At 42.9% G+C, this 116,982-nt stretch overlaps 2 protein-coding genes across 5 annotated transcripts in view; both read right to left on the reverse strand.

The window, feature by feature from the left end:
* Positions 1-494: 494 nt before the first annotated feature.
* L3MBTL1 (L3MBTL histone methyl-lysine binding protein 1) lies at positions 495-61,132 on the reverse strand. 4 transcript variants are annotated; one of them, XM_073606498.1, is made up of 22 exons: positions 61,024-61,132; positions 60,418-60,550; positions 53,572-53,678; positions 44,720-44,816; positions 40,533-40,656; positions 40,330-40,450; positions 37,221-37,314; positions 36,789-36,880; positions 29,462-29,566; positions 17,473-17,608; positions 16,327-16,418; positions 15,940-16,091; positions 14,938-15,014; positions 11,618-11,703; positions 9,839-9,949; positions 9,556-9,670; positions 8,997-9,096; positions 8,685-8,849; positions 8,064-8,113; positions 7,804-7,949; positions 4,863-4,925; positions 495-770 (listed from the first exon to the last, which is right to left on the reverse strand). In XM_073606498.1, exons 2-22 carry the CDS (start codon positions 60,521-60,523, stop codon positions 636-638), a joined length of 2,274 nt encoding a protein of 757 aa, XP_073462599.1. In that variant the 5' UTR covers positions 60,524-60,550; positions 61,024-61,132; the 3' UTR covers positions 495-635. The 4 variants fall into 4 exon arrangements, with proteins under 4 accessions (XP_073462599.1, XP_073462600.1, XP_073462601.1 ...); XM_073606499.1 differs by lacking the exon at positions 61,024-61,132 and adding an exon at positions 60,801-61,015; XM_073606500.1 differs by lacking the exon at positions 61,024-61,132 and adding an exon at positions 60,772-61,015 and having other exon boundaries at positions 40,330-40,447.
* Positions 61,133-100,139: 39,007 nt separating this feature from the next.
* Positions 100,140-116,982, reverse strand: part of SRSF6 (serine and arginine rich splicing factor 6) — a 21,517-nt gene continuing 4,674 nt past the window's right edge. Inside the window, 7 exon segments of the mRNA XM_073606501.1 lie at positions 100,140-101,429; positions 103,816-104,079; positions 107,427-107,629; positions 110,189-110,301; positions 111,514-111,584; positions 113,564-113,651; positions 113,654-113,706. Coding sequence (XP_073462602.1) covers positions 100,718-101,429; positions 103,816-104,079; positions 107,427-107,629; positions 110,189-110,301; positions 111,514-111,584; positions 113,564-113,651; positions 113,654-113,706 — 1,504 coding nt within the window. The 3' untranslated portion in view covers positions 100,140-100,717.

The raw sequence follows: 116,982 nt of genomic DNA on the forward strand, positions 1-116,982 counted from the left end.
ATTTATCCATCAGCCCCTTAAAATCTACAGGGCTGAACTGCGCAGGAGGGGACATTGGATCAAGAGTCCAGATGTAAACAATGCCACACGATCTAGGTAGGTACACTGATCTTTTTAAAAGTATTTCCAAAAAAACCCAATTTTTTTTCTATTAGTTATGGATGGGTTAGGGAAGGGTTAGAATATCTATCAACTTTTTAGGTTTGTATTACTGACGGTGTCCCCACTAGGGAGATTCATCCTCTCTATTTCTCCAGGTAACCATTGTCAATTAGACAAAAAGTGATGTGAAATTTATTTGTCACCATAATATGAATAAAGGGAAAAAGCTCCCAATGGTGACCTCTGTTCTGGTGACAACTGCTGTGTCTTTTGGACCGGTAATACAAAGAAATCTGGCAAAAAGTGGTGTGTTTAACCCTTCTCTACTCTATCCAAAGCTAAAAACAGCAAGTCAGAGGTTTTCATAATCACACTGGCACAAATATTTCCAACAAACATAATGGTATTTATTTGTACTTCTCACTAAACTGTATATTCTTTTATAATGGAGACATTCATTATAGCCGGGTAATGGGATCAAGGGGATTTGACAGCATTGTAAAACCATAATCTTTTGGATCCAGTGGTGGGGCTCAGTCTGTGGACTCCTCGGTGTTCTTAAACATGAGAATGGAATTGTAAATTTTCACAGCCGGCCCTAGTTTAATACACAAAATCTTTACAATGTCCGTCTGTGTGAGCAACAAGAGGGCTTGTCCGTCTATCATCTGTAGGGTAAAAACAAAGATCGGGTATTAGCAGATTATTAGGACCAGTACTTGTGCAAGAAAGATAGATCTGCAAGAATAATTCTGATCAATATCTGTTTTTGTGTCTGCCAAGTTTTTCTATTGAATTAATAAAATCAGAGCTAAGTGATCACACTACAGTATATGGGTATATCACTCAAAAGAAAAGTTTCACTGCTTAACCCATTCCATGTGTGGTTTGTAACCTACTGGTGATCTGTAGGGTTTATTTTTATCATAGTGGATATATAAGCTTTTAATGGGTATGCAAACCCTAACAATGAACTTCTCCCTTTTGCCCCCTTTGGTCTGATAAATATGCCATTGAAAGTGTTTAGTTATAGCTATTTGATAAGTTCAAAAATGACTCGTTTTGCCTTCCAGAATTCTTGTTAGCTGATAACTTCCCATGCTCTTTGCCTGTGCTGACTGCTATATACAGAAGACTACAGAACCATGATCATTTGTGGAGGATAAGAGAGGGGAGGGGTTTTGTAGTCCCATCTTGTTTCTGTTGTCCTGATACAGAAGGGTGAGTGAGTTTTCTCACCCTAGGACACTGGCAAGATGAACAGCCTGAACAAAAAAAAAAAAAGGAATGGAGCCACCACATGGACTAGTAAACTGCTATATAGTCAGGTCCATAAATATTGGGACATCAACACCACTCTAATCTTTTTGGCTCTATACACCACCACAATGGATTTGAAATGAAACAAACAAGATGTGCTTTAACTGCAGATTTTCATCTTTAATTTGAGGGTATTTACATCCAAATCAGGTGAACGGTGTAGGAATTACAACAGTTTGTATATGTGCCTCCCAGTTTTTAAGGGACCAAAAGTAATGGGACAATTGGCTGCTCAGCTGTTCCATGGCCAGGTGTGTGTTATTCCCTCATTATCCCATTTACAAGGAGCAGATAAAAGGTCCAGAGTTCATTTCAAGTGTGCTATTTGCATTTGGAATCTGTTGCTCTCTCAATATAAGATCCAAAGAGCTGTCAATATCAGAGAAGCAAGCCATCATTAGGCTGAAAAAACAAAACAAACCCATCAGAGAGATAGCAAAAACATTAGGTGTGGCCAAATCAACTGTTTGGAACATCCTCAAAAAAAAAGAAAGCATCGGTGAGGTCAGCAACACCAAAAACCCAGAAGACCACAGAAAACAACTGTGGTGGATGACCAAAGAATTCTTTCCCTGGTGGAGAAAACACCCTTCACAACAGTTGGCTAGATCAAGAACACTCTCCAGGAGGTAGAAAAAATTACTCAAACATGAGTGTATATCCTCTAGTGAGAGGACCCCGGACGGTATCGACCCAGTGGTACCTCTCCCCACTGCTTCTTTTCTCTTCAGGTTCCTCCATGTCCCTGTTCCTTTTCTTGTCCCAGCTACCTGCCTTTGTCCCTTTTCTGGTCTCTCTGGGTCTGCAGCTGACTGATCCCCCTTGGATGCCTTGGATGTTTGTATTAGCACACACGGTTAGTATCTATACTATTTTCCAATATATGCTTGGCTATATATATGATCATCTAGGACCAATATTGGAAGTGCAGCAAACTGTTTAATGCATTGTATATGCTTCTAAATCTTGTCCTTTTTCTCATTTGACCGTATATATAAATTATTGTCGTGACCAAAACTTATTACCCCTGAAGAAGAGGTTGATCCCTTTATTACCTCGAAACGTTGGGTTTTTTCTATCTGTTATTATACAATAGAATTGGTCAATGTTATTTCTTCTGATCTCCATGTATATGCATCCATTTTAATGCTCATTATGTTATGTCATAGTTACTATGTTTTTATCTTTTTTCTATAATAAATATCTTCTTTTTTAATTTCTACTTCTCTACTCAATTTATTAATACTTACCTACCTGTCAGTGACCCAAATCAAAGTCCCACTAGAGGATATATACTCATGTTTGAGTAATTTTTTTTTCATTCTATTAGGGATGTGGGTTCACTGACACTACAGCTCTCCTCAGAGGTGACACTATCTCCCAATATCTCTCCAGGAGGTAGGTGTATGTGTGTCAAAGTCAACAATCAAGAGAAGACTTCACCAGAGTGAATACAGAGGGTTCACCACAAGATGTAAACCATTGGTGAGCCTCAAAAACAGGAAGGCCAGATTACAGTTTGCCAAACAACATCTAAAAAAGCCTTCACAGTTCTGGAACAACATCCTATGGACAGATGAGACCAAGATCAACTTGTACCAGAGTGATGGGAAGAGAAGAGTATGGAGAAGGAAAGGAACTGCTCATGATCCAAAGCATACCACCTCATCAGTGAAGCATGGTGGTGGTAGTGTCATGGCGTGGGCATGTATGGCTGCCAATGGAACTGGTTCTCCTGTATTTATTGATGATGTGACTGCTGACAAAAGCAGCAGGATGAATTCTGAAGTGTTTCGGGCAAAATTTTATGCTCATATTTAGCAAAATACTTCAGAACTCATTGGACAGGGCTTCACAGTGCAGATGGACAATGACCCGAAGCATACTGCGAAAGCAACGAAGGAGTTTTTTAAGGGAAAGAAGTGGAATGTTATGCAATGGCCAAGTCCATCACCTGACCCGAATCTGATTGAGCATGCATTTCACTTGCTGAAGACAAAACTGAAGGGAAAATTCCCCAAGAACAAGCAGGAACTGAAGACAGTTGCAGTAGAGGCCTGGCAGAGCATCATCAGGGATGAAACCCAGCGTCTGGTGATGTCTATATGTTCCAGACTTCAGGCTGTAATGGACTGCAAAGGATTTGCAACCAAGTATTAAAAAGTGAAAGTTTGACGGATGATTGTTAATCTGTCCCATTACTTTTGGTCCCTTAAAAAATTACAAACTGTTGTAATTTCACACACCGTTCACCTGATTTGGATGTAAATACCCTCAAATTAAAGTTGAAAGTCTGCAGTTAAAGCACATCTTGTTCATTTCATTTCAAATCCATTGTGGTGGTGTATAGAGCCAAAAATATTAAAATTGTGATGATGTCCCAATATTTATGGACCTGACTGTATAAGCTGTATACACACCTAAAAAAAGCAGACATTTTACGAATGCACAACCTGCCTCTCGTTTCATTCGGTGTCTCCAGATATCTGAGGGCCCTAATGATGTACCTATAAGAAGGGTGGTCATCCAGAATACCTACTATTTCCTTTCAAATAGACTTTAAAGTGAAATTCTAGTCACCTAGCTGAATAACACTTATGAAATACATACATATTAACTGTTTTACTGGCAAAAATATTGAACTCTGGTCATCATTCTTGTGATCAACCTTGCTACTATACTGCCAGTGGCGGCCGCTCATACGGGGCTCCACACTCCTAATCCATGCGCCCGGTTCCTAATCTAGATGCAGGACACTGGACATATTGATTTCAATGGGTTTTTTTCTTTTAGTAGTACATGATTAGAGACTGAGGCTCTAATTGGCTTCAAAAAGGGTGGGCTTGGGGCGCAGACAGTTGTGTGACATTAGCGAATTAATATGTGCTAATGTCTTCCTGTTTCTCCTCCTGGCAATCAGGAAGCGGGTCCTGAGACCCGATTGGCCGGGAGTCCTAAGACCCGATTGGCCGTGAGTCCTAAGTCCTGATTGGCCGGGAGGAGAAGCGACCGCCAGAGACGAAGGGGGGGAAGCAGCAAACTGGATGGGGTAAGTGCGGGGCTGGTGGGGGCGGGTGACGGGTGAGTGAAGTGGCAATCGAGTGACGAGAGGGGGGGGTTAAACGGCAATCAATCAATCGAGTGCCAGGAGTGGGGGTGGTTGGCTGAAAAATTGAGCACCAGCCACCACTGAATACTACCTACCCAAACAGGTATTATGGCTCCCCTGGATAGACCTCCTGAACCCAGAAGCATTCCCATAGCTGGGACATGCTGCAGCTTTTTTTATATAAGCCCTAGACATGGTTCTGCATCTAGCAATGGTGTAAACATAGCCAAATGTAGTGATGATGTGCTGAAAAGTAAACTATGATTGGTTACTATGGGTTTTTGCACTTCGTACCCCATGAATCATAGCCATTTAGAATTGTGCCACTTACCTCATCTTTGAACAGCCTGGCTTGGTCTTCACATCCTGTAAGTGTCTGCACAAAGTTAAACACCTAAATAAGAAAAGGACACTGTTTTTGCCACATTTTCTCTTTTATTGAAAAGTATCAAGCTAGATTTACAATTTTGCGTTTTTTGCTTGATTCGTTTTTATCTTGAAATCAATGAAAACTCTTCAAAATGCATGGCAACACATGTGTTATGATGCACACTGATGCATTATGATGTATGTGAATGGACCATTGATATTTAATACTAAGTGCATTGCAACGCTCCTTTAAAACGCGCGACAAGGTATGTTCGCATGATATGCATTTTAATGTGTTTCCTTTGAATTCAATAGAAAATGCATTAGTTGGAAAAACCACATAGGTGTAGATCCAGTCTCATATATAAAATGTCCTTGTATGGTAGGCTTATCACAGGTATAAAAAAAGTATTTTCTATATAGTAATTATTAATAATGTAAATTGTGATAAATTTACTCATTTTAAGAAATAGTTTGATATTTTGATACCTCTCTTCTTTCACACATTTTTGTTACTGAACGGATATATTTAGCAACAGAAGTGCATGATCAAACCTGTAATATCACATATGGTGCGTATAAGAACATATTAAGGTGGACAAAGACATTAAAGGGTGGCCTGATTTGCAAGAAGGATCAAACTGCCTGAAGACTTTTTTCATAGATTACCGAATGAACATCCTTGGGTGGATCATATGAGTCTTCGTATTTATGCCTGTGGAAGTGACACCTCCACAAAATAGATTTTTCAACATGGCAGTTTTGCCTGGATCTGACAGTTTTAGGTGTCTTGTGACCAGGGCTGGTACAAGTATTTTTGACACCCTAGGGGAAACCTCATTTTGCCGCCCCCTTGGCTTCACTCCAGACTCCACCCCCTTTGCCCTGCCCTTGTAATACATGTGACCTACCTGACCATTACACTGACCTACCTGACCGTTACACTGACCTACCTGACACATACAGTGACCCACCTACTTGACCACTACACTGACCTATCTGACCACTACACTGACCTACCTGACACATATAGTGACCCACCTACCTGACCACTACACTGACCTACCTGACACATACAGTGACCCACCTACCTGACCACTACACTGACCTACCTGACACATACACTGACCCACCTACCCAACACACACAGTGACCCACCTACCTGACTACTACACTGACCTACCTGACCCACCTACCTGACACATACACTGACCTACCTGACCCATACACTGACCTAGCTACCTAACCCCTACACTGACCTACCTGACCCATACACTGACCTGCCTGACCCACCTACCTGACACATACACTGACTCCTACTTCCTTCACTACTCACCCCACCAACCCCCTCACACACAGCTCGATGTAGATCGGGGAGGATCCATCCTCCCCCTTACCTCTGCTCCTCATGGCTTGATTGACTATCACATCCGGGCTCTCCTCAGCAGCTGGCGGCAGTAGTGCTTAGGAGTACCTGCCAGCTGCTTCATGGTGTCCCTGCCAGCGCCGCCATCCAGCTGCCCCATGATGTCCCCACCGGTCGGGAGGTTAGCTAACCTCTATCAATGCCCCCATCTTCAGCGAGCCCCGCCGCTCCACTGCACTCACACAGACACACAGCGCCGCTCCAGAGGGACAGGCTGTAGTAAAGGAGTCCCGGAGCAGCGCTGTGACATATTACTGTGTGAGGAGATGTGACAGCGGGACACATCAGAGGATTGTCGTTATGCAGCGAATGTGTTCCCGGGGACAGCCGGCCCGGTACCGAGCTCACACGTGCCTGATGCTTCACTGGGACAGAGGCCATGGCGGCGCCCTAGGTGGCAGTGCACCCTAGGCGGCTGCCTACTTCGCCTAGTGGTAGCACCGGCCCTGCTTGTGACCCTATCATTGGCTGTAGACCTTGACTAAAATAATCATGAAAAAAACAAAATCCTAGTTATGGCCACCTTTAGCATAGGTGGCCATAACTATGCTATTGTGCCTAGAAATACAGTAAATTGGTAAAATCTTAAGCCCTAAAGCCCAGCAGGTCAAAGACAATATAGAGCAATCAGGCATAAATCTGACCAGCCTAAAGCCAGCCATAGATGGAGTGATTTTCTTTCCTGCGACCACAGGGATGGTTGCAGGAACCACACTCAATTCCCCCATCAACACAGTCAGTGTTGATAAGCAAATCCCTCCCGCATAGCCATTGTGTACTTCCGATCGATCAATTTGGGTTCATTCAGCCTGCCCATCATGGTTCGAATCTTAGCGGTCCCTGCTAAACTGGCCGAGATTAAAACCATCTATGGCCATCTTAAGGCATCTCTGCTGGCCACCTCATGTGACCATTTGTGTTTAGGCTTGTGGGGCAGGATGGGCTAGGCACACTTTAAATATTACCAGATCAGGAAACCGTTATCAAATTCGTTATCAAATACAAATTAATGACAGACCCATTAAGGATTAAGCATACATGTAGAAAAAGGGCCTGGTACATTAAAGTAGATAGTAGATCTAAAGTATATCTAGCAGAATTGGATAGAGAAGGAAAGGGTTAAAACCCACCAGGTTTATTTAATTTCTGTCTATGTCCCATTAAGGAGATTTTCCTTCACTTCCTGACCTGTAGACACAACAGGAAATGTCTCCAAAGAAATCTCTCCAAAGTGAAGGAAATGCCTTCTTAGGCAATTGCCACCACAACAAGTGTACCCACTAGAAGATTATCATCTCTTCTTTTCCTGATGCCAGCTCTAAATGTAGAATTTTCCCTCGTTTTCATTCCTTATTTCAATATTCTTTTAAAAAAGCTTTATTTTAAAACTTTAATTGCAATTTGCAATGACTCGAAGGTTACTTTATTATGGTACTAGCCTCACATATGATGCTGAGTCTCAATGGACAAGCGTTACCTCCTCTGTGCTCCACTTAGACACAGTGCTGGCACTGATACCAGCAACACCTGGCAGTAGGCGGCAGTGCTGCTCCCAGCAGTGAGCGAGGGCTCGATCAGGGTGTACAGACAGAGCCGACATGAAAAGTGATTGGTGTACTGTATCTGGGGAAATAAAATTGAAAGTGGGAGCACAGTGAATTCAGTCTGCTGGTTATGTTATAAACCATAACAGTGGTGCACATACCCTTCTCATAGGTGCTAGAAGTTGCCACCTACCTTGAAAGCTGTCCTGTTGCACTCGACGATATTTTGGAGGACGACCGATCCTGAAATACAGCACAATTTATCAGTTGTGTGTTTACCTAATTGCTCATTCCTATGGGTTCTTATATGAAGTGATACTCTATCCAAAATTTGTTTTGGTTGTGTGTGGAATAAGATAGGGTCTGAGTTTGCCAGACCTTTATTGCCTCCACAGCAAGCAAGGCTAAAGCAACCAGGGCTCTGCTGTGAGCTGGACTTTCTTTTTCCACTCTTTGGAATGCAGTTTCTATCGAGAAGCCACTAGGGTAGCCACATTGCTGAAAGGATAGAGGGTCATCCACCAGGGAGCCCGAAGCCAATGGAGAAGACCAGAGACTGTGCTTCCTGTGTGGTGGCACAGTGTAGGCTTCACTTGCAGTGACACCAGTAGATACCAATAAGCTTTTCAATGGGTCAGCCATGTTTGATGTGGGCACAAAAGAAAAGGTTTAATGCAAGAAACTTTTTGAGCTATATGAACTTTACTTGAGGTTATAATACTTTCTCAATTTTTTCTTGAGTTTCACTTTAAATAAAAGCCAAGGTCTTTTCATCATTAAAGTTTGATAAAAGTAACAACTGGCAAACCAGTACCTTCCATGGTGTCTGGACTTCCTTCGAGGTGGAAGTGGAATAGGGTTTCTGTTCCGTGGCGGTTGCTGGTTTCGATCAGCCAGAGGACAACCAGAGAGACAGTGATGAGCAGTGAACCTTCCAGTCACATGACCAGAACCATCACAGCCCGGAGTGGGGCACTTTCTTTGGGCCAGAAGGAAAGAGGAGTCAGTGTACAGTATGGAAATGAACTACTGTAACTACATAAATTCAGATATGCAATCAATAACTTATTTTTAGGAAAGTGATTATGACCATAGCCAGTTAGCCTGCTCCAGCAAAATGTCTGACCTGTGGTGGAAACTGTATTTGCTGCTTCTGGAGTGTGTAATCCCCTTACAGCTGAGTGACACACAAGAGCCTGGTGATATGTTGGCTGCATCTCTGTGCCCTGTAAAAACATTGTTCAATAATGAACAGGAGCAGATTGAGTATTTAATATTAATAATTATTGTCCTTTTACCTTTTTTTTCTGCTAGAGAGTTTGTGCTTTGTTCTGTGTTCCTGAAGCCTCTCAAAAATGTCGCTAGGATGGGGTAGCTTTATTAACAGTGACAGTGGGTTTCAAACACCTCAGCCTCCTCCACTGCATTTGCCTACTCTCATGCCAGAGAGAAGACCACTCCCGCCACCACTTCAGTCAAAACATATCCAGTTTCAAACAGCACTTTCTAGTGGCATTCGGGAACTGCTTTCCTACTAGCAAAACCAGCTATTATCTTCTGTAGAGGTATCCCATCCTATTGACTTTTTCCGAGACTGAACATAAGATAACTAAGGAATATATATACAAAACCCTGTACATTCCTTTTAAAAAACATAACATTTATCTATTTTTCATAGTACTTACTTAGAGGGGTCTGCAAAGGATGTCCAGTTCTGTGGCACCAACCCACAGGGTGCAAATCTGGGTGGTCGGCGTCCAGCCAAAAGTCATACATATGGCCCCAGCCGTCAAAGTGAACCTTGAGGGTTGGATGGTTTGTAAAACAACCCAATTTAATAATATCCTTTTCCAACTCCCTCCACCCATGATAGATGCACACCAACACCCACTGTGAGGATGGTTCATAACAATACACAGCGAGGCATGTGATGGGTGTGGGGGGGAAAACATATTAGGACCTTTTTACCTTTATCCTACACTCTTCCACATCCACCACTGATGCCACGCGGATAAGAGAGGGACTTCTTCTGTCCACAGCTTCCAGTTTCATGTTCACTTTGAATCCATGTGGAGGTCGCTTAAAGAGTTAAAGACAACTTGTCACTAATAAAACAGGGCTGAATATGCCGTGTTTTACCATTACACAATGTAACATAGTCTGCCAGAGTCTGGAATAACAAAACTGAAACATGAAAACACAAAGTGCAATGAAATATGCAAACAATCACTTTAATGTAAGAAATATTCTAAGATGAATTTCACTTACACAATTGGAGCACAAAAGCTGGTCAGAAGACTTAAATATGGTCCTTAAAAACCTTCTAGCTTGAAAGCAACTGAAGGAAAATTGAAATGACCAATGGCATGAACTCCAAGGCATCTGCAGAAGTCACCAAACCGCAAACCCACATGCAATTGAGTCACTAATCAGGCTAATGGCTGCAGCACAAGTGGGTTGTCTGTCATTGGTTACTTCAAGTCACCTCCAGTTTTGAACGGCTTCTCTCCATGCCAGCACTAAAATCGTAGCTTGAGTTGGAGGGCTTGAGAAGAAAATATGGCAAAGTCTTCATAAGCTTTCTACACACAGCATGTTTGTAAGCACAGCTCATTTTCATCATTGTACACATGTGTGGATGGGCAATTATGACAAATGCAGACTTTTCTAATCAAATGAAGTGCTACTCAAATACTTGCGTTGGAAGGCAAAATGCAGCTTTGGCAGCAAAAGGCTGCATTTGACCTACTTTGCCTCCAATTCAAACAAACCTCAATAGGACTTGCAGTGTCCAAAGAACTGCAATACATGGCAAATCAAACATATCATAATCTAAATCGTCATTTACTGTACGATACTTGATGAAGTGTATGGGAATCTGCTGATCTAGGTTTGAAGTGCATTTCATTTGCATGGCAAATGACACTTGGGTGTTGTCAGGATCAACTTATGGTTTAGAGATCCTCTGATCTTCCCCCCAGTGAGCTTCCTCTGTTATTGGCGTGCTTTTCAAGTATATAGGGTCCTCCATTATTGATGGAAAAAAAAGAACTTGAATGGGGGAGGTATATATTAGTAGGTGGGGGTAGGTGCTTGAACCTAAACCTGTTACTTTGCCCATTCATGAATGTTCTTGGGTTTGAGACTGGAATTGTGTGGAAAATGGGGGCACAGGAACTAAAACTGAAACTTTTGAACTCTCGATTCAGCAATGGATGGCTCAAGAGACTATTCATAGCCAGCCTGCTATCTAACAACAACACCATTTATACACCCAGTTTTCTTTTAAACAGGTCAAGTTTATATCCCAAACTGCAAAGCTAGCACATGGTTAGTGGCTAGTCATTGACCAGTTGAGCATCACAGGTCAAAAAGCCCTATTTAGGATAGGTGGAGGTTTTTAAATTATTTTAAATATCTTTGTAAAAGTTCACATGATATAAATATTGTACATGAGGGCAACCAAATTTGCTCATTACCCATGCAGGTTTATACACTAAACATATGATTGATATCTTATCTCAATTAATATGAAACAATGGGTTGAATGAGTCAAATAAAGCTCTTCCATTTGTTAATATATTAATCTCTATATTTGACGTGTATTTAAACCCAAGGTTAAAAATTTAACATATTGCAGCTTACCAACCCTTTCCATGCGGTGGCTAGATTTGATTCAAATATGTCTTAAGACAAACTTTGGCTTGCATTATTAAACAATAATGTTGTGTCAGGTGATGGACGTACTGTATGGAAGGCTCGGGCAGGCACTGCTGTTGTTCCGGTCTCAGCCAGGTACTCTTCCCATGTGAAGGTATCTGGATCTGGATAATCTGCAACAAAACAGTTGCTTGGTGTAGAACAATGCTTCAATAATTCTGATTCACAGATATTAACTTGTAAGGTGATTGATCATCATCTTTCTAGATAGGATACTTTTGAATAATGTGATTTCCTTTAGTCCTCAGTCTAGTTATGACAGGCTTGAAGGAGTTTCTAAAGGCAGAAGGTTTTTATCTTAATGCATTCTATGCATTGAGTTAAAAAAACCTTCTGTGTGTAGCAGTCTTCTCAGCACCTCCCAATACTTACCTGAGCCCCATCTCTCTCAGCGATGTCCACGAGTGTCTTAGCCACCCGGAACTCTCCTCCTGATTGGCTGAGACACAGGAGCGGCTCCATTGGCTCCCACGACTGTCAATCAAAGTCAGTTAGCCAATCAGGGGAGAGAGGGGGTGGGGCTGGGTCAGGGCTCCGTGTCTGAATGGACACACAGAGCTGTGACTGGGCTCTGGTGCCCCCATAGCAAGCTGCTTGCTGTGCGGGCACTCGACAGGAGGGAGGGGCCAAGAGCAGCAAAGAGGGACCTGAGAAGAGGAGGATCTTGACTGCTCTGTGCAAAACCAAACTGCACAGAGGAGGTAAGTATAACATGTTTGTTATTAAAAAACAAAACAAAAAAAAATAGACTTTACAATCACTTTAAAGTGTTACTAAACCCACAACAGTAAAATCAGTCTGTATATGCAGTAAAGCATGCTTGTTATGCTCACTGTGGAACCTAAGGGGTTAGTCCTCTGCATTGTGTAAAAAGGCTGCTCAATCCTGTCTTCTCTGATCATCTTTTTCTTCCACTGACTCCAAAAAAGAACCTGATATTTACAGAGTCTATGGAGTCAGGCTGCACATGCTCAGTTTGGTGTGTATTGCTAGAGAGGTTTTTTTTTTTGGGAGTGTGCATGTGATCAGCACAGGGCCAATCAGCACTGTCCAGACATAGGGTCACAGGGTCCTGCATTCTCATAGGACAATCGTGGGAGAATGAAAACTCCTCCTACAAGCTTTAACCAGACACTCATAGAAGTCACAAGACTGCTATATACTTGTCAGGTCACCTGAGACCAGGTGACAGATGCACTCCGTAGAAGTCGGAAATGCACCGCTAAGATAGTGGACCCTAGGACTGACTGCTGCAGATAGTACCCAGGGAGGTTCAGGAAGCAGAGCTACTGGATCACTAACACAGATCCCAGTGGGAGCTAGAGCATAGATTCCCCAGGTCGCAGAGTCTAAGAGCCAGCAGGTATTCACCAGAGCCTCTAGTGGTGAGGATGGACTGCGCTGCAGTCTGGCTCCAGGTCGCGGCCCCTAAGGTCTCACAGCTCACGCTCACGGTAGACTACAGGAGAAGGAAGCAGCAGGCTGGAACAACAAGGATAGTAAAGGGATAAGGCAGAGGTCAAGGCGATTAGCAGTCAGGAACAACAGAGTACACGCCAAAGGTTCAGGGTCACAGGCAAACAGGGATAGTCGGGGACACGCCAAAAGATCAGGGTCATGAGCAGACAGGAATAGTGGAGAACACGCCAAGGTTGGTAACAGAGACAAAACGCAGAGCACACGGCAAGCAGGAAACAGGAAGCCAAACACACAATGAATACACAATGGTTGATTAGCACCGCTGGCTTGCAGTGCACAGGTTAATATAGGGTTCCCTGATAGGGTCTGGGGTGGAGCCATGCTTAGAGGAGAGGTTATAAAAACAGCCAGGTGAGAGTGGCTGGCCTCTTAGTCTGAACACATGAGGAGAGGTAAGCAGACAGAGAAAGATTACTGCATAACCATGACAATACTGCTGATGAGAAAAGGTATTTAGCGATTTATATTTACTAAAATAATTGCATTTCCATGTGTTTCTGTGTACTGTGGGAGACCAGATATAGTGAATGCAGGGTCCTGGGTTTAGTAACACTTTAACTTGGCTTTTCACTCAACCTAGTGTAGTCATCTGTTCAATGAATGTTTCATAAACAGTATTCTCACAGCACAGGAATGACAACCTTTGTTGATGCTACAGCCATCATGGAATGTTACTTATTTAATACTAATCATGTTTGACGATGCTGCTATTGCACGACCTGGTATAGTTTATATATCGTGTGTACACAGTGCTAGTAATGGGCATGTTGCCCCTTGTATGTGACCAGATGTGTATATATATATATATATATATATATATATATGAATTCACAGCAATTACTCAATTACAATTTTATACTTGCATTGTGTATGTACTTTGTCTGTATTGTCTTATCAATAAACTTTTTACAGACACACTTTGCCCAGTTGTGTCCGCTTTGCATGCTTCATTTAAGTTCCCAAAAATCTCCTTGTTCTTTCAGCACAGGTATGATGTGCATTGTCCACATGGCTATTTGAGGTTGTTGACAAAGGTAGTTCTTTTTATTAGAAAAACACATTGAATACAAATGAAAAACCATCAAAGTTTTATGGTTAAGCATTACAGATCCAGAGTTTCACAGTGATACAAATGTGAAATCACATAGAAATTTATGTGAGCAATATGAGTTCCCACACTTGGGATTCATTATTATAATGTAAACTAAAGGAAAATGCAGTTATCTAGAAGGAAAAATAATAACACTACCCTATACTGAGAGCATACTTCCACATAGCACATGTATTGCTAAAGAGATCCTCCTCCTGGAAGTCTGGAGGGTCAACAGCCCTGTAGATGGTGTCAGGTAAGGTGTATGGTGAGGCAGGATAAAGAAACCTGGACAACTAACTTAGGAAACATCTAAGGAGATAGGGAAAGCAAAGAAAGAAAATGAGTGAAAAGGGGGGAATGCCAGGGGGCAAGCTCTCAGGGAAGCCAGCAGACCTTGGAGGAGTTTCACATGAGACCCTATTACACAGGTTGCAGGGACCTGTCCAGGTCTTTTGGTAGTTTACTTTTAAAGCCAAGCTTAGCCAGTGAAAGTCGGAGTGTGGGTTAGATCTCTCTATCTGGATTTAAGATAACAGTGAAGACCTGGCGATGGATCAAATTCATCCCAAGCCACCTAAAATATGAGAGGGAAGTGCACAATCTCCTCAGCATGGACAGCACTGCTGAAAGACTAATGGGAAGTCAACATTTTTTTTTTTTTTTTATTGGAGTTATTCTTGGAGTACAAAAAAAGAGTTCAACGTTTTAGCACATAGTGTATCAGCAAAAGAAATTCAAGACAATATTGCAGCTTTCCTATAACAGTCTATCTTACCCTGAGGAGGAGTAAGAGGCTTGTCATGCTCCTGGCACCAGCCAATGTGGTGCACATAGGGACTGCTGGGGTCACACCTAGGAGGAAAGGTTTGTGTCTGCTTAATGTGTTTATACTTTACCACCATTACAGGACGTGCAAAAGAATGATGCATGCATAACATGGCTATGGTGGTGCTCCACAACACAATAAATAAAAATATTACCAGTAGAAAATGTTTTTGTATTTCTAGATGTAAACTATAGTTACGATGATGTGTGTTTCAGCTGTACAAAACTATAAAGCATAAACAAGTTAATTTAATAAAAAAAACATTTGCATTGTGTGAAGTCTTGTGTAGAGTTCAGTACCCCACAAAAATGAATCACATTTCATATCTTGTTTTAGAAAGAAAAATGATTGGCTGATATGCGATGCTGTACTCTGTTTATTGTGCCCCTCATCTTAAAGTAACCAGTCACTTTAAGCATTATGGGTTCCTTAAAAAAGACCCCCGCCCCTCCCTCCCTAACTTTGACACTTATCTTTGCTGAACCCCACCCCTCCCCCTGTAATATTGTACACTTTTTGGAGCCCTTGGAAGTTCAGGCACTTCCAGTTATGAGAGCACACGTCTGCTTCCTCCTACAAATCAGTGTCCAGTGCCTTGGCAGCCAATCACCAAGCCAGATTGTTCTCATGTTGGGGCAGAGATAAGGTCAGCAGCCCGGTGTAAGCTCCAACAGACTGATTTAGAGCTTACACTAGGCTTTCTGCTTCCGGCTGCAGCAAGCAAATGGGGGTGAGGGAGAAGATAAGGTTATTATCAGAGGGAGGGGGTTGCCTGTCTAGAAAACCTGTAGCTTTGTCGTCAATTAGAAAAATATTTTTTTTTTAATTAGTCTTTTTGCACATAATATTAAAGCAAGTAAACTGGATATTACTATTATTAAGTGTTGACCATTGTGTCCTAATGTCAAATTTGTTATAGCCACTCCCATTACAGGTACATGCCCTTCCTACCAGTAGTCATAGGTGTCACCCCAGTTGTCAAAGTGCACAAGGAATCTTTCTTCTACCACATCAGTGACACTGGCCACACAGATAAGAGAGGGGTTCATCTTGTCCACGGCTTCCAGCTTCATTCCCACCCGAAACATCGATGGGGGAGCCCCCTGTTAATTAGGAAAATTACTAATGAGAACTGTTAATAGCCCAAGACTGCTGGCGCAAGGTTAGGTACAGGGGAACAAGAAGGAGGAATGTCAGATGCCATCAGCCTTGGTATAGGGATCTGAGAACGCAAAGGGCTGTGAGTGCACTTAGAGGGGAGATTCCTTTACAGTATATCAATTATATAAGCCGTAAAAAGAATCATACCAAAAAAAGTGTTAGAATCAGTAAACTCACAATTTTGGGGGTTACAAATAAATGTTTTGGGGCCACATGAGCTTTTGTCATTCTCAGATAATGCGTCCAACTAAAGTCTTCGTCTTTGTACCCTAATCGTAAAAATGAGAAAGTAAGTGTCCCAGCGATGCATTTATATGTTGCGAACAGAAGACAAAACAGAAGAATCTAGGAATGTGAAAAATATTCGATTTATCCAAATGTCAAGTAATTTTCTAAGTATACTACACAAATAATATTGAATTCTAATTCCAATTTGTTTACCAACAATATAGGGTAACCTTTCTGTTAAAAAACAATATAGGGTAACTCCACTTTTGTTACAGAAAATCCAACCAGTCTCCTTTGTATGAAAGTGTCCTGTAAACTCTTGGTATACAGAAATTCCCCATTAAAGTAATTCACTACTCATGTGATTGATTTTCTGCCATTGCAACAATCACAAAGCTAGAGCTGGTCATGTGACTTTAGCAAGAAGCCCCTCCCACAGTTACTACTATATGAAACCACCCTGGCAGCATGCTAGAGACCCGGACTGCTACTCTCACACAGGGTGCAGGGGTCCAGCTCTCCAGCGGTTCGACAGGTACCCAGCACAGCACTCCAATTTCACAACCCTCATGCTTCCTGAGCAGCGTTGATTTAGGCACTGTGCAAAGGGTATGTCGGACCACTGAACACCAGACTCTGTATAAGGACTGTGGGCCAAGTTGCTATTTATGCAATTGAGTGAATACCTCCATTAAAATATAAAAGGTCGTTTAGACTTTAAGTCCTCCTTTTCTTTTGTGTAGGGTTGCACATGTCCCAAAAGGGTTCTATGCTATAAAATATCTACACTGCTATCCCTATTGGACATTTGATCCTACTTTTAGAAAATCGTATAAATGTTGTGAAAATGAAATATTTTTCAAACTAAATTCTGTTGGTGCATGGCTAGCTTTGCACCAACAGAATTGCTAGCAGACGGAAACAAGGATTTGGAATTAGTGGACTGAATCTTGCTAAACAGCTTTAGCATTTGTCCTAATGTTAAATCAAATCCTTCTGTAAAAACTGCTCAGAGGAAATAAGCTGAAAGCCTCTGGAAGAAACCGTTTTTCTTTATTTTACAGAAAATAAAAAGATGAAAGCCTGTTTCATGACCTTTCGGAGGTTGCAGCTTGTGTCCCGTCCTTTCACACCAGCCCGCGGGGTGAATGTCAGGGGAGTCCGCATTCACCCAGAAGTCATGGCAGTCAGAATACCCATCGAAGTGGAGCTTTATCCGAAATCCGCACACCTTATAAAAGAAATGAACAAGTTTAACAGGTCAGCCCATCCCAAACTGATCACTTAATGTATAAAGACTAAAGTTTTCTTTTCATTCTAAATGGAGTAGTGTTGAAAACCTCTACCAGTTTTTTTTTACCATCTGTACCCAACTGAGGAGGCTTCCCTTTACATCCTGTTGTGTAGACACAAGAGGAAGTGAGAGAAAATCTCTCCAAAGAGAGGGAAATGCCCTCTTAGACAGTTCCCCATTGGAAGATTCTCCCCCATTCCTGTTTTGGTGGAAACTCAAAATCTTGGTTTCTCCCTTGCTTTCGGTCTTAGCAACAATAGTCACCTAAAGGGGACACAGACAGCAATAAAGACTTGACCAAAGTTCTAATCTCTCACCACTGTAGCCAAAACTAAAATAAAAATGTTAAAGTCATATAAATTGTATCACCACAGGGTGGTACTGTGGACACGTGTGTATGCAAAACAAGTTTGAGACAACATCCGTCGGAAAAAATCCATGGATTTTGTTGTCGGAATGTCCGATCAATGCCCGACCGTGTGTACAGGGCATAACTCTGAGTACATTTACCCTGGGCTTATATACAGTATCCCAACATGCAATGCAGTACTTTTCCTCTGCCAATTGCCAGGACTGTAACAAACGTCCTAACTATTGGGAAATATTTGTACATTTGTTGAAAATGGACTTTATAGGCACACCCGTACACATCATATTTTTTTAAATATTGTTTATTTAATAATCGTTAAAAACAACATACGTATACATATAATTAAATAGAAAATCACATTATGACAAATTGCCTACATAGCACTCACACCACCAATTACATCAATAGTACCATGTACAGGAATAAAGAGTGTCCTGGAGTGGACAAATGGAGTTCCAAGTATTTTAATGCGATTACAGTTGCGGCATATTGTGTGACACCCCTCACATTTTTGTGAATATTTTATTATATTTTTTCATGTGACATCACTCAAGAAATTACACTTTGCTACAATGAAAAGTAGTGAGTGTACAGCTTGTATAACAGTGTAAATTTGCTGTCCCCTCAAAATAACTCAATATACAGCCATTAATGTCTAAACCGCTGGCAACAAAAGTGAGTACACCCCTAAGTGAAAATGCAACATATTTAGAAAGTACAGAATCGCAGTATATATAAAATAATATGCAAAGTGGTTGGAGGGAACCTTCAGAATGGCAAAGATGTTTTTATTACAAATTATGTGAGCAGACTGCAATTCCTCTTTAAAGGGTACCTCCACTTTTGTGGGGAAAAAAATAAAGAAAAAATAATATAGCGCATACAATCCTGATACTAATCATTTTGTAATTGAACGTTTTTAAAAATGACCTTTCCTTTTCAATCTGCAGCCATGTCATTTTGTGAGAATACATTGCAATATGGCTACCTAGAGTTTTCTGTACACAGAATGTGTACTGACCATTCCCCAGAAACATAATTTCCTGCTTGTGTGATTGGCTCACCAATTTCCCTAGAAGTCTGCCTAAGATATAAGTCAGATTTCAGGCATCCCTTGCAACAAAAATGTCATTTTTTGAGAGATACTTTCATTAGGAACACATCTAAAGAGATGAAGGCCCAGCAGATTTCCTGATTAGTGTCCTGTAGCTCCACACCTGACAGTTAATTATAAAACCACTCCCATTAAACCCACTCAGAACAGAGGCACAGAGAAACACACAGGGATTTCTTCAGAATAACAAATGGTAGGAATCTGCAACAAAGATTGTTATAATCCTTGAAATATACATTGATCACCCAAAAGGGAATGTTTTTTCTCAACAAAAGTGGAGTTACACTTTAAGTCTTCTTGCTCTCACTAGCAGCAGACTTGATGCACTACAGCACTACATTATCTTCAGGACACTCTCTAGCAACCCCTTTACTGACACCTGTCCACTGACTCTTCTAGCTGAAGGGGTGGCCCTCACTTGACAGGCCACAAGAACACAGATCTGTACGCACAGTAGGCAGAATCAGGTCGTTCCTGATGTCTCCCTTCCAGTTAGTTCTGCAGGACCTCTGGGTTCAGCTTCTCTCTCTCTAGGCCCTTGGGTCGACCACCCAATGGAGGAGAGGGCAGCCGCCCCCTCCCTCCTGGACTCTGTTCTCCTGGCTCTTAACACTAACTCTGAGCACATTTACCCTGGGCTTATATACAGTATCCCAACATGCAATGCAGCACTTTTCCTCTGCCAATTGCCAGGACTGTAACAAAGCCTGTGCACTCATCTGTCAGGTCCCCTCCCACTGTTCAATATGCCTCCCTATTGGACCAGTGAGGGACAGTCGAACAAGCTGAGCTGCACGTGAGTACAATGAGCAGACCTAACCAATAGATCCTGCTCCCTGGTAGGCAGAGAGTACTATAAGTTTTAACCTGACCATCTTCCTGGTAAGCAGAAAGACCAAAAACTATACTCTCTTCTAGCACCTACCTAGGAGGGCGCAACATACAAAAGTGAACCTATCCTTTTAAAGGGTTTTTTTTAAATAACAAACATATCATACTAATGCCCCGTACACACGGTCGGACATTGATCGGACATTCCGACAACAAAATCCTAGCATTTTTTCCGACAGATGTTCGCTCAAACTTGTCTTGCATACACACGGTCACACAAAGTTGTCGGAAAATCCGATCATTCTGAACGAGGTGACGTAAAACAGGTATGTTGGGACTATAAACGGGGCAGTAGCCAATAGCTTTCATCTCTTTATTTATTCTGAGCATGCCTGGCACTTTGTGCATCGGATTTGCATACACACAATCGGAAATTCCAACAACAAGGTTCTATCACACATTTTCCGTCGGAAAATCCGACCGTGTGTAAGGGGCATTACTCCACTGTGCAGTTCGTTTTGCACAGAGTGGCCCCGATCATCCTCTTCTGGGGTCCCCCGGCAGCGCTCTCAGCTCCTCCCCACATCGGGTAACCCTCTGGGAGAAGCGTTCTCCCTGGGGGTTACCTTGCGGGCGCGCTCACGAATCCAGCATTTGCGTCTATAGACACAGAATGCCGGACTCGGCCCTGCCCTCCGGCGCCTGCGTCGTTGGATTTGATTGACAGCAGTGGGAGCCAATGGCTGCGCTGCTATTAATCTATCCAATCAAGAGCCAAGAACCCCGGGCAAAGAGCTAGAACGCGTTTCCCCTGAGGAATCGAAGGGCTCAGGTGAGTAAAACGAGGGGGCCGGTCACTGTCAGAAGTTTTTTCACCTTATTGCATAGGATGCATTAAGGTGAAAAAACATGAGGGTTTACAACTCCTTTAACCACTTAACAACCGGCCCATAGCCGAATGACGGCTGCAGGGCGGTTGCTTAACTCTGGGAGGACGTCATATGACGTCCTCTCAGAATTCCCCTCTCGCGCGCCCCCTGGGGCGCGCACCCGAACACATCCGTGACCGCCGGGTCCTCAGGACCCGGCGCATCACGGATCCCGGTAAATGGCCGCTAATCGCGGCCATTTACCATGTGATCGCGCCGTCAAATGACAGCGCGATCACATGTAAACAGACCGGCGGCGTCTGATGACGCCGGTTCCTCTCCTCCCCTCCTGTGTACCGATCGGTACACTGTGGAGGAGAGGGAGATGGATGGATGGCTGCAGCGCTGTGGGCTGGTTGTGTAGTGCCCACAGCGCTGCACAGAGACATCCAACCATCCATCCATCCATGCTCAGCCATCCCCACTACTCTGCAATACTCTGCTATGCCCCACCTTACTCTGCAATACCCCAATATTACTCTGCAATACCCCCACATTACTCTGCAATACCCCCACATTACTCTGCAATACCCCGCAGTACTCTGCAATACCCCGCAGTACTCTGCAATACCCCGCAGTACTCTGCAATACTCTGCAATGCCCCGCAGTACTCTGCAATACCCCGCAATACTCTGCAATACTCTGCAATACCCCGCAATACTCTGCAATACCCCGCAGTACTCTGCAATACCCCGCAATACTCTGCAATACCCCGCAATACTCTGCAATACCCCCACATTACTCTGCAATACCCCACAATACTCTGCAATACCCCACAGTACTCTGCAATACCCCGCAATACTCTGCAATACTCTGCAATACTCTGCAATACCCCGCAGTACTCTGCAATACCCCGCAATACCCCGCAATACTCTGCAATACCCCGCAGTACTCTGCAATACCCTGCAGTACTCTGCAATACCCCGCAGTACTCTGCAATACTCCGCAATACTCTGCAATACCCCGCAGTACTCTGCAATACCCCGCAATACTCTGCAATACCCCGCAGTACTCTGCAATACCCCGCAGTACTCTGCAATACCCTGCAGTACACTGCAATACCCCGCAATACTCTGCAATACCCCGCAGTACTCTGCAACACCCCGCAATACTCTGCAATACCCCGCAGTACACTGCAATACCCCACAATACTCCACAATACTCCGCAATACCCCGCAATACTCCGCAATATCGCCGTACTCAGGAGGAGCAGGAGAATCTATTTTGGGGTGTCATTTTTGGTATGTACATGCTATGTGTTAGAAATATTGTATAAATGGACAACTTTGTGTTAAAAAAAAAAAAATACGTTTTAACCACTTCCCACCCGCCGACTGTCATACAACGTCCTTGACTTTGTGCGGGGATATCTGAATAAAGCCTGCAGCTACAGGCATCATTCAGATATCAGCTTTTTCAGCCGGCGATTCCCTACACCATAAGAACGATCATAGCGGCTGTTCCACTGCTTGATCGTTCTTACGGGAGGCGAGAGGGGATGTCCCCCCTCCCGCCGCACTCCGCTGCTTCTACGGACTCACCGCTACGATCGAAGCCAGGATCGTTTTTTTTTTTTTTTTTTTTATTTCAGGCTTCCCAGCCTAGAGGTGAGATGTGGGGTCTTATTGACCCCATATCTCATTGTAAAGAGGACCTGTCATGCCATATTCCAATTACAAGGGATGTTTACATTCCTTGTAATAGGAATAAAAGTGGTCAAAATTTTTTTTTTTGTAAAAAAGCATCAAACAAAAATAAATAAAGTAAAATGAACAATAAAAAAAAAAAAAAAAAAATTTTAAAGCACCCCTGTCCCTGTGTGCTTGCATGCAGAAGCGAACGCATATATAAGTCCCGCCCACATATGAAAACGGTGTTCAAACCACACATGTGAGGTATCACTGCGATCGGTAGAGCGAGCGCAAAAATTTTGGCCCTAGACCTCCTCTGTAACTCAAAACATGTAACCAGTAAAAAATTTTAAAGCGTCGCCTATGGGGATTTTTGAGTAGCAAAGTTTGGCGCCATTCCACAAGCGCGTGCAATTTTGAAAGGTGACATGTTGGGTATCTATTTACTCGGCGTAACTTTATCTTTCACATTATGCAAAAACATTGGGCTAAATTTACTGTTTTGGTTTTTGTAAAGCACAAAACAGTTTTTTTTTCCAAAAAAAAGCGTTAAAAAAATTGCTGCGCAAATACCGTGTGAGATAAAAAGTTGCAACGACCGCCGTTGTATTCTCTAGGGTCTTTGCTAAAAAAAACATATATAATGTTTTGGGGTTCTATGTAATTTTCTAGCTAATAAATGATGATTTTTACATGTAGGAGAGAAATGTCAGAATTGGCCTGGGCACTCCAGAATGCCTGAAGGTGCTCCCCTGCATGTTGGGCCTCTGTATGTGGCCACGCTGTGTAAAAGTCTCACACATGTGGTATCGTCGTAATCGGGAGTAATAGCAGAATGTGTTTTGGGGTGTAATTTGTGGTATGCATATGTGGAGTGTAAGAAATAACCTGCTAATATGACAATTTTGTGAAAAAAAAAAAGTAAAAAAAAAAAAAAACTTGATTTGCAAAGAATTGTGGGAAAAAATGACAACTTCAAAAAACTCACCATGCATCTTTCTAAATACCTTGGAATGTCTTCTTTCCAAAAAGGGGTCATTTGGGGGATATTTGTACTTTTCTGGCATGTTAGGGTCTCAAGAAATTAGATAGGCCGTCAGTACTTCAGGTGTGATCAATTTTCAGATATTCGCACCATAGCTTTTGGACTCTATAACTTTCACAAAGACCAAATAATATCCACCGATTTGGGTTATTTTTACCAAAGATATGTAGCGGTATAAATTTTGGCCAAAATATATGAAGAAAAATTACTAATTTGCAAAATTTTATAACAGAAATGAAGAAAAATTTATTTTTTTACAGAATTTTCGGTCTTTTTTCTTTTATAGCGCAAAAAATAAAGAACCCAGTGGTGATTAAATACCACCAAAATAAAGCTCTATTTGTGTGAAAAAAAGGACAAAAATTTCATATGGGTACAGTGTTGCATGACTGAGTAATTGTCATTCAAAATGTGAGAGCACCAAAAGCTGAAAATTGGTCTGGTTAGGAAGGGGGTTTAAGTGCCCAGTGGTCAAGTGGTTAAGTTATGAATAGGATGGGTTCAGATGACCTCTAGTGGTTAGGTGTGGTAGCTACAGTCTATGATGACCAGATAAAAAACAAAAAAAAACGTGGTGTTGTGCTGGGGAACCTGCATCAACTAAACTCCACTCCAAATAGTTTAAAAGTCACTCTAGAATTGTAATGATAACTTGGTAGCTCAAGAGTCTTGCAGCTCCTGATGGTCTATGGGTGGTGGACAAAAATTACACCAGCATGTGTGTTCCTAAGCAGCATCGGCAGGCTGCTTATGGAGACTGGCTGAATTTGTGGCTGCATGAAACCTCAGGTAGCTCAAGAGCAGAAACACCGGCCGCTATGGAGTAAACCTGGTGACATTAGGTTGCCACGACAACATGTTTCGGGGACGTATCTCTGTTTTTCAAGTCAACAGCATTATAAAGGAGGACTTCTATAAATGCACATTTCCCCAATTAATAAATAACCCTTTGCGGCATAAAACCGCAGCATTACAGTATCTATGTTGTATTATTTCCAAACTGTGAGGGACATAAAATGTGACAAAATAAAAATTATAACAATCAAAATGGTTTGTAGAATGAAAAATAAATTAAATTATAGGATAGAATGAATTATAATCTTTTCACATACAAAACAATATACTTTTTTATTCAAATATAAAAAAACCTCTATGTATAATATGTATTGAAAAGAATAAAACAATTTTTTTATGTGTATGTGAGAGGGATGTGTATGACTAGTCATATATATTTAAATATATTAAAATATATATATTATATAATATGCATACTAAAATTAATGACAGTTCAATAAAGACAACATTCTTAATGCGTTACTAAACTCACAACAGTAAAATCAGTCTGTATATGCAGTAAAGCATGCTATTTTACTCACTGTGGAACCTAAGGGGTTAACCCTCTGCATTGTGTAAAAAGGCTCTTTGACCCTGTCTTCTCCGATCCTCCCCTTCTTCCATAATCCCCAAACTATTTCCTGATAGAACAGAGCCTTGGGGGGCTCAGTTTGGTGTGTATTGCTAGAGAGTTTTTTATTTGATTTTTTCTTGAGAGGGTGCATGTGATCAGCACAGGCCAAATCAACACTGCCCAGACAGAGGGTTGGGGTCCTGCAGCCTCATAGGACAATCGGGGGGGATGAAAACTCCTCCTTCAAGCTTTAACTAGACACTGATAGAAGTCACAAGACTGCACTAACTGCTGATAAAAAAAAATATTTTGGAAGTTTATATTTACTAAAATAATTGCATTTCCATGTTCTGTGTACTCTGAGAGACCAAATATAGTGAATGCAGGGTCCTGGGTTTAGTAACACTTTAACAAAGGAAGAGGTTCCTTTCTAATAGAGGACTATATATAAAGATATACAACTAAACCCATGCTAACCATGGACTATATCAAAATATTATGTGATAACACGGTATGGATAAAAAAATATATATATATAAAGTTCACTGTCAGACAAGAACAGGATATAATAGGATGTAATACTGTACATATCAGTAAGACATAAAATCAGATATAGTGCTGGTTTGCGTGATTACAGAAGAGGCAGCAACGCAAACCAGATGAAAGGGGGCAACTTTATAGGCCGTGCCTGCTTTGGAGGGGAAACAGTAGACAGCTCTGGGGCAGCCAGGATTTACTGGTGAAACCAGTCAGGTGGTAAAGCTGGACGAGTTTGGATGCCAGTGAGACACTTTCCAGAGAACACTGGAGAGAGCCAGGATAAGACTATGATATTTACTTATAAAGATCATGGTCCCTCATATATTTTTATTTGAAAGTGCACCTTTACAAGGGGACAATCCCCCCATGATGCTGATGTGATATATAGAATATGAGTAAGAGACCCCTGTGGACTAGAATCTGATCCTTATAAAAGTTTTTGATTACATCTGTAAATACATATCTGTTGGCCAAGTGAAGCATTATTGACTACCATTTAAGGCCTCCAAGCCCAAGATTTTCTTTAGTAATGATTTGTCATTGTATTATTTATAGGGGCAAATGGTCATTGAGAAATGACAACTGTGATGGACTGCCTTGGTCACATTATCCTAAACAATGCAAACTGTAAACGGTAATATCTGTACATCTAACAGTGCACCTGATGAACAGCTAACATAAACATTATTTATAACAGATTATACGTAACAACAGGAGACACCAGTACCAGGTTGTTTTGAGCTGATTATAATAACATTTACTCTAGGAGGGGCGGGAAGCAGTCATTGCTGGTTTGGGCACAGAGGCCCCAAATCTGTATCCAGGTCCTAGGACTCTAGGTTCCTAGAGTCTGTGTGTTTCCGGGAGACATGGACCCAAATCCAATGCAAAACCACTCCAAAGTTCCCCCAGACACATCTCAAATGCCAGAGCCCATAGTCAGTAGGCAAGAGGCTACCCTGCAGTCCCCTCCAAAAGCCACTATCCCGATTGGGTCTGTCACAACAACTTTATGACTGTGGACACTGCAGTTGTTATATTTTGTCTCCATATACAGTAGATACATAGACAGGCTGTCTCCACATAGTGGACTAGAACAGTAAAACCCTTTCTGTTGCACTGAGAAAAAGCATACATATAAAGATCATCTCTATTCAAACATCTATGGGGGTGTCCGTGTTCACCAAATGGATTTAAGATCACCATAGATACATGTTGAATGGTCAGCAGGAGGATGACCTAGGTAATAAAAGGAATATAGAGAGAGAGGGGGATAGGGGATATCTACTATGATGTTTGGTGGATGCTCAATTGTGGAGGCGGTGCATGTTCTGGCACCTATTTGGCTTTGGGCTCAGAGTGTTGGCACCATTAAAGCTGATGAATAATGTATATGCTATGACTGATGGATGGATGAGAATATAAGATATACTGTATCTCAAAACCATACAGAATGTTTTGGTGTATCATGGTATATGTGTATAAATAACAGACCTGTTATGGGGAAAAGGCTCCTGTTATATTTTGTGATTAGTGAATATGATAGCATTTACATATTTTTAAAGTGTTTGTTACTCCAACGTTTCATATTTCTGATACAGCATGTGTCTGTTGTACTTGTGATAAAAAGTATCTTGTTTTGTTTTTCTTGCATTGCTTCCTTTGTGTGAAATACCTGTTTTCCTATTTCAAAATGCACATCCATTGCAGCGCGGTGCTTCTTTGCATTCCACTTGGGAGAACAGCCTGTCTGTTCTAATAGTCAGACTTGTGCTGAAACACCCCCCTGCCCAGCTAAACACTGGGAAGATCAGTGTACTTCTGTTTCTCTGCCTCCTGCAGACACACTCCCCCTGCAGTCTCCAACCCCAGACTTCTAAAGCTTCATGTACACCCTGCCTATAGTTACAAAACAAGGCAAAATCGTGCCGTGGTTTTGCCACCTTTTGCATTTTCCCACAGCCAGCAGTCAAAACGTTCCTATCCTTCTACGTTCAGGAGAGGGAGGTTGACGCTCACCTAATCTTGGCAGCTCCTAAACTCTGCCAAAATGGAGTTGAGTTTAGGAACTTTCGAAAAAAATCACACGTTTAGGAGCTGCCAGTATACATGAAGCCTAAAGACTCGTACACACGATTGGATTTTCGGTAGGGAATTGTGTGATGACAGATCATTTGCCTAAAATCCAACCGTAAGTATACTCCATCAGATAATTGGTGGCCAACTTTCCACCAACAAATGTTGGATGGCAGGCTAGTAAATTTTTGCACACACAAGTCCATCACACAAAAGTCCAAAGTACAAACACGCATGCTCAGAATCAATCAATCACTTTGAAAAAATGTATTCAATAAGGTAATTTCTCTTCTTTGCTGAGCTCCTCTATACTCCTTAATAATTTAGTTGCCTTTTTCTACACTCTTTCCAGATCAAAAAGGTTTTTATTGAACATGTCAAGATGCAACAGCTTCCAATGTACAAGTACATATATGAATTTTCAACCAAAAACATATACACAAGCATGATAACCTTACCACTACTACTCATCCAATTACTCCCTGCATCTGCACTCCTCCACTCCATCCGCCCACTGACACAACCCGCAGCACGCATGTTATATATACAGTATATCTTCACCCCTAGAGACATTGTAAAAGTCGGGACATCACAAGTTCTCTAGGGCTTAAACCAGGTGTATCTAACCAGTATGACCATATGTGTTCGAACCTGCTCGGGCATCCTCTGTATAGGAGCAATTTGAATGTTCCTTGAGTCTATGCATCTTTCTTGTACAAAAGGTTTTTATTGAAAATATATATCAACAGAAATGTGCAAAACAGTGATGGATACATCATGAATTAACAGGTATAAGGCTGCCGATATCCGGCGGGTGGAGCTATTGTTCAAAGATTTAAGCCTGGACTCAGGCGGATCAAAGCCGAGGCCAGGCGACATACCAAGGCATATCCTCATCCCGCGTATTCTGGCGTAGTGGTATGGTATCAGTACGTATTAATATGATTGCAAACATACATGAATAACTAAAGAATACAATGCGAAATGTTGTTGCAATACATTAAGTTACATGAAGAAAATTTAAAAAATTAAATAAAAATAAAAATATAAAATAAAGAAAAACAAAAAGAACCAGTAATAAACTGAGATTAAATTGAATAACCTCAGAGAGGATAAAATACCTCTGAATGTAATAATTTGTGTGTTATATCTATGCATCTTTCAATTCAAGAAAGTATCTGGCTCTCTTTACTTATTGCTTATTCCTCTACAGGGATCAATAGTTCTATGTCCTGTGGTGATGTAGGGATCAGCAGGGAGGAACCACTGTACGGTGCAGGGCACACAAAAGACTGTCACACCCAGAACTGTTGGTTCTCTTGGCCTGAATGGTATTCAGCAGCATGGACAATGGAAGTAAGTAAGTAAGTGTTTACATTCTTTTTGTACGGGGAAAGCTTTGACCCGACAAGGTCACTTTAAAGCTCTTTAACGGAGTGCTTTAAAGCAATACTTAGCTGTGGGCACAGGTGCACTTTAAATTATCAGAAAACCTAAAGCAACAGTAACCTTAGCACTTATAATGACATTCCTATAAATGTAACCCATAACTTCATAGAGAGATTCATGCAACTTTGCGAGGTCTATTTGGCAAAAAGTTTAGTAAAGGTGTCAGTTGGAAGTATACTTTTATAGAAAAAATGATGCAAGAGAGTCTTCACACTATACCACTTTAACTTACTGTAGGTATTCATCCAACAATAATATTAATATGCTTTAACGTTGAACCACTTTATACTTAATGAATATTTTAGTGGCATTTTAGTGTATCTGATTGACTCTACCATCATATCTATATATTCTTAACGTTCAGTATTTTCTAGGGAGAAGGTAATGTCCAGCTCACCTCAACCACAGTTAGAATGAAGTACATAGATGGATGCTGAGGATCAATCCCCTCTAACTTCATCCCCACCTTGAAGCCGTTCTTGTGCTGTGCTCCGAGTTGCCACTATAAGAGAGAGCACCAGATATGTGACAGTAGAAAACAAAACATATATATATATATATATATATATATATATATATATATACACTGATAGATATTACTGTGGGGTGTGTTTTCACTGAGACTGATTTAAAGTAGATGTACACCCAATCACTAAGCTCTCAGAGTGCCAAAAGACTGAGAGCAGCTTTGGGAACTACATAATTTAATGCTTCCATTTTAAGTGCACCATACAGGATATGTTCATCAAATGTGTTTTACATGTCAAGATCAATGTCACAGAGGAGTCTTCAGAGACTCTAATGGAAGGCATTAACTTAAAATTTCACATTAAAGTATATGTAACCATATTCCCCAAATTTACCATGTTAAAGTGGGGACCTTCCACGAAAAAAGGAGGACCACTTAAAGCGGAACTTTACCCATAATGGCTAAATCCAATGGATGCTATTCTGTACTCCTACTCCTGGATCTCTCTGCTGCCTTCGACACAGTTAACCACCCCCTCCTCCTCAAAAAACTCCATGCCTTTGGTCTCTGTGACTGCACTTTTCACTGGTTCTCACCCTTCCTATCCAACTGCACCTATAACGTTACTTACAATTCCCCCTCCTCTCCTCTTCCTTTCTCTGTCGGTGTCCCCCAAGGTTCTGTTCTTGGACCACTCCTATTCTTGATCTACACCTCCTCCCTGGGTCAGCTGATAGCCTCCCATGACTTCCAATACAATCTCCAAAATGTATCTCTCTACCCCTCAACTCACTCCTTCAGTCTCCTCACTAATTTACTAACAGACATATCTGCCTGGATGTCACACCACTTCCTCAAACTCAATCTATCCAAAACCAAGCTCATAATATTTCCTCACCCACATGCCTCTTCCCCACATTTCCTTGCCAAGATTGATGGCACAACTGTCAACCCATCCCCGCAGGCAAAGGTTCTAGATGTAATCCTGAACTATCTTTTTTGGCCCCACATCCAATCACTGTCCAAATCCTCCCGCCTCAACCTATGCAACATCTCTAAAATACACCCCTTCCTAACTTACAAAGCAATCCACAACTCTGCCCCCAGCTACATCACTAAACTAGTCTCAAAATACCAACCTAATCATTCTCTTGGTTTCCTCTAATACCTCCTGCTCTTTAGCTCCCTCATCACCTCCTCCCATGCTCGCCTCCAGGCTTTTCCCAAGCCCACCCTATGGAACTCCCTACACCAATCTGTTCAACTATTCCCTACTCTGTTTACTTTTAGACAATCCCTGAAAACCCTTCTCTTCAGAGAAGCCTATCATGCCCCCGCCTAACAACTGTACTTTTATTTTCTCCATTAGTTCATCTCCCACAGTTATTACCTTTTGTATCACTTGACCCTCACTCCTAAGATTGTAAGCTCTAAAGAGCAGGGCCCTCTGCTTCCTCCGGTTTGAAAATGTATTGTAATTGTACTGTCTACCCTCATGTAGTAAAGTGCTGCGCAAATTGTTGGCGCTATATAAATCCTGTATAAAAATAATAATAATAACTTGAGAAAAAATAATGTTCTTTAGCAAGGAACATACATTCCACATTAATAATTGTGCTACCAAAATTAGTGCATGCTGTAAATTGCCTCAAGCATTGTTCCTGTTTCTTTTTGCTGGAGGCTGCCATTTTGCTATAGCCCAGAGCCACTGAACAGCAGTAAATCATAAAGCAGAACTAAACCAATCGGTTTAACAGTTTCAAAAAAGTTACATTCTTGGAATGCTGGGATTGCTGTCACATTTGCTTGTTTCCTCAACCAAACTGTCAAACCATCAAATGCCTGGTGCCATAACTGATCACATGTGCAGCACCATGGCAGCTACATATCAAACAGAACCAGCTTTCTTGGCTGTAAAGGATAGGAGGGTTTATTTCCGCTTATAGGCTGTCAGCAGATGGGCCTCTACAAATTTGTCAGTGCCTAAAAGTGCCTAAAAATGGAGAGCAACTGAGCATGTGCAGAGCAGGATGAGACAGTGTATTGCTGGATTTTAAACAGTATAGGCACTTATTTTTAATGTTTTACATAGCTATACCTGTAAAAGGGGCCAGCCTGAAGTGATCTAACAGGACTTAATTTTGTGACTAAAGTTTCAGTTTAACTCACAGCTCCTCGCCCCCTAATACAAACTTTGTGCATAAAAATCAAGTAACCATGACCTGGCTACCAACGCTTCTCGGAGTCGTAGGTGAAGTCATCATGCTTTCCAGGACATCATGCCCTTCACCATGCCTCCTGGGACATGCCACTGAAATTCCTGTGAAAATGTGCGCCTGCAATGGGTTGGAGCTCATTCTTATGGGATTTCAAGTGTCTAGTTTTCCTGGGGAGCATTATTGCAATTTCATAGGACATTTTCAATCTTTTAAAATCATCAGCTTTGAGGCTGGGTTCACATATATAACCTTATCACTGCCTGTTTTAACCCTAAAAAGGTAACCACCATGCTGCAACCACTTGCATGTGGTTGCAGGCTGGTTGTGGCATGCTCCCATATAGTTAGGGATTGTTCACACGTGTGGCCAGGGTGCAAGTAGAAGTAGGTGGCTTATATGCAGCCTTACCACCCATCTAATGAAGGGCATGCAGCTGCTTAGGGCTGTACACATGCCATGGCCACTTTACTTTACGGCATTATGGCTTTACGGCCACAGCAGTACCACTGCCAAACATGACTCCATGATAAGAGCCATGCTGCAACTGCCCTGCACGCAATAGATCAACCTTTTTTAACGGTTAAAAAAGGCAATGGGAAGGTGACATCGCCCCGCCACTACCTATCAAACACCTCCTGTAAAGCAGATCCACCATGGATCACTTTTCAGAAGGGCAGCAAGGGCTGCCACACATCATGACAACCTCTTAAATGAGTTGCATTCAACAGCAGTACTGCAACATGAAGTTTTGTTTTTGCAGCGGAATGTGTACTGCCCTAAATGGCTACATACTTATGCTCCGTACACACGGTCGGATTTTCCGACTGAAAATGTGTGATAGAACCCTGTTGTCGGAAATTCCGACCGTGTGTAGGCTCCATCACACATTTTCCATCGGATTTTCCGACACACAAAGTTTGAGAGCAGGCTATAAAATTTTCCGACAACAAAATCCGTTGTCGGAATTTCCGATCGTGTGTACACAAATCCGACGGACAAAGTGCCACACATGCTCAGAATAAATAAAGAGATGAAAGCTATTGGCCACTGCCCCATTTATAGTCCCGACGTACGTGTTTTACGTCACCGCGTTTAGAACGATCGGATTTTCCGACAACTTTGTGTGACTGTGTGTATGCAAGACAAGTTTGAGCCAACATCCGTCGGAAAAAATCCTAGGATTTTGTTGTCGGAATGTTCGAACAAAGTCCGACCGTGTGTACGGGGCAATACCCTTCTTTGGGTGGGTGGTAAAACCACCAGCTCACCTGCCTGCTTGTATGAACAAGGCCTAATTTTAATGGAGAAAAAGTAAGGTCAATATTCTGTCAGTGAAGTCTACCAGGGGTGTCTAGATTAGACTGGCTAAACTGAATTGCAAGGCATTTGGCAGGATGAATAGTTTGCATATATGACCTAAAAGTTCTGCTTTCATAGTACGGATCTCAGAATTATTGAGATGTGTTATCTATCTGAGTAGAAAAACAGTAGCAGTCTCTGCATGGCATCTAACGGGTTAGCATTGCTGACAATCTGATGTACAACACTGTTTGCCCAATTTCGGGTATACATAGTGTGGGCTGTGTAGTCATTAGAGGCAGCTTCTGTTTTCCTTAGATATGGGAGTTTGCTACATTGATGTCAGATGTGCACTGCGTTGCTAACGTGGGTGGATGCCCAAAAACTGTTAAAGAGTAAATGGAACGGTGATAAGAAAAGAAAATGATAATCCGGCTACAGGGCTGATTTGTTGGTACAGTGAAGTGAGTCCAGTACATCTGCTAGAATGGCCTGTTACCTCTTTGTTTCTATTGCCAAGAATTCCTCATATCGCAACCCAGTTAGTTTACTCCAATGCACCACGCTACAGCTACTGCCAATTGGTGGATTATGTGATGATAATAATAATAATGAAAACATCTGCTCTCCGACTTGAATACGATACAAAAATCTATGCAGGGGTGTGCAGATTATGCAACTGCCCAAGCCTCTAGGACTAAAGGTGGGTACACACTACAATGCCCCGTACACACAATAGGATTTCCGACAACAAAGTCCATTTTTTTTTTTTGACGGATGTTGGCTCAAACTTGTTTTGCATACACACGGTCACACAAAGTTGGTCAGAAATTCCGAATGTCAAAAATGCGGTGACGTACGACGAACCGAGAAAAATGAAGTTCAATAGCCAGTGCTGCTCTTCTGCTTGATTTTAAGCATGCGTGGAACTTTGTGCGTTGGAATTGTGTACACACGAACGGAATTTCCGACAATGGATTTTGTTGTCGGAAAATTTGAGAACCAGCTCTCAAATTTTGTGTGACGGATATTCCGATGGAAAATGTCCGATGGAGCCTACACACGGTTGGAATTTCCGACAACAAGCTCCTATCAAACATTTTCCGTCAGAAAATCCTATCGTGTGTACGTGTATGTGTATCGTGTGTATGTATAGGTGGATCAGCCTAACGATCATCCAGTTTTCCACGATGTTTCACAGTAAGTTAAAACCGAGGATGAAAATAATGTATGAAAATTCTTATATAACCAAGATTTTTTGTTTGTTGGTTTATTGTTTCGGCTCATGCGCAGTCTTTCATATGTGATTTTTCTCGTACGATAACAGTACACATTAAACGAAAATCTTTCGTTCTGTTCACGTCCGAGAAAAATTGGAGTTTATCCTTGGCTTGGAAAGTCTGAATCGGATGTCAAAGTTGTGTACACACTACAACAATCGAACAATTGTGCCTCATATAGAAAATTTCTTCCAATAGTTTGTAGCCCAACTTCAGGGGCTTCTTTGTACTAGATGTGGGTCGAGTGGATTCTGGGGTCCATTCCTACTCTCACAGAGATCTATTCTAGGGCAGGTGATAAACAGGAACCTTTTTTATGATGCTCTGTGAATATTTACGTAAAGCCAGGCATGACTCAAAAAGATTATCACCCAGGTTCATTAAATTGTCCCCCTACATCCCCATTGACTACACATACACACCCTCTATTTGCGCCTTAGTAAGTTCTGGCCAGATCTACCTGAAGCTTATACAAGGCATTTTTTTTTAAACTTCACCCTCACAGGTAAACGGGGTAGCAGAAGCAGATCAAATAGATGGTTAAAAATAGGGAGCATGGGGGTAGCAGGCAAACTTTAGGCTTTGACCTACATGGGCAAACCATGGGTCCAATTTAAATCAACATTCCTAGTCAGGGGAGGAAGGATGACCCCCTGGAAGTCGCACATCTATGGTGTCCTGCTGCAATGAAAGGAGTGGCAACCTCAGTCTGGACTCTGACCAGGCCACGCCCCCAACACATTTCACTCCGCCCCAGAAGCTTAGTTGGGGATAGGGAACTCATGCGTATGGGGAGTATTTAACCGCTTGCCGACCAGCACATGACGATGTACGTCAGCACAATGACACGGCTGCGCAAATGGGCGTACTTGTACGTCCCTTTTAAATTGCAGACTAGTTGACGTGAGTGTGCCTGCAGGTCCTGCGGACTCGATGTCCGTCGGTGGCCCGCGATTGTACACGGAGAGGCAGAAACAAGGCATTTTCCTGTTCTGCCTAGCAACATGACAGAAAGCTCTATTTGTGGGAAAAAAGGAACTCAATTTTGTTTGGGTGCAACGTCGCAAGACCGCGCAATTGTCAGTTAAAGCGACAATTGCGCAAAAAGTGCTCTGATCAGGAAGGGGGTAAATCCTTCCGGGGCTGAAGAGGTTAAGCATCATCCATAGTCATTCGTTAGGTGCAAAAAGGTAGCGGGTGTGTGTAATTAATTGTGAACGGTGTCAGTATGGAGGAAAGCATCTATGAGTGCAATTTGGCCTAGAGTGCTACCCTCTGTGCAATGTAAACTATTGTGAGTGCAGGTGCTTGGTGCTGGTAGCTAAAGTATATATCGCCATTATGCCATGAATCTTTGAAATACTGTCCGAACATTTATGGAGGTGGTAAAGGGCAATGTTTTGGGGCCACACAGGACCTGGGTCCGAACCTCTTCTTTGTCTGGTGGTAACTCTGCTTGCTGAGCCACCTGAGATGGGTCCCTGTCTGATCTCTTAACCTTGTATTGTGTCTTGTTTGTCTTGAATCTTGAACCTTTTACTCCTCCCATGAAATTCGTATCAAAGCCATGCCTTTGCACTCCCTGTTTGCTAGATTGTTGTGCTCTCTCCAGCCAATATTTTGCTCTTGTCACTCTTGCTGCTGTCCATATCTCTTCTACCATTCCTTACCAACTTTTGGCTTGTTCCTCAACTACACTTTTGCTTGATCCCAACCTGCAAACACTTGTTATGAACCTTTGGCTTGTTTACTGGCTATGCTTCTGCTTCATCCCTACCCCCGCTTGCTCATTACCTGGTGGGTTGTACCTGAGGACCATGACCTGGTACTAACACACAGCAAAGCCCATCTCCACCATCAGAAGCTCTGGTGAATACCGGTTAGTACTCCGGGTGAGCCCATGTCATCTGCCAGGGTGACCTGCTTGTATATCTATCCTGCTGGTCAGTGGAAGTTTCTCCACTGCTATAGCTACTGGTCCCAGAGCCTGACCCTAGACCATGACAACCTTTTCTTCAGAGTTGATGAAGGGGTCCTGTGTGGCCACAAAACATTTCACTTTACCATTGTGATGTGATCACCTGAATAAATGTTCAGACAGTATTTCAAAGCTCTGTGGCGCGCTGGTGATAAATATTTTGGCTTCTGGTACCAGTTTCCAGCTGGTAATTGCTACAGAACCTGCTTACATCTTACCATTTCCAGGAATGTGCACAATGGAAATATTACACATGGTGCTAGTAGTTAACACCAGATTAAGCATATTCTCCCAGAAGTCTGTACTGCACATTATGCTGTTCCAAGTACTACCTACAGTGAAGATTTATGTCACAGGTCAAAATTGTCACGTAGTGGAAGTTTAAGTTTTAAATATAACCTTTGACCAGATATTTATACAACTCTAGTAATTCATTGAGAATTTTAGGTTTTCATGCATCTATTCTTGTCCAGACTTACCTCCCGAAAGAGATTGAAAGGAGCTGCGTCACACTTCTGCTCTTCCAGGTAAGCAGACCAAGACCAAGAATCTCCCAATTCATCACCTGAAGCTATGGATAACAAAAAAAATATGGCAAACAATCTAATTGTGACTATAATGAGGGGTAATAAAAACTGGAAGAAAAGAAAATGGAGGTGTTGTTTTTGCAAATTGATGGGATGTTTGGTCAGGTCTATTGGCTTACAATGGAAAAAACTAGACTCTGATTAATTTGTATAGACAACACATCCATTTTGTCTACAATTAGAGAAGCTCTCAAGAACGTATTGATGATTTAGGGTTCACAAAAAGGGGGTATTACAGTGGATCTAGCACAGAGAGAGGGCATGGCACAACGGTAATAATGAACACTTCATGTATGCAGTGGGAAACCAGAGAATGAAACATACTTTGTATGTCTTTTTGGCTCCATGTCTCCTGCTCCAAGCTCCTCACACATGGCCCCTCTGTATCTTCGGAAGTCTTTTGCTCCTTCTGTTTCTCCTGAATGATAATACCTCTCAGATATAGAGACAACTCCATACATAACACTGTACACAGGCATACATCCCACACTCTTCTGTCATTTTTCTCATTATCTTAATTGTCCTTGCTTGTGCTCTTTTACAAAATCTGGGCCAAAGAAAATTATCTGTGTTGACCAGAGGATCCAATCAGATTTCAGATGAGATGTTTCCACATTGGCGGGGACACAATATACATAATTGGATCATTATAGGCTCCCTGATTCAACAACCTCAGGCTTCTGGGGCATTATTACTAAAGAAGATATTGATGCTATTCTAAGCTAATTTATGCTGAAGCATAGTCATTGCAATCATTGAGTACAAAGTCTTTTGCTGGGCCCCGTACCAGTCATATGGTTTACCACCACTGTTTGGAAGTTAGATCATAGGAAATACACAAATGGTATTTACTGATGACATAGTGACCAAAAAAAAAAACCTCACTGTTTCCAGTTCACATTTAGGCAATGTCAGGATTTAATTAGCAGAGGGGATGGCACAATATAAGTGTACACGTTTACTTGTGGTGAAAAGACAAATGTCAACTTACACTTTATTGTCAAAAGTATTGGGACACCTGTCTTTACACGCACATGAACTTTAATCGCATCCCAGTCTTATTCCCCGTACACACGGTCGGATTTTCCGACGGAAAATGTGTGATAGGACCTTGTTGTCGGAAATTCCGACCGTGTGTAGGCTCCATCACACATTTTCCATCGGATTTTCCGACACACAAAGTTTTAGAGCAGGATATAAAATTTTCCGACAACAAAATCCGTTGTCGGAAATTCCGATCGTGTGTACACAAATCTGACGGACAAAGTGCCACGCATGCTCAGAATAAATAAAGAGATGAAAGCTATTGGCCACTGCCCCGTTTATAGTCCCGATGTACGTGTTTTACCTCACCGCGTTCAGAACGATCGGATTTTCCGACAACTTTGTGTGACCGTGTGTATGCAAGACAAGTTTGAGCCAACATCCGTCAGAAAAAATCCTAGGATTTTGTTGTCGGAATGTCCGAACAAAGTCCGACCGTGTGTACGGGGCATTAGTCTGTAGGGTTCAATGTTGAGTTGACCCACCCTTTGCAGCTATACCAGCTTCAACTCTTTTGGGAAGGCTGTCCACACAGTATAGGAGTGTGTCTATAAGAATGTTTGACCATTTTTCCAGAAGGGCATTTGTGAAGTAAGGCACTGATGTTGGACAAGAAGGCCTGGCTCGCAGTCTTCAGTATAAATCATCCCAAAGGTGTTCTATTGGGTTAAAGTCAGGATTCTGTGCTGACCAGTCAAGTTCCTCCACCCCAAACTCGCTCATCCATGTCTTTGTGGACCTTACATGCACTGGTCCAAATAATTTTGTGGAGGGGGATTATGGTGTGTTTTTTTTTTTATTTCAGGGGGTTGGGCTTGGCCCCTGAGTTCCAGTGAAGGGATCTCCTAGGGCATCAGCATACCAAGATATTTTGGCCAATTTCATGCTCCCAACTTTGTGGGAACAGTTTGGGGATGGCCCCTTCCTGTTCCAACATGACTGTGTATCAGTGCACAAAGGGCCTCTGGTGGAAGTCCTCAGCACATGGGTCCAAACAACACAATGGGTAGGCTGGTACAGTCACATGGTAGAAAAAAATTAGAGCTTTAGGTTACATCATAATTGGCAGCTGTATTTTCCAGACCCAGGCACCCTGCTGTGCTGAGGACTTCCACCAGAGGCCCTTCTCTCTATATATTGCCTCGTTTCCACTGAGCGGATCTGTTCTGTTCGGTACGCTATTTTGAGTGTTTCCATTATGAGAGCGGCCCATACAACTGAACCGAACCGCACCATTCTGGGTCCTGCTTCAGATGTGGGGCCATAGAAAATGGTACGGTTCGGTTAGGGCGGAGCTACGATACATTCCACTGATTGGCGGACGTGTAATGCCATGCTACGTATTTTTTCTAAACCCATGTATGGCCCCTGGCAGTCCCACTTGCAGTGGAAACGCTCACCTGAATAGGCCGGACCATTCTAGGCCTTCCAAACTGTACCGACCCGAACCAATCCGCTCAGTGGAAGCGAGCTTTGTTTTTAGCTGTTTATGTAAGTTGCCATTTGTCTTTTCACCACAAATAAACATATTTTTACCACACTATCGCGCCCTCCTCTGATTTAATCTGTTATTCAGAGCTACTTCAGTCTCTCCAGAGGTGCTGCACCAACGCCAGCTAGAACTCACCCAGATGTTCTAATTGGACTTATTGTTGATCTCAAGTTTATCTGTGTACACACATCACTCATTGCGCCATATATTCCCCCTTATCTAACTTCAGTATTTGGTGTTTAAAGCTAAGGATGTAAGACCTTAGCGGTTTCTTGAATACAATAGCCAGAAGTGGAGATTCCTCTATCCATGCTTTTTAGCATAGGTAGGGGAACCAATGGCTGAACAAGAATCACTGACAGAACAAGAGAAATCTAAGCATGTATGGCTAGCTTGGGATTCATTGAGCTCCACAGGGACACAGGTATCCATCTGAAGACTAACATGGGTACAAGCAGCAACCAAAAGGTGCCCTCACTCAGCATTTCAGTTACCTTACGAAACTTTTTAGGCTACTTCAGGTTTGCTTTAATGCACACAGTTAAAATATGGCTGTTGCCTAAGGCCACCCAACAAGTTATGTTCTGTTTTCTAGACCCCCATACTAGCAAACTCACACTTGAAATCTGATTGGTTGCTGTGGACAATACATGACTTTTTTGTATTTTTGAAAACATGCTCCAAAATTATTATCAAAGATACACTATTTAACAGTGGACGTACTACTGATGTGTTCTATAATCCTTTAATATACACACAAAAGTTACAACATGCAAACAGTTAAACTGATAAGACCTGCTCCACTACAGTGTATTGCAGCACTCTACTCCAATCACAACACAGTGAAGCACTGACAACACTCAGGTGACATGAGTGCAATGATAGCTCTGTCCTCACCATTAGATCGGCCTCTGACTCAGCTGGGCTCTGATACTCTTTTGGCCTTCTTTTCTTGACCGGTATTGAGGTCTCGCTGCCCACCCCAAAGCCTCGTGATGGCTCCAGGACCAGGGACCTGCTGTGGACACCCCAGAAGCCAGGTAACACTAACCCGCTCCCCATTCACCCCCATCATAGCGATCAGCAGGTCTCAGTCTCACCTCTCTTTGAAGTGACATATTGCACCACATGCCTCACATTTTCCACTGGCCACATGCTGACAGCCACAGGTATCACAGAGACACAGAGCAGGATCAGAATGAGGGCTCTCCTTCACTTCAGGAGCTGCACAGACACAAATGAGTCATAAACACAATTGTACAGTCCGCAGACAAACGCATGCATTCATGCTGTGGGGAAAGAAAAATACAACCACTGTAAAAACTATTGCAACAGGATCATCTACAGTGGGGTCAAAGCTGATGGCTGAACCCCTATTTCCCACCACTAGGGAGATTAATTGACTAAGTTAGGAAAGCTAAAGCATGCAAAACTGGAGCCAAGACAGCCTATTAGGATTTAGCTTTCAGATAAAATTAGGCATCTGGTTGCTATAGACATCAGATTGTTTTTTTACTCCAGTTTTTGCGTATATGTGCCTGCATAAGCCTACCAGAGGATAGGTGTTGAGGACTTCCACATACATTTTAGCATAGAGTAGGGCATTATCTTTCAGTGCATGAAAACTGGTGCTGTTAGATTTTTGCGCAGAGATCCCAGAGCAGGCATTATTACTCTACTCCTACTCTTATCCTTCATGTACCCTAATGCCGCGTACACTTCTCGTCGGACTGAACTCCGAAGGACTTTTCGCCGGAGTTCCGATGGAGTTCCGATGAAACGGACTTGCCTACACACGATCCCACCAAAGTCCGAACGTGATGACGTACGACCGGACTAGAAAAGGAAGTTCAATATCCAGTAGCCAATAGCTGCCCTTGCGTCGTTTTAGGTCTGTCGGACTAGCATACAGACGAACGTTTTTTTCGATTGGAGTAGAGTCCATCGGAAAGATTTGAAACATGTTCTATTTCTAAGGTCCGTCAGATTTTTCGACAGAAAAGGTCCGATGAAGCCCACACACGATCGGAATGTCCGACGGATTTGTTCCGTCGGACCTTTTCTGACGGAAAGTACGGTCGTGTGTACGCGGCATAACTTTAGCTCTCTGTAATCTAATTCCTCACAACAACCCTCTCTGTAACTCCAGCCCTAACCCCTTCTGTATCCAAACCTTAACTTTAACCACTTCATTACAGGACACTTTCACCCCTTTCCTGCCCAGGCCAATTTTTAGCTTTCAGCACTCTCACACTTAGAATGAAAATTGCGCAGACAGCAACACTGTGCCCATATGACATTATTTATATTTTTTTGCACACAAATAGAGCTTTCTTTTGGTGGTATTTAATCACCACTGGGTTTTTGTTTTTTGTTTTTGCAAAAAAAGATTGCAAATTTTGAAAAAACAAAACAAAAACCTTTTTCTTCGTTTGTTATACAATTTTTCAAATAAGTAATTTTTCTCCTTCACTAATGTGTGCTGATGAGGCTGCACTGATGGGCACTGATGAGGAGGCACTGATGGGCACTGATGAGTTTGCACTGACAAGCACTGATGAGGCTACACTGATGGGCACTGATGAGGCTGCACTGATGGGCACTGATGAGGAGGCACTGATGGACACTGATATGCTGCACTGATGAGGCTGCACTGATAATCAGGGTACTGATTAGTGCCCTGATTATTAGTGTAAATGTCCCCTGTGACTGGAAAGCCGGTTATCGGCTTTCCTTTCCTCAGACACTGACTGCACTAAGGAAAGGAAATGCAAATAACCAGCATTTGTTTGCATGTGATCAGCTGTGATTGAAAACAGCTGACCGCATGGTAAAGAACATATGTCATCAGCTCTTTATTTCTCTGATCGGTGAGGGACACAGCTCACCAATGATCACCATGCTGCACACCCTCGGGGGGGGGGCACACACGAGCAGCGTGATGTGAAGGATGTCATATTATGTCCAGTCAGTCACCGCCAACCTAATCCTGTATCCCAACACTATCTCTTCCTAAGGCCCCTGTCACACTGGGGCGGTTTGCAGGCGTTATTGCGCTAAAAATAGCACCTGCAAACCGCCCCTAAACAGCCTACGCTGTTTGTTCAGTGTGAAAGCCCGAGGGCTTTCACACTGAAGCGGTGCGCTGGCAGAAGAAGAAAAAAACTCCTGCAAGCCGCATCTTTGGAGCGGTGAAGGAGCGGTGTATTCACCGCTCCTTCACCGCTCCTGCCCATTGAAATCAATGGGACAGTGCGGCTATACCGCGGTAATACCGCGGCTATAGCCGCGCTATACGAGTGGTTTTAACCCTTTTTCGGCCGCCAGTGGGGGGTTAAAACCGCACCGCTAGCGGCCGAATACCGCGGTAAAACAGCGCTAAAAATAGCGCTGTTTTACCGCCGACGCCCCCTACCGCCCCAGTGTGAAAGGGGCCTTAAAGCAGTTTTAAACCCAAAAGCAAACATTTATTATATTGCAGCTCACCAATTTTTATTTATTGGAATGGCTGCATTCATTTTCTTTTTTTAGGCTTTCTTTCTTCTATTTTTACCTGGTGATCTAGCCAGTAAGTCTGCTTTTCAAAAGAACAAGCTCTCCTGCAAATGTATCAGTTTATAGGGATGAGACAAAGCATTTACCACTGGCAGGGGTGCTTACAATGGTCAGCTTTTATTTATTCCCATGAAACCTTTATCCTAAAAGGAACAAAACTGTTCACTGTAGCTGCTTATAAAGAATTAGCTGGAGGTTGCAATTTGTTAGTGTATATAAATCTGCTAGCATATTTAACACTACCCCCCCCCCCATAAGTAAAATGCATCGGGCAATGAAATGCAGACAAGTATAACAAAAATAACAAAATGTACGTCTCCATATCAGCCTGTCATCCTGCTGTGGGAAAGCTCATCCAAGAGTGACAACTCCACTGCTGCATTAACCACTTGCCGACCGCTGCACGCCAATATACGCTGGCACAATGGCAGCGGTGGGCCAATGGGCATACCTGTATGTCCCCTTTAAGAGGCGGGGATAGCAGGCGCATGCGCGCCGCCGGAGCCATTTCCCCCGTTCTGGCTTGTGTCATGACAGAGATCACTGCTCTCTGTCATCGAGAGCAGTGATCGCTGTCATGTGAGTTGAAGCCCATCCCCCCCCACAGTTAGAATCACTCCCTAGGACACACTTAACCCCTTCATTGCCCCCTAGTGGTTAACCCCTTCCCTGCCAGTGTCATTTACACAGTAATCAGTGCATTTTTATAGAACTGATCGCTGTATAAATGACAATGGTCCCAAAATAGTGTCAAAAGTGTCTGATGTGTCCGCCATAATGTCGCAGTCATGATATAAATCGCAGATCGCCGCCATCACTAGAAAAAAAAAATTATAATAAAAATGCCATAAAGCTATCCTCTATTTTGTAGCCACTATAACTTTTGCGCAAACCAAGCAATATACGCTTATTGCGATTTTTTTTTTTTACCAAAAATATGTAGAAGAATACATATCGGCCTAAACTGAGGAAAAAAAATGTTTTTTTATATATTTTTGAGGGATATTTATTATAGCAAAAAGTAAAAAAATTGCGTTTTTTTTCAAAATTGTCGCTTTTTTTTTTGTTTATAGCGCAAAAAATAAAAACTGCAGAGGTGATCAAATACAACCAAAAGAAAGCTCTATTTGTGGGGAAAAAAGGATGCCAATTTTGTTTGGGTGCAACGTCGCACGACCGTGCAATTGTCAGTTAAAGCGACGCAGTACCGTATCGCAAAAAGTGCTCTGGTCAGGAAGGGGGTAAAATCTTTCGGGGCTGAAGCGGTTAAGCAGGGAAGTGAGCGTTGTTACCATGCTAAAGCAAGTACCACTGGCTTAATAGCAGAGCTAGGATTAAATATTTTTTTCCTTAAACCCCATAAAAAGATACAAAGGGATGGGGGTTTGGAGATAAAATAGTATACATTATTTTTTATGCTTGGGATTTTATACATTTTAAGTAAAAGTAACCCTTATATACACCCTCCCCTCTCCTGCAGTAAGATCCTATGCATCAAAGACCAACCCTTCCTGCACTGAACTATTGACACCTATGTCCCAGCACTAGACACCCTAGCTTATAGAATATGGACCTATATCTTTGTAGTTTTTCTTCACTTTGTGAATAAACAGTAATAGTTGCATATACATATATTTTGAACATCATAAAAGGGTAGAATGGTATAATAATAATGATAATTCAAATACATAGCTATATAAAACCCATTTCAGAACTTCAAAAATAAGTCCACCTTGAGAGAGGGTATTGTTCCTTTCTGTAGTTATCTCAACGTTTTCTTCTTTGGGTTGGCTTGGGTTCCCAGCCTGATCCAGATGTCCAAAGCGAAACTGTCAAACAACAGGCAAATTGTTTAACCACTTCGGACTGGATTAGGTCATTTATCAGCGCTATCACACTTCGAATAATAATTACTCATGAAACACTATACCTAAATGAATTTTATATTATTTTTTGAGAGTGATGGGACTTTCTTTTGGTGGTATTTAACCACCACTGGGTTTTTTATTGTTGCCATATAAAAGAAAAAAGACAGAACATTTTGAAAAAAAGGCCCTAAAATTAAAATTTTTTGGAAAATAGAGAGTCCAATGTATTTAGTAAGAGGCATGGTGAGTTTTTTGAAGTTTTTTGTCATAATCTTTGAGAAATTACATTATTTTTTTCACAAAATTGTCATTTTAACAGATTATTTCTTGCACACAGCATAGGCATAGTTACAGTTACATCTTAAAACACCTTTTGCTACTCCTCCCTAGTATGGAGATCCCATATGTATGAGACTTTGTCACATGTTTTTGGAAAATGCGAAATGGAAATTGATTTTTTTTTCACAAATTTGTCATTTAATAAGACATTTTTGACACACCCCATAGGCATGCTTAGAATTACACCCCAAAACACATTCTGCTACTGCTTCCGAGTGTGACGATACCATGTGTGTGAGACTTTTTTGCAGCCTAACTACATGGAGAGGCCCAAACTCCAAGGAGCACCTTCAGGCTTTCTAGGGGCATAAATTACACACATTATACACTCTCACATTTTTGGAGGCCTTATAGCACCAGGACTGTAGAAATTTCCAAAACAATTACCACATTTGGGAGAGTAAATACCCCAAGGTATTTTTAAAAGACAAGGGAAGATTTTTGAAGACTTCATTTTTTTGCCACAAGCTTTTAGAAAATGATGGAAATAGGATTTTTATAACAGCTTACCTGTAAAATCCTTTTCTTGGAGTACAGCACAGGACACAGAGCCACAGTAATAACTGTATAGGTTATATGGCACCTTCAGGTGATGAACAGTGGCACACCCTAAACAGGAAGTTCAATTCCCCATATAACATATAACACCTCCCCTTAAGGGAGTACGTCAGTTTTGTAGCAAAGCAATACACGTGTAACCAAAAAGAGGGGCGGGACCTCTGTGTCCCGTGATGTACTCCAAGAAAAGGATTTTACAGGTAAGCTGTTATAAAAACCTATTTTATTTATCGTACATCATGGGACACAGAGCCACAGTAATAACTGTATGGGATGTCCCAGAGCAATGCCACCTGAAGGGAGGGGACACAAACAAAAGTAGGGTGCAATCAGACCTGAAGACCTATACTGCTGCCTGCAGCACACTGCGCCCAAGGGCGATATCCTCACGCCTTCTTACATCCACCTGATAGAATCTGGTGAATGTATGGACTGAAGACCAGGTTGCGGCCTTGCAGATTTGAGCCATGGAGGCTTGGTGATGCACTGCCCACGAAGCACTAACAGCCCTGGTGGAGTGCGCTTTGACCTGAAAAGGTTGAACCTTCCTCTTCAAGCCATAAGCTTGAATAATTACCTGCCGAATCCATTTGGCAATAGTGGATTTCAATGCTGCCTGTCCTTTCCTAGGACCTTCAGGCAACACGAACAAAACATCTGTTTTCTGAATCTGAGCAGTCGCCTTCAAATAGATCTTGACTGCTCTCACTACATCCAAACAGTGTAGTGACTTCTCTTCCTTAGAACAGGGTTCTGGAAAAAATGAAGGTAAAACAATATCCTGGTTTAGGTGAAAACCTGAAACCACCTTTGGCAGAAAGTTAGGATGAGGACGCAATATTACTCTATCCTTGTGAACGATTAAATATGGCTCTTTACAAGAAAGAGCCGCCAACTCTGATACCCTTCTTGCAGAAGAAATGGCTACCAGAAAAACTAGCTTCCTTGTCAAAAGGACCAAAGGAATATGTTGTATCAGCTCAAAAGGCTGTTTCTGTAATGCCGACAGAACTAAATTCAAGTCTCAAGGGTTCAGGGGTGCTCTAACCGGTGGATTAAGCCGCGTTACCCCCTGTATAAAGCTTCGGATCAAAGAATGCGAAGCAAGCAGACGCTGAAACAATACTGATAAGGCCGAGACCTGGCCCTTGATAGTACTCAAGGCCAGTTTCATCTCTAGCCCCATTTGCAAAAAGGCAAGAGTTCTACCTATGACATACTTCCTAGGATGCCAACCCCTCCATTCACACCAAGAAACATATGCCTTCCAGACGCTATAATAAATGACTCTGGAAGCTGGCTTCCTTTCTTCAACCAAGGTAGGTATCACTGAGCCTGAAAGCCCACGCTTCCTTAGAATGTGGGTTTCAATAGCCAAACCGTTAAATTTAGCATTTGTAAAGTAGGATGGAACACTGGTTCCTGCGATAGCAGGTCTGGATGTGGTGGTAGGGGCCCCATGGCCCCTACCACCGTCTTTACTATTTCTGCATACCAAGATCTTCTGGGCCACACTGGGGCCACACAAGAACTTGTTCTTGACACAAAGTTGTCGACTTTGTTGTTGAACCTGGACGCAAACAGATCTACATCCGGGATCCCCCATCTTTGGCATATAGCCAGGAAGATGTCGGGGTGAAGGGACCATTCCCCCGGGAACAACTACTGGCGACTTAAGTAGTCTGCCTGCCAGTTCTCTACCCCTGGAATGAAGATTGCCAAAATGCACGGCACATGTTTTTCTGCCTAGGTTAGGATATGGTTTACCTCTCCCTGGGCTGCCTGACTTTTGGTGTCCCCTTGGTGATTGATATAAGCCACTGCTGTGGCATTGTCGGATTGAATCCTGACAGGAGAATTCTGCAACCTGAATGTCCAGGCCCTTAGGGCTAGACACGCTGCCCAAATCTCTAAAATGTTGATGGGCAAGGTCCTTTCGGTTCTGGACCATTTCCCTTGGACAGACGTTTCTTCCAGGACTGTTCCCCAACCTGAAAGGCTGGCATCTGTTGTTACCACCTTCCAGGTAACCAGTAAGAAGGATTTCCCCTTCTGCAGATTCTCGGATATCCTCCACCAACTGAGGCTCTGGTGCACTTTTGGCGACAAATGCATTGGAAAATCTAGTGCCTGAATCTTCTTGTTCCAGGCCGATAGGATACTGTTTTGCAGCAGTCTCGAATGAAACTGAGCATAGGGAACTGCTTCGAATGAAGCCACCATCTTCCCCAACAACCTCATACAAAGGTGAATGGAAGGACCCTTCTTTGCCCTGACCCCTTGGACCAGCTCCTTTATGGCGCTGATCTTTGCCTGGGGTAAAAACACCTTCTTCTGGGCTGTATCTATGACCAGACCCAAGTACTCTAATCTTCTTACTGGCTTTAAAGAAGACCGACCGGTCTATTAAGAGCAGGTCGTCCAGGTATGCTTGTATTGTTATACCTTGTGTCCTTAATCTGGCCAGAGGAAGGGCCAGAAGTCTTGTAAACACCCGAGGTGCAGTAGCTAGACCGAAAAGCAAGGCTACAAACTGAAAATGAAGTCCTTCTACTTCGAAATGCAGATACTTCTGGTGAGCGGGGAAAATAGGTACATGCAGGTATGCGTCCTTGATGTCGATTGATGCCAGAAGCTCTCCCCCTTGTAGGATGGAGACTACTGATCGGATTGATTCCATGCGAAAAGAGCGAATCTTCAGGAACCGGTTTAGATCTTTGAGCTCTAGAATATGTCTGACATCCCCATTTGGTTTTGGTATCGTGAAAAGATTTGAATAAAACCCTGACCCCTGCTCTTCCACGGGAACCACCATGATCACTTTTTGTGACAAAAATCGGTCTAACGCTAGAAAGAGATACTTCTTTTTCTCTGGATCTTTGGGGACATTTGACCTGAGGAAACGAGGAGGTGGGAATTCTCGGAACTCTAGTTTCTACCTGTCTGTCCCGAAATTCTTCCTGCCAGACCTTTGAGAACTGCAGAAGTCTTCCCCCCATTCGAGCGAGCGGGGTCGCCCCTTCATAAAGAGGCTTTAGCGTTCTGTGTTGCGGGTTTCCTCCCCCAGGACTTCTTTTGTCCCTGGGGTTGACCCTGAGGTTTACCTCTTGAACCTGACGGTGGAGGCCGTCGCGACTGCCTGGAGGCTGATGCCCCTGGCACTGGAGAAAGAGCTCGTTTAAATGAGGGACGTTTACTCTTTTTCTTAACTGGCAAAAGGGTACTTTTCCCACTTGATATTTTTTGGAAATTTTTGTCCAAATCCTCCCCAAACAGCTTTTCACCGCGGAAAGGAAAACCAGCCAGGAGCTTTTTTGCATGGTGTTTAGGCTGAGCAACTTTTCAACTATAAGATTCTACGCATATGTACCAACCCAAGCGTAAGGTGAGAGGTTTGAAGAATATAATCTCTGATTGTGTCAATTGCAAAGCACAAAGCTGCTGGCAGCTCAGCTAATTCTTGGTCCTGCTGTTCAGGGAACACCTTGAGTACCTGTTTCAAATGGTCTCTCAAGGACTGACATACCCCAGTTGCTGCCACTGAACCTGCCAGGGAGAAAATGTTTTTTAACAGGAAATTCAATTTTTTATCAGTTGGATCCCTAAGCATTTGCGCATTGTTAACCGGACAAGTCAAACTTGTATTCACAGAGGATATAGCAGCGTCAATTGCTGGTATACTCCACATCTTAGTAAATTTTTCCTCCATAGGATAAAGCGTTGAAAACTTTTTAGGAGGAAAGAAGTGCTTATCTGGGTGATTCCACTCAGAATACATAAGCTTTTCTAGTAATAAATGGACAGGAAAGGCACGCAAGACTTGCAGAGGCTTTAGTGAACCCAAACAGGAAGTGGGCTCTTCAACCGACTCCGTTAAGGGTAGCTTAAATGTGGCGCGGACCATTTCAGTAAGAGAATGCACCAGTAACTTCTCAGCATGTGAAGCTGAAGAAGGTCCTTCCCCACTTGATTCCTCGGAAGACGAATCATCAGCCTGTTCACGGTCCCCTGAGGGGGATTCATCTTCCCCCTCCCACAGTTCCTCCGTTTGAGGGTTCTGGGTGGTAGAAGGGGACCTAATGCATTTTCTTCCACTCTGTGAAGACGTGATTAAAGCCACTAATCTTACCTCTAAACCACTCATAGCTGAGGAGAAGACCTGCTCAGTTATATAGACAGTGGCTGAAGTGTCGGAAGCAATTGCAGCCTCTGATGACCCTGATGGCTCACTCTGACCAGCCTCCTTAGAATGGGATGGTGTTGCAGAGGGAGGGTCCTTAGGACCTGAGGACGACCCCTTTGTGTCCTTGGTCTTTGTGGCATTTGAACCACCTCCTCTGGTCATAGTGCTGAGCACAAACGCAGAGGTACCACCAAAAAAATGCACCCACTGCTGAGCAATAGTCCAGCAACTGCCACTGCCATTAAGCTCAGCCGGATGCTTTCAGTAAATGTGCCTGGGAATGCCTGTGTCACCCACTCACATGCCACCCGTCTGCTCTGTGTCCCTCCTTTAGCCATATGCACCTGAAAAAGGCACATTTTATAGCTATACAGCCCGCGTTGTGGACGCTGAAGCCGCCAATGCCGCTAAGCCCCGCCCCCTTTCTCCGACCACCCATCGTGCCCCCCATCTATTTTAAAAAAGATCATTTTCCCGTGCGAGCGGGCTCCGATCCTGACCGGACTGCATTGAGGAGGACTGGGGTGGAGGAGAGGAGGAGAGCTACCCAAGGGAACTGTCGTAATGGTGATGGGAGCAGTGCGGCACACCGCCGTCTAATGCCATGCTCCCTCTGCCTGGAGGAAAGCTATCCAGGTGGGGGGGACATTCCTAGGAGAAAAGATACCCTTTCCCACGACTTTACCTGGAGCCTGGGCCGGAGGAAGCGTGCAGCTTGTACACAGAGTGAGACTGACAAGCATGGAACAGGTACATGCTCTTGATAGCTCCCGGTGGTGACTATAGGCATGACAACATTTACTTAAAGGAGAAAACCCACAAGAAATAGAAAAATTCCTTAGGAATCTCCCTTACCTTATCCAGCTGCAGGGTTGTGTGCTAACAGACCCAATTGTCACCTCTCACGTTGGGCTCCATTAAAAAACCTTCAAGGACTGGGGTCCCCTTTTTATCGGGGGATCCACAGCCCTGGGCCTGTAAAAAGCACCCCGCCAGGAATATGGCTGAAAAAAACAAATACTGGATTCCGTGTCCAGCTCTCTAAAAAGAGAAGAGTTACAGATAAAACCTTGTTTCTTCAGACACGAAGCCCGGGTACCATTCAATTCGGTCTGGAAAAGACATTTTGAATGGATCCGGTTGCATGGCTTGCCCCAGTAAGGAATATTCCAGCGGAGCTCAGCACAGCACATCTTTACTGGTGACCAACACCTAAGACACTGGCGAAAACTGAGGTACTCCCGGTAAGGGGAGGGGTTATATGGGGAATTGAACTTACTGTTTAGGGTGTGCAAGTGTCCATCACCTAAAGGTGCCATATAACCCATACAGTGATTACTGTGGCTCTGTGTCCCGTGATGTATGATAAAGAAAAGAAAATGAAAATGTATTTTTGCACAGTTAAAGTTGTCAATTTATTATGATATTTCCCACACACAGCATGGCTATACTTAGAATTACAACCCAAAACACATTCTACTACTCCTCCCTAGTATAGCGATACAACACGTGAGACATTTTTACTGTTTGGACTGATTATGTACTGGACATTTTATCATGTATATGTAACTATCAAGTTACTATGTGACTATGTATATCACAGAAATCAACCAATTGTACTGTAATTGTCGCCTCTGCACGAGTGCTCAAGGAATATAGGAATGTAGCATCACTTATAGCAGTCCCCATTCCTTTAAGTCAAGCAAGCTTAGCCTACTGGTACTTCTCTGTCCCTGGAAATTCTATGTTCACTGGCCAGGAAGTACCGGAAAATGAAGAAAGGAAGAACAAACAAGTTCCTGTGGTTCCAGGAGTTATCTGCAGGGAATGGCGGGGACTGGTTTCTAGGCAGGCAGAGACATGGTCAACAAACAGGCAATGGCTCAGTCCAGGCAGCAGGCAGAAACATTGTCAATAAACAGGCCAAGGTCAATACAGACGACAGGCAGAAGCAACACTGCACTGATGTGGTGGTGAACAGGAACACTGTTGTTGGCTGCATTGGTCTGGGGACCATGGGACTTGTGTAGCAGCGATCAGGAACACTGTTGCTGGCTTACACTGGTCTGGTGACACTGGGACAAGTATGGCAGGAATCAGAAAAACATGAGGTTGGGGTACAGTGAAATATTGTTGTTGAGCCGCAGGTTTACCGTCTCTCAACTGCTATCCCATTTAGCTGCAGAGGCAGTGGCCGGGGTGTACACATGCTGCGGCTGGACACTGTGACTGGTGTGGCGGTGATCAGGCACAGTGTGACTGGTGTGGCGGTGATCAGGCACAGTGTGACTGGTGTGGCGATGATTTGGGACAATATAACTGGTGTGGCAGTGATTAGGGACACTGTGATTGGTGCTGTGGTGATTAGGGACACTGTGCTAAATTCACAAAACTTTACCTACTGCTACAGCTGTAAAATAGCATTTTTTAAAAATGTTTGCAATTCCCAAAAAAAAGTTACTAAAATACAGTATGCGTTATTTCTTAAAGTAATGCGTTATTTTAGTAGTAAAGACTCGTAGCATTTTACCGACAGCACCTGTCGGCATCCTTAACAACTGATGAATAGCTGGTTGCTAAGGAGCCAGCACCCACTGGCGTCCTTATCAACTAGTAAATAGCTGGTTGTGAAGGAGTCGACACCTACCGCGTCCTTAACCATGACTCATCTGCTGCCAGTAGGATTCCCCTGCTGATAGCAGAAAGTAAGCAAAAGAGAAGCCAGCTTTAAAAAAAAATAAAAATACTAGTCCCTTATCCAAGCATGCAGCCCTGCAGGCCGGGAAAGGGTGGGCATGAAGACCACATGCCCTTAACAAGGGGAAGAGTGCTTGGGGGGGACTCCCCCCTAAAACACCTTGTCCCCATGTTGATGAGGAGAGGAGCCTCTTCCCCACAACCCTGGCTTAGTGGTTGTGGGTGTGCGGGGGGTGACCTGTCAGATTCTGGAAGCCCCAGATCCTGCCCTCCCATGTGAATGAGTATGGCTCATTCACCAAAAAAATGGCCAAAGTAAATGAAAAACCTGGAGCCAGTTTTTTATTGAAAAAGGGAAAAAAAAGCACATAAATATCCTTCGAATCAAATCCAGCATCAATTGTAATAAACGCCGCCCAGTGACGCGCATTAAAAAAAAAAAATGTCCTCACCCATTGATTGGCAGAACTGGTCTGGTGACATTGTGCTGCTGTGGTGGTGATTAAAGACAAGTGTAGTGACAATGACATACGCTGATATCAGAGCAGACAGCCATTTTTTTTTACATACTGTCACCAGGGCAGTGCAGTGATCTGTTTGATTGGTCACAGCGATCACATTGTACAGTGCCCATGCACCATGTGATAGCTGTGACCAATCAGAGAGATCACAATAGTAAACGAGTGCATCATGAAGGAAAGTCTTTATTTACTACTGTTGCTGTGATTGTTCACTGCTGGACCAATGTAACAATGTAAAAATATACCATGCCTGGAATTCTTCTTTAACTGGCAAGGTCAACAGGTATTTGTTAGACTTTGCAGGGGGACTAGAAGAAAACAATAAGCACAGATGCAGTTATAATTAACTTTAATAGAATGACTGTGATTTTTTGAAAGGAAAAGCCTTATGTCATGTTCCTGTGTTTTGTCCTCTAACCTGTGGATTCACAGTGGCGGTGACTGGCTCCAATCCTCTCCTGTCTCGCTGCTCCTCCAGAATGGGGCGCTGAGTATCTGAGCAGGTGGATAGGTGCAACCTAACAACTGTTGGTAGAAAAGTAATATTTTGTGAGACATGAGGAATCTTTTTTCTTATTTTAGTTTCTTGTACATCTGTGCCATAATCTTTCTACAGTTTGCATCTAAAAGTCAAGCCATAATTACTCCTTTAGACAATCAACCAATCAAAATTCTCCCATTCATGTTTCTAGTGCTATGTGAATAAAAGAGATCATCTTACAAGCTATGGGCAAAAAGAAATGCATGATGGGAAGAATAGTGCCCCATCTTTGGTGTCAGTTGTGAAATAGTGCCCCATCGTTGATGTCAGTAACAGGGATTGTGTCCCATTGTAGGTGTCAGTGAGGGATATAGTGTCTTGCATCAGTGGAAGGAAAAGTGCCCCAAGGGCCGGATGAAGGCAAGCATAGGGCTGCATCTGGCTCCAGGGCCGGAGTTTGGAGACCACTGTTCTAGAGGACTACACTACCATCCTGGATATTAGGGTGACCTCTAGTAAGCTCTACTGGGCATTTCTATAAGCAGTGTCTAGGGGTTGATACTCCCAATGAGTAGAAAACCTGCAGAGACACCTTGATTATGGTGTGTGGTCTTCACACTTTTATGTAAGTGTATGGAACCAAGATCCCATTTTAAATCTCCGGTCCTAAGTTTATATAATAGTGCAGCATTATTTCTCAGGGATAGGTGTATTTGTTGGTATTCATTTGTATTCTCTCCCTGTCAGGCCAAAAATACTAGGAACCCCTATGGAAGCTGATCTGTCTTCTACCTGAGCTCAGGGGTGATAACTAACCATCTGTTTAGGCCTTTGGATAAGCATAAGACTTTCTGTTTCAATCATATTTATTAAATTGTTCTTGTTCAACTGAGAAAAAGGATGAACAGTACAAAGCTGAGCATCAAACAATTCTTATATAGCTCTGTATACACAGTAAAGTAGGTACACAAAAGGAATAAAAGGGTTCATTACAACAGGGATGAACCATTCAGGAGCTCCAGTATAGTTCCATACAAATAGGAAGACCAAAAATGTAGAAAAATGCAGGAAAACTATACATTAAAGTCCAATAACATGGTAATGAATAGAAGAGGGCCATCCAGAAAGATGGCTCAACAGGCCCACCAATTAAATGCACGAGGCCCATTAGGCCTAAGGCACCAATAATATCTACGAGGTGGTCTGTAGAATAATAAAACATTTAACTTACCTTACGAAATATCAAAAACCTGACTGTATCTTAATATAAGTTTCGTGAGTGTCTGTTATCAGGACTGAGCACAGGCAGAAGACAGGTCAGCTTCCATGGGGGTACTTAACAACTTCCCCCGGGTTGACCTCATATGACGTTGGGGACTTGAAATGGAGATATCTGGATGATGCCTGTATCTTTTTTTTAGTTGGCGATTCCCTGCAATGTAAAAGCCATCATAGCGGCACCTTCCACCGGTGCTTCTCCAGTCTCTTCCATGCGATCAGAGAGCCGAAAAATGAATCTGCCGGCGGCAGCAGTTTCCCATAGAACTGGCCATGGACCAGCCAGATGGCCAGTTTTTTTGCTGGAAAGCCTGAGATCAATTTATTTTATCTCAGGCTTTCCAGTATAAAGCAGAAATGTGGGACTTATAGACTCCAGATCTCTCCATAAATAGGACCTGTCATGCCCTATTCCTTTTACATGGGATGTTTACATTCCTTGAAATAGGAATAAAAGTGATAAAAAAAAATAAAGGGAAACTGTAAAAATAAAAATAAAATAAACAATCAAAAAAAAAAAAGTAAAGCGCCCCCATCCCCTCATGCTCGCACACTGAAGCAAACACATACACAGGTCACGTCCGCATATGTAAACACCATTCAAACTACACATGTGAGGTATCGCTGTGATTGTTAGAGCGGGAGCAATATTTCTAGCACTAGAATTCCTCTGTAACTCTAAACTGGTAACCTGGAAAAAAATTTAAAGCATTGCCTCTAAGTACTGTTGTTTAGTGTCATTCCACAAGTGTGCGCAATTTTAATGCTTGACATGTTAGTTATCTATTTACTCACCATTACATAACCTTTCACATTCTACAAATAACTGGGGAAAATATTGTGTTTTTTTTTTACTTGATAAAAGTGTTTTTTTCTCAAAAAAAATTGAAAAATGGCTGCGCAAATTCCATGTGACATAAAAAATTGCAACAACTGCCATTTTATTCCCTAGGGTCTAGGTGCTAAAAAATAGATAAATAAATAAAAAAAATAAAATAAAAATGTATATGTATATATATATATATATATATATATATATATATATATATATATACATATATACAGTTGTGCTCATAAGTTTACATACCCTGCCAGAATTTATAATTTCTTGGCCATCTTTCAGAGAATATGAATGATAACACAAAAACTTTTCTCTCACTCATGGTTAGTGTTTAGCTGAAGCCATTTATTATCAATCAATCATGTCTTTTTAAATCATAATCACAACAGAAACTACCCAAATGACCCTGATCAAAAGTTTACATACCCTGGTGATTTTGGCCTGATAACATGCACACAAGTTGACACAAAGGGATTTGAATGGCTGTTAAAGGTAACCATCCTCACCTGTGATCTGTTTGCTTGTAATTAGTGTGTGTGTGTATATAAGGTCAATGAGATTCTGGACTCCTGACAAACCCTTGCACCTATCAACCAGTGCTGCACTGACGTTTCTGGATTCTGAGTCATGGGGAAAGCAAAAGAATTGTCAAACAATGCCAATCAGCAGTGTTCAAACTCTAATCAAGAAGTGGAAAATCAGGGGTCCTGTTGAAACCAAACCACGGTCAGGTAGACCAACTCAAATTTCAGCCACAACTGCCAGGAAAATTGTTTGGGATGCAAAGAAAAACCTACAAATAACGTCAGGTGAAATACAGGCCTCATTGAAAACATGTGGTGTGGCTGTTTCAATATGCACAATAAGGAGGCACTTGAAGAAAGATGGGCTGCATGGTCAAGTCGCAGGAAAAAAGCCATTACTACGCAAATGCCACAAAGTATCCCTCTTAAAATACGCCAAACAGCACAGAGACAAGCCTCAAACCTTCTGGCACAAAGTCATTTGGAGTGATGAGACCAAAATTTAGCTTTTTGGCCACAACCATAAACGCTACATTTGGAGAGGAGTCAACAAGGCCTATGATGAAAGGTACACCATTCCAACTGTGAAACACGGAGGTGGATCGCTGATGTTTTCGGGATGTGTGAGCTACAAAGGCACAGGAAATTTGGTAAAAATTGATGGCAAGATGAATGCAGTATGTTATCAAAAAATACTGGAGGAACATTTGCATTCATCAGCCAGGACGCTGCGCATGGGACGTACTTGGACATTCCAACATGACAGTGATCCAAAACACAAGGCCAAGTCAACCTGTCATTGGCTACAGCAGAATAAGGCGAAGGTTCCGGAGTGGCCATCTCAGTCTCTTGACCTCAATATCATTGAGCCACTCTGGGGAGATCTCAAACGTGCAGTTCATGCAAGACAGCCCAAGAATTTACAGGAACTGGAGGCTTTTTGCCAAGAGGAATGGGCAGCTTTACCATCTGAGAAGATAAAGAGTCTCATCCATAAATACCACAAAAGGCTTCAAGCTGTCATTGGTGTTAAAGGGGGCAATACACAGTATTAAGAACTGGGGTATGTAAACTTTTGATCAGGGTCATTTGGGTAGTTTCTGTTGTGATTATGGTTCAAAAAGAGTAAACACAGTTGATTGATAATAAATGGCTTCAGCCAAACACTAACCACGAGTGAAAGAAAAGTTTCTGTGTTATCATTCATATTCTCTGAAAAATGGCCAAAAAAATCATAAATTCTGCCAGGGTATGTAAACTTATTAGCAAAACTGTGTGTGTATATATATATATATATATATATATATATATATATATATATATACATACACAGTATCTCACAAAAGTTAGTACACCCTTCACATTTTTGTAAATATTTTATTATATCTTTTCAAGTGACAACACTGAAGAAATGACACTTTGCTACAATGTAAAGTAGTGAGTGTAAATTTAACTGTCCCCTCAAAATAACTCAACACAGCCATTAATGTCTAAACTGCTGGAAACAAAAGTGAGTACACCCCTAAGTGAAAATGTCCAAATTGGGTCCAAAGTGTCAATATTTTGTGTGGCCACCATTATTTTCCAGCACTGCCTTAACCCTCTTGGGCTTGAGTCCTCTTTCACTCCTCCATGACGACATCACGGTGGATGTTAGACACCTTGTGCTCCTCCACCTTCCATTTGAAGATGCCCCACAGATGCTCAATAGGGTTTAGGTCTGGAGACATGCTTGGCCAGTCCATCACCCTTACCCTCAGCTAGTTTAGCAAGGCAGTGGTCGTCTTGGAGGTGTGTTTGGGGTTGTTATCATGTTGTAATACGGCCCTGCGACCCAGCCTCCGAAGGGAAAGGATCATGCTTTGCTTCAGTATGTCACAGTACATGTTGGCATTCACGGTTCCCTCAATGAACTGTAGCTCCCCAGTGCTGGCAGCACTCATGCAGCCCTAGACCATGACACTCCCACCACCATGCTTGACTTTAGGCAAGACACACTTGTCTTTGTACTCCTCACCTGGCTGCCGCCACACACGCTTCACACCATCTAAATCAAATAAGTTTATCCTGTCTCATCAGACCACAGGACATGGTTCCAGTAATCTCTGTCCTTAGTCTGCTTGTCTTCAGCAAACTGTTTGCGGGCTTTCTTGTGCATCATCTTTAGAAGAGGCTTCCTTTTGGGACAACAGCCCTGCAGACCAATTTGATGCATTGTACGGCGTATGGTCTGAGCACTAAAAGGCTGACCCCTCACCCCTTCAACCCCTGCAGCAATGCTGGCAGCACTCATACGTCTATTTGCCAAAGACAACCTCTGGATATGATGCTGAGCACATGCACTCAACTTCTTTGGTCGACCATGGCGAGGCCTGTTCTGAGTGGAACCTGTCCTGTTAAAATGCTGTACGGTCTTGGCCACCATGCTGCAGCTCAGTTTCAGTGCCTTGGCAATCTTCTTATAGCCTAGGACGTCTTTATGTAGAGCAACAACTCTTTTTTTCAGAGCCTTAGAGAGTTCTTTGCCATGAGGTGCGATGTTGAACTTCCAGTGACCAATATGAGAGATTGAGAGCGATAAGACCAAATTTAACACACCTGCTTCCCATTCACACCTGAGACCTTGTAACACTAACAAGTCACATAACACCGAGGAGGGAAAATGGCTAATGGATCCCAATTCGGATATTTTCACTTAGGGGTGTACTCACTTTTGTTGCCAGCGCTTAGACATTAATGGCTGTGTTGAGTTATTTTGAGGGGACAGCAAATTTACACTGTTACACAAGCTGTGTTATCACATGAAAAGATATAATAAAATATTTACAAAAATGTGAGGGGTGTACTCACTTTTGTGAGATAATGTGTGTGTATGTATATATATATATATATATATATATATATATATATATATATATATATATATATATATATATATATCTCTATATCTTCAAGGAGGAGTGAACAGCACACAGCAGTCTTCTAGTGCATGCAATTAGGCCTTCCCATTCGGCCATATATAGAAATCAGTCAAGGGATTGCTGCACTTAAAATGATTTATTCAAAAATAATCACATACAAGTGAATAGCATATAATACCGGTTTAATAGTTTTGAGCTGTAAAGCTTGCGTCCTTCTTCAGGATAAAAAAAATTTAGTTGCATCCTGAAGAAGGGAGCAAGCTTTACAGCCCAAAATTGTTAGGGCACTTTCACACTGAGCAGTGCCGGGCGTCGGCAGCAAAATGCTGCTATTTTTATCTGCGCTTTTCGGCCACTAGCGGGGCGCTTTTTAACCCCCGCTAATGGTCAAAAAAGGGTTAAAAGCGCTGGCGCTGCCCACTGATTTCAATGGGCAGGGGCGCTTTAGGAGCGGTGTATACACCACTCCTACAGCGCCTCAAAGATGCTGCTTGCGGGACTTTTTTGAGCGTCCTGCCAGCACACCGCTCCAGTGTGAAAGCGCCCGGGCTTTCACATTGGAGTGAAAGGAGAGGAGCTTTACAGGCGCTATTTTTAGCGCTATAGCACTTGTAAAGCGCCTCAGTGTGAAAGGGGTCTTAATATTGGAACCGGTATGATATGTTATTCACTTGTATGTGATTATCTTTGAATAAATGATCTTAAGTTCAGCAATCCCTTGACTGATATATATATATATATATATATATATATATATATATATATATATATATATATAAAATTTATTGTTTGGGGGTTCTGAGTAACAAAAAAAATGTGATTTTTACATGTAGGAGAGAAGAGAGAAATGCCAGAATAGGCTTGGGTGGCAAATAGGTGATCCCTGGCATTTTTGGCCTGACAGGGAGAGAATACAAAGGAATTCTAACAAATACACCCATCCCTGTGAAATAATACTGCACTAATATACCAACTTAGGAATGGAGCTTTAAAACGGGTGAGGAGATGTTCAGCTTGACATTTCCGCAGTGACAGGGAGAAAATACAAGTAAAAACCCCAAAATCAAGCTATCTCTGAGAAGTGATGCTGGACTTTTAAACCAATGTAATTCTTCAGAGGGTTACAAATGTCCACAAATGAATGTTTTTTTGTTTTTCTTAAAGGAGGTCCTTTCTATAATGTGGCCAGGAGTTGTGGGAATTGTGCTTGGTTTGTTACCTGAGACAGCTGGAGAAGGTAGAGGCACACTGTTTTCGCGGGTCGCCAAGCACAAGGGCACGCCACTGCCTTCTTCACGTTTTATATTGTCATCCAAGGGATCCATAGCATCACAGCAGACCTTGCAAAATGACTAGGAACCATAAAGAGCAAAAAGAAAAAAGAACAGGTTAAATACTGAAATACCTGTAACATGTAATAACAAACATAACATAAATGTACAATACACTCTGTGACAGTCATATATAAAGGTTAGGCAAGCTATTATTGGGTGAGTGTCATATATAGACAAGGAATATATTATTTTTCAAACGGGTCATATGAAAAAAAACACGAAACAGGGGCTGCACATACAATATGAATGGCTGAGTGTATTCAAAAACCTCCTTGCAGCTTTAAATGGCTTCTTCAATTTCACCCATAATGCCTTTTCTGCCTGCTTAGTATCAAATGGAATAATGTTTTACAAGGCAGCTGAGATTCCTTCCATTCCTGTCATGTTGGTCCATTGTTAGCGAGAGACGGGGAGAAGAAGCGATGGAGGAACAGATAGCGGTCTTCCTTCCCCACATGGCAATGAAGAGGTTAAACCCCAGAGAATCTTACCTAACGTGACAGCAGTGCTATGCTAGCCGCAATCTGCAGGGTGCTTGTGCGCCTGCGCACTCCCTATTGTATGTGTGTGTAGCACAGGGAGAGGGAAGGCGGCATTCACAGAAGGCGAGGGGGGGATGTCTGCTCTGCCTTTAATATAATGTATTAGAGGAACAAGCACAAGGTGGATTCCAACATATAATTTACTGCAATGGATTTATTATCCTATACAGGAATAGGGGAGAAAATATGGATATGCGCTTGTATAGAGCAGTTCTGTATGAATGCACAAAGCTGCATACTAATTGCATTTGTAGAGGTCAATAAACAATGAGCTGAATCCGTTTTTCCTTATACAGAGGGATGAGCAATGGACGGCAGACACTGATGGATAGACGGCAATGTTGGCATAGACTGACAGGTTTTGGATAAACTACCTGAACAAATATTTCAGTAATTAGGCTCCATAATAACATGACAAGCCACACTCCCCTTAATATGAATATCAAAGCTTGCATCAAAATTCAAGGTCTGTTTATTAGTTAGACCTTCACATAGCTCCCAACTTGTCCCTGGTTTCAAGGGACTGTCCCTGATTTGGAGTAATGTCCCTCTTCCACCTCATTTGTCCCTCATTTTGCTCTGATCCATACAGTTGTATATAAAATGCACTTTTTATCTTTCAAAAAGTGTTTCCCAGTGCTAAACCTTTCATCCAAATTCTAAATTGCTGCATTTGTAAATTTTAAAAGCATATATAAAGGAATAGTAGTGGTAAAAAAAAAAAACCTTGTGGATTTGATTAACCTTTTTTTTTTTTTGGTTAATTCTCCTTTAACCACTTCAGCCCCGGAAGAATTTACCCCCTTCCCGACCAGAGCGTTTTTTTGCGATTCGGCACTGTGTAGCTTTAACAGACAATTGCGCTGTCGTGCAACGTTGTACCCAAACAAAATTGACGTCCTTTTTTCCCCACAAATAGAGCTTTCTTTTGGTGGTATTTGATCGCCCCTGCGGTTTTTATTTTTTGCACTATAAACAAAAAAAGAGCGTTAATTTTGAAAAAAAAACGCAATATTTTGTACTTTTTGCTGTAATAAATATCCCCATTTTTTTTTTTAAAAAGCAATTTTTTTCTCAGTTTAGGCTGATATGTATTCTTCTACATATTTTTGGTAAAAAAAAAAAAAACACAATAAGCGTATATTGGTTTGCGCAAAAGTTATAGCGTCTACAAAATAGGGGATAGATTTATAGCATTTTATTTTATTTATTTTTTTTTTTACTAGTAATGGTGGCGATCTGCGATTTTTTTTGTAACTGCGATATGGTGGACACATCGGACAATTTTGACACATTTTTGGAACCACTGGCATTAATACAGCAATCAGTGTGATTAAAAATGCATTGATTACTGTAAAAATGTCACTGGCAGTGAAGGGTTTAACACTAGGGGGCGGTGAAGGGGTTAACTGTGTTCCCTGGGAGGGGATTCTAACTGAAGGGGGAGGGGACTAACTAGAGGAAGTGAGGGATCGTGGTTCCTAGCCAATAGGAACACACGATCTGTCACTCCTGTCAGAACAGAACAGGGAAGTGTTTGTTTACACACACACGTCTCTGTTCTGTGTCTCCTGCTCGTGATCGCTCATGGCCGGCGGTCATCGCGTCCGTTGGCCACGAGCATCGGCACCCCCGCTGTGCAGCGGGCGCGTGCGCCTGCTATCTGGACCCCGCGAGCCAATGTACAGCTACGTGGTTTCGCGCAGGGGAGCCAACCTGCCGCAGTGTAACTGCAGCGGCTGGTCCGGAAGCGGTTAAGGGGGTGTGGCAAGGGGCGTGTCCTATGCCTACATACGTTTGGTAGTAGGTGTCCCTCATTCCCATCTCATGTTGGGAGGTATGCCTTCATTCATGTAAAAATGCCACTTAAACACTTGAAACAAAAAACAAAAACAAAAAAAAAAAACACCCAAAGTAAAATATATACCTACCACCTTACACACCATAGGTGAGGGTCATATCACAGCCTCCTAGTGAGGTCCCAGGAAATCTCATGAGGCATCACAGACAGATGTTGGGGTATTTTACATTTTCTTCTTATATGTGTGTTTTGTTTTGTTTTTTTGTCATGGGTCATTTTTACATGGGTGGCTTATTATTTTTTAAATGATTTTTTAAATAATAAGCAGATACCGTATATACGTATATATACACCAAATTGCCAAAAGTATTGGAACTTTTTTTAATCTGTTTGGAGTTCAGCTTAAGACTACAGGCCCATGCAGCACAAGCAGGCAGTATATTTTTGGTTCCCTCAGATGTCCTGGTATTGATTGTGCACAGCCACTCAGACATGAATGGGCGAATGCAGCTACACACAGCTATGCACCACAATTAGCACAAACTAGTGCACATGCACAGAGTCCTGAACATTATACCTTTGCATGTGTACTACTTACACTGGCAGTGGTTCACAAATACTGGACCGTGGCCCGATGCCAGGCACTTCTTCCTACCAAGCCATGGCCAGGGCACCACTGTATAGTAAAGTGCACTTAGGAGACATGTTGTTGCTGCCTGTCACCGACCTCCTGCTGCTCTGGCTATGCAAGCCAATCAGCAGCCAGTGTGTGTGGGGACTGGAGAGTAGAGCCAGCCATCCAGAGCCTGCACATAAAAAGGTAAAATCTTACATATACCAAATGGTCATCCAGCTAACTTTCCATACTAGTCTGATCACAGACCACGCAGAACATGGATACCTAGTTCTCTACTAAGGTGTTATTGTTGCTTTTTCTATACAGCCAACATTGAGGTTGTCTGCCAATGATGGGATAGGAAGGATAATGTTCCTTGTGAGATTGAATTTTATGGCAGTTTGGGTTTTATATTTTTCTCTGAATCATCACAGTCAGGTTTTTTTAAATTAAACTTAAAATATACTTGTAATGAGCACAATACAGAGGCTGCCAATGCTGAAGTCCTTCCAAAATTGTTTGCCATTGAATAACATGACAGCTAAGGAGCTAATAATTTCAGAAGGCAAGTATGGCATTGGTGGCCTTTGTTTTTCTTTAGTACGCATTTCCTTTAACAGTATTTTTGGAGATGACAAAAAGATCAACCTGCGATATACACTGTTACGCCACATACATACGACCGGTTTTGCCGTCGGAATAAACTCAGAAGGTTTCTCTGACGGAACCCCGACGGAATTCCATGCAAGCGGTCTTCCCTACACACGGTCAAACCAAAGTCCGACCGTCCAGAACATGGTGACATACAGCACGTATGACAGGACTAGAAAAAGGAAGTTCAATGGTCAGTAGTCGATAGCTTCCGTCTCGTACTTGCTTCAGAGCGTCATTTTTAGTCCGTCGGAACAGCATACAGACGAGCGGTTTTCCCGATAGGAATTGGTTCCGTTGGAAATAGTTAGAACATGTTCTATTTCTAGGTCCGTCAGAATTTTCGAAGAAAAAAAGGTCCGCTGAGGCACACACACGATCGGAATAGACGATGGAAAGCTTCCCTCTGACTTTTTCTGCCGGACATTCCACTCGTGTGTACGCGGCTTTACAGAACAAGCCATGAGGTCCAGGTGGACTTAATTTTCTGATGTCCTCCAGCAGCAGCTTCTCGTCCCATTCCTGGAACAAAATCAAGTCGGCCGGAGTCCTGCTCAGCCATTCCTAAGAAGCCTTGAATTTTTATGAATAAATATTGGCTAAGGTGGCGAGGCGGGCAGATTACACCGCAATCGCCACCTCAGCCATTGACTTTCCCTTTATACAGCACTTAGTAAAGGAAATCATTTGGGCCAGCTTGGCCCAATGGACGATTTACAGTGATAACAAAGCTGGAGTTGGGCTTTTACACAGCATAGTAGATATGTTGTTTCACTTTGTTAAGCTGCTACTGACTGATATAATTGTAGTTGCATGAAAATAAAGTTTATTTTTACTGCTGGGTAATTGAAGATTTTGGAAGAATTTTGGCAGGCCCTGGTTTCATGAAGGATGAGAATCAGTGACTTAGGTCAGTTGTCGCTAACCAGTGGCCCTTGGACCACTGATGGTCCACGAGAAAATTTTGGTGGTTCCCAGAGGTTCTGCTGCAAATCAACATTGTGGCGGATGTTTTCCACCCAATGTTGTTTCCAGTGTTGTTCTCAATGCGTGCTGACAGTCAATACTGTCAGCGTGCTTTGATACCCGATTCCTCCTCTGCAGTTCTGGCTTCTGTGAACTCAGAGGGAGGCGCAAGGAGTAGTGCAGCGAGCTGGAGCTGAAGGAGGGGACTCCCAATGGCAGCGCTGATCACAGGCTGTGGGAGGGAACACGGAGCTCAAGCACATGGCTGGATAAGGAGGGGAGATCCAATGATGAGTCTGTGTAAGGCAGCAGGGTGATGCAGAGTGCAGGGGGAGGGCAAAGAGCCAGAGCATTGTGTGTATAAGGCAGCAGTGTGATCCAGGTGCAGGGGGCAGAGAGCTGGAGAATTGTGTGTGTATAAGGCAGCAGTGTGATCCAGGTGGAGGGGGCAGAGAGCTGGAGAATTGTGTGTATAAGGCAGCAGTGTGATCCAGAAGGAGTGGGGGCAGAGAGCCAGAGCATTGTGTGTATAAAGCAGCAGTGTAATCCAGGTGAAGGGGGTTAGACAGCCGGAGAATTGTGTGTATAAGGCAGCACTGTGATCCAGATGGAGGGGACAGAGAGCCAGAGCATTGTGTGTATAAGGCAGCAGTGTGATCCAGGTGGAGGGCGGCAAAGAGCCAGAGAATTGTATGTATAAGGCAGCAGTGTGATCCAGGTGGAGGGGGGGAGGGCAGAGGGCCAGAGCATTGTGTGTACAGTCAGGTCCATAAATATTGGGACAGCAACACAATTCTAATCTTTTTGGCTCTATACACCACCACAATGGATTTGAAATGAAACGAACAAGATATGCTTTAACTGCAGACTTTCAGCTTTAATTTGAGGGTATTTACATCCAAATCAGGTGAATGGTGTAGGAATAACAGCAGTCTGTATATGTGTCTTCCACTTTTTAAGGGACCAAAAGTAATGGGAAAGATTAACAATCATCCATCAAACTTTCACTGTTTAATACTTGGTTGCAAATCCTTTGCAGTCAATTACAGCCTGAAGTCTGGAACGCATAGGCATCAGCAGAGGCTGGGTTTCATCCCTGGTGATGCTCTGCCAGGCCTCTACTGCAACTGTCTTCAGTTCATGCTTGTTCTTGGGGCATTTTCCCTTCAGTTTTGTCTTCAGCAAGTGAAATGCATGCTCAATCGGATTCAGGTCAGGTGATTGACCTGGCCATTGCATAACATTCCACTTCTTTCCCTTAAAAAACTCTTTGGTTGCTTTCGCAGTATGCTTCGGGTCATTGTCCATTTGCACTGTGAAGCGCCATCCAATGAGTTCTGAAGCATTTTGCTGAATATGAGCAGATAATATTGCCCAAAACACTTCAGAATTCATCCTGCTGCTTTTGTCAGCAGTCACATCATCAATAAATACAAGAGAACCAGTTCCATTGGCAGCCATACATGCCCACGCCATGACACTACCACCACCATGCTTCACTGATGAGGTGGTATTCTTTGGATCATGAGCAGTTCCTTTCCTTCTCCATACTCTTCTCTTCCCATCACTCTGGTACAAGTTGATCTTGGTCTCATCTGTCCATAGGATGTTGTTCCAGAACTGTGAAGGCTTTTTTAGATGTTGTTTGGCAAACTCTAATCTGACCTTCCTGTTTTTGAGGCTCTACAATGGTTTACATCTTGTGGTGAACCTTCTGCATTCACTCTGGTGAAGTCTTCTCTTGATTGTTGACTTTGACAAACATACACCTACCTCCTGGAGAGTGTTCTTGATCTGGCCAACTGCTGTGAAGGGTGTTTTCTTCACAAGGGAAAGAATTCTTTGGTCATCCACCACAGTTGTTTTCTGCGGTCTTCCGGGTCTTTTGGTGTTGCTGAGCTCACCGGTGCGTTCTTTCTTTTTAAGGATGTTCCAAACAGTTGATTTGGCCACACCTAATGTTTTTGCTATCTCTCTGATGGGTTTGTTTTGTTTTTTCAGCCTAATGATGGCTTGCTTCACTGAGAGTGACAGCTCTTTGGATCTCATATTGAGAGTTGACAGCGACAGATTCCAAATGCAAATAGCACACTTGAAATAAACTCTGGACCTTTTATCTACTCCTTGTAAATGGGATAATGAGGAAATAACACACACCTGGCCATGGAACAGCTGAGCAGCCAATTGTCCCATTACTTTTGGTCCCTTAAAAAGTGGGAGGCACAAATACAAACTGTTGTAATTCCTACACCGTTCACCTGATTTGGATGTAAATACCCTCAAATTAAAGCTGAAAGTCTGCAGTTAAAGCACATCTTGTTTGTTTCATTTCAAATCCATTGTGGTGGTGTATAGAGCCAAAAAGATTAGAATTGTGACAATGTCCCAATATTTATGGACCTGACTGTATAAGGCAGCAGTGTGATCCAGGTGGAGGGGGGCAGACAGCCGGAGCATTGTGTGTATAAGGCAGCAGTGTGATCCAGGTGGAGGGGGGCAGAGAGCCAGAGCATTGTATGTATAAGGCAGCAGTGTGATCCAGGTGGAGGGGGGCAGAGAGCCAGAGCATTGTGTGTATAAAGCAGCACTGAGATCCAGGTGGAGGGGGGCAGACAGCCGGAGCATTGTGTGCATAAGGAAGCACTGTGATCCAGGTGGAGGGGGGCAGACAGCCGGAGCATTGTGTGTAAAAGGCATGTCAAATTAATGTTAGTGGTCTGCAGGATTTAAAATTGTGAGTTTAGTGGTCTGTGAGATCCTGAAAGTTTGGCCACCACTGACCTAGGGGACCAAGCAGAGCCAGCCAGTGGGAGTCTCTACCACAGCAGTCTCCTGACATCCTCTGAATTGGTATCGGTCACAGGACTAATATCTCTCTTTGCTTATCCTGGATTCTTCCTGACAGATGGAGTAATCATAAACTCATTTAGGAATTTGCAAGCTTTAATTATAAATGTCAAATATCACTATCATGAAAATCTCCCCTATGACCTTGCCCTTTGGGTCTACATTTGTATAATACAACAGTGTTTAATTGTACACCTTTGTCAGCATGTTAATGTATTGCTAGACAGCTGTCTACTAATAAGTGTACCCTTATTTCAGTAATGCTGAAAACACAAGAGCATAGATCAGAGGAAAGGGAATGAGGTTGCCCAAAGCAAACAAGATGCCAGCTGCTGTTCCTACTGCTAGTTAGGAAATGAAAGGGCAAATCTCAGTGATTGCTATGGGCAACATATTAAAAACAACAAGGAAAACAAATCACTGGGGTATCTCTCTGCTTCATGGGGAGGTCTTCATTTACTTTATGCACAGTGGCTGAATAATCAGCAAGAAACTACATTACAGGAACTAAAGTACTTCTTTCAACAGAAATGTAGATTTGTGACAGCGTGTACAGCCTTTCATTCCACAAAGTAGTGTATGTCTAGGAAAAATTTAATAAAACATATGCAATACATATTTTCATATTTCCCCTTCCTTCCAAAAATGCTGCATGTACACATAGCTCCCAACTGTCCCTGATTTCGAGAGGACTGTCCCTGATTTGAAGCAATGTCCCTCTGTCCCTCTTTCCTCCTCATTTGTCCCTCATTTTGGTCTGATCTATATAGATGTAAATGCACTTTTTATCTCATTTTATCAAAAAGTGTTTCCCAATGCTAATCCTTTCATCTGATTCTTAAATTGCTGCATTTGTAAATTCCAAAAGCCAAAATAAAGGAATAATAGTGGTAAAAAAAGCAATTGTGGATTTAACCAGCTTAACCTGCTGGACCCCACAACAATGACTGGGCCCAGGGCAGCTGCTTCTTTTGCCCTGCGTTAAAGATGGCCCTGCCTAGTACTCCCAGCCAACCCCCCCCCCCCTCCTGCCCCCCATTTTCCAATTTTTGCAAAAAAGTTGCATTTGGAGCCACACCTCTATTATATGTTCCCCTTTTATTGAAAGATATTGTTTAAGAAATTATGCAACTGCACAGCAAATGCGCTGTCACACTGACCGTGTCCATTCCGAATAGCAGAAGGTCCGTGAACAGATCTCCAAATAAATTGGAGCTGAACCCTTCAGATGTCACTTTGGTAAAATTTCCTCATTTTAATTTTCTTACCCGCTTAAGGACTGCCCACGTACATAAACTGCGACAGGGCAGCCCTTTAGCGCAAAATCACGTACCTGTACATGATTTTTTTTCTTCTGGGTCTGGAGCACACGCCCCGCCGGTGACCCACTCCAGCTGTGATTCGACACAGCAGGAGCCAATCAGCAGGTACGGTGAACCCGATGTCCGCCGGGACCCGCTGATCGGTCTCGAGGCAGACAGAACAGCGGTCTTCCTATATAAACAAGGCAGATCGCCATGCTCTGACAGGAGAAGACAGAGATCTTGTGTTTCTGCTAAGCAGGAACACAAATCTCTGTCCTCTTACAGTGCAAGCAACCCCCCCCCCCCTCAGTTAGCAAGCACACCCTGGGAACACATTTAACCCTTTGATTGCCCCTGATGTTAACCCCTTCCCTGCCAGTGTCATTATACAGTTACAATGCATATTATTTAGCACTGATACTAGATTAGTGTCACTGGTCCCCAAAAAAGTCACTTAGTGTCCAATTTGTCTGCCGCAATCCCGCTAAGTCGCTGATTGCCGCTATTAGTAGTAAAAGACAAAGACAATAAAAATTCCAAAAAAAATTCCATAGTTTGTAGACGCTATAACTTTTGCACAAAGCAATCAATATACGCTTATTGGGATTTTTTTTTTAACCAAAAATTTGCAGCAGAATACATATTCGCCTAAATTGATGAAGAAATTAAATGTTTTTACATTTTTTTTTATCGGGTGTTTTATAGCAGAAAATAAAAAATATTGTTTTTTTTTCTTTCAAAATTGTGTTTTTTTTGTTTATAGCGCAAAAAATAAAAACCGCAGAGGTTATCAAATACCACCAAAAGAAAGCTCTATGGGAAAAAAAAAGACATACATTTTATTTCGGTACAGCATTGCATGACCAATTGTCAGTTAAATTAAGGCAGTGCCGTATCGCAAAAAAATGGCCTGGTCATGAAGAGGGGTAAACCTTCCAGAGCTGAAGTGGTTACATCTTCTCAGTTTAAACATTTGATGTTTTCTATTGTGAATAAAATATGGGTTTATGAGATATGCAAATCATTGCATTCTGTTTTTATGTAGATTTTAAACAGTGCCCCAACTTTTTTGGAATTGGGGTTGTATATATGAGGGGCATTCAAGTCTAACTGGGAGTTTTAAGTTTATATAATAAAAGTACAAATTTCAAGGAATAAAGACTCCTTTATTTTTCGACATACTCCCCTGCTACATTTATACACTTATCCCAATGTTAAACGAATGCCTTCAAAGCAGTGCTGACTTCAACTCTTCTGTGCCGGTCGAAAGCTGTCTTGGTACCCAGCGTGCACTAACTTTCCGAAAATGCAAATGTTCGTGAAGTATTGTGTTCATCGTTACCACAGAAAGATTAGTCTCTTGTGCAATTTCACGACAGGTTATGCGTGGAATATCCAGGATCAGGCATTTCACGCACTGAATGTTCACAGGAATGACTGCTGAGGGCTGGGAACCACCACGGCCATCTTTGAAAGATTTACACCATTCGAATGCCTTACTACGGCTGAGTGTCTCATCACCTTACTGTGCTTGAAGTCTTCTGTAGATATCCGCAGGTTTTACACCATCGTTCACAAGAAATTTCATCACAACTTGCTGTTTCATGCACATACTAACACTGTTGTCTGCCATCTTGATTAAAGGTCTCTTCTGGACTGGCCTGTGACATGTGTGCCGCCTATCAGTAAAAGGACACACTTGCCACTTACTACTGCGTGTAACACCAGCACACTAGCATCCTTTTTAATAGCTGTAAAATTAAAAGTCCCCATTTGACTTGAAGGACCCTCCATCTGTCAATTTTGTTGCAGAAAATGAAACCTGCTACAAGCTCTGAGTGCCTATTAGATCCCTAATGTCTCCTGTGCCCTCTGCTCCAGTCGCTTGTGCTTGATCTGCTTTTTATGCACCCTTGAAGCTGGGTATTTGAACGCTCTGAACCTGTAAAGTGCTCAGAGCTGAGTGCTTTCAGGTTCACACTCTGAACAGGTCACGGGGGACAGATGGTTCTTAATCTCCTCCCATTCATGATTTTGACAACATTTACTCTTGTCCCAGGCTCCCAGAAGGAGCGAACAAGCCTTGGAACCACAGGGGATAACAACTAGGAGGACACGTTGGGATAACACAGGAAGTGTGCACAGGACAGCTTTGAATTTCTGACACAATCACTATTTTTTTCACTTGAAAAGATATAACAAAATGCTTTTGGTAGTAAATATAATAGTCCAAAAGGGAGAAAATAAGAGTAGTTCATTGTTAAGGCCTCATGCAACAGACCAACTGCTGATGGCCAAGGCCTCTCCCCAACGAGACAAGAGATGACACTGTGGACATCACTTGTAAATGCCTTATTCTTATATTTCCTCAACATTGCTGCATTCTACATTTCAGCTCAATTCCTACATTTTATGAAGTAGTATTTGAGACCCAGCTTTCACGGTAAGACCAGGAAAGATGGGGGGGGGGGGGTCTCCTAATAGGGAACTAGCAGAGGACTGATCCATGCCAAGCCGTGTGGTAGGATAACTGCTTTATTTTGCTACTCTTTTGATTTTCCTTTATACCAAAAATATATGGTTGTTGTCCTCCATTAAAGATTTCATATTTGCAATCTTATGTTTGTGCCATATCAAAAGACATGTTTATTACATATTCCCATCTTGTGCTTTCATATTATAAGCCTAGAATACTTAACGCAGCACAGAAATTAAAATTCATGTTACCAAAGCAACAACCCAGCCTTAGTTTGTGCATAAATGAGCCACTCAGACTATAATTAATTCATCTCTAGAGCATATGTTAGTGAGTATTTGACAGGGCTGATTATGGCAAACTATTCACTATATGAGTGCTGCCTGGAAAAAAAAAAAGACATCTTTATTGGTTCTGTAAATTGGCATTTTTCAACCAAGGGTTGCCTTCAGGTTTCTTTAGGGGATCCTTGGCAAAATGCCTAAAAATTGCCCAAAAATTGTATACAAGCCAGCGGGGGGATCAAGCCTACCTTTTTAGTTACACAAGGCCACAGGTTTTCACTGTGCACCATTACAACCTTCCAGTAGATGGCGTCCTAACAACAAGTGACCTCATTGGTTAATAAGGAGGTTGCCGGGTGCCTACAATAGCATCCTTGTTTTGCCCATCCCCTGCCCCTCTTTATCAACACGGGGGTCACATTAGCCGAGTGAAGAAGAGAAACATTGCATTACTAGTCAGTACCAGTGTGCAATGGTGTATTTGCTTTGGAAGAATTAATCATGTTAGGTGTCCTACATGTGCAGATTTTGCTGCATTATGTAAAACTATTAATTTTGTTGTTTATATTTTAGAATGGGGTGCCTTAAGATTGTGCAGAATTTTAGAGGGTGCCAAAAGGTTGAAAAACACTGCTATAAAAGACACAATCAAGATGTCGTTTACAGTGATCCTGTGGGCACACCTTACTTTCTTTTTCTATTTTAACATTCTTTATTTGAGAGCTTTAACAGAACAAGAAAAAAGAAGGCATCACTCGCATTGTATACAGTAAACTAGAAAAGCTACAATTTCTGGGGAAATTGTGTGAAGTGTTCTTGCCTCTACAACTGGAGTGGGCGGAGTAACTGGGTGGAGTGGCTTGAGTAACTGTTGTGTGGTTGGAGTGGCTGGAGTAACTGTGAAAAGTGTTAAAAAGCTTAATATTTTAAAAAGTATAAATAGTAGTAAAAAAGTTGAAGAAGTCCCATCATTAGCTGAAAGAGCTGAACATTTTTTTCAAAAATTATGAATTTTTTTTCAAAAATTATTATGAATTTTTTTTCAAAAATTATTTTTTTCAAAAAAATTTTTTTCAAAAATGAATTTTTTTTTCAAAAATGTTTTTTTTTTTTTTTCAAAAATGTTTTTTTTTCAAAAATGATTTTTTTTTTTTTTCAAAAATAATTTTTTTTTTTTTTCAAAAATGATTTTTTTTTTCAAAAATGAATTTTTTTTTTTCAAAAATGATTTTTTTTTTTTCAAAAATAATTTTTTTTTTTCAAAAATGATTTTTATTTTTCAAAAATGATTTTTATTTTTTCAAAAATGATTTTTATTTTTTCAAAAATGATTTAAAAAAAAAAAAAATATTATTTTTTTTTTGATGGTGTGGTCATAATGTTTTGGCTGATCATAGGGGGGTCATAATGTCAGCTTTTGTCTCCTCCCACTCTAGTTTTGAACATTTCGCCATTCATTCCTATGGGACCAATTTCGCCGCAAAAACAACGATATTTCATGAACCATTCGGCGAAATGTTCCACAAGGTAATAGCACACCAATTAAATGACATTGAACATTTCGCCATTCATTCCTATGGGACCAATTTTCCGCAAAAACTACGATATTTCGTGAAAAATTTGGCGAAACATTCCACAAAGTAATAGCACACCAATCGGGAACAATCCGCACCTTCGGTATATTACTGTCTACAGGGGCGTTGCTAGGGGGTGGCTATTGGGGCTATAGCCCCGAATCTGGGGCCCATACCCCCGAGTCTCTTGCTGCAGGGTCCCTGCCTAACCAGCGGGTAGCAGCTGCTGCAGCGGGCAGGCTGACTGCATGAGAGAGGCTGGAGGAGAGAAGTGTGCGGGCGGACAAGCAGAGATGACATCTCTCTCCGCCTGCTACACATCATCGCTCTTCACAGCCGGGCCTCTTCAATTTGGGAGCGAGGTGCGGCAAGCAGCAGAGAGATGACATCATCTCTCACTGCCCGTCACACATCAGCGCTCTTCCACCCTCACAGCACGGTGGAGTGGAGGTCACGTGCTTCCTGTCATCATGGAGCTCCACTTTGCAGCCAGACCCCCTTGCTTCAATGTCGGAGGTGCAGCGGGGAGCAGCGAGATGACATCATCTCTCACTGCCTGCCCTGCATCACCGCTCTCCTGCTCTCACTAAATGGACCAGTGCTGTCAGCCTGCCACCAATGCAGCGTCAATGCACATTTGTGGCACTGGCTGGCATGGCAAATTACAATCCACATCAGGTGGCAAGTGACAATCTGCAAATGGTGGCACGAGATGTGTCAATCTGCAAATTGAGCCAGGAGACATGGCAAGTGACAATCTGCACATGGTGGCAGGTGACGTGGCAAGTGACAATCTGCAAATGGTGGCAGGAGACGTGGCAAGTGACAATCTGCAAATGGTGGTAGGAGACGTGGCAAGTGACAATCTGCAAATGGTGGCAGGAGATGTGGCAATCTGCAAATGGTGGCAGGTGCCGTGGCAATCTGCAAATGGTGGCAGGTGATGTGGCAAGTGACAATCCACATCTGGTGGCAGGCGACATAGCAAGTGACAATCCACATCTAGTGGCAGGTGAAGGTGGCAAGTAACACGCTGCATCTGGTGGCAGGAGATGTGGTAAGTGACACGGCCAGGGCTCCCACTGATTCTGCAGTATGGTGAGTTGAACCACTTCATTATATATTAGAATGTAACAATACAAATAATGCTCTTTAATCACCCTGACACCATATCAACCATGGTGCCATGATGATTGAAGCGCCAACACCAGCCATCGCCCATGAAAAATTGCTTAGGTCCCCCCCCCCCGCGCGGCCATGCAAAAAGGTTGGTGACCGCTGCTATGGGCTCTAGCTCCAGATGTTTTGCAGATCTAGCCACGCCCCTGACTGTCTATGTAGTTGAAAAGCTGTGGGAGGAGTTAGGGTGGTATGATCATGGAGTTGTCAGCTTTTGTCACATCCTACTCTAGTTTTGAACATTTCCCCATTCATTCCTATGGGACAAATTTCACTGCAAAAACGACGATATTTCGTGAACCATTCGGCGAAACGTTCCACAAAGTAATAGCACACCAATCGGGAACAATCCGCACGTTTCTGTATATTACTTGTCTATGTAGTATAAAAACTGTGGGAGGAGTTAGGGTGGTAAATTTGGCTATAATAAGAATAATAATATATATGTGAGATAACAGTAAGTGGTCTTGCTATGCAAGAACACTTAAATACTAAACAGACACAACTTCAAACAATGTGTAGACAGGCAAAAGGTAGTACCTTAAATTATAAATGCTTATAAATCCTGTATCATAATATAATAATAATAAATTAGTCCAATTGTACATTGCACAATAACCAGCAAAAAAGTGAAGAACAGCTGAACGCCTGGCATACAATGTTCGGTGAAGCTACTTATAGTTTAGTATTATATGCCCGGGGAGAACCCCAAAGGCAAAGAGTGGGAAAGTAGGGCCTGGGAATGGGAAAAGGTGGGGGGTGGAGGCTCCAACCGGAAGGGCCATAGAAAAGCAAAAGCTTATATTTAAAAAAAAAAAAAAAAAGAGGGTGTCGGAGGATGTTCACATAAACCTAGACATACTTCAATATACGCCCACATTTGTATGCGTCCAGAAAGAAGGGGTAGAGAAAAAAGGAGGGCAGTGCCAGCCAAGAAAAGTACTACATTCCAAAATCATTTGTTAATAAATAAAATAATAGGAATTTCTTGTATCTTTTCCATGATATGGGCATAAGATTAAGGATGGCAGCATGCTTAACTGACAGGGAGCCCTCCTGTTCCCCTGATGCACTCTGATGTGAAACACGTTGGGAGGAGCCTGCACTTGGAACATCATTACGCTGAGGAGACCTGTCGGTGTGGCATCTGAGTTTTTTGTTCATGCGATTTGCTTTTAACATCTACTGTTACTTCCAGGGAGGAACGGCTTGCCTGGATCCATATCGGCCATAAGGAGATTTATAGATCCCATTAAGGGAAATGCTTGTTTGACGGTCCTTTTGGTTCAGGGGTCATGCTTGTAAGGGGAGCAGCCATCTATATGTACAGTGGAGGTGCTGCATGTATTATGACACCTGCGTGTTTTATCTGTAGGCACTACTCTGCACCATCCGGGATCTCCAGTTTATGAACTCTTTTGGACTTTTTATTTATCTTTTTTATATGATCTTTTGTAGTATATGAATTTTATATTTCTGCTCCACTATTTTACTGTGTATGTTTATTTGGAGGCATTGTGTAATCGGCCTTGAGTGTTCAGCTGCAATTTATATACAGTATCTCACAAAAGTAAGTACACCCCTACCATTTTTGTAAATATTTTATTATATCTTTTCATGTGACAACCCTGAAGAAAGGACACTTTGCTACAATGTAAAGTAGTGAGTGTACAGCTTGTATAACAGTGTAAATTTGCTGTCTCCTCAAAATAACTCAACACACAGCCATTAATGTCTAAACCGCTGGCAACAAAAGTCAGTACACCCCTAAGTGAAAATGTCCAAACTGGGCCCAAAGTGTCAATATTTTGTGTCGCCACCATTATTTTCCAGCACTGCCTTAACCCTCTTGGGCATGGAGTTCACCAGAGCTTCACAGGTTGCCACTGGAGCCCTCTTCCACTACGACATCACAGAGCTGAAGGATGTTAGAGACCTTGCGCTCCTCCACCTTCCGTTTGAGGATGCCCCACAGATGCTCAATAGGTCTGGAGACATGCTTGGCCAGTCCATCACCTTTACCCTCAGCTTCTTTAGCAAGGCAGTGGTCATCTTGGAAGTGTATTTGGGGTTGTTATCATGTTGGAATACTGCCCTGCAGCCCATTCTCTGAAGGCAGGGGACGATGCTCCGTTTCAGTATGTCACAGTACATGTTGACATTCATGGTTCCCTCATGGAACTGAAGCACCCCAGTGCCGGCAGCACTCATGCAGCCCCAGACCATAACACTTCCACCACCATGCTTGACTGTCTTTGTACTCCTCACCTGGTTGCCGCCACACATGCTTGACACCATCTGAACCAAATACGTTTATTTTGGTCTCATCAAACCACAGTACACGGTTCCAGTAATCCATGTCCTTAGTCTGCTTGTCTTCAGCAAACTGTTTGTGGGCTTTCTTGTGCATCATCTTTAGAAGAGGCCTCCTTCTGGGACGACAGCCATGCAGACCAATTTGATGCAGTGTGCAGCGTATGGTCTGAGCACTGACAGGCTGAACCCCCACCCCTTCAACCTCTGTAGCAATGCTGGCAGCACTCATGCGTCTATTTCCCAAAGACAACCTCTGGATATGACGCTGAGCATGTGCACTCAACTTCTGGTCGACCATGGTGAGGTCTGCTCTGAATAGAACCTGTCCTGTTAAACCGCTGTATGGTCTTGGCCACTGTGCTGCAGTTCAGTTTCAGGGTCTTGGCAATCTTCTTATAGCCTAGGCCATCTTTATGTAGAGCAACAATTCTTTTTTTCAGGTCCTCAGAGAGTTTTTTGCCATGAGGTGCCATGCTTAACTTCCAGTGACCAGTATGAGAGAGTGAGAGCGATAACACCAAATTTAACACACCTGTTCCCCATTCACACTTGAGATTTTTTAACACTATCGAGTTACATGACACTGGGGAGGGATCCCCTGCAGATTTTGTAAGTTTGCTCATTACAAAGAAATGATGGGTCTATAATTATTATCATGGGTGTATTTTAAATGATAGAGACAGAATATCAATCAAAAATCCAGAAAAAATACATGATACAAATGTTATAGATTGAGTTGCAGTTCAGTGAGTAAATAAGTATTTCATCCCCAAGCAAAACATGACTTAGTACTTGTTGGCAAGCACAGAGGTAAGACGTTTCTTGTAGTTAGTGACCAGGTTTGCACACATCTCAGGAGGGATTTTGGTCCACTCTTCTTTACAGATCTTCTCTAAATCCTTAAAGTGATTGCAAAGGATCTTTTTTTAAATAACAAACATGTCATACTTACCTCCACTGTGCAGCTCGTTTTGCACAGAGTGGCCCCAAACATCCTCTTCTGGGGTCCTCCTAGGAGAAGCGCTCTCCCGAGGGGTTACCTTGCGAGCGCGCTCCCGTGTCCAGCATTTGCGTCCACAGACACGAATGCTGGACTTGGCCCCGCCCCCCGTGTCATTGGATTTGATTGACAGCAACGGAAACCAATGGCTGTGCTACTATCAATCTAGCCAATCAGGACACGAGTCACCGGCTAGAGCGCGAGGAAAATAGGGTTCAGGTAAGTAAAACGGGAGCACTGGGAGGCTGCTGCACTGCAAGAGGTTTTTCGCCTCAATGCATAGATTGCATTGAGGTGAAAAACCACAAAGGTTTACAATCCCTTTTAAGGTTTCTTGGCTGTCGCTTGGCAACTCAAAGTTTCAGCTCCCTCCATAAATTTTCTATAGGATTAAGGTCTGTAGACTGGTTAGGCCACTCCATGACCTTAATGTGCTTCTTTTTGAGCCTCTGCTTTGTTGCCTTGGCGGCATGTTTTGCGTCAATGTCACGCTGAAAGACCCATCCTCAGTGTTCTGGCTGAGGGAAGAAGGTTCTCGTCCAAGACTTTACAATACATGGCCCCTCAATGCGGCAAAGTTGGTCTGTACATTTAGCAGAGATGGCGCTCTCACATTTTGAATGACAAGTCATGCAACACTGTACCCATATGAATTTTTTATTCTTTTTTTCACATAAATAGAGCTTTCTTTTGGTGGTATTTAATCACCGCTGGGTTTTTAATTTTTTGCACTATAAAAGAAAAAAGACTGAAAATTCTTTTAAAAAAAAATGTATTTTTCTTTGTTTCTGTTATAAAATGTTGCAAATGAGTCATTTTTCTTCATTAATTTTGACCAAAATTTATACTGCTACATATCTTCGGTACAAATACCCCCCAAATGACCCCTTTTTGTAAAGTAGACATTCCAAGGTATTTAGTAAGAGGCATGGTGAGTTTCTTGAAGTTGTAATTTTTTCCCACAATTCTTTGCAAAATCAAGAATTTTTTTTCTTTTTTTGTGTGAAACTTTTGCACAGCATGGTCACATACAGAGGCCCAACATTGAGTGAGCATTACACATAAAATTTCTTGACTAAAAGTGCGATCGGATTGTGTTGTCAAAAATTCCGATCGTGTGTGGGCTCCATCTGACTTTTTCCGTCGGAATTTCCAACACACAAAGTTTGAGAGCAGGCTACAAAATTTTCCGACAACAAAATCCGATCGGTTAAATTCCAATCATGTGTACACGAATCCGATGCACAAAGTGCCACGCATGCTCAGAATAAATTAAGAGACAAAAGCTATTGGCTACTGCCCCATTTATAGTCCCGACGTACATGTTTTACGTCACCGCGTTCAGAACGATCAGATTTTCCGACAACTTTGTGCGACCGTGTGTATGCAAGATAAGCTTGAAACAACATCCTTGGGAAAAAATCCATGGATTTTGTTGTCGGAATGTCTGATCAATTTCCGATCATGTGTAAAGGGCATTACACTTTTGAAGGCCCTGGAGCACCAGGACAATGGAAACACCCCAAAAAATGACCCCATTTTGGAAAGAAAACACCCCAACGTATAATCTATGAGGCATAATGTGTCTTTTGAACATGTCATTTTTTTCTACAAGTTTTTGGGAAACGTGGAAAGGAAATGAAAACGCAAAAGTTGTCCATTTATACAATATTTGTAACACATAGCATGTACATACCAAAAACTACTGTGTAATTCATCCTGTATCTATTAGGGGCACAGGGTGACCAAGAACCCCAGTCTGATCTGTACTAATCGGACTCACTGTACAACCACACTGGAATTTTGTGTGTGTGTGTATATATATAAATAATATTGTCTCATACTGTTGGGGGCTTTTTGCTGGGTCATTTGGGGTGTGGCTGTATTCCACTGTTCTATTGTGTCTGTCTGCCTTGGGTATTATGGGATATGTATGTGTATTTGCTGTGAGGAGGGAGGGGGGAATTCCTCCAACAGCTTTCCCTGCTGATTGGACAGTCTACCCCGCCCTGAATGCAAAGTGGGGGGGATTTGCCCCGAGTGTTACCTCTGTGTACCTGTGTTTCAATAAACAGCTCATGGTCAGCAGCCAAAACGAGCACTGCCTAGTTTGTGGTTGCAAGCGGTTGGAAGATCTGATATCTAGATTCAAACTGGAAGGAAGCAGTGTATGACGAAAGCACTCAAGTGGAGTGTGGGATGTTTCATTACAATATGGATGAAGAAGCACTGGATTTTTTAGAGACATTTATTTGTGGTTATATATTATTTAGGCTTAAAGGACACATTGGAAAGACTTAGATTTCACTTTATGGTTTTTCAAGTTAAATGAGTTGATCATGTATCACCTATGTTTTTTCATGTTTTCCTTTGATTATAGGAGCATGGTATTTATGTATATAAGGGGAGAGCAGCACTTTATTGTAATCATCACAAAATATGTTATCCACTTAAATAAGGGGAAATATGGTTCAGAGTTCTAGCAGCCTCCAAGGAGTAGGAACACCACAGTAGCATAAGCGCAGGATCTTTGAAGTTTTTGACATGGTTGAATTAGAAGCTATGCTTCATTACTCTTAAGGGGGCCAGATGAGCTCCTAAGACTGTGTCGCAATCTCCTTTCCCTGCGGAGTCTGTCTGTCAGAGGTTACAGGCATAGAAGGATGTACAGCAGCAGAGAAATTAAGCCAGTCAGGAACTTGGATGGGTTCTAGGTCAGCAAACAGGAACAAGTTTGGCAGTTCTGATGAACGTTTCAAAGCAAAGGTGTGGTTACGGTTACGCACAATGAGGTGAAAAGGGTGACCCCACTTGTAAGATAATCCTTGAGTACAGAGCCTATCCAATGCTAGCTGTATGGACTGACACATTTGCTGTATCCTCCTGGACATATCTGAAAGCAGGTGACATTGAGCATCATGTAAGTCCAGCGAGCCTTCATGCCAGGCACTTTTGCAAGATTTCTTCTTTCAGGGTGTAAGAGTGCAGGCATCACAGCATGTTCCTCGGGAGGGCAGGATCCATTGATCTAGGTCCCAGAGCCCTGTAGACCATATCAGTGGTAATATTGGGTGGCACAATGGTGTAGCGAATAGCACTTTCACCTAGCAATAAGAAGGGTTGCTGGTTCAAATCCCAACCACGACACTACCTGCCTGGAGTTTGCATGTTCTCCCTGTGCCTGCGTGAGTTTCCTCCGGGTACTCCAGTTTCCTCCCACACTCCAAAGACATGCTGGTAGGTTAATTGGATCCTATCTAAATTGTCCCTAGTCTGTATGAATGTGAGTTAGGGACCTTAGAGTGTAAGCTCCTTGAGGGTAGGGACTGATGTGAATGTACAATGTATATGTAAAGCGCTGCGTAAATTGACAGTGCTATATAAATACCTGAAATAAATAAAAAATAAAACTATCTGGTGCAGATGGTCCATGTAACTAGTAAAGATTGCAGTGACCATGACATGGAGGTCAGCTTTGGAGCTGACTTCAGGAATTCCCCTGTGACTAACATTCTGCCACTGGCTGCAAATTTTCCAAGACATCAATTAGGAGGTGCAGTTGCATGACTTGTGAACAGTGTGTGCTCTGGACATCTGTGACATTTTTTTAATTTAGTAGTTTCCTGTACTACGCACCTTAGTTTCTATGGTGGACCCAAAATAAGATGCTTGCATCCTAAGTCTCTGTTTTACAGTGCCTAGGTATCCCTAGAGACTGGTTACAGTGTTATACAAATACTGACCAAAACTTCTGCAATCGGTACTTTGCTCACCTTCTACCAGTGGTGGCCGCTCCATTAGGGGCGCAGGGGCGCAGCCCCTCTAATCCATGCGCCAGGCCCCTAATCTACATGCAGGACGCCAGACGCATGGATTTCAATGTTTTTTTTTTTAAGCACGTGATTAGAGCCTGAGGCTACACTAGCCACCACTACCTTCTACTGCATTTTCCTAATGATCAGTGAGGACATCAATTGCATTTATTTCCAACGGCATAGACAGGCAAGTATTGACTGTGGTCTGTAATGGCATTAGAATGCCTTAAATTGGGAAAATATGTACAACCTCAAGGCGACAGCTAAACAAGGTTTACCTGCTAATGAATTCTGTCCATCCACCCCTGAAACTTGCATAGCCCTGCCAAAAAGCACAGCCAGCCTGGTGACCTGACTTTTCTCTAGTGCAGTTGAACAGCACAGCTAAGTATCATCCTCATCCCCAGCCTATAGCCTAGTTCACGCGATGAGATTATCAGACGAATGATCGTCCGTTTTTTTTTTGCATGCTAGTCTAGTTACTAAAGTATGAAAATACTCATACAACAGAATAAAAATTTGAAAGTGATCTAATGCATTTGTATTGCATTTTTAAATGAAAACTGTATTGATTAAGCAAAAATCGTACGAGAAAAAATTTCGCATTTGTCCCTTCGGAAAATTTCGGAGGAAAGCTGTGTACTAACAAAAACATTATCGTACGATTGCTTTGAAAGCATTATTTTTTGTACAATATTCTGATCATGTGTACGGGGCTTAAGATTGGACACAGTAACAGACTGATGAAGAAATCTCTCTGCTTTCTCCTCTATTTAGCATGCTCATTGTCAACAGATGTGAATGGCATATACTTGATTGGAAAGGGATTACAAGAGGCTGAAATCAAATCAAATTCAGGTATTTTGTGGAGCATTACCGCATGCATGTTAAAGTGCAATATTTCGTATTCCAGGCAATGTGGTACCATTGCCCACAGCGCCATAATAGATCTGTGAACCAACTGTGCATTGGGGTGTACTATAACGCAGGTTTGTTGTGCTGTGTTGGGGAATTGCACTTCACTACCTGGAGTTCAGCACCTCAGAGTACTTTCTATATGGACCCGGATTACCTTAGAAAGCAAGGGGAAACTACAGTTTTACGATATTTACATACACCATGACTGTACCATTGACCTAAAGACCCATGTAGCTTAGAGGAAAGCAACCTAGCTCGGGTCTTCTTCTGCAGCCTGTCCTCTTCAAAATTTATGAAGAGATGCTTTTCAGGAAACCACTGTTACAATAAGCACTTATTTGAAATGTTTATGGAACTTTGGTCAGCTAGAACAAGTATAGCCAAACTCCCATGACCTCTCTATCTGAAGACTTGACTGCCAGGATAGAAATATCACAGACACTGCTGACCAGTTTTTAACCACTTCAGCCCCGGACCATTTGGCTGCCAAATGACCAGGCCACTTTTTGCGATTCGGCACTGCGTCGCTTTAACTGACAATTGTGCGGTCGTGCAACGTGGCTCCCTAATAAAATTGATGTACTTTTTTTCCCACAAATAGAGCTTTCTTTTGGTGGTATTTGATCACCTCTACAGTTTTTATTTTTTGCGCTATAAACAAAAATAGAGCGACAATTTTGAAAAAAAAAAAAAATATTTTTTACATTTTGCTATAATAAATACCCCCCAAAAATATATAAAAAAAACAATTTTTTTTTCCTCAGTTTAGACCGATTTGTATTCTTCTACATATTTTTGGTAAAAAAAAAAAAAAATCGCAATAAGCGTTTATTGATTGGTTTGCACAAAAGTTATAGTGTCTACAAAATAGGGGATCGTTTTATGGCATATTTATTAATAATTTTTTTTTTTACTAGTAATGGCGGTGATCAGCGATTTTTATCATGGCTGCGACATTATGGCGGACACATCGGACAATTTTGACACATTTTTGGGACCACTGGCATTAATACAGAGATCAATGCTATAAAATTGCATTGATTACTGTAAAAATGTCACTGGCAGTGAAGGGGTTAACCACTAGGGGGCGGGGAAGGGGTTAAGTGTGTCCTAGGGAGTGATTCTAACTGTCTGGGGGATGGGCTAGTAGTGACACGACACTGATTGCTGTTCCCGATGAGAGGGAGCAGACGATCAGTGTCCTGTCACTAGGCAGAACGGGGAGATGCTGTGTTTACACTGGCATCTCCCCATTCTTCAGCTCCGTGACACAATCGCGGGCTCTCGGCGGACATCGGATCCGCGGGTCCCGCGGGCACGGTCACGGAGCTCACGGCAGGCGCGCGCACAGCGGGAAATTCAAAGTGACGTACAGGTACGTTATTTTGCCCAGCCGTGCCACTCTGCCGACGTATATCGGTGTGAGCTGGGCTTTAAGTGGTTAAAGATGAACGATTCATGGACTATCAACCTTCTTTGTTTTAGTATATGGTGACTCAAAACAAGTAAATTATTGTTAGGTGTTCTGGTATTTCATTGGCTCTATGCTGTGAACATAATATGAAGAAGACAGCCCCAGGGCATGCTCCTTAAAAAGCAATATAACAATGGCAACTCCCATACTTTTTTCCTGACAGGTTCACCCGTCATGAAGGAAATACATGGGCCATTGCTGACCTCTCCTAAAAAGGCTGGTCTTTTGCCTGTTTACAGTCTCTATATGAGTCACTGGCCAACAAAAACAATTGACAAGTGAATTACCGTAATCTTTATTTGAAAACTTGTTCCAGGTCAATGAATTAGAATGCAGTGAATGCACTATGTCAGTTTGAAAGTCAGGTCACAAGCCTACATATTTCTTTCAGTACAGGTTTCCTCAAATAAGACATTTTGCCTACAGATATGCCACTCATTGAATGATTTTTGCACCAGTGAACTTTCCAGAAAAAAAAACAGATTTTTCTTTCTACTCATCGCAAATCTTTTTCTCCAGTAGTTCATTGGAGTGACACAGTCTTCAACCCCTGGGTATTTGCCTCTATCTCTAGGAAAACAGTATTTCACCTCAAATGACGATACCATCAGGCCTAGCATCTGCACCAAGATAGACTTCTGAATGAATGAATGATTTGTATAGTGCTGCAAATGCAAGTTTTTTCCTGAAAGCCTGATGGTTTTCTTCCATGCGGAAGTAAGTCAGTAGAGCTTCCATAGCCATGGTCCTTGGACTGCGAATCTTCGTTCTCTCTTTGATTTGTAGCAGGATTTGGGAATGACACTGTTCAGATAACACAAAACTTGTAGACCCAAGTACTTCAAATGTTGTGTGGTAAACAGGGAGGAATTTACCAGTCACCCAAAAATAATAATCAGATTGTCAAGCTGGTAGGTTCTCAGTTCCACTAGACTGGCCCAGAACTATGGAAAAAAACTCTAATATATTGGCCAAACAAAGTTAGTATCACAGAAGGCTGATACATAGGGAATATGGGGACATGAGCTATACATCTGGATATCCGCCGAGGCCATGAATTCTTCCCCAACTGATTGAAAAGATTCCATCCAAAGCTTTTGAAGATGGACATTGTTGAGAGCCTTGAGATCCAGAAAGGGACAGACATGCCCAAGTGAAATAGATCCCATGAAAAATGTAAATAAACTTTCAAAAACTTTTTCAAGCAGGAACAGAAACTGCTACTTTCTGGGCAATGACCCTTTTGGGGTTTATTTACGAAAACTGGAAAGTGCACAATCTGGTGCTGCTCTGCATACAAACCAGCTTTAAAGTTTTTTTGGCAAAGCTTAATCACTTGACCTCCGGCAGATTTACTCTCCTTCATGACCAGGCCATTTTTTGAGATATGGCACTGATTTTACTGTAAGTGACAATTGCTTGGTCATGCAACCCTGTACCCAAATAAATTTTATATAATTTTTCCCAGAAATAGTTTTCTTTTGGTGGTATTTGATCATTACTGCAATTTTTATTTTTTGAGCTATAAACAAAAAAATACAGACAATTTTGGAAAAAAAAAAAATCTTTTCCTTTCTGCTATAAAACATATCCAATACATTTTAAAAAAAATAACACATGTATATATACAGAAAAAAAAAAACTTCTAAATCAGAACTGATCTACGGTGTTCTCTTCCCTGTGAGTTGAAACATAATAATCCAGTGTATGATTAGAGTAATCTTTTGTGAGAGGCAGCCTGGAACGGCAATCTCTGACCATCTCTTCACAGTCTCTGACCATCTCTGGTATCATGCCCGCAGCCTCTGACCATCTCCTGTATCATGCCCACGGTCTTTTAGCATCTCCTGTATCATGCCCACGGTCTTTTAGCATCTCCTGTATCATACCCACAATCTTTTAGCATCTCCTGTATCATGCCTGCAGTCTCTGACCACCTCCTGTATCGTGTTCGCAGTCTCTGACCATCTCTTGTATCATGTCCGCAGTCTTTGACCATCTCCTGTAGTATATCCGCAATCTCTAACATCTCGTATCATGTCTGCAGTCTTTGACCATCTCTTGTACCATGCCCGCAGTCTCTGACCACCTCTTGTATCATGCCCACAGTCTCTGATCATCTCTTGTATCATGCCCTCAGTCTCTGACCATCTCTTGTATCATGCCCTCAGTCTCTGACCATCTCTTGTATCATGCCCTCAGTCTCTGACCATCTCTTGTATCATGCCCTCAGTCTCTGACCATCTCTTGTATCATGCCCTCAGTCTCTGACCATCTCTTGTATCATGCCCTCAGTCTCTGACCATCTCCTGCATCATGTCTGCAGTCTGACCATCTCTGTATCATGTCTGCAGTCTCTTACTTGAACACATTGCTAATAGTATTAGCTATCTGTTTATGCTGAAGGTAGGACTGTGCAGAGGAGGCAGAGAGTAAAAGGGGACACTGATTAGAGGGGGCAGACTGAAAGGGGTACTGTGAAATTTGTGCAATAAATATTTTTTAAAACATTACAAATTTTTGTGAGTGTTTTTACATTTTAAAGTTGGTGGTGGGAGGGGGGCGGTGGAGGGCCCACTATAGGATCCGCTCTGGCCACCAAGGTCTGAGCTGGCTGTTCTCTCAGCAAAAAGTTGTTCAGGTATCCCACAATCGGAATGCCTTGTGATCAAAGTAGCAAGAGCAAGCACAGGGTGAATGGAGGAGGTGCAATGAACAAGCTGAAGGGTAATAAACTGGAGATGTTGTGACCTACTGCAGAAAGCAGGTAGTGTTGATAAGATGAAGACATACAGGTAGGCTTCCTTGATGTCCACAAAGACAAATAAACACATTTTTGCATGGGGATGAAGGCATTTAGGAACTTCAGATGCAGGACACAAAAAATAAATAAATACAGATCTTTTTGCCAGTAAAAAAAAAAAAAAGTGCATTTATTTACTATGAGCCTGCAAAGCATTGCACCCATGAGTGGCAGATTGTAGGTAGAATGCAGGGGTTTCTTGCAGAGTTCGTGTAAGCTGTCTGCTCGTACCTCATACAGGCAGGCAGTTACACTGACAGGAATACTCAAACTACATTGAGAACTGTAAGCCGACAGCCGCAAAGGATGTCGGTACTTGTAGTTTTCACATTCACAGAACACTGAATAATTTCTCAATTTTTTAAACTAACAGTGAGGGGGGAGAAGATCCCCCAATTGCTGTCTAAACAGGCGACTGGGGGAAGCTGGTGCATCCTTAACATGTTACACCCTGAATATGGGTGTAATATGTAACATGTTACAACCACTTCAATACCAGGCCAATTCTGACACTTCACATACATGTAAAAATCTACTTTTCTGCACGAAAATGACTTAGAATCCCCCCCCCCCCTTTTTTTTTTTTTTTTTTAAGCAGAGGCCCTGTAGAATGAAACGATGGGCAATTTTTTATGTCACACAGTATTTGCGCAGTTTTTTTAACCGCTAGTGAATTTTATTGCACAAAAAACAATACCCAATTTTTGGTAAAATGTGTTACGCCAAGTAAACAGATATCTAACATGTCATACTTTATAATTGTGTCCGTCTGTGCAATGACACCAAACTACCGTACTTAAAATTCTCCAGGTGCGATGCTTTAAACGCCTGTACAGGTTACCAGTTTAGAGATACAGGTCTGGCATTAGAATAATTGCTCTCACTCAGACGTTCGCAACGATACCTCACGTGTGTGGCGCGCGATCACCGTTTATATGTGCTTGTGGGACTTGTGTATGTGTTCACATCTATGAGTAAGCACGGGGGCGCTTTAAATATTTTATTTCCATCACTCCCAGGCTCCGTGGTCAGACGGCTGAGCCCAGGAAAGGAGGCGGCAGGAAGAGCCCCCTCTCGCCACACACAAGTGATGGAGCGGCTGTTCAGCCACTTGAATCACTTCTGCTGAACAAGTTGGCAGCTGCAAATTTTGATACCGAGATCCCTGCTGGTGCTGGAGAGGCGGCTGTCACTGATCGCACACAGAGGGAAGGAGATTGGGGGAGTAGAGGACGACTGGCTCGACCAGTGAGGGGGGCCATTTGTGCAGGGACCGGTAATGTGTCGGGGTCATGACACTGCAGCGCCGGTGAAGCCAACTCCGAAGAGGACAGGCAGCGGTGCTGTGTGTAGACTGAGTGATTCCCCCCTCCCATACACCGCCCAATCCAGCTTGTGCGAGGACAGCCCATCATTGCTTTAAACGAGTAACGTGAGGAAAGGACCTAGATTACCTCAGTGGGGGGGGGGGGGGGGGGGTCACTGGAGACAGATGAGGATAGTCCCATCAAAAAAGGGGGACAGCTGGAGGCACAGATTAACTGGTTCCCGACCAGCCGCTCCAGTTGCAAAAGAAAAAAAAAAAAAAACGCAGAGGTGATCGAATATCACCAAATAAAGCTCTTTGTGGGAAAAAAAAAGGACATTAATTTCGTTTGGGTACAACGTCGCATGACCGCAGTTAAGGGGACCCTGTGCCATATCACAAAAAATGGCCTGGTCAGGAAGTGGGTACATCCTTCCGGGGCTGAAGTGGTTAACTGCTTCCGGACCAGCCGCCGTAGTTATACTGCTATAGCAGACTCGCGCAGCCTGAGGCGCACGCATGTTCCAAGAGCTGATGCGTGTGCCCGGCAGGCGCGATGACCACCGGGGCACGCGCACTCGCTCGTGATAGAGTGAGAACGGGGATGGGATCTGTGTGTGTAAAGTAAGTAGGAACACTGATTGGTCTCTCCTAGTAGTCTCATTCCCCCCCAGTTAGAACACACCTAGGGAACACAGTTAACCTCTTGATTGCCCCCTAGTGTTAACCCCTTCCCTGCCAATAACATTTATACAGTAATCAGTGGCTATTTTTAGCTCTGATCGCTGTATGTCACTGGTCCCAAAAAAGTGTCAAGTGTGTCCTATCTGTCCACCGCAATGTCGCAGTCACGATAAAAATCGCTGATCACCGCCATTACTAGTAAAAAAAAAAAAAAATAATAATAATAATAATAAAAATGCCATAAATCTATCCCCTATTTTGTAGACTCTATAACTATTGCCCAAACCAATCAATACACGCTTATTGCGATTTTACCAAAAATATGTAGAATACATATTGGCCTAAACTGAGGAAAAAATTTTTTTTTTAATTTGGATATTATAGCAAAAAGTACAAAATAGTGTTTTTTTTTCAAAATTGTCGCTCTTTCTTTGTTTATAGCGCAAAAAATAAAAACCGCAGAGGTGATCAAATACCACCAAAAGAAAGCTCTATTTGTGGGGAAAAAAAAAGTAAAAGTTACTTACCGGTAACTAGGTCCAGGACGGCACACCTGAGAGATGAAAGGCTCCTCCCTACAGGAAACACAATCAACAGCTGTTTTAAGTCCCCACCCTTCCCCTTGATTCTCAGTTTGTAGAGAAGTAACTCCTGAAACCGGTTCACAAGGGAAATCATTCCTCATAGGCACTCACCTTCTAGCGTTCTACAATTTTCCCTCCTCCAGCGGGCGGGAAGTAGGCCTGCCGTCCTGGAAGATTTCCTAGAAAGCTAGTTACCGGTAAGTAACTGGTACTTTTCTCTAGTCATCTTCCAGGACGGCACACCTGAGAGGATAAGTACCTCAGGCCTACCTTAGGGTGGGACCACTGCAAGACCCTCTTGGCGAACCACGGTTCTACAGTGAGCTTTACCTCCACTCCATATGCTTGATGAAGGTATCTTAGCTGGATCGTGCGGCTGATCTGCAGGTCTGCTCCACAGATGTAACTGCCTTTTCCGCTTCGGATGCAGGATCTAGGTGGAGTGGGTTCTTAAAGATGGAATCATAAAACATGTTAAACTTGTAGGTTAGCAATGTTGCCTATCTCACACATCTAACAACCATGGCCTATTGTGCCTGTAGGTGCTACTTAGAACCACAAAAAAGATTAATCAGATACCTGTGTTGTAAGACAAGGACACTACATTGATCAATAAGAGGGCCTGTCTTAACACTACCCTGTTCAGGGAAATAAAACTGCAAAAAAGGGGGGCCCCCTGACAGACAACCTTTTTTGTTCCTTTTTATCTTTACGTCAGCAAAGACTAAAGGGAAGCCTACTTAAGGGTAATAGATTAACAGAAGCTTGATCTCTGGGTTTAAGGCATGCCCGATCTATGGCTTTACTTACGCCTGAGAGCCTACTTCAGGAGATTAATGTCCATAGCAGGAGTAGAACACTCATATTGCTACATCTAGTTTTGCTAGAAGTGAAGAAATGAAGGCCATGCACCTAGCCGTAACTTATTCGGTCGGGTATACATCTTTATACTTCATCTTCAGGCCATAATACTCCTCTGAACAGAACTTCCCAAGTTCTTACTAAACAGGGTGATTCATTATCGCCTTCCTCCAGTGTCCCATAACCCTACTGGGCTTCAACCCTAGGAAATGGTTCTGGCATCCCTGAATGTAAGTAGGGTTGCCACCTGTCCGGGATTCACCCGGACAGTACGGGTTTAGAGTAATTTTGAATCACATGTCCGGGTCTCCTGCCGCCTGGAACCCGGACAAATGATCCATACCACACTGTGGCTCAGGGCTCCATGTGTTCAGCTGGGGACCGGGGCAGGAACATTAATAGGTTTTCAGGAAGAGGTTCTTATGCTAATACAGCAGTTTGGACAATTTAATCAGTCCTGATGCTGCTTCTATAGTATCCTGACGATCCTTTCTCAGGCAATGCACAGGATCCTACAGGAGGAGAAAAGGTGCCTGGCAGACACTGAGAGTGAGGGCACTCGAACCCTGGAAAACTTTACAGAGGAGGAGACCGCTATAGAAGAAATAGTCTGACCAGCAGTGCCCTGTCAGTGTTCGGGTGTCAGTGAAGAATTGGAGGAGCATGCTGGATCGGGGATGGGAGCTCCATGATCGGCCGATCAGCATGTCATTTATCACACAGACAGCTGACCGTGAACAGACCATGCAGGAGACCAGCCGCATAATCAGCTACATCCACAATACTTGGCTGGGTAAGAAAAACTGAACCGAGGAGGGAGGGGGGAGAGGGGGAATTCTTAGGATTCTTTGCTATCACCTCTGTGTTGTATGTGATGATCGGGAGTCAGGCCCAGTGCCAGCATAATACAGTGTCCTGCATAGAATAGTGTGTCCACTTCACAGGTCCTCCTATCATCCTGCCCCTTCTGTCACTCTGTCAACCCCCCTCCAGTCACTCTGCCCCCTCCTGTCACACTGCCTGCCCCCCTCCTGTCACTCTGCCCCCTCCTGTCACACTGCCTGCCCCCCCCTCCTGTCATCCTGCTCCCCTCCTGTCACTCTGCCCCCCTCCTGTCACCCTGCTCCCCTCGTGTCACTCTGCCCCCCTCCTGTCATCCTGCCCCCCCTCCTTTCACTCTGCCCCCCTCCTGTCATCCTGCTCCCCTCCTGTCACTCTGCCCCCCTCCTGTCACCCTGCTCCCCTCCTGTCACTCTGCCCCCCTCCTGTCACTCTGCCCCCCTACTGTCACCCTGCTCCCCTCCTGTCACTCTGCCCCCCTCCTGTCACTCTGCCCCCCTCCTGTCATCCTGCCCCCCTCCTGTCACCCTGCTCCCCTCCTGTCACCCTGCCCCCCTCCTGTCACCCTGCCCCCCTCCTGTTACCCTGCCCCCTCCTGTCATCCTGCCCCCCTCCTTTCACTCTGCCCCCCTCCTGTCACCCTGCTCCCCTCCTGTCACTCTGCCCCCCTCCTGTCACCCTGCCCCCCTCCTGTTACCCTGCCCCCTCCTGTCATCCTGCCCCCTCCTGTCACTCTGCCCCACTCCTGTCATCCTGCCCCCCTCCTGTCACTCTGCCCCCTTCTGTCACACTGCCTGCCCCCCTGCTGTCACTCTGCCCCCTCCTGTCACACTGCCTGCCCCCCTCCTGTCATCCTGCCCCCCTCCTGTCATCCTGCCCCCCTCCTGTCACACTGCCTGCCCCCCTCCTGTCACACTGCCTGCCCTCTCCTGTCACTCTGCCCCCACCTGTCACACTGCTTGCCCCCCTCCTGTCACTCTGCCCCCCCCTGTCACACTGCCTGCCCCCGTCCTGTCATCCTGCCCCCCTCCTGTCACACTGCCTGCCCCCTCCTGTCACTCTGCTCCCTCCCTGCCTCCTGCATTTGTCAGGCAGGGAGGTGTTATATCACCTCCTTACCACCTGTTTAAACCCCACAGCATTGCCCCACCATTTAATGCATTGCACATGGATGCGGGGATCCCCCATTCACTTGAATGGGCCACATTCGGCAGTCAATACTGCTCGCTGAACCCAACAGTGCAGACATGTTTTGTTGCACTGTGATGCAAAACATTTTGGCTGTGGCAGGTATACATCCCCCTCTGTTGCCTTTTCAGCTTGAGGGGAATGGTTGGGTAGCAGTAAAAACACAGCTCAACCTCTAATTTTTACTGTCCCCCCAACCACAAGTGTAAACGGAGTCGCAGGGCACTCTGAAGAGTGATCCATAGTGGATCATGTTTTGAAGGTATTTTACAGGTGGTGAAGAAGCATTATGTTGCCTCCTCACCACCTGTTTTTAACCCCTAAAAACCCATGCCACTGTGCTTTAGCCATGTGCATTGCACACGGTTGCAGCGCAGCCCCATTCAAGTGAATGGGTTGAGTTAAGCAAGCGCAGTGCCGTGTACCACTAAAATGTCCGGGTTTGGCTTGAAGAAAAGGTGGCAACCCTAAATGTAAGGGGTCGAGGCTTTCTGACATGTGACGTCTGCAGCCAGAACTCCTGGCCCCTCCACGGAAAAGAAGGCTGAAATACAAAAAGGTGATACATGTATTATTAATATCACAAATAAAAAGGCCATAGATTGTGGGCACAGCACAATAGATTTAGACAGAAAGGACACAAGCATAGACAACAATGTTGTGTGACTAGCTAAACCGACATATCAGATATGGGAAAATCTGAACCTCAATGTAGACAAACAGTCCTCACAGTCTGGTTTTCTGATGTGCAGCCAAGATGTAAGCATTAAGACACAAACAAACCCTAAATGCTGCGTATTTCTGAAGTGCAGCTAGCTAGGTCATAACTGATGTAAATACAGAAAGGACGGGAACCCCCTTTACTGTGGTGTTTTACTGATGTACAGCAAAACAAGGCCATAAAGATAAGACAGAAAGTCCCAAACTTCTATGTTGCGTATTTCTGACTAACCACCAATGCAGTTATAAGATCAATATGAACACGGAAAAAAACACCAACTCCCATGTTGTGCATTTCTACTGTGCCACAGGGTAAAATAATATGGAACACAAGAAAATCTTTTCTGTTATGCAGTTCTGTAGTGTAGTCAGATAGAACCAACACTGAGAAAGGACACAAGCAACCTGCAGCACTATGTTTTACTGAAGTGCAGAGTAAGGTAAGGCAATATGAAACAGAAAGCACCCACAAGCTTCAAAGTTGAGTATTTCTGCTGTGCAGCAACATAAAAACAGAGAAACAACAGACAGCCTTTACAGCTGCGATCTTTCTGGTCTACTGCAAAATAAAGCAATAACTCCATGATGAGTATTCCTGCTGTATAGCAAAACCTCAACCAGAAGGGACAGATAAGCTTAGGGCTCCCACACCCGTGCGACCCAACCTGCGACTTGGGACTGCAAGACGCATGAGAAGGTCATACACTATGGCTTCCAATGGGTACCATTTGTGTCTGTGCGACTCCAGGTCACAGCGCCCCCTGCAGTCCCTGCTTTCTGGATCCACAGGCCTCAAGATTACACAGGTCGCAGGGAAAAAAATTGCAATTTTCAGGTCGAACAAGCGAGGGGTCCCCAATGCTGTGACTCCCTGGAGGAATGCAGCCAACAACCCCCTGCTGTGAATCCCTAAGAAGCAGCAAGGTAGATCAATGAGAAACACAGTTCACTGCTGTGCCTTTCTAAAATACAGACGATAAAGGTAGTAAATATGGGACATACAGGACACAAACAATCTTCAATCTTTGTGTATGTCTGATGTGTAGCAATATACCAATACTGAGCAGAGATGCCACCATCCTCAATGTGTCTCCCTGCTGAGCAGCAAAAACAAATCAGAAAAAGACAAGCAACCTTCACTGCTGTATCCTTTCTGATATACTGCCTTATTGGCTGCATATGTAAGACAAGACAGACAACCTTCAATCTTGTATATGTCTGATGTGCAACAATATAACAATTCTGAATAGAGATAGCACATCCATATTAAGTGATTTGACATAAGTCAAATCGCATGCCTAAAATCAGCAGCCATTGCCGTTAATAGCACTGTCTGAATCGGCACGACGCCACTTTGCAGTGCTGCACGGATTACCAAAGGCAGTATATGTACTACCCCTGGCACAGGTTCACTTTGTATTTCTGCTATGTAGCCCAACAAATCAGGAACATCAATCTTCACTGCCTTTCTGATAAGCAAGCAATAAGGCAGTAATACAGGACACAAAACCCCACAAACAGACCTCAATCTTGTGTATGTCTGATATGCAGCAATATAACAATTATGAGCAGAGATGTCACCAGACACAATGATATGCATTTCTGCAATGCGGCACAAAACCAGAAAGGACAGACCACCTTCACTGTTGTATTTTTCTGATCTGTAGCCAAACAAAGCAGTACCTTTAGGATATAAAGAACACCAAACAAGCTTCAGTGCAATGCATTTCTGATGTATAGCAATATACCCCTTATGAGCAGAGATGTCACAAATCTCAATGCGTATTTCTGCTGTGCCACAAAATATCCCAGCAAGGACAAACCTTCACAACTGAGGTCTACTGGTATGGAGTCATGGTGTATCCCTTTATAAAATAACCAAACAGGGGCAATTAATTTCATAGGCATAGCCTGGGCTGTAGTTATTAACCCTTCACCACCAGTGAAGGAACAACTCCTAAAATGGTTGGACACCTTACTATAGTAGCTGTTGTCCTACCTTACCTACGTAGATTGAGCAAACGCTAGCCAGCTCATACACAGGTGGGGCTGATCAGCAACTAAAGTCTCAATGAGCCCAGCCCTAGAGACCAATTTAAGACAGCCTCTAGAAGAGGTGGTTACCAATTTAGCTTGGAGGTAAATCGCTACCTCCAGGCCTTAAACAAGCAATCGTGTAGCTCTTGCATAGGTTTGCACAGAAAAACCTCAACTAAAGGATATAGGAAGCGATTTATGGTAAATTGCCTTTAGATCTGCCACTGAGTGGATTGTAGCCCAAACCAACAAAAAGGTTTTTCTTACCTCCTACACTATAATATTACCACAGTGTAAAGGTGGAGTGGGAGGTTGGAGCTTATGAAAAGTTACCCATAGCAAGCAACCCCAAAAAGGAGGATCCGTCACAAGGGAACCTTACTGTGGCACACAGAACCTTGGTCCCTGCCCATCGTTGAAAGGTCAGCTTTTAAGCATCTTGGAGCAACTTCAGATTCCTAGCAGCTGGGCTAATAGGGCCAGATAACCTAGTGCCCCTGCTGACCAGGGGAGCTTACTCATGAATCTTTCAACCATTGCACAATAACTTGTTCAATGGTATACATGCTCTTCCTGTACGTGCTACTTGTATCTACTAGGTCCCCACCTTCGCTAAATTCACCCCTACTAATGTACCACAACCGGGCATGTAGGGAGAGGCTGGCAACCTACTGTTGCGATAACCACAGTGTCTCTTCTGTAAGAGGGAGCTGTGGCTGGTGGTTTTAGCAGTAGCTTCTTGGCTATTTGTATCCAGACCCCAGGTCCTGCACTGCACCAGTCAGTAAATACAGGGGGAAGGGGGAGAAATGCCTTACCTACCTCATTCCCATCTGAGGTGGTTTAGGCACACTCGCTCCTCTGCACCACTTGTCCACCATACAGCATCTCTGATGCAAGAGGGAGCTGCGGCTGGTGTTTTTAGCAGAAGCTTCTGGGCTTTTTGAATGCAGACCCCAGGGGAGATCTCAAATGCCCAGAAACCATCTGGCTGGAATTGGGGATTTTGCAGATAAATTCCCAAGGCAAAGGAAAGTACTCACCGTTGTCGCCTTCCCCTTTTGCCACAGCCACCAGGCTTGCTTTTCCATCCTTATGGTCCACACGCAAGGATAGCCGCCAAAGTGCCCCCCCAACTGCTGTCCCCATAGGGAGCTGCAAGGTTAGGCTGTGTCCCGCACTGTACCAACCAGTATATACACATGGGGAGGGGGGCAATGCCTTATGTTCCTCATTCCCATCTGAGGTGGTTTAGGCAGACATCCACCGTAGTGAACTGGTGCCTCCTCGCCTAGCGAAAGGAGGATGTGGGCGCCTGCTCCTGCTGACTCTCAGCCTTCCCTCCTGAGTAAGAACGCCGCCATTTTACCGAAGTCTGAAAATGACACGGGGGCTTGTCGTCGTTAACACTATCCTGTTCAGTGTCGGCCAGCACCCTCCCCAGCAGCCCACACAAGCTACCAGGGGCCCAAGAGTCATGGGACACGATGCCCCTGGAAATAACCGACGGCCAGCACCCCCATCTGAATGGACACCAGGACAGGTAAGGGGGAGGCTCTTCCAATTGCTGCCCCCCCCTGAGGAAAAGATAGGGAGACCCCCAGGAAGGACAAGAATATCCTACCGGACCCAGAGGCTTCCCAAGCTTGTGGTCCGGCTCCCAGGGGGAGACCACCAGCCCCAGGCTTTGGGTCATTTGGAAAAAACTGTTTCACTGTGTAGGGAGAAACACAATCAAAAGACTGAGGATCACGGGGGAAGGGTGGGAACTTAAAACAGCTGTTGATTGTGTTTTCTGTAGGGAGGAGCCTCTCATCTCTCGGGTGCCATCCTGGAAGATGACTAGAGAAAAAAGGACATCAATTTAGTTTGGGCACCACATTGAACGACCGTGCAATTGTCAGTTAAAATGACGCAGTGCCGTATCGCAAAAAATGGCCTGTCAGGAAGGGGGTAAATTCTTCTGGGGCTGAAGTGGTTACATGGTGGGAGTGTACAGAATCTGAAGAACAGCTATTTATGACAAAAAGCATCATTTGACCATATGCTCATTCCCTAGGGTGAGCGGTCAATCCACTAGAAGGTGGCTGGAAGTCACTCATTCACCATTATATTTCAGTTTGAGCATATTGTGGTAACAGGGGTCAAGTTATTGTGGATGAAGCACCTGTACATTTTTATGGACTGTCACATTATACATTTATTGCTTTGAACTAGGGCTGGGAGATTTTCCTAAAAAAAAAGCTCGATTCACGATTTGAATCGATTTTTTTTTTTTTGTGGACACCGCGCCGGTCCTGAGGAGCTGCGGGCAGGAGTTTTTAGGCGAGGCGGCGGCTTCGGCCTAGTCCGCAGCGTCCGGCCTCGCGGACTAGGCTGAAGCCTCGCCTAAAAACTCCTGCCAGCAAGCTCTTCAGGACCGGCGGGGTGGGGAAAAAAAAAAAAAATCGATTTGCTTAAATTTTGAATCGATTTGACCTCTCAACTCGATTCAAGATTTAAATCGATTTTTTCCCCAGGCCTACTTTGAACAGTTTATATATACGTTTTGATTTCCAATGCTCATGTGTATGGACTGTTTATAGCAATAAGTTGTGTAATTATTTCTTTATTTTTATGGTATATCACTGCAATGTGTAAGAGTACATACGTTTTTGAATGAGCGCACCATTCACACATCTATTACCTGGCTTATAGTGTCTAAATCCACTATTTAATGTTTGCAGCCGTTCCCTTTCACTTGAATTAGAAATACATATTTATATATTTTAGTTTCTATTAGTTGTACATAGCAGCGCAAAAGCACTAACACGGATCAGCCCGGTATAACCACTTCAACCTATGTCCATGGACATCTTACAGTACTTAATTGGGTAGAGCCCCTGCAGCATCCACCTGCACTGCTTGAAATGAACTAGACTTATCAGCTGAGCTATTTGCAGAATGCTCCAAATGCAGTGCTTGCACGACAACTTAACAGTATTTCAGGTTTCCCTATGGCTGCTTTCACACTGGGGTGGTGGGTCACTTAGCGGTAAAGCACCGCTAGTTTTAGCAGCGCTTCACCACCATTTTAGCAGCACTTTTTAGGTACTTTTAACCCCCGCTAGCGGCCAAAAGGGTTAAAAACCGCCCGTATTGCGGTGCTTCGGAAGCGCTGCTCATTCATTCCAATGGGCAGGGGTGGTGAATACAGCGCTCCCAAACATGCTGCTTGCAGGACTTTTCCTGTCCTGGGGCAAGCACACCGCCTCAGTGTTAAAGCACTCAGGCTTTCACACTGGGGAGGCATGAGAGGCAGTTTCCAGGTGCTTTAAAGGCGCTATTTTTAGCGCTAAAACACCTGAAAACTGCCTCAGCGTGAAAAGGGGTCTATGTGTAATTCAATTTGCACTACCTACTATCTCCCACAACAGTTACACTAAAAGATTAGGTGGTCTAGTTATGATGTATCAATATCACCGCTACTGTTTTCATATCACTGCTTTAAAAAGAAAAAAAGCTAATTTTTAAAGTCTTGCCATATGCTTTATCTGCTTCAGGACTGCAAAACAAGCAAAAGATCCATTTGTGACAAAAATGATTAAGGCCCCTTTCACACAGGCATTCCAATCAAGTTCACCTGTCCCTTTTTTAGGCAGACCAAACTGGAGGTCCATTCATCCCTATAGATAGGTGTATAGACTTTTGGCCATTAAAACTCCCCTGCCTCCGGGTCTGCTAAAAAAAACAAAGGGAACTCCATCCTTTGTCAGGTGTAAGTGGACAGTCCATTTAGTCCCAGCTGCCCAGAGTGGGCTCTGTACGTATCCACTCTGCAGAAACTGGGCGGTCACAGATATGTCACCACCCTTCTTAACCCTGCTCTGATCATCAGGGGATCTGTGAGCTGATCCCCCTGATCTGAATGTGAAAGGGGCCTAAAGATGTTATGATGGTGTTTTATGTTCACCGCATAAGCTGTGCACTGCATGTTATAAATGATTTGTAAATTGCAGATGAAGTAAACACTGAGGTGTCCTGTGGAGAATGGATAACCTCCACTGCAAATGGGCCTCCAAGGTAGCATATTTGAGCTTTTTTACTATCACTAGAGGGCAGTGTCATTAGTCCAAAGAACATAATGGTCTGCAAATGTGCACTAGAACACAGGGAGCACATTTATCAGAGTAGTGACGAAATGTAAAGTAGACTGCCTTCTCATTTTGCATGGGCTATGCATTTTGTATTGTTGCAACACCTACACCTGAAATCTGGAGCAGGCAGGAGCTTAGCACAGCTGTGAGACAGAAATAACATCGGAAATGGGAAGGATTAGACAGATTTTTACTCCGGAAACATTAGGTGGTCATGGGCAGATTTTTATCTGTCATAAGGCTACTTTAGAGCAGCTGAGTTAGAAATTTCCAAATGAAGGAGCATAATAAATGTCTCATTGCTCCTGTTCAGCATCCTTTTAGTAAGGAATTGATTCATCATTGCAAAGAATGGGCAGCACTTCAACTGAAGTAATAAAGCTCTTTAACTGTATCAAATAGCAATGAACCAATGTGATTTTTTGAAGGCACAAAAGGACCCTCTTTTCTCAGGGTAGGACTGATACATATACTCCCAGTCTAATTTGTTATAATATAACCCAATTGGTGCTTTTTATTAGCAAGCCCCAGCAGCTGAAGCAGTTTTACAAACATGGAAACTTGTTTCTTATAGGACAATTACCACCCCTTTTCTCCATTCTACACCTAGAGAGTCACATTGCGACTTTCTGAACCAGAAGTATGAAATGGGTCTTGTATTTATTGTATAAAATCAATTGCAAGATGGGTTGCAAAGTTTAACTTTATTTTCACCTTGAAAAAGTCAACCACATTACAGGTTTACATTCTAAGACAGTGTGATCAATCTCTACACTAGAGACCAATGGAGCACAGCCAGAAAGAAAAAAAAAATGCTTTATTTGCGCTGCAAAAAATGCACATGTAGAACATCCTAAAAACTGCCCCAAGACAATACAAACCATTATTTACAATGTGGGAGGGGGCTTGAGACTGCAATTTGATAACTGATTTCTATCAAGTACTGTATGATTTAATATTTTAAACCAAAGCAAATTCAAATATAATACAAGGGAGTTTCATATTAAATCACTGTACTAGGAAACTGCTGAACAAGAAGCATCTTCAAGCACCAATGTTTTCTGGTGCTAGAACATACATGCAGGGAAAAAAAAAATGATATACTTTCTGTACTTACATAGCTTATACTCTTCTTTACCAAACTAATTAGTACAGAAGAGTAGGGAGGAAACTCCTGCAAATGAACCAAAGTGTTTGCCTATGGTTAGACTTCAGAGAGCGCAGTCCTAATACAAAGTATATCAAACTCTTTCACATTGCAGGCTACTCTGGGGAGCTGGAACGAGATCTGGAACTGGCAGCAGAGGCTGGGCGTGGAGGAGGAGAAGCAGAACCCTCTCTGCTGGCAGAGGCCGCCATTGGTGACTGTGACCTGGATCGGGCATCTTCCTTTCCATTTTCTTGTGGGGAAGGGGATTTGGAACGGCTGCGAGACCTTTCCCGCTTAGTGTTTGAATGGCTTCGGGAGCGATCCCTTCTACTTCTGGAACGACTACGGGAACGATCATGATCCCCTTTGGACTGACTTCTGGATCTCTCTCTAGACCCCTCCCTATCTCCCTTTGACTGACTGCGGGATCTGTCTCTGGATCTTTTCTCTTTGGATTGACTACGTGACCTCTCTCTTTTACCCTTGGACTGACTCCGCGACCTCTCTCTGGACGCATCCCTCTTTCCTTTAGATTGATCCCTCCTTCCTTTAGAGCGACTACGAGACCGCTTGCTCTTTGATCGGCTGCTGGATCGATCACGCTTTCCTTTAGAACGGCTGCTGGACCGTTCACGTTTTGATTTAGAGCGGCTACTGGAGCGGTCACGTTTCCCTTTAGATCGGCTTCGGGACCTCTTGCGCTTTCCTTTAGACCTGCTTCGTGACCGAGAGCCGTGCTCTGACTTAGGTTTACTCTTTGAACGAGACTCTCTCTGCTTTGATGGTGATCTTGAGAGTTCTTTGCTCCTGGACCTGGATTTGGACCTATAAGAACATGTGGAGCATAATATTATATAAAATGGAAAAAAAATAAATAAATAAATAGCACAACAGACGATAACCTAGTCATCCTGCCACATACACTTAAAGTGGTTGTTAACCCAAATGCCCCCAATTAATCAGGCACACAGCACATGGTTCCCTATGCATTGCAGCATCTTATTTTTTTGTGTAAATACCTTTTATTAGCCTTTTTTTTAGCTCTGTCACTTGTCCTATTTCATCTCTATATCCGAGCCGAGGAGGAGGGACAGATTCCTTCTGACATATGCAAGACATGCCAGAAGAGGAATCTCTTATCTTCCTCCCTGTGGTCGTCAATGCAGTGTGTAGGACGGGAGAGAGAAGAGGAGAGGGGCATGGCTGGGAGTGTAGATCGGCTTTCTTACTCGACTACATGTTGACAGGAAGAGGGAGAGAGGAGACCTGCGGATGACGCAGACACGCATTTAGACCACGCCATCTTAGCTCAGCAGCCATGATAATCGTGGTCTGTTCTCAGGGGGAAGACAGGAGCTGGCAGGATCAAACAGGAATTGTAAGATACACAGAGAGGTAATGCAAAAAACAAAAGCACCAAGCTGCAGCTTGCACATTAAAAAGGGACAGGAGCAGCATTTCTTTTTTTTTTTTTTTGGGGTAACGCTTTAAAGCATGTTGGTTGAAATGTATTCATTTACATCCATGAGGAGGAAATAGAGATTTAAAAGCCTGCACCAAATACTGTCGTGTCCACAGATTAGGCATGTCCTATACTTCCAGGCAAGACCCCATCTTAAATAATTTTAAAAGCAGTGTTTAAAGCCAGTAATATGAAAATAGTTCATTTGGGCCCCCACCCACAGCTTATAGCTTTTTACATTAAAATATTGCCACTATATACCTCTTTGGCTGATCTGTATATACCATGGTCAGTGATACGTTGCAGTTTCTATATTGCTGAGAGTTCAGATAGGTGGAGATTTCCACTACAGCCTGTATACACGCCCACATGTGTGATGCCAATATCATATGACCTGGCTATCTGAGAACAAGTAAATGTTCTCTCCTGCATAAAAGACAACTGAGCATGTGCAGGTTGGCTACCCTGCCTGTGTTAGCTGGCCTTCCCCAGATAAACAGTGCAGGGAGGGGAGGATCTGTGCATACAGGATAAAACCGCCTTTTTGACACAATGCAGAGGATTAACCCCCTAAGTTCCACAATGAGTATAACAAGCATGCTATGCTGCATATACAGACTGATTTTAATGTTGTGGATTTAGTAACACTAACTACTTGCGGACCACCCGCCACGGTTTTACTGCCACAGGTTGGCACGGCTGCGCGAATCGTCGTCGTACGTTGGCTCTTTAAAAGACCGTCGCAGGCATCCGTGCCGCGTCCCCACAGCCAATGCGTGTGGCCGCAATGTATGCCGGCCACCCGCGATCGCTCCTCACAGAGTCAGAACAGGGATCTGTCGATGTAAAAACCGACAGATTCCCGTTCTGTCAGGGAAGTAGAGAGAGCTGCTGTTCCTAGTAATCAGGAACAGCTCTCTCTACTCCCCAGTCAGTAAACCCCCCCCAGTCAGAAACGCTTCCCTAGGACACATTTAACCCCTTGATCGCCCCTAGTGTTAAACCCTTACCTGCCAGTGACATTAATACAATAATCAATGGCTATTTTATCACTGTGTAAATGTCAATGGTCCCAAAAAGTGTCCGATCTGTCCTCCGCAATGTCGCAGTCCCGCTAAAAATCGCAGCCCACCACCATAGTAGTAAAAAAAAGAAGTCATAGATCTATCCTTTATTTTGTAGACTATATAACTTTTGCGCAAACCAATATATGTTTCATGCAATTTTTTTAACCAAAAATATGTAGAATACATATTGGCCTAAACTGATGAAGAAATTTGTTTTTAAAACATTTTTGGGAGGGTATTATAGCAAAAAGTTAAAAATATTGTTTTCAAAATTGTCGCTCAACCACAGAGGTGATCAAATACCACCAAAAGAAAGCTATTTGGGGGGGGGGGGGGGGGGGTATTTTGTTTGCGTACAGCATCGCATGGCCAGTTAAAGTGACGCAGTGCCGTATCGCAAAAAATTGCCTGGTCAGGAAGGGGGCAAATCCTTCCGGCCCTTAAGTGGTTAAAGTGCACTTGTAATGGAAGTATGCCATCTTTACTTGCCTTCTTCTGAAAATGCTAGTTGCCTGGCTTTTGGAGCACAGACAAAAAAAGCGCATGCTTTAAAGGATTATGACTATACCTTCTCCGTGTCAGCTTCAATAGGACAGGCAGGGTTAGTTACATTTCCCAAAAGTGAGAACAGCAGAAATTTGGTTTGCAACATAAAATTACTATAGATATAAAAGAAACTTACCTGGACTGACTTTTCGCAGGTGAGTGGGAACGGCTACGCTTTGCTGGAGAACGAGAACGACTTTCTTTAGCTGGAGAACGGGATTGGCTTTTCTTAGCAGGAGATCGGGAGCTGCTCTTCTTGGCTGGTGTACGGGATCTGCTCCGCTTTGCTGGTGAACGAGAACGGGTCTTTTTAGCAGGAGAATGAGAACGACTCCTGGATCGGCTGTGGCTACTGTGTCTACTCCTACTACGAGATCTTCGCCTGCTCCTAGATCTTGACCTAAAGAACAGTAACATTTCATAATCGTGCTCATTTGTATCAGGTTATTAAACATTTCCCACACTATATCCCAAAAACAAAATTCTTGACTTTTGGCACGTGCAACCTCAAGTGGACCTGACCTCAAAAAAGTGACTTGCAAGGTTATAGGGAACATCTAAAAATATAAAACTGTGCCTAAGTAGTACTTTTAAAGAAAATGTAACTTCTAGTCTAGCATTCTTTCTAAAAAAATAAATAGCATTGCACTTTCTGCATCTAGGTACTCCTGCTCTTGAAGCCACATAGGTGCTCTTCTGCAAAAAGAGATCACACAAGGCACTGCCACCTCTGACTGCTAGCGTTTCAAGATTTGCAGTGAAATGTGGCGATGTCTACAGCCCTGGTCAAAAGTTGAGAATTACAAAAATATTAATTTTCACAAAGTCTGCTGTTTCAGTGTTTTAGATCGCTTTGTCAGATGTTACTATGGTATACCGAAGTATAATTACAAGCGTTTTATAAGTGTCAAAGGCTTTTGACAATTATATTAAGTTTATGTAAAGAGTCAATATTTGCAGTGTTGACTCTTCATTTTCAAGACCTCTGCAATTCGCCCTGGTATGTTCACCCACCTCTTAAAGGATTGACCACAAGTTCTCAATGGAATTAAGGTCTGGGGAGTTTCCTGGCCATGAACCCAAAATTTCCACGTTTTGTTCCCCAAGCCACATAGTTATCACCTTTGCCTTATGGCAAGGTGCTCAATTATCCTGGAAAAGGTATTGTTCCCTCACCAAACTGTTCTTGGATGGTTGGGAGAAGTTGCTCTCAGGGGATGTTTTTGTGCCATTTTTGATTCATGGTTGTGTTCTTAGGTAAAATTGTGAGTGAGCCCATTCCCTTGGCTGAGAAGCAACCCCACACATAATTGGTCTCAGGATGCTTTACTGTTAGCATGACACAGGACCAATGGTAGCGCTCATCTTTTCTTCTCCAGACAAGGTTTTTCGGATGCCCCAATCAGAAAGGCGATTCAGAGAAAATAACTTTACCCCAGTCAGCAGTCCAATCCTTGTACCTTTTGCAGAATATCAGTCTGTTCTTTTTCCTGGAGAGAAGTAGCTTCTTTGCTGCCCTTCTAGACACCAGGCCATCCTCCAAAAAAGTCTTCTTACTATGAATGCAACTCACACCTGCCCGCTGCCATTCCTGAGCAAGTTCTGCACAGATGTTGCCCCAATCCCACATCTGAATCAACTGTAGAAGACGGTCCTGGTGCTTGCTGGACTTTCTTGGGCACCAGAAAGCCTTCTTCACAACAAAGGAACCTCCCTTCTTGAAGTTCTTGATGATCCAATAAATAATTAAGGTGCAATCTTAGTAGCAGCAGCAATATCCTTGCCTGTGAATCCCTATTTGTGCAAAGCAATGACTGCACGTGCTTTCCTTGCAGGTAACAATGGTTAACAGAGGAAGATCAATGATTTTAAGCACCACCCTCTTTAAAATCCCAGTCTGTTATTCTGACCCAACCAGCATTACAGTGATTTCCAGCCTTGTCCTCGTCAACACTGACACCTGTGTTAACAAGAGAATCACTCACATGTCAGCTGGTCCTTTTGTGGCAGGGCTTAAATGGAGTGGAAATGTTTTCTTGGGATTAAGTTCATTTTCATGGCAAAGAGGGACTTTGCAATTAATTGCAATTCATCTGATCACACAAAACATTCTGGAGTAAATGCAAATCGCCATCATAAACACTGAGGCAGCAGATTTTGTGAAAATATTTGTGTCCTTCTCAAAAATTTTGGGCACGGCTGTACTGTTTACTTCTGCTTGCTGGAGAGGGGGCTGCAGCTGAAGGCCTGCAGTGCAGGAAATTCCTCACTTTCGCTGAATTCATTCTGTGGAACTTCTCAACCACCACTGCTTACTGAATATTTCACTATCAGTCACCAAAAAAAAAAAAAAAAAAAAAAAAAAAAAAAAAGACGATGGGTAGGATTTTTATGAGCGCAGAAACCCTATATTACTTTATTATAAATTCTTCATCTTTACGGCACGTTTAAGTCTTGAGTCTTCTTAAATCCCGAAACACATTTGCAGAAGTTACATCATCCAGGCCCAGCCAAGTGACTGAAGGACCTGAACCCATAAGGCAAGCCAGGAAGGAATAGAAGCACCTGCACCAGACAGGAGCACCAACACCACAGCACTGGAAAGGGATCTCTTGCAAAGCAAGTCTGCAATGATGTGCTAATACGCTGCACTTACTATTTTTTTTTTGCACAGGTATAATTCTGCTTTAAGTATCAGTTTGTCACAAGTTGCAAAATTTTTTTATTTCTTTACTTGCAAGAACATATTTTCAAACAGATACAAAGGTTAAGGTTAGCACTGAGATGCTTGCTTTGCTTTAAGCCTAGGTTCACACTGACTGCGGGTCATGTCAGTCCCGACTTGGGGGGGCGATTTCAAACACCTGTGTGGGCTTCTGCACAGATGTCAATGGAAATTGCACCCTGAAATTATCAAAAGTAGTACTACTTCTCGCACTGATCCGGAAGCTGCCATTACCGCTGTAATTGAAATTTGTATGTTCTGTATATAATTGTATTCTATTTTGTATGTATTGCACACTGCCCTCACTGTGCACAGGGCACTAATAATGTTTTCAGTAAATGTTTACATTCTTTCGAGTCCTGATTAGAATTAGCCTGCCTATGTAATGCCCAATGTTACCATAAAACGTACAATTGTAATATTAATGTGATACCTACGTAATCATGTGCATAAAAACCTTCAATTGCGTCATAATAAAGCAGAACAGTAATTTGGAAAGATGCTGAGCGTATCTTTTGTGTGTCTGTTCCCTACTGCAGTAGTTATTAATTTGGAACCACTAATCAATATGATAGGAGTTGCCCATCATCAATTTAACCAAGTCACCACCAATTTGGCATGTGATTTGACATGTCAAATCTTATCAAATGTGAAGATCTAAGAAAACACTGATACAAAGTAGAAAGGAATGCCAGGTCAGGATTTCCCTCAGATGAAACAGCGGTGGTAATTACTAAGGCAGTGAAAACTGATCAAATCACCTGTGCAAAATAATGGAAAACCTGAAAACATGACCTGTTGGGGCGCCTTAAGGTCTGGAGCTGAGAAATACTGTGCTAGATAACAGCACCCTATCAAAGTGATAGGTTGGATATTAAAAGCAATGAAGATCCCAGAAAACCCCAAAGCAGACACGCATACACAATCCACTTTTCCCAGTACACAAATAACAAAAAAAAAAAAAAAAACCCTGATTTAACAAGCTTGTGTACTATACAATTTTTATTGCATCCTGCACCTACCTTGACCTGCTGCCAGAGTAAGACCTTCTGTGACGAGCTTTGCTTTCCACTAGACGAATCTTTCTGCCATTAATTTCGGTGCCATCAAGTTTGTCCAATGCTCTCTTCATGTCAGAATAAGACCTGAACTCTATCACCCCCTCATTGGTACGTTCCTTGTGTGCATCAGCATATGTAACCTCACCTGCTTGCCTCATAAAATCCTAAAGAGAAGGAAACATGGAACATTAAAAATACCAATTCACTAAAATTTTAAAAGCTAATGAAGGTCAAAACATGTTTTCAACTTTAGGTAGAAAGTTAGATTTTCTGTCAGACTCATCACTGTCAGTGTTTAAAAGATTTTCTTTCACTGTCTAGGCGAAGTTACATGAAGGTACAGAAGGTAAATGCAAATCCAGATCAGTGACAGGGTCACGATAAAGGTTAAAGCAGGAGTTAGCATACCTAAGGAAAGATTTATTTTTTTTTTTAAACTGCATTTTTAACATTAGAATCAGTTAGTGCCAATGCGTTTTATGTAGGATACAAAAAGAATTACAACGAACATTCTTTTTACTATTTTGAGCAAGTTTTTCTTTGATAAAAAAACAAATCTGGAGATAACCATTACCATTTACCAGGCCCAATTTGACCTGAAAACAAAAACCAAGGTATAATCCATCTGGATACACCAAGTTGTTGTGATCATATGTCCTAGATTGTAAACTAACAGGGCTCTCCAATTCCTCCTGTATTGAATTGTATTGTAACTGTACTGTCTGCCCTCATGTTAAGCGCTGCACAAACTGTTGGCACTATATAAATCTTGTATAATATGTACAGATTTACTAACATGTCAAAGGTGGGTCTGGGCGTTAAAGTGATTGTAAGGGTTCGTTTTTTTTTTTTTTTTATTATACTTGCCTCCACTGTGCAGCTCGTTTTGCACAGAGTGGCGCCGAACCTACTCTTCTGGGGTCCCCCGGCAGCTCCTCCCCGCATCAGATAACCCCTTAGGAGAAGCGCTCTGCCGTGGGGGGGGGGTTACCTTGCGGGCATGCACTCGAGTCCAGTATTCGGCATCCATAGCCGCCAAATGTATGACTCGGCCCCGCGTCATTGGATTTGACTGACAGCAGCAGGAGCCGATGGCTGCGCTGCTATCAATCTATCCAATCAAGAGCCGAGAACCCAGGGCAGAGAGTTCCAGGGCTCAGGTAAGTAAAGGGGGCTCTATCACTGCCAGGTGTTTTTTCACCTTAATGCATAGGACGCATTAAGGTGAAAAAACAAAGGTTTACAACCCCTTTAAGGTTTGTTTTACCCTCCATCATTAAGGGGTTAACCAAACTATGCATTAAATGGTCAAATTCATTTTGCTTTCTCAAAAATAATTCCTGCAATACATGATCAATTGTCAAGTATCCCTGCATTATAGAAGCATGTGAAATATTTAAAACTCAACTTCAGTCAGACATTTATACAAATAAGGGGAAGTTAAACTTGTGAGATGTGGCAAATGCTTAACTGGCTCCAGTTTAGCGTAGAATTCATTCATTTGTACCCAGCAGATACTACAGTTAGCATCACTGTTCCGCTGTAGGTTCTGCTTTTGCAGGCAAGAGCAGCAGCATTTAATTTAAGGGATCCCGTCATTCACAAAGCACCTTGTATTCTGTTCACATGCATTCTGTGAATGGACAAATGGGGATCCTGTCATTACCCACCCCTCACCCCTTGGGGGGAAAAAAAATAAAATCACAGAGCATCTTGCATTTTCTGAACATAATTTAAAGGCCACTGTCACATTAAAAATTTGTGTAGCTATGCAATCTTTGAATGAAAAAATTACAAGTCCTGTCTGCCATTGCAGCAGACGGCTTGTAGTTTTCAAAGAACTGCGATGGTGCGGATGAGTGCCCTCATAGTATACTAACAAACCAAACCCTCCAGCTTTCAAAGGAAAAGCCTGTACAAAAAAGGGATGGGCAAGAAAGCTGGAGGACGTGTCTGCAGAAGACTGACACTGCACCCGGCATCCACTGATGGCGAGTGCAATGGTTTGCAGGCTCCGGTAGAAAAAAATAAATGCACGCTCCTTTCTGCAAAAATATGTGCATCTATTTTTTCCTGAAATTTAAACTTTTCCTTTAAGGCATTTGGTAAACGGACAAGGGGAGATAATGTCAACTACCTGTCCCTCTTCTCCCCTTGCCCATTCACAGAACTTGCATTCTCTAAACATAACTCAAGACAATTTGTACATGGATAAGGCAGAGTACACTTACGGGATCGATCCGTTGATCTCAGCTGAGCAGGCGGATGACAGGTATGCAGATACGGACCAATCACAGCCCCACTGTCCTCTATGGGAATTCGGATAAAAACAGATCCGCCTGTCCGCTTTCATCAGATTCCATCCGATCCTCCAGACAGATGCAAAATAGGGTTTCCATCCATCTGGATATGGCGGATAGGACAACGCCGTATGTGAGCGGATATGTCACAGCTGCCATCCGTCGCTCAATAGAGGTGCATGGAGCGTCAGATCAAGTCTGCCTGAAAAACAGACTGACGGACCTGATCGGACAGCATGTGTGAAAGGGCCCTAAGGGTTTACAAACACTTTAAATTTAACTAATGCAAGAAACTGGGAAAAGGAATAAAATAGATTTAATGAAAGCATACAAATAAAAATGTATCCACAGCAGCCTGTTTATCTATACATTGATCATGCTTTGTGTGCCAATTTTCCTCTTGAAAAGAGCAGCAATACCAACCTTAAGATCTTGCCAGCTGCAGCGACTGGAGAGGTTCTCCACAATAAGTCTAAACTCCGTGCGCACAGGAGGTCCATATTTATCCCTGCCGGATCTCTGGCTCCTGTAACCACCTTTGTTACACATGGAAAGCAAAGTCAGGTCTCCATTGAATATGCACAGTTCAACAACTAAATCTTTTGGGAGGGCTTTAAATAAAACTAGGTAGGATAGGATATATTTTACATAAAAACCTCCTTTGAAGCTGTGACTTTGGCCAATAATAAGCAGAAGAGACGTTTACTTTGTTCTGCTGTTTTAAGAATGAGCCTGTTTAGTGAGTACCCTCAACCAACCTTATCAACAGGACATAAATTATGACATAACAAAGTTTACTTCATTCACATGCATGTTCTAAAGCATTTACAGTATTGCCAGTCACATTATTTACATTAAGGCAGGAGGTATAAGAAAAGAAGTGTCACTTGGAAGCACACGCAAGGGAGTCACCTAATCCAGTTTAAAGCCATTTCATCTAACCCTTTTAATCCTCACCATCACCCTGCGTCTAATGGCAATAGGCTGCTGTCGTCATGGCTTCCGGTAAGGTCAGCCAAAGGGTCATAGGGCAAGGGTCACACAATGTTTGGAAAGGCCAACCAGGAAAGGCAGTCATCTTAAGCCTCAATGGTCTCAGCCCCCACTGGTCTCTTTCAAATTGAAACATCAAGGACGGTTAAAAAAGGATTTTGGAATTCGACATGCAAAAAGGTTAAGAATATACAAGTTAAACATAACAATCATAATACAAGCATTTTGCATAAAACTCTACTTCCACCAGAAAAAGCAAATCATAACCATTGCTTATTCCACCCCCTCCCCCCTCCCACTTTCTAATGCTTTTCTTTAAAAACCAATATAAACCTGTGCTGCCAGAGGCATAAAATCACCACCAGCACCACAGGGATCAATGATTGCATCTTTTCACATGTTCTTGAAAACACTCACTTTGGCCAAAATTGACAAAGACAAAGACAGTGTCTGCAGCTAGCCCCTCCCCCATCCAATTTTAAAGCGTTACTAATCCCAGGACCCTGCGTTCACTATATCTGGTCTCCCACAGTAAACAGAACATGGAAATGCAACAGTTTTAGTACATTTAAACCGCTAAACACCTTTTCAAATCAGCAGTACATAGCATTCTTATCACTTCTATAAGTGTCCGGTTAAAGCGTGTAGTACTTTGTCTGGACAGTGCTGATTGGCCCTGTGCTGATCACATGCACCCTCCCAAAAAACAAACAAATAAGTAAATGAAAAATAAAAAACTCTCTAGTAATACACACCAGACTCAGCATGTGCAGAATGCCTCCAATGCTCTGTTCTATCAGGAGATGGATTTGGGACTGTGGAAGAAGGGGAGGATCATAAGACAGGATCAAACAGCCTTTTTTTACACAATGCAGAGGATTAACCCCTTAGGTTCCACAGTGAGTATAACCAGCATGCTTTACTGCATATGCAGGCTGATTTTACTGTTGTGGGTTTAGTAACACTTTAAGGCTCCCACACTGGCTCCCAGCATCACCAGATTTCTCGATAGTTTAGCTTCTGGGAGGTAATGTTTAGATTGAGCTCCCAACTACCAGGCTCAAATGTTGTCACATGGGGTCAAGGTGGGTGCGAGGATATCCCCCTATCCAAGCTCTGACACCAGTTGTCAGACAGGCTGGGATGCTGCAGTAGGGAGGTAGCGCGGGAGCACAACTCTAACAGTACAAAATTAGGGATGGATGCTAGCCGCAAACACCGTCACTTTGCATTATTTAGTTACAGTGTATCTTTAAAATATATCTAAAGCCAATTTTTTTTTTTTTTTTTGCTTTGAATAGTGTGGCGAAGGTTTGGATCCAAGTGTTTATTGCAACCTGTATCTGCTTAGAAAACTTACTCTCCATTTGCCCTGGGTATCAGTCACCAGGAGTAAAAGGAGGGAAAGCATCAAAATTTTGAGTTGTCACGAGATCGGGAGGTAAGGTGAAATCTGCCAATTGGAGTACCCGTTCCATGACAACTGTCCAAATGGACATTTCCACTAACACTGGAGATTTCCTCTCATTCTGTTGTGTCTACAAAACAAGCACAGCAAGGAGTGGAGGAACATCTCCCCAACAGGAGACCGATTAAAAAAAAAAAAAAAAAAAAAAAAAAAAAAAAAAAACAGAATTAACCATACTCTATCCAAAATGTAAAGTTTTGGCTTTAGATATACTTAAAGTTTTAAAGCATATACACCATTGTTGATAAGCATGTATTTAAAAGCAGCACAGTAAACAATTAGACAGAAAACTTTGCCTGTCAAACCAGTTACCACTGATGCACTGTCATGTTATTCTGCATCTTAAATGCAACAGAACCTACAGACAATTATGCAGTATTACTGGCCTGGAGTTCAGTTGCATCGCAGAATGACAAACTGGGTAATTGCACAAGTAATGCAAATTAACAAAGGTGTCAAAGTTGGGAGTGCACTTCACCCAGGTTAATCTGCAGCAAAAACAAAAAAACATAAAATCAATCATGTGGAGTAAACTGCATGTTATTCTTCACAGCATATGAAAAGCAGAGCAGTGTATACTTTGATCTATAATAATCTTAATTACATAAAAAAAACAAAAGACCACATCCTGGATATTATCTGGTAAAGTCTCCAAACTGTTCAATTCTTTGGTACCGTATTAAAGTATAACTAAAAGCAAACTTTTTCGGTTTGGGGATAGATTAGAACACCTGCCATGTTTTATTGCTGGCTGTGCCCTTGTCGGTGAAGGTTTCACCCCCTTATTTGTCATGGTGACCATTCAATGAAAGTGAAAATGACTAACTTTGGATTGTCACCAGATCCAGAATAGAGGGGAAATCTTCCAATGGGGTTACAACCTGAGAATCCCTTACTTTGGAGGGATATGGTTCCACTTCCTGTTTTGGCTACCAGACAAGTGAAAGGAAATCTCAATGGGACACAGATGGCTAAAAATGACAGGTTATAACCATCCCTTACTCTATTCAAAATTAAAAGAAAAAGTTTTGCCTTTAGTTCTACTGTAAATGCTGTATCAAAAGGTGAAAAGTACAAATGATACCAGATGTAGCCCTTTACAGATTACAGAAGTAGATAGACCTGTTTAGCAGTTTTCTATGTGCTGTTACTAAGTATCTAGTCAATTAAAAAAAAGTACCCTAGTAGCTGACATTTAAAGATTAAATTACTAGCTAAAGATTCCATTATGCTTGAGGAACTGCCTCTTTACAGCCTCTCTAGCTGGCAAATTGCTCAACCGCCTGATTATTCAATCCCTAATCACTGCCGCCAAAATAGATGATGCTTACTGCGATTATCCAAAGCTGTATCCTTCCCTGTCCCGTCGAGGTCCTCGAGCATGTTCTACAATCACACGCTCCCCACACAGATCTTTGCCATTTACTCATACACCGCATCGTCCGCATCCCGTGAGTCTTCAAACTCCACAAAGCCATATCTGAAAAAAAAAAAAGTTGTATTGGATAAAAATCTTAAATGTAACCCGTTAAATCTCACAAGCTGATAATGAAAATTTCTTCTAATAACCACTTGCCGGCCACCGTATTGCAGATTTACTGCTAAAGGGTGGCAGCACTGTGCAGAATCTACACACAGAGAGACGAATCTGTACTTCTGCCTAGGGGGCGCTGCTTCTGCTGTGATATGTTACAGTGGAAGCTGATCAGTGGGTACCAGCCAATGGATGTCTGCCAGCACCTGCCGCTCGTTGAGAAAACACAGACCAGAGCTCTGCCTATGTAAACAAGGCAGAGCTCCACCCTGACAAGGGGGGGGGGGATGGATTTTTTTCCCCCTGCAAACCAGGCAATAAAATCAATCACTTCCTATAGTAAAAGCAGCACACACTTAACACTGATTACACTAGATCCCCCCCCCCCCCCCCCCCCCCAAGTATAAAATTGTTTATTAATTTAGCATACAGGGAATACTCAAGTTCAACAATAGCACAGAGCAATTACATTCAAAAATCTCCAAAAGGCGAATAAGGGAGATGTGGAAGATAATGGTGAGAGGGAGGGGGGAAGGTATAGAGGTGTTTGGGTGAGTCCGGCTGGCGATGGGCTTTGATTGCCCTAGCCCTTCCCAGCCAGTGTCATTAGTACAGTGACAGTGCATATTTTTAGCACCGATCACTATTGGTGTCACTGGTCCCCAGGTGTCAGATTGTCCACTGCAATATCACAGTACCACTACAATCGATGGAATGTCATTAGGATGTTAATGCTCAACTACAGCCAGGTTTAAAAAAAAAATAAAAAAATAAACCTAGATTGCCAACCTCTGTTTAAAATGTTTCTAACAATCAATATTTTAAATCAGTCTCGTGAGCTTTCTCCCCACGGATTACGATTGTGGCAACCAATCTTAACTAGTCTTGTTGCTAACACTCATCTAAATCATCACGTCTGCACTCTTCTCAGTGCAGGACAAGCACCCATTTTACCAGGATGGACTGTGATCACTGTTAGAAGTACCTGCCCAGATTACAGGGAATACCGGATGTTTGAACTGCTATAAAAGCAAAGCACAAGGGGAGGCAATCTTGGTATTTAATTTCTACCTGGCCATAGTTCAGTTTTAAAGTGTTACTAAACCCACAACAGTAAAATGGCAAAAATGTAACAAAAAATTAGACATGCTGTTTGTACCAAATTTGATCGATCAACTTGGGTACATAATCAGCTCTCCTAGGAGCCTGCAAAGCATTGCATCCGCGATCAGCAGATTGCGGGTGCAATGCAGGACTCCTGCAGACTGTCAGTGTAAGTTGTCTACTCATACCTCGTACAGGTAGGAAGAAACAATGAATTGCCTAGAGCGCTTAACAATCCCCTGGTAGTTAATTGAGAATTGCAAGCAGACAGCCGCAAAGACTGTAGGTATTTGTAGTTCTCCCATTCGCAGAACTCAATGAATGGCGTGGCCAGAGCCCAGCATGGCCACGGTGTATTTAAATTGTGAAAGCCAGCAGGAGAAGATCCTTGGCTTGCTGTTGCCTAGAGGTGAGACAGCAGGTTCTCTGGGTCGGAGAGAGGCTGCAGCAGTGGGAACAGGTTACATGTTCCACCTAAAAAAACAAAAAAACAAAAACGTAATCCTTTAACCATTTGGACAGATTTGTTGAAATCTAGATACAACTGATCTTCCTGCACACTACGGCAATAAAATCTGCCCAACCCCCTCATAAACAAAGGCAAATTAGTAGGTTTTTTTATTATTGCTGGAGGGTGCAGAATACGTCTAAAAAGGAAAGCTGCATTTTTTTTTAAGTTATGCTATGTGAATTGGGGACATGTAACAAATATAGTGTAGGATAGTATCTAAGTGGAGCTTATTAGCCAGGAAAGGTAGAGAAAATCAGGCACCAAACAGTTGTATTGAAAAAACATGCAAGTGTCCAGATCTTCACACAAGTGGTCTTCACCAGCATTCTCCGGAATCAAACCTCAGGCAATCCTTTTACCCTTTCCATCCCAATAACACTGCTAGCATTTGAGTGCAGGCTAACCACTTAAAGAGTAAGTAAACCCTGATGGGTTTTACTTCTTTTTATTTCCTGCAAAGTAAAAACATAATGGGCTAGTATGCATCATACTAGCCCATTATGTGACACTTTCCTGCAAACAAAGCCCACAATGTCCCCGCTGGTGGCCACGTCCATCTTCACCCCTCTTCCTTCCGGGGAAGGAAGATAAATAGCATACTAGCTTGTTATAAATTACTTACCTAGGATCGAAGCCCCCGAATCGGTCCTTGTTCCCCCTCCTCCATCGCAATATCTCCTAGAGTGACTTCCAGGTATCGTGGCGCTGGCTGGCCAGAGCTGCAATGACGCGACTCTCGTGCATGCGTGCGGGAGCCGCCACTAACAGCACGATCACCCTTAGAAACGGCACGCTCAGTGCGCCGTAGACATTGGTGCCTGTCTTTTGCAAATATCTCCCAAACCATGTAGGTTTAGAAGATATTTCTTGCACCTACAGGTAAGCCTTAATCTAGGCTTACCTGTAGGTAAAAGTGGTCTGTAAGGGTTTACAACCACTTTAAGGACCAGAAGATTTTCCCCCTTAATGACCAGGCCATTTTTTGCGATACAACACTGCATCGCTTAAAGTGACAATTGCGCCGTCGTGCGACCTTGTACCCAAATTTTTTCCCACAAATAGAGCTTTCTTTTGGTGGTATTTGATCACCTCTGTGGTTTTTATTTTTTCGCTATAAATGAAAAAAAGCGACAATTTTGAAAAAAAATCTCTACTTTTTGCTATATCCAATTAAAAAAAAAAAAATCTTCATCAGTTTAACGCCAATCTTTATTCTACTTTTTTTACCAAAAATAACGCAATAAGCGTATATTGATTGGTTTGCGCAAAAGTTAAAGCATTTACAAAATAGGGGATAGATTTATGGCATTTTTATACTAGTAATGACAGTGGTCAGCGGGGTTAACATTAGGGGCGATCAAGGGGTTAAATAATGTGTTCCCTGGGAAGTGTTTCTAACTGTGGGGGAGTGGACTGACTGGGAGTACAGAGATCACTGTTCCTAATAACTAGGAACAGACAATCACACTGTACTCCCCTGACAGAACGGGATCTGTTTATTTACACTGACAGATCCCCGTTCTGCCTCTGTGGACCGATTGTGGGTGCCCGGCAGACATTGCAGCCACGTGCATCAGCTCCCTCCACTGCGTAGCGGGTGCGCACCT

Source organism: Aquarana catesbeiana, linkage group LG12 (genome assembly GCF_042186555.1).
Source record: "Aquarana catesbeiana isolate 2022-GZ linkage group LG12, ASM4218655v1, whole genome shotgun sequence".
In the NCBI taxonomy this organism is placed as follows: Eukaryota; Metazoa; Chordata; class Amphibia; order Anura; family Ranidae; genus Aquarana; species Aquarana catesbeiana.

Coding starts and splice junctions, on each gene's coding strand:
- L3MBTL1 (XM_073606498.1), bottom strand. CDS start 60,523: ATGGATCCCTTGGATGACAATATAAAACGTGAAGAAGGCAGTGGCGTG. Junction 40,657..44,719: donor GAACAATACCCTCTCTCAAG/GTGGACTTATTT, acceptor GTGTCTGTGCAG/CTCCTGAAGTGAAGGAGAGC. Junction 771..4,862: donor CCAGGCTGTTCAAAGATGAG/GTAAGTGGCACA, acceptor TTTACCCTACAG/ATGATAGACGGACAAGCCCT.